The sequence below is a fragment of the Lepus europaeus genome, chromosome 4, assembly GCF_033115175.1.
Source record: "Lepus europaeus isolate LE1 chromosome 4, mLepTim1.pri, whole genome shotgun sequence".
NCBI classification, from domain to species: Eukaryota; Metazoa; Chordata; class Mammalia; order Lagomorpha; family Leporidae; genus Lepus; species Lepus europaeus.
In genome coordinates this window covers 20335779-20479957 of record NC_084830.1, presented here as the reverse complement: position 1 = coordinate 20479957, position 144179 = coordinate 20335779, and the positions used below count along the sequence as shown (strand labels likewise).

General features: G+C 38.6%; 2 protein-coding genes across 2 annotated transcripts; one reads left to right on the top strand and one right to left on the bottom strand.

Annotated features, from left to right (window-relative positions):
• The first annotated feature begins 34818 nt into the window (after positions 1 to 34818).
• Positions 34819 to 100117, top strand: LOC133758657 (serine/threonine-protein kinase DCLK3-like). The gene is made up of 2 exons (XM_062189855.1): positions 34819 to 34824; positions 98549 to 100117. Exons 1-2 carry the CDS (start codon positions 34819 to 34821, stop codon positions 100115 to 100117), a joined length of 1575 nt encoding a protein of 524 aa, XP_062045839.1.
• A 3878-nt stretch (positions 100118 to 103995) lies between these two features.
• Positions 103996 to 132244, bottom strand: LOC133758656 (solute carrier family 22 member 22-like). Its single transcript, XM_062189854.1, has 10 exons — positions 131843 to 132244; positions 128248 to 128351; positions 125553 to 125707; positions 125296 to 125464; positions 123760 to 123883; positions 121604 to 121725; positions 119587 to 119801; positions 114997 to 115105; positions 107045 to 107248; positions 103996 to 104143 (listed from the first exon to the last, which is right to left on the bottom strand). Exons 1-10 carry the CDS (start codon positions 132242 to 132244, stop codon positions 103996 to 103998), a joined length of 1752 nt encoding a protein of 583 aa, XP_062045838.1.
• Between the last annotated feature and the right edge of the window lie 11935 nt (positions 132245 to 144179).

Below are 144179 nucleotides of genomic sequence, written 5' to 3'. Positions count from 1 at the left end.
TGTATTGATTTCCTTTTAAGTCTTTAAAAAACTGCTTCTAAATTGGACAACATTTTATCATTTTAGGATTTTTGCAAAGTTTCACTGAATGAAACTTTTTTCCATATTTCCATACCTATGTATAAATTAAAACTTTATTTGAACCATTTGGATAATTTACCTTGATTGATAGTAACCTAGATGGCTTTAAATGCATTTGAAGACTTCTATACAGGGTAAGGAGGTCAGTTCTTTTGTCGTCATCACAGCAGCAGCTAATTAAGCAGCATTCAGTAGTCACTGTCCATCTCCCCATCTCTGGATCTTGAAACCATGCAGAGCGAGGGGCCCCTCTACTGGCAGAAAGACAGACCAGAGATTCAGTGCAAAACACAGTATCTGCCCTGACAATAACACAGAAGGTTTGGTGCAGCGTGGAGACAGAAGGAGGGGAGGCTTGCAACAAGGGACGGATTTGAAAACTCCAGTGTCCTCAGATCAAAGCCACACACTCTTGGTTTAGCCTTGTCAGTCTATCTCATCTGGATTTCTGTAGATTTTATAAGTAGGTGGTATAAACTTGGTGAATTCAGTAAATTAGTTGTTTGGCCTAATGTTTTTAGGAGCAATGAACTCTCAGCCAATCACTTATCAGCATGTTAATTTTATTCATAAAATAAAGGACTAATAGTTCTAAAATTATATGACTTGAATCAACATCCTTCTAAGAACATATTTCAAACTTGCTGAAATAGTAGTTTCATCACCTTTTTTGTGAACTTAGTTATGCATTCAGCAAACATCTCTTAAATATCTAGTAAGTGCCAGGCATTATTGTGGAGCATCAAGTGTATTTTGCTACTGAGTTATAAAAGCATCTTAATGTTGCAGGTAATATGGGAGAAATCTGTTAAAAGTACAGAAATAGGGAGGAAGCTGTATTAGTTGATTGCTCTGTGCCAGAATTAGTGGAATTTAAAGGAAATAGGAAAATGTTCAGAAAGTTTCACAGAGATGTTTCTTGAGCTGATTTTTGCCAGTTAAATTTGAAGTAGATTCAAGAGAAAAGAACACCAGGCAAAAGGAAATGTGAAATATGTTGTTGATGTGATTACAGGGTAGAGTGCAGAGGGTGATGTGGTGATGCAGTGACCTAGAAAGGGAGGAAGGGAGACACTGCCTGCAGGGCTGGCATCCCATATGGGCACCGGTTTAAGTCCCGGCTGCTCCATTTGCAATCCAGCTCTCTGCTGTGGGAAAGCAGTGGAAGATGGCCCAAGTCCTTGGGCCCCTGCACCTGTGTGCAAGACCCAGAAGAAGCTCCTGTCTCCTAGTTTTGGATCGGCACAGATCCAGTCATTGCAGGCATCTGGGGAATGAACCAGAAGAAGGAAGACCTCTCTCTCTCTCTCTCTCTCTCTCTCTCTCTCTCTCTCTCTCTCTCTCTCCTTCTCTCTCTCCCTTCTCCTCTCTCTCTCCCTCCCTCCCTTCCTCCCTCTCTCTTTCTGCCTCTGCCTCTCTGTAACTCTGCCTTTCAAATAAATATCTTAAAAAAAGGGAAGCAGTGACCCAGTCCCAGTTAGGAAGAACCATGGGCAGCTGTGTATTAGTTTAGGTGTTGGGAAACACTAACAAATAATTTTGATTATTGTGGCTAATAGGAATTAGGTAAGGTAAGATTTTAGGCAGAGAGACTAGCAACACACTAATGTATTAGGTCTCCAAGGATGAATTAGTGCAGTGGTCTCTATTGAATTGCCCCTGACTGTACAGTTTATACTTTTAAGGGAACAGTTTGAAAGTAGGGAAAGAGATAATATAATAGATGGGGAAAAGCATAACATTTAAAGAGAATTTTTTGTTGCTGATACTATTGCTTTAAAGTGAACATGTGCTTATTCCCTGAGGGGGGAAAAACATTCAAGGAGAGAAATAGGTAGGTAGGTAGGTAGATAGATAGATAGATAGATAGATAGAAACACAGTGGGAAAAACAGGGGGAAAGGAAAAAGGGTGAAGTGGAGAAGAAGAAAGAGAAAACGAAGGAAATCAAGGGGTACTTCTTTGGTAGAATGAGGATTTCCATGCAATGAAAGCCCACCATTTATTTCACCTGTTTCTGTCACAGGTCAGAATACTGATACCCAGTTAGGATCATAGGCTTTCACACAAAATTATATATCCAGCAGATATCTGACATACAACATTTTTCTCGAGGTTTTTCAAAGTTTTATATAATATTTATTATTTTTCTTTGAATCCTTTCCAAGTCCTCTATGCCCTACTTAAATTGCTGTGTTCTCAATCAATAATGAATTTCTAACATTAATTGTATGGAATGCTATGGAACTATGGAAATATATTCTTGTTAGCCTACCCCTGCCATTTTTTCTTTCTTTTGTAAATTACCTCCTCTGATAATATATTGCCTTTACAAGTCAGTTATTACCTATCTCTGAGCTTGCAAATCTCTCCCTGGTATTAGATAATATCTAGCAACACTCGGGCTACAATATTATATGACATCTGCTACTACAACCAAGCTAATCACATGAATATTAACACTCTAAGCAAAATACTGAGAGAAAAAAATGCTGTGTTCTTTGCACAGTTAAATAAATTACTTTTAAGCCCAATAAAAGATTCTTTCCTGCTTTTTCCAGAAAATGATGCTGGTTTTTTTTTTCTTTTGTATTGACTACCATCCCAGTGACTGAGTTTTTATAAGTTTGCTCATCAGTTTTCTGTTGTTTCCCACTCACCAACATCCCTCACACTCACCCATTACTCCACCCTGGGAGATTTCCGCAGAAATATCGGGCAGCAGCAGATGGCAGTTGCTGGGACACAACCCAGACTCTGTTCTTCTCTTGTGTCATGAAGAGAACAGAGCCCTGCCACACTTTTTCCTTAATGGACAAAGGTAAAGTAATCATGGAATGCACTTAACCACAGAATGCACTGTTCTAGCCAGGCTTGCCAACTGTCCAAAGCCACTGAAGTTTCACCCAGAGAAAATCTACAACTCCTTGCAGCATCTGGCAGTAGTACCGTGCCTGACTCTTGTCTCTGAGCCATGGGTGGGGTTGGTTGCAGCATGTGCAATCAGCTGGACTGTTATTCCTGGGGATTTCAAGTATTTCTTCTACATCACTCCGTTTTGAGCCAAAGGAGGCTCATAAGAGCTCCAACAAATGGCCTGCAGAAGTACACAATGTTTCCTGTGATTTTCACCACTCCTGAGGGCATGTCAGCCCAATGCCCTGTGCCATGACTGTGTGCCAGAGAAGGATGCCAGATAGAGGAGGCTCAACCACCTACTCCAAACTGTAGAATTTTATTGATTTAAATTGAAAATTTTAAAGGAAGTAAAAGATAAAAAAAGCTAATTATAACTATCCAAAATTCTATTACCCAGGAATAATTATTATAAACATTTCAGATAATTTTTCTTCTCTCCCTCTCACTTTTACTTGAAGTAATGGAATAAATGAGAGGATATGACTTATTCCATGGAGGTCCCACAATTCAGTGTGATCTGAGAGTAATTTGTGCATTTGACTAGGTATCATACACTGTAATGTCTTTTCTTTCCCCAAGTGTTTACAAAAATTTTACAAAAAGGATAACATCTTTACTTATTAATAAAGCTTACAACTCCAAATGAAAATTATACCAGTTTAAAGCTGTTAATCCATATTGGCAAAGTACTTAAACAAGATCAAGTGCATTTCTTTGGTTTTGTTTGTTTTATATCTGTAACGTCCTGGGTCAGCATTGTAGCATAACAGGTTGAGTTGCCTCCTATGATGCTGGCATTGCATATAGGTGCTGGTTCCTGTATCAGCTCCCTGTAATTGAGCCTGGGGAAGCAGCAGAAGATGTCCCAAGTACTTGGACTCTTGCACCCACAAAGGAGACCCAAATGAAATACCTGGCTCCTAGATTCATTCTGGCCATTGGGGATGAATTAGCAGAATGCAAGATCATTCTCTCTGTGTGTCTCTTTCTCTGTAACTCTGTTTTTAAAAATAAGTAAATAAATCTTTTAAAAAAATCTGTACCAGTGCAAGCACAAATTAAATTCACAAAAAAGAATATTATACAGCTGTCCACTCTTCCTCAGTCAACAAATGCAATTAGAACTCAATATGTAAGAATGCAACTTAAAAAGGGTACTTAAAATTTGTGAAAAAACTGAGTTAAAAGGTAATGATAATGCAGAGTTTCTATGAATTTTTGAAGTACTCTCATATATAATATGCACATGATATTATGTGTATTATAGATGTATGTATATATAGAAGCATGAGAATGCTTCAAAAAGTTTATGGAAATGGAATTAAAATATAAATTTAGCAGCAAAGGTTTGGCCTCATAGTTAATATACGTATGTCCCATATGTGAGTACCTAGGTTCAATTTCCAGCTCTGGCTCCGAATTCCAGCTTCCTGTCAATGGAGACCCTATGAGCAGCAGCGATGGCTCAAGTGATTGGGTTCCTGCCACCCACATAGGATACCTGGGTTGATTTCCTGGCTCCCAATTTTAGCCCAGCCTGTCCTGGCTGTTGCAGGTATTCAGGGAGTGAACCAGTGGAAGTGAGGTCTGTCTGTCTATCTGTCTGTCTTTCTATCTATCCATCCATCCATCCATCCATCCATCTATTTCTCTGTGTGTCTGCCTCTCAAATAAAAAAGAAAGATTAGTTTATTTGGGAATAAAATTAGAAATCCATATACAGCTTTCTTCATAATATGCATTTTCATGAAGTCTTCAAAGAGCGTTCATGTGTCATCAACTTACCTTCCTTATCAATTTCATTATGTTGGTGTTAAAATCTTATGATCTGATTGTTGTTTATAGTCCATTTCTATATTTCTGTGGAACAGTAGTCTTTCTACTGTTTTACTTGTTGAACATTATGGTTAGTGGTACATTAAGCCTTTGATTATAAATAAAACTGAAAGTATGCTATTGGAGGAATTAAGGGTAAAAAAAGAAAAAAGGAGGGGCGTTGAGAGAGAAGGGGGAGAGGGAGAGAACTATGATTATCTCCTTAGAACTGTCTCTCTGAAGTACATGAAATCTATTCTCTCTATATTAGTAAAAATTTAAAACATAAATAAAAGAAAAAAGTCCATAAACCTGTGTCCAGTAAAGACACACTTAGACATTTGTTCTGAGGGATTTCTTCAAGATGTGATCTTAGCGATAGGCATTGCAATGGAGAAAGCTGAGTCACTGCTTGCAACACCAGCATCCCATATGAGATTTACTTCTAGTCTCAACTGCTTCACTTCTGATCCAGCTCCCTGTTAATGTGCTAGGAAAGCAATGGAAGATAGCCCAAGTGCTTTGGCACCTGACACCTACATGGGAGACCCAGCTGGTGTTCCAGGCTCCTGGCTTCAGTTTGACCTAGTCCCAGTCATTGAGGCCATTTGGGGAGTAGACCAAAAGATAAAAGATCTCTTTCCCTCTATCTCTGTCATTCTTTCTTTTAAATACCATGGTCTGGGAAAGCAGTAGAAGATGGCCTAAGTGCTTGGGCTCCTGCACCCAAGTGTGAGACCCAGAAGAAGCTCCTGGCTCATGGCTTCAGATCGGCCCAACTCCTGCTGTTGTGAACCAATAGATAGAAGACACCTCTCTCTCTTTCACTCTCTCTCTCTCTCTCTCTCTCTCTCTCTGCCTCTCCTTCTCTCTCTATGTAGCTCTGACTTTCAAATAAATATTTTTTTAAAAAAGGGAGAAAATCCTCCTCCAAGCTTCAATCAGTGAGGATTGATGTAGCATCCTGCATGTTAACAAGAGGAAGAACTATTATCTTTACTTTGTCTTTGCAAAGCAGCAGTCAGACAAATAGAAGGAAAATGATTTTGTTCCCATAGTAGCAAAATAAGATTCAGTGGGAGCTAGAAAGAGGTGAAATGTTCTATCCATCTCTCCTATCCTTTTTTTTTATTTCCACCTTCTTTTTACACCCTTCTAAATCTACGTTCTCCAAACACTTTTACAGAAGAATTTACTGCTTGCAAAGAGACTAGTTAGTTTGACTGACAATGTTCCTTCTAAGCCAAATCATAAATCTGGCAACTTTTTCTAATTTGTGTCATATGCTATCTGCATCTGTGTTGGAATAATGCCAATACCTAGAAGGGAGAAAAGAAAGTTCACAATATGCTTTGCACTTCTGAATCCAACTACTGCTCAAAGTTCATATATGCCTCTATATCTATTCCAATATAAATGACTACTAGGTACTCTTTATGTTAGCTAGTAAATCTGTTGGTTTTAAATAGGAAAGAATTCAAATAAAGATACAGAAATTGAGAGCAGAATTGCAATATTGAATGTAACACAGTCCCAAACAATGAGTTTATTGACATGAAATGAATTGGAGATTATTTGGAATGATAAGTAATGGTGAACTCTACCCCGGCTAGAAACTTTACAGTACTGTTCAATACCAGAAAAAGAGATGGTTAAACTTTTATGTGAATTTCTTTTTTTAAAAGATTTAATTTTATTTATTTTAAAGACAGAGTTACAGAGAGAGGTAGAGACAGAGAGAGAGGTCTTCCATCTGCTGGTTCACTCCCCAGATGGCCACAATGGCCAGGGCTGCACCGATCCGAAGCCGGGAGCCAGGAGCTTTTTCCAGGTCTCTCACGCGGGTGCAGGGGCCCAAGGACTTGGGCCATCTTCTACTGCTTTCCCAGGCCATAGCAGAGAGCTGGACTGGAAGAGGAGCAGCCAGGACTAGAACCGGTGCCCATATGGGATGCTGACGCTTCAGGCCAGGGTGTTAATCCACTGCATCATAGCGCCGGGCCCTTATGTGAATTTCAGTCCATGTTCATGCCAAACCTAGGAGGGCAGAGAACTTGACAGAAAAATCACACAGTTTGACATACGTGTATTGTCTCATATTGAACTTGCACGAATCCCCTAGAAAAGACCCAACTTCGGCTTTAGGTATCACCTCTGATATTTAAAAGATTGTGACATGCCATTTTTTTCTTAAGAGAGATATTTATCAACCTGAGATCAATAATACTAGAGAATAGAGGATCATGTAAGACTTTGTTTTTCCAGAATTAGGCAGAACAAAATAAAATATCGCTTTCTCTTTTTTGAGATACAACTTCTTAAAGGGGAAGTGTTGTGATTTTTTTTTTTTACCTATAAACTGTGTATTTAAGGTATACAAACTTCATGCATTGCATATATATAAATTTAGGAATCTATTTTACATTGCCAACCATAGAAGGATCAGAAGACTACTTCATAGAAAAATAAACAAGAGCATGACCAAGATTCAATAATCACAGATTTATAACATTTCTATAATTAGTTTCTAATCCATGATATTTATTAAAATTAAAAATGACCAGCTGCTTCATAGGATGCTACATTTATACTTGAGAAATATCAAAAGACCTTTCTCTCTGTCTCCCTCTACTGTCCACTCTGCCTGTCAAAAAAAATAAATTAAAAAAATAAAAAATAAAAAAAAAAGAAATATCAAACACATTTTTATAGAAGTCTGTTAGTCTTTGAACCAAAAAGCATTTCCCAGTCCTCCATAATATAACTCATTGAAATAGATGACATTCTGTTCCCCATTATCTTTATCTACAGTAATATGAGTTATGTCATTGGAGGGTCAATGGTAAGTAAAATTATCTAAGAGAGTGTAATGTGTGATGTCACTTTACCCAACCAAGAAACTTATTTTATTATCAGAAGAAAATGTATTTCATACTCTAGTCAAGTAGTCCGTGGCATTTTTTAATGCATTGACATTTGCTGTATGTGCTTTGTCTCTAAATTCCAGTTATGATGGTTTTCTCTTGAACCTCTGGTTCAAGAGGTAACATGTTGCAGGATTATCAGGAGCCATTTTGACATTAGAGACATGGGAATCCCCTTGCAATGTTTACTTAGAGCTAGAGATGGATAGTAAATGTGATTTCAGATTATCTTTATGGAGGAGTTAATCGTAGTGTGTACACATGTTTGTGTTTGAATGATTCTGTTTTTAGAATGGTTAATTTTAATGTGTCAACTTGTCTAGGTTTAAGTCCAGTGATCTGGTCAAGTAGTCTAGATATTCATCGGTGACATTTTTAGATGTGGTTAACATTTAGAAGCAGTTGACTTTCTGCATTCACTGAATTAGGGGTTTTGGATTTGCTTGCTGCTGTAACAAAGTACCATGCACTGGGAACTTTTAAACATCAGCAATTTATTTCTCACAATTCTGGAAGGTGGGGAGTCTAACACCAAGTTTCTGAAATGGTCACTGTCTGGAAAAATCCCTTTCTGCTTCACAGATGATGCCTTACATGTCCTTACATGGTAGAAGAGATGTCCTTTCACTATTCCCATTCATAAGGCTCTAGCCTCATGATCTAATCACTTCCCAAAAGTCCCACCTCCTAACACTATCACCTCCAGAGTAAAGATTCTGTTGAATTTTAGGAAAACATAATATTCAAACCATTGCACCCTTCATAATATAAATTGGCCTAATATAATCATTGAACAGATTAAGAGCAAAAAATGAAATTTCCCAAAAAAGGAGCTTTGCCTCAAATCTTACCTGAGTTTCCAGCCTGCAGGTTTGCCATACATGATTTGGACTTTCTAATTCCCTAAATAGCATGAGCAGATTCCTTGAAAACTCTCTCCATATATATATATATATATATATATATATATATATATATATATATACATACATATATATGTGTGTGTGTGTGTGTCCCCATACATACATATACCTATATATGTTTCTATATATCATATAAAAACACACATTTCTGGCCGGCACCGCAGCTCACTAGGCTAATCCTCCGCCTTGCGGCGCCGGCACACCGGGTTCTAGTCCCGGTCGGGGCACCGATCCTGTCCCGGTTGCCCCTCTTCCAGGCCAGCTCTCTGCTGTGGCCAGAGAGTGCAGTGGAGGATGGCCCAAGTCCTTGGGCCCTGCACCCCATGGGAGACCAGGATAAGCACCTGGCTCCTGCCATCGGATCAGCACGGTGCGCCGGCCGCAGCGCGCTACCCCGGCGGCCATTGGAGGGTGAACCAACAGCAAAAGGAAGACCTTTCTCTCTGTCTCTCTCTCTCACTGTCGACTCTGCCTGTCAAAAATTAAAAAAAAAACACACACATTTCTGTTTCTCAAAAACCCTAATACAAATTAAATTAAAATTACTTTTTTAGAGATTTATTTGAGAAGCAGAGTCACAGACAGAAAGAGAGAGGGAGATCTTCCATCCACTGGTTCACTCCCCAAATGGCCGCAATGGCTAGAGCTGGGCCAATCTAAAGCCAGCTGCCAGGAGCCAGGACCTTCTTCCAGTTCCCTCACATGGGTGCAGAAACCCAAGTATTTGGTCCATCTTCCACTGTTTTTCCAGGTCACTAGCAGGAAGCAGGATCAGAAGTGGAGCAACTGGAACATGAACTGGTGCCCATAAGGGATTCTGGTGCTGCAAGGGAGAGGCTTAACATCTATACCACAGCACCATCCCCTAAGAATACTTTCAAAACATTTATTTATTAATTTTCACTTTTACTCATTTTTCTTTATTTATTTATTCACTGAAAGACAGAGTGACAAGCAGAAAGGGAAATACAGAGCGAGAAAGAGAGATCTTCTCTCCATTGGTTTAGTCACCAAATGGTTGCAACAGCCAAGACTGGGCCAAACTGAAGTCAGGAGCCAGAAACTCCATGTTGGTATCCCACATAGATAGCAATGACTCAACTACTTAAATCATTTTCTGCAGCCTTTCCAGGCATATTAGCAGGAAGATGGATCAGAAGTGGAGTAGGCAGGTCTCAAACCAGCACTCCTGATATAGGATGCCAGCACTTTTACAGAAAACTACAGCTGTTAGAATTATTTTTTTCTGTACTCAGTTCATGTCTCATGTCCATGAAGAATGAGGAGTACAATGAGGAGTGTGTAAACAGATGTAGTTTGTTTAAAGAAAGCAGAAAAAGAAATGGCTCCCAACAGCACTGAGAGTGATCTCTGAAGAAAGTAGCCATTGAGGGATGATGATCTAAGGATTTTTACAGGCTGTAAAGGGGGAAGTTCTTATGAATGGTCCGAGAGAAAGACATTTTCAGTGGGTTGAGTGGGTAAAAGTTTCACTCCAAAATCAATAAAAACAACAGAAAACATAACATTTTCCCCAGAGATGCATAGAACTCTGATGAACTAGATCAATTACAACAATACAAAAAAATCTTTATTACAATGACTCACACATGCCATCTTCATCCTTCATAGAAGCTGGTTGCTTGACTTTTCTCAGATTCTCAAGGACTCATCTACAGATGATGGGCTAGGGGCTCCCAGGCCCCTGCTTACCTAACCAGGAATCTATCTCTCTATCAATGTGCTCTCTGAAGGGGTAAGGCTATCATTAGGGAAAAGGGGTGACAACCACCCTGGATACTTCAAGCTGGAAACAGGCAACACTGGAAACAGCAGCTAGGGTCCTTTCTCTGGGGTTCTGTCCAGGGTGTCCCTGTAGAAGGCCTGAATCCATGGTTCAAGGAGTTTGATAATCTCTAGAGAAGAAAAGACAAGCATACAACAAGGCAAGAGAGAGTTGTTGCAGACATGTCCTCCAGATTAAAGGTGATGTTTATAAGCTCTCAATGTGTGTTAAATACTATCAACATGGTTGAAGCAAAGTAAAGTCTAACCATGGCACCATGCCAATAGTGTTGGTAAGCAATTGAATAATAAGAAGAAAAGAACCAGCACCCCAAGTAGCAAGGCTATTCCCAAAATAGCAGCTTGATTATGGAATTAGGGGATGATGGGATTAATGGCTGTGGAGGAATGTTCATAACAGATTTATTTATCTTTCCTAAAGAGGCGTTTGAATCATTCAATGGCTTACCAAGAGTATTTATCTTCCTTGGAAGTGGTAAAACTGTCCTCCTGGACTTAATCTGAAGTTGGTTTGGAAACTCAGGCCTTCACTTGGGAAAGGTGAACAGAAATCCAACCTGGACCATTTTATCACATTGCAAGTAAAAACAATCACAGTATAGGGTCTCTCCCGACTCTCGTCTATAGAGGGAGAGTGAGTTGGATGGGTCTTGACTTACTGGGCATACTTGGGGCTTCATGATCCCATGTTTGTGTTTCTCGGATATTTTGAATGGCCTGCTGGAATTTGGCAAGTGCTATGATGGAGCTGATCATTCATGAGATCTGATTTTTCCATTAAGAGATCACTAGAAAGGAAAGAATTGCCATACAGCATCTCAAAAGGGCTCAAATCTAAATTTTTTTTAACTTTTATTTAATGAATATAAATTTCCAGTGTACAGCTTATGGATTACAATGGCTTCCCCCTCCCATAACTTCCCTCCCACCCGCAACCCTCCCCTCTCCCGCTCCGTCTCCCCTTCCTTTCACATCAAGATTCATTTTCAATTCTCTTTATATACAGAAGATCAATTTAGTATAAAGATTGCAACAGTTTGCACCCACATAGAAACACAAAGTAAAACATACTGTTTGAGTACTAGTTATAGCATTAAATCACAATGTACAGCACATTAAGGACAGAGATCCCACATGAGGAGCAAGTGCACAGTGGCTCCTGTTGTTGACCCAACAAATTGACACTCTAGTTTATGGCGCCAGTAACCACCCTAGGCTGTCGTCATGAGTTGCCAAGGCTATGGAAGCCTTCCAAGTTGGCCGACTCTGATCATATTTAGACAAGGTCATAAAAGACAGAGTGAGGATAGTAACCAATGATCCTAAGAGTGTCATGAACCAGGTCTGAACAATTATACAGCATTAAGTGGGGAAGAGGACCATCAGTACACACAGGTTGGGAGTAGAGCCATTGGTGGTAGAGTAGAGGTTATGATTACAAAGGAATGAGGCCCAAGTGCGCTAGACAGGGTCTAGAACAAAGGACAGAGTCATTATTAGAGGAGCTAAGAAAGGTGCTGTCTAAGCTACAAGTAATTTTTCTGATTGAGAGGCAAATAGAACCTGATAGAAGGGGCTTGATAATAATCTGGTGGGCTTTAGGCCTTGTAAGTTAAGAGGCCCAGAACTATCTATCTCTTCACATGGGGTATATCCTAAGGGAGGTGTGAACCTCCTAGGGGAAGGCACTCTGTTGACTTTCATTACTTGGCTGGCCTGGGAGGAGAGCTGGCCAGGTAAAGGCAGGGGGCATCTCTAACAAGAAATTTATAGTTCTGCCTGCAATGTTGCTGACCCTACTTGGCCGTCCCCTCAGCTGCAGTGGTCACTTTGGAAGTTGGGCTGAGTGAAGGCCTTTTCAGCTTAGAGCCAATAAGATCTGTGGCTCTGACCTGGGCATCCTGCAACTCCAGGGCAGGTCCATTTCCAGTGATCCAACTCTTGGCAGAGCTGCCAGGGCTCTTCACAAGCTGACTTCTGCTGAAGCCCAGGCTTACCACATTGAAAGCCACTGCAGTGGACTGGCCTGTTGGGTCTCCTTGAGGGCAGATCACTATACAGATCAGCCATTAATAGGCCTGCCACCCATTGCTTCTAATGCCGAGCTTTCTTTTCCTCCTGGTTTGTGTTAAAGCAGACAGAGAATGCAAGTCAAGGGAGTGCCCGTGTCCCATCTCTAATCTTTGGTGGCCTGAACTACAAGTCTATAGTCACAGGCATGTTCTGTAGTAGTTTATCTAAGGTAGACAATGCCCATGAGGAAAATTATATTCTCACTTAAAAACTTTCTTTCCCTTTGGTCTGAAAGGGAGGTTTTTTTCTACTTACTGTATACTTCGCTGATGGCGAAGTGAATCTAGCTATGAGATTATAATTTAAGCTCTTATTTTGGCTATGCTATTACAGAAAAATGTTAGCCATCTCTTTTATAAGGTCTACAGATTAAATTGTGCGTCCTACAGATTCCTTCATGATAGAATTAGTTTCGTACCTTGAAGAGAATAGAGAAATGAAAGAACAAGTTGGGCTTAGAATAGAGAAATGAGGGAGCAAGTCCTAGATCGCTTGCTGACAATAGCAATATCACATGAATACTTAGCAAACAGTTTCAACCATTAGATAACAGCTTAAGAAAACATTTACCAGAAGGTCCAATGCCTTCTATAAATTTTAAGAATCATGTATTTGAAAACACCTCTTAAATATCTAACATGGTGTAGTTTGTTTAACCAGTAAACTTAAGCACAACCATCTAAAATGTGTTTAGTTTCTTTCTACCAACAAGTTTAAAACATATGATACACAGATTCAGGTCACACAAATTAAAATGTATCTTTGATTGATTTTAGCAGCTTAAATTTATGGACGATCTTATCTATAAGCCATTTAAAATAAAACTCTTAATAAAATTTCCCCATGTGGACATACAATATGTACACACATATAACATAGCATAATAGACCTATATAGCAATTTTAATAATAGCTTTTAAAATCTTTAACTCTTTTTGTAGATTGCCAATTGATTTGAATTGCTTTTTGTTTTTAGTAACCTCAGTTAACCATACTTTCTCTCAGTTGGTACTGCTAATACATTATTGGCTTCATCTGTTTACAGAGCCATCCCAAAGTACTGAATACAATAGAAGTGGCTGGATAAAGTCCATAGGAACCTATAGGAGGACAGCTAAACACAGAACCAACAACGCTTTAGTTTTATGAGCAGCACATCATATATAACTATGGATGACAAAAGACTTTAAGTCGCCATGTTTAAAATTATAAACTCATTAACCAACAAGAGGCACTTGCTTACTTCACAGTATTTTTGAAAGCACCTGTAGGATTTTACAAGTATTTAACCCTTTAGGCCTCTTAACTATCATGTCTAGTAACACAAGATCATTAGAATTTTAATTCTCAAACATTTGTATTAATAGCATTTTCCATTATAGAAACTTAAAGTCTGGTACCACATCACATCTTGACTGTCCTTCTAATATCATCCAAATAGACTGATTAGTTGGTGTCTCTATAAGATGAGAGATATAGGTCCTTCGATTTTTTCAGTTGGGCCCAAACTGGAAAAACCAAAGTCCAGGATTTACTGGAAATTTTAGAGACCAGATTGTTTGAAACTTTGATTTTTTGAATGCCTGTCAAGAATGCCAAGAAGCCTCAAAATCCAAAATATCTGGTTGAAATAAGATTCCTTAAAATCATGACATAACATAGACCCAATTTGATCATTGTTACAAGGTGATTATTCAAATCTTTGAAAATGAGCACATATTTAAATAACCCATAGCTCTTAATCAAAATTCAGCTGTTTTTGAACAATTAGAATTTAACAGACATCAAGAGAACATAATAGATTACTTTAACACATTGATTTAACAAAGCATCAGAGTTTAATTCTATGTCAAAGAGAAATTGAGCTTCCTGTGATCTTTTGCTGTGAGGTTTCCTTCCTTTACCTTCTTTCATATTGGTGACCATGTTTCTGTGTTTCTGTGTGTAACACATCTTTAAGCATCTTTTGCAGGGCAGGATGAGTGGCAACAAACCCAACCTCAATAGCCCGAGACACCAGCGGGCAAGCGGAAAGAGGAGGCTAGAGGGAACGAGGCTTGAAACTCCGTGGGGAAAATTCACCAGGCTAACTAGAAGAGAGAGAGGAAAAAAATTAAAAAAGTGACTGATACGGACCCAAGTTTCTCTCTCTCCGCTCACCTCTCAAAGGCGAGCAAGACAGAGCAGGCGCCATTTTCGACATACGTCATAAGCAGGGCGACCTCAGGTCTGCACCAGCCCTGAGCCTAGCAGAAACACCTGACTCTGGGGGGAGGGGTGAAATAACAGGAGATTAGGATCTAACTTGGCAACCCAGTGGGAGACTGCAGGAGAATTGGAGCCCACACTGAGGGCAGCACAGATTCCCTGTGTGGTCCTTGGGAAAGAGCTTCTGATCTCTGGCTCCTGTGGGTATATCATTTGCCTGCTAACTACCTCCAATTCTGTTTAGCTGTACGGAATTACTTCCCTTTTGAATCAAAAAAAGAAAGAGATTTACCACACCTAACCTGGGAGTGTCATTTTTGACACACCCTCAACCCTGAGGAACCAAACACAGCTCTCAGTCCACACTCATCTCAAGCCTCGAAGGCTCCATTGAAAGCAGACAGTCCACTTAATATAGAGCCATAGTGTAACAAGAAAAAACACCACAGTGAAGAAACCAAATATCTCCAACATGCCAAACAACAAACGCAAAAACCAAGCTAACAAGAACAAGGAAGACACTATGACGCCGCCAAATGAAAAAGACACCCCAATTCAAGATTATGAAGATGATGAGATAGAAGAAATGCAAGAAGCGGATCTCAAAAAATTGATAAGAACATTAAGAAGTTCGCAAAAACAAATTCTTGAACTACAGAAATCCTTAATGGACAAGATAGAAAATCTCTCTCTTGAAAATGAAATATTAAGGAGGAATCAAAATGAAATGAAATAACTAGTGGAACAAGAAACTCTGATAGTGACGAGAAATCATAATGAAATGAAGAATTCAATAGATCAAATGACAAACACATTAGAGAGCCTTAAAAACAGAATGGGCGAAGCAGAAGAGAGAATATCAGACTTAGAAGACAGAGAACAGGAAAGGAAACAGGCAAACCAAAGAAAAGAAGAAGAAATTAGAAATCTAAAAAATACTGTCAGGAATCTACAGGATACTATTAAAAAACCCAACATTCGGGTTCTAGGAGTTCCTGAAGGCATGGAGAGGGAGAAAGGATTAGAAGGCATTTTCAGTGAGATACTAGCAGAAAATTTCCCAGGTTTGGAGAAGGACAGAGGCATCTTAGTACAGGAAGCTTATAGAACCCCTAATAAACATGACCAAAAGAGATCCTCACCACGACATGTTGTAATCAAACTCACCACAGTGAAACATAAAGAAAAGATCCTAAAATGTGCAAGAGAGAAACGTCAGATTACTCTTAGAGGATCTCCAATTAGACTCACAGCAGACTTCTCATCAGAAACCCTACAAGCTAGAAGGGAATGGCGAGACATAGCCCAGGTACTAAGAGAGAACAACTGCCAGCCCAGAATACTATATCCTGCAAAGCTCTCATTTGTGAATGAAGGTGAAATTAAGACTTTTCATAGCAAACAGAAACTGAAAGAATTTGTTGCCACTGAAATCTAACTTTGATCGGACATTTCTAATACACATTAAGGCTATGAGCAGGAGAGAGCTCCAGAGAAGGAGAGTTTCCTGTGATAAGTTTTTGAGTTGTCTCTTAAGGAGGTCACAGGTCTTTTCTACCTTCTCTGATGACTGGGCCCACCATGCAGAATGAAGATGACACTGTATATTTAGTATCTTAGAAACTCCATGAATGGGCCGGCGCCGTGGCTCAACAGGCTAATCCTCCGCCTTGCGGCGCCGGCACACCGGGTTCTAGTCCCGGTCGGGGCACCGATCCTGTCCTGGTTGCCCCTCTTCCAGGCCAGCTCTCTGCTGTGGCCAGAGAGTGCAGTGGAGGATGGCCCAAGTGTTTGGGCTCTGCACCCCATGGGAGACCAGGAGAAGCACCTGGCTCCTGCCATCGGAACAGCGCAGTGCGCCGGCCGCAGCGCGCTACCGCGGCGGCCATTGGAGGGTGAACCAACGGCAAAAGGAAGACCTTTCTCTCTGTCTCTCTCTCACTGTCCACTCTGCCTGTCAAAAAAAAAAAAAAAAAAGAAACTCCATGAATGATAGTTGCCTTGAAGGAGGGGCTGTTGTCACTTTGTAGGTTCTTAGGAAGTCCAAACATAGAGACAACTTCAGTAGCCTTCTTTGGCCTACAGGAGAAGGTGTTCATCCAATTAGTGAAGATGTCTACCTTACAAAAAGATAGTGCATACTTCTTGATTTAGGCGTGGGAGTAAAATCTAGTTATCAGTCCTCCTCTGCTTAGCTTCTTTTTCTTTGTACTCCAAAGAGATGGAGACTTTGACTTAAGGGGATGCTCTTAAGACAAAGCTCATAAGTCCCCACAACTGTTTTATACTCCTGAGGGTGTCCTTTTATTATAAAAAAGCCTCTGGGCCAGCTGAAAATCTTCCCTACACATGTAGAAAGTCTGAAGGAGACTTTCAATTGCCTTCCACTGCCAGGAGGAAGAAAGATACTTCCTTCTCCAGACTGAAACGATCCTCTATATTGAAAACTATAAACTCTAGAAAGTGCTCACTGAGTCACTTCAGAGGAACAGTGTGACCTGATTTCTTGTACAGAGTTTTACAAAATCAAAGGGGCCTCTAAAATCTCAGGGGAGAGAATCTCCTTGGCTGCTGATCTGTCTGCCAAATTGGCCAGTTTACCTCAGTTGTTTCATTGCCCCTTTTTGGTGTCCTTTATAGCGTATAACTTCTACTTCTCAGGACAGAAACCTCAAAAATAACAATAAATCTATTTCCTGATGGCATTTGGTAAGGAAAACGTATGTCGTGAGGAAGTACCTTTTTTTCCAAATAGCTGTATGAGCACTGAGAACTAGGTAGTTTTACATAGAATCAATATAAATACTTATCCTTTTATCTTCATTCAACTAGAGGACTCTTGCCACAACTACCAGCTCTACCAATTTAGCACTCTTTACAGGAAGAATATGAGAACAAAAATATATGATTAGTTAAGGTAACTGCAGCAAGAATATGAGAACTCCTGATGGTCTAACTTAAGGTAGCCCCCGACATATTCAGCCTAGAAAGTTCCTTGTCCAACAAAGGAACTCTCGCCTGGAAGGAGAACCCAGTCAGGCTCATATAACTGAGTCTACTTAATGCCCTGTCTGGTTGCATAAGTTTGTAGAAGTACCTGCTCACAGTCATGTTCTGGGCTCTCCATTTCCTCTGAGAGACAAGTAATGGGATTAAGAGAGGAGCAAGCCTTGAGCTGGATTGGAGGGCCCTCCAGAGTAATGCCTGGTGTTTTAACAGGTTAGTGTTAACCAGAGACTTCCTTTTGAGGTTGTCACTTTATGGGGGCTATACACATTAGATTTTATTCCAGGATCAGTTTGGTGGTTTCAAGGACCAGGAGGGTGATAGTTTATACCACTCAAAGGCAAGCTGGTCACCCTTTGGCCACCCAATCAAGCTATTTGCTAAGATACCTTGTAGACTAACAATCTGGTCCTTAAGCTGAGCTGACATCCCTAAAGCCTCCCTTTTCTTTCTGTTATATATAGATTGAAGATTTGGGGCCAGCATTGCACTGTAGCAGGTAAAGCTGTCTTCTGTAGTGCTGGCATCCCACATGGGCACCAGTTCAAGTCCTGGCTACTCCACTTCCTATCCGGCTCTCTTCTATGGCCTGAGAAAGCAGTGGAAGATGGCCAAAGTCCTTGGACCCATGCATCCATATGGTAGACCAGGAAGCAGCTCCTGTCTTTGGATCAGCACAGCTCCAGCTGGTGTGGTCAATTGGGAAGTGAATCAGTTGGTAGAAGAACTCTATCTCTCTTTCTGCCTCTCCTCCTCTCTTTGTGTAACTTTGACTTTCAAATAAATAAATAAATCTTTAAAAAAAAAAAGATTTTGTTAGGAGGCTTAAAGTTGGGACCTAAAATAAAGTATGTTTAAGTTGGATAATGGCTTGTTAGGCCTCTGGACCCCATATCAAAATCAACGTTCCAGCTAACTGGTTATCTTTTATCAGTCAGTACAAACGATGGACTCTTCCCCCATATCCAGGAACCTGGAATTAAGAGAATCCTGTGATTCTCAGGAAACTTCTTATCTGTTTAAGAGTTTTAAGAAATAGAAATGTGGCTATGAGATTAATTCTATTGTCTTCCAGTTATCATGTTCCTTCAGATAAGGTTAAGCCTAGATACTTTATGGAAGCCTAGCAGAGTTGGGTTTCACATTTATAGCTTTATTTTATAGCACCTTTTTGTCAGAAAGTTGAGAAGGGCCTAATTGCCCCATTGGGAACACTGCTGTGTCTGAGCTCAGAGAATATCATCCAAATACTATATAACAGTGTCCTGTGAATGGGAAATCTTTGACAGGTCTTTGGACAAGATCTGTCCCAACAAATGGGGACTGCTTTGAAACCCACGTGGCAACACAGTTCAAGTTAATTGAATGGATTGACTTGAGGGGTCTTCAAAAAAACAAATATTAAGAGCCAGGTTGTAAGTATATATAAAAAGGCATCCCTTAAAAATAAAACTGTAAACAATTTAGTCCCTTCCAGAATTTGGGACAATAAAGTATAAGGGTTAGGGACTGCCAAGTGAATAGGGATCATAGCTTCATTGATGAGTCAGAGTTCCTGCAATAGCCTCACTTCTCCATTTGGTCTTTGCATTCCAAGAATTGAAGAAATATAAGGACTATTGTCTGGCTTTAAAAGCTCCTGAAAATTTAAGTTGTATATGATTGCTTTTATTCCTAGGATCTGATGAGCTGGGAGCAAGATTCTGTAATAGCACCCCTGATACTCTTAGTCCTGTTGGATCATCCTAGGAAGGCCTTTTAGCCTTGGGGGTGGTCAATCCTTCAATTATCCCCACTACAAATAGGGCAGGGCTGTGGAGGTTTTCTCTGGCAATGGGAATATGAGCATTCTTACCTGAAGTGCCGCAACTGAACACTTGAAAACCCTGGGGACCCTCAGTTTGGTATGGCCATAAAGGACATTACCAGAGCTGCAATTTTTTCCTTTTCTCTTTCATTATTGGGTCTCCTCATGGTTCTGGTTGTAAAAGACTGAAGTGTTAACCTTCAAGGAGTTTCCTAAGATTCTCATCATCATCTGAAAATCTTCCCAAGTCCCTCTTTTTCTAAGATACTGCAGGAAGCACCCTGGAGGAAGGAAAATAGAAGTAGGAGGTTGGGTGTCCTGTTTGTAAAAAAGTAGTACTTGATGGGGGAGTACTACATGAGGGGATATGAGTGGTAGATGAAAAGATATGTGTAGAGGTACAGCAGGACCCAAGTGGAGGGAAAAGGGCAACTAGGGTCTTAGAGGTAACTACTATTAAAAGCACCAGGTGTACCCTACATGTTTGACAAAGGTCAAGCTTATCTTTCAGGTAAAAATGCTTGGACATGGGATCTCTAGCCATTTCCCTGATCTGTGACAGAAAAGGTATAGTAAAGGTATAGCAAAAATATTCTTATCCATATGCATATTTTTAAAAGTTGAGAGAAAAATATAGTCTTTATCGTATTTTATGTAAGCATATAAGGAAAGTATGTCAGACAGTAATGCAGTAATAGAGACTTAAAGTAGGTTCTAATTTTCCTTCCAGTTGACACAGTTTTTCTGTTTTGTTTTGCTATAAATATAACAATTTCAGAGATTTTTTCTGGGAAGAATTAAATGCTTGGTTTTTTCCTCATAAAATATACAGGCCTGGATCTCAATACCTTCAGAATTGTAGTTCTCCTTTATAAATGTTTCCCTCCCAGTCTCTTCCTAATTTTGAGTTGCCTAATGGTCCTAAAAAGGAAATCATATTTCTTTTGTCTATATGTGTCACTTATGTTGAATGGTAGAATTTCTGAAAGATAATGCACTCCAAACTCATGTAGACATAAGATTTACTTAGGCTATTTGAAAGATTTTATTTTTTATTTATTTGAAAGGCAGAGTTATAGAAAGAGAGAGGGAGAGACAGAGAAGAGAGAGAGAGAGAGAATCTTTCATCCACTCGTTCACTACCAGGACTGTTTCATGCTGAAACCAAGATCTTGGAGCTTCTTCTAGGTCTCCTACATCGGTGCAGGGGCTCAAAAACTTGGAAAATCCTCCAATCGGTTCCCAGGCACATTATCAGGGAGCTGGATCAGAAGTAGAGCAGCCGGGACCCAAACTGGCTCCCATATGGGATGCTTGCATCACAGGCAGCGGCTTTACTCACTATGCCACAATGCCAGCCCCAACTTACTGCTTTTAAAAAAGGAATCCAAACTGTATTCTATTAAGGTTTTACTACTGTTCTAATTAAGGCTCAGATTCAAGAACATAATACAAATTCTGTTACAAGGAAATGAGAAGTTCTTATTGGCAAATTGGTGAAGGGGTTGGTCATTGTAACATTTTCTATTAATTCCTTATTTTATTCAAAAGTTCAATGCAAATCTTGTGGTTCTTCCCTCTCCTTCATAGGAACAACCAGATGAGAATGTTGGCTATCTTTCTTGGGTGCCCACAGAGATCCTCCAAGTTTCCTTTGTGATTTTTAATTTTGCAGGCTGCTGTTGCAAATATTAAGCATTGTTTGTGAGAAAGAAACAGGACTGTGGATGCTGCAGAACCATCTGTGGCTTTGGAAAGTCTGTTGTCTTAAGAAATGGTATTTTTTGTGAACTTCTTGCAATTTCAAAGAGATAGTATGTCTGTCACCGTCAAACAGATTTTGCATCAACATACATATGCAACAGCTGAGTCTGTGAGCGCATTTCTAAAAATGACAGATACCTGTGGAAAGTGTTCCCGTTTCTAGCAAAAGTGGATCCTTTAAATAAGACTGTGCAATTTACAAATATTTGCTGAAAATGTGCCCTTTGAATTTATTTTTTGATCTAAATTTTATTAATTGTTGAAAAGAGAATTTTAAATAACAATTATAGTGTTCAAAAGAATTTTCTTCTTCTAACTGTCTACATGTGAAATCTTAAATATCATCAAATTTACTCATCTCTAAAAATTCCTTGAAGTTTTCATTTCTAAATATTTTGATATGTTTTATTCTTTGGTGTTTGTGTTGGTCTTGGGACATCTTAAACTATTTTTAAATTGATAGATTTAATGGTAGCAAGATTGCATTGGCAGCAATACAAGCAATTTTATATTTCTATAGTGTCCTGTCTCTAAATAAACAAAAGCTTAAATACTGAATTCTTCATTAAAATTGAAGATGAACATAAGAAAGGAAAGAAGGAAGGAAAGAAGGAAGGAAGCAAGGAAGGAAAGGAAAGGAAAGGAAAGGAAAGGGAAGGGAAGGGAAGGAAAGGAAAGGGAAGGGAAGGGAAGAGAGGAAGAAAGGAAAGAAGGAAGGAAGGGAGGGAAGAAGGGAGGGAGGGAGGGAGGGAGAAAGTTATGTATGAAGCCATCATTCTGGAGAATATTCCAGCACTCACATTCAATTACTGACAATTTTAATCAGGCACTGGGGTTGAAATATATAATATAAGAAACTCTATCCCAGAAAAGAGAGATGGTTATATAAACACATACTTTCTATATAATGCTAATAGTATAGTTGTATAGAAATCTATATGCAGAGTTTCTCAATCATTCTCTGACCATAACATATTTACATTTGATGAGTTAATAAGAGTTGCTGCTATGGCCAAAGGTGAAGAGGATGGAAGGAGCATAGGAAGAGCACACAGAATGTTACAAGTAGCAACTGAGAACATACACAACTGAGGTTTGGGTTATGAATGAACTATAGTTTCAAAGCACAACACCAACCAATGCTGTCTTCACTTCCTGAAGGGAGCAGCTCTGAGACGAATCCTAACCATGCCCGTTGCTATAACCAAAGGCATCTTTAGAGCTAAGATAGGGAAATGTAAGGACTTATCTACTAGTCAGTTTTATATAAAAAGTTGTACAAATTTCTTTCTTGTATTTTGCAGACATCTAAATGTCTTATTGTGGGGATCTTGGTCCTCCAGATTTGGTAAGTGCAGAGATTTTAGCTATCATTTCTCTGAGAAATGAAGAGAATTAGGAAACACCATCATCCACTTCCAGGATATTCCAGAGAGGATATAATTGCCTCATAGAATTGATAGAATGTGAACTCTTCAAAAGGAATTCACAGTATGACTTTTCCTTATCTGAAAAATAGGATATTAATTTCTACATTGCAAGACTACTGTAAACAGATGCATGCAAATTGGACAGAGTAGGTCTTTTACAAATAATTATTTGTATAAATTATTCTTTAAATTATTCTTCTAAAATTAGGCCATGAACAACAATCCTGGAATAAGGATACATATAAATCTGAATAAAGGGACATGAACAATAAGGTTTCAATTATGTTATTCATATTTCATACAACTTGAATTTCCTGACACTCTCATGCATAGAATTTCTCATGATATTCAGTAGCAAAAGATTGAACAATGGGAGGAATTAGAGCAAATAAGATTACAGGGAGCTGTGGAATCTGTCATAATGGTAAAGATCAGAAAAGAGTAACAAGCATCTAAAGAAATCTAAGGAAAAATCTAGGAAAAATGTTTACAAGCATCCAAGCAGGGCTTGAAAGCACCAACAGAGGAAGATAGATGCCAAGAAATTTAGAAATAAAAGATAAAATGCAATGTGATGTTATCAATAGAGTTGCTGAAAGATAGCCATAATATGCCTGTAAAGAAACTTCCAGAACTGTAGTACTCAAGGTACTTGAGGAAGCCTGGAAAACTGGTGTACAACAGGAGTTGAAGCATCCCACATGAGGAATCCTCTGAGGAAGAAGAACTAAAGGGCAGTTTCTGCAAGGAGATTCTATGCTCGCAAGTTGTAGACAAACAAGTCATTCCTAAACCTCCAAATTCAGCATGAGAAGCTTATAAATGTTTGTATTCAGATTTTCTGGCTTTTCATACCTTTGATATTTTCTACACGAAGTCAATCTTCTCTACCTCGTTTGGATGAAAATATTTACACAACAAGTGTGGTAAAACAGAATTAAAAGATATTTATTTTGGTACCAAATATTTTGAAATCCATGCATAGTTTTTATATAGCATGCATTTTCCATGAACTTTTTGAAGACCTCCCCAAACATAGATTTTTTTTTTGGGGGGGGGTGGGGGACAGGCAGAGTTAGACAGTGAGAGAGACAGAGAGAAAGGTCTTCCTTCCATTGGTTCACCCCCTAAATGGCCGCTATGGCTGGCGCGCTGCGCTGATCCGAAGCCAGGAGCCAGGTGCTTCTCCTGGTCTCCCATGCAGGTGCAGGGCTCAAGCACTTGGGCCATCCTCCACTGCCTTCCCGGGCCACAGCAGAGAGCTGGACTGGAAGAGGAGCAACCGGGACAGAACCGGTGCCCCAACCTGGACTAGAACCCGGGGTGCCGGCGCCACAGGTTGAGGATTAGCGAAGTGAGCCACAGCACCGGCCAGATTTCAAAAAATTTTGTACCAAAATAAACACACTTTTAAACTCCATTTTCAAAAAATTTTTGAAATCACCCATACAGAGAATCTACTACTTCCCTAGAAATTGCCGATTCAAATTCAAAAAGGACATTTATTTATTTGCTCAGCCAATGAGCTATACAATGTGTTGGATTTTAGAAATACAATGTAAAAGGCATTCTGTTGAATGTGCAGTCTAGTAAAGAAAATTAATATTAAACTTGTCATATAATTACTTAATGATCACTGAGAAAAACTGTGAAAATATCATGTGTGTATACCATTGCAAATGTCATTGTCCTTTTATTTTATGAACTTGAGAACCATTGAATGATTAAAAACAGGACTTATCTTAATCAGATTTGCCTTTTGAAAGAGTTGCCTATATGACCTGTTCATAACTGTTTTCTATTAAAATATTTACCGCTTTTTTTGAAGAAAGATTTATTTATTTATTTATTTATTTATTTATTTATTTATTTAAAAGGTAAAGTTAGAGGGAAAGAGGCAGATATCTTCCATTGCTTATGCATTACCCAATGACCACAATAACCAGGGCTTGGCCAGGCTGGGGTCAGGAGCCCAGAACTCTATCTGGGTTTCCCATACAGGTGGCAGGAACTCAAGCAGTTGGGTCATCATTTATTGCTTTCCTGCTTGAATAAACAGGGAGCTGCATTGGAAGCAGAGCAGCCTATACTCAAACTGGTGCCCCATGGGATATTGGCATCACAGGCAGCAGTTTACCCACTGGGCCAGGTCTAATATTTACTGCTTAAAACTCAGTTTGACAGTATGTTATTGGCTTTTATTAGAACTCTGTTTATCTAGGAGCCCTCGATGTTCCTGAAGTTGCAGTGGAAGCAACAGTTCTGCTATTGCTGCTGTCTTTCCTGCCCCATTATCCGAAATGAAGAAAACCGTTGTCAACTCTGTGACTCACTTCTGCTTGTGCTTGTGAATCGCATAAGCCTTTCTTATCTTTATAAATACAAACCTTGCTCAGAAGACAAGGAAAGGATACATGGCACATCATCACCTCCATTTATTTGTCTCTCTAATCTATACACCACAGACCCTAGGAAAACACACACATCAAATTTTCCTGTTTTTCTTTAGACAATAAAGATATTTTTCATGTATATCATGATTAGATAGTGCATATTCGTTTTTACAATTCCTTGTAATGGAACCATTAAGAAATATTTATAAAAATATACTTAAATAGAGAAGAGATGGCTAACTATATGGAAATGCGGCAAGAGAAGTTTTGACAAGTCAATACTTTCAGATATAAAGATCTTTTGTTTATCCTGTTAGAAATATGTGACAAAATGCACGTAATAACTGTACATTCACTGATTCCATTCAATAGAGTGTATTGATTTTGTGTGTTCATTGATAATGAAGATAATATAACAATATAGAAGGCATGTCACAAAGAAGAACAAAACATCCTCCCCTACTTGCATCCTGCGTTACTTGCATTACATCCCCCAGTTAACAAAAACAGGCAAGTTTTCAGTAATCCCCAGGGGTGGTGTCACTGCAGTGCATGGAGCAAGGGCTGATCTTTCATCCTCCACCCAGCAGATGCAGGTAGAACTCCAATTCTCTTATTGGATGGTGTCTACTGAGTACACTGGTACCCAGCAACAAGGCTTAATGAAGCAGTATTGTATAAGTCGGTCAGAATTAGACTGTCTTCAGCAGGACATACTGAAGATCTTCCCCTCTATCCTCACCCAACATCAATGATGCGTAAAGAGTTAGTGAGACATGGGGTTAGTTGACTCTCCACATTTCTGCTCCCAGCCCTGATGTCTACAGTACCCAGTGGGGTAGCTGAGCTTATATTTACATAACTCAATGGAAAAAAGAACACAGAAATTGACTCATGTGTACTTAGGTCTAAGTGATTTTTGACGAAGATGCAATGCAAGTCAATAGAAGAAAGGTAGACTTTTCAAACAAGTAATGTAGAAGAAATTGGGCATCATAGGAAAAGAATAAATCTCACCTACATGTCTCACCTGACATATGAATTAACTTAAACAGATCATAGATTACGTATGAAATATAAAATGTTAAAACACACAGGGAAAAGAGTGGAGTATGTTCAGGATCTAATGCTAGGCAGAGCTTTTCTACGTATAACACAACATCATGATTCATAAAAGAAAAAAATGAATTAGATTTACACGAAATTTGAAAAACTGTTTTTAAAAGACATAGTTAAAAAAAACTCTAAACCTATCCATTAAAAAAATCAGAAATCCAGGGCTGACACTGTGACACAGAAAGTTAAGCCTCTATCTGCCATGAGGGCATCCCATATGGGCACCAGTTTGCATTCCAGCTTCTCTACTTCCAATCCAGCTCCCTGCTAATGCGCGTGGGAAAACAGCAGAAGATGGCCCAAGTACTTGGGCCACTGAATCCACATGGGAATACCAGAAGAAACTCCAGGCTTCCGCTTTGGCCTGGCCTAGCCCTAGCCACTGTGGCCATCTGGGGAGTGAATCAGCAGATGAAAGATCTCTCTCTCTCTCTCTCTCTGCCCTTCAAATAAATAAGTAAACTCTAAAAAAAATCAGAAATCTAACTGACAAAAGACAGACAAAAGATAAAACTGGGGAAAAGATAGGGGCAGACATTTCACTGAAAAAAATCAGTACAGATGAGTCAAACAAGCACATGTAAAGATATGCAACAAATATTAAAGAATTATAAATTTAAACATCAATGAAACATCATCACACACATAAAAGTACAAACAATACTAAATGCTGTTAACGACTTGGAGATTTTATGGCACTTGGTTTGTTCACTCTGTTCATTTACAATAGGGAGGTAGATATTAGGCTTATTTACCTAACAGATCACAGATGGCCACTCAGCTTCTCATTTGCAACCAAATTTCTCATCAAGTGAAGCAGTACTTCTCTCATGTCAGAGATGAGTAACTGAATGAGCAGTCCAGAGGAGAGTCAGTGTGAGATATCCTCTCTGGATATTAATGAGAAGGAAGTTTAAAAAGCATGGGCCTTCAAATAAGGTCCATACACTTTTTTTTTTTTTAGTTTGAATTTTTTTTCATTTATTAAACTTTTATTTAATGAATATAAATTTCCAAAGTACAGCTTATGGGTTACAATGGCTTCCCCCCTCCCATAACTTCCCTCCCACCCACAACCCTCCCCTTTCCCGCTCCCTCTCCCTTCCATTCACATCAAGATTCATTTTCAATTCTCTTTATATACAGAAGATCAGTTTAGAATATGTTAGGTAAAGATTTCAACAGTTTGCCCCCATATAGCAACACAAAGTGAAAAAAATAATGTTGGAGTACTAGTTATAGAATTAAATGACAGTGTACAGCACATTAAAGACAGATATCCTGCATAATATTTTTTTAAAATTAATTAATTTTCTATGCAATTTCCAATTTAACACCAGGTTTTTTTTCATTTCCAATTATCTTTATATACAGAAGATCAATTCAGTATATAATTAGTATAGACCTCATCAGTTTGTACCCACACAGAAACACAAAGTGTAAAAATATTGTTTTAGTTCTAGTTATAGCATCACTTCACATTAGACAACACATTAAGGACAGATCCCACATGGGATGTAAGTACACAGTGACTCCTGCTGCTGACTTAACAATTTGACACTCCTGTTCATGGCGTCAGTAATCTCCCTAGGCTCTAGTCATGAGTTGCCAGGGCTATGGAAGCCTTTAGAGTTCGCTGACTTTGATCTTATTCCGATAGGGTCATAGTCAAAGTGGAAGTTCTCTCCTCCCTTCAGAGAAAGGTACCTCCTTCTTTGATGGCCCCGTTCTTTCCACTGGGATCTCACTGCAGAGTTCTTTCATTTAGGTTTTTTTTTTTTTTTCTTTTCCATGGTATCTTGGCTTTTCATGCCTACAATACTCTCATGGGCTCTTCCGCCAGATCCAAATGCCTTAAGGGCTGATTCTGAGGCCAGAGTGTTGTTTAGGTCATCTGCCATTCTATGAGTCTGCTGTGTATCCCGCTTCCCATGATGGATCCTTCTCTCCCTTTTTGATTCTATCAGTTAGTATTAGCAGACACTTGTCTTGTTTGTGTGATCCCTTTGACTCTTAGACCTATCAGAGCCATCAATTGTGAACTGAAATTGATCACTTGGACTAGTGAGATGGCATTGGTACATGCCACCTTGTTGGGATTGTATTGGAATCCCTGGCACATTTCTAACTCCACCATTTGGGGCAAGTCAACTTGAGCATGTCCCAAATTGTACATCTCCTCCCTCTCTTTTTCCACTCTTAAATTTAACAGGGATCACTTTTCATACACTTTTCAATACATGAAACTTGTTGAAGACAACCCTGCAAAGCAGTAATCTGTAATAACCATTATAATTAATGTCATCAGCAAGACAGGGAAAATTCACAGAAGCTTAAAGATATAGTAATTCCTGGTTTTACACAGATGAAGTTTGGAGACCTAGGATACTTAATTATTGACAAACATAATTTTATGCTTCTGTAAGCATCTTTTAAATACTAGACAGCGAAAAAATGTTATAAATATTTGTTGAAAGAAAAAAAAATGTATTTACACATAGCTAAAGTCCTGCCAAGGGAATAGTCTTCATTTTGAAATGAAAGGATTAATTCTAGGCTCAATAAGTAAGAACCAAACAGACACAAAAATAAAATTGAACAGGCAGTACTCAATGAGACTGGGTTCAATTACATGGAATTTTTAAAGCTTCACAGAGGAGTAACATGGGTTGAGTGAATTAGATACTAAGAAACTGATCTCTCAAAAGCCTGTCCTTCAATTGATCTATGTGGTAAATGAGAAAAATCTTGCATTAAAAAATGAAATTTCAAAGACCTAGTGTGATTCTATGGCCCATTCAGAAAGGATGTAAGTCTTAGAAAACCAAAAATAATCTAGAATTTTATGTCTCTACATATTACTGTACAAATTACTGCCACTTTTTTTAAAGATTTATTTATTTACTTGAAAGAGTTACACAGAGAGTGGAGAGGCAGAGAGAGAGAGAGAGAGAGAGAGAGAGAGAGGTCTTCCATCCACTGGTTCAACTCCCCAGATGGCTGCATCGGCCAGAATTGTGCCAATCCAAAGCCAGGAGCCAGGAGCCTCCACTGGGTCTCCCACGAGAGTACAGGGGCCCAAGGGCTTGGGCCATCTTCTATTGCTTTCCCAGGCCACAGCAAAGAGCTGGATTGGAAGTGGAGCAGCCGGGTCTCAAACTGGCTCCCATAAGGGATGCCAGCACCTCAGGCAGTGGCTTCACCAGCTATGTCACAGCACTGGCCTCACTGCTATCTCTTAATTTCTAAATATTTCATCATGAAATAACCAAGGACATCATTTTCATTTTATGCAGGAGGATGGATGGTCTCATATTCAGTGTTGGGATTTCGTATCTGTGGAACCACTTATTAGTTTTTCTCCAAGAAACAACCAGTACTTGTATATGTTACAATTTGGCTGTGGTTTGAGTAGCCCCCAAGGTCTCAAGTGTTGAAATTTGATCTACATTTTAAAGATTATTATTTATTTATTTGACAGGTAAAGTTACAGACAATGAGAGGGAAATACAGAGAGAAAGGTGTTGCATCTGCTGGTCCACTCCCCAAATGGCCCCAACAGCCAGAGTTGGTCCTGTCGGAAGCCAGGATCCAGGAGCTTCTTCTGGGTCTCCCACATGGGTGCAGGGGCTAAATGCTCAGGGCATCTTCTACTGCTCTCCTAGGCCATTAGCAGAGAGCTGGATTGAAAGATTAGAAGAAGAACATCTGGGTCTCGAACCAGCTTCCCTATAGGATGCTGGCACTGCAGGCGGCAGCATTACCCACTGCACCACAGCACTGGCCTCAAAATTTAATCCACATTTTGAGGTAGTAAGAAAGTGGAAACTTAATACAAATATAATTTTTAGAGGTGGAACCTTTGGGAAGTGATTAAGATTAAATAAGATCATCAGGGCAGGACCCCCCAGCCTTGATTGAATCTTCATGATTTTATTATAAGAGAGAAAGGCCATATAGGTCCCCCTTCTTTCTGCCTGGTAATGGCTTGGCTGCCTTGGGTCTTTGACCTCAAGAAAGGTTATCACTAGATAACCTTCAGTTATCAACTGAAGTACCATGAGTGAAGACAAACCTTTTTATAAGGTTATAATATCTCAGATATTTCATTGTAGTAGTGAATGATAGACTAATACAGAAAGTTAGTACCAGGACTGGGGTTCATGACTCTCCCAAGTCTGTAAGACTGTGTTATTAGCAACAGAAAAGAGACAAATACAGTACCTATGAAAATTTCATTTTTAATGAATTAAATAGAATTATAAAACACAACTAGCTGGTCTAGATAAGTGAAATACTAACTTAGTAACCAAACTGTAAATCAGGTTAGGAAACATAACAAAAAAAATCAAAAAATAAAAATGGGGCCTGTGCTGTAGCACAGTGTGTTAAGAAGTCAGCTTTCAGAGCCAGCATCCTATATGGGGTCAGAGTTTCAGCTGCTCTCCTTCTGATCCAGCTCCATGTTAGTGCTCCTGGAAAAGCAGCAGAGAATAGCACAAGCACTCAGGCCCCTACATCCATCTGGGGGACCCGGTTGGTTGAAGCTCCTGGCTCCTGGCTTCAGCCTGGCCCAGCCCTGGCAGTTGTTGCCATTTGGGAAGTGAATCAGAGGATATAAGATTCTCCCCCTCCCCTCCCCTCCCCTCCCCTCCCCCCCCACCATGTTACTCTGCCTTTCAAATAAGTAAATAAATATTTTTACAAAGAAATGAAACTGAGGGCCAGTGCCATGGTTCACTTGGCTAATCCTCCACCTGCAGCGCCAGCACCCCGGGTTCTAGTCCCGGTTGGGGTGCCGGGTACTAGTCGCTCCTCTACCAGTGCAGCTCTCTGCTATGGCCTGGGAGGGGCAGCGGAAGATGGCCCAAGTGCTTGGGTCCCTGCACCCGCATGGGAGACCAGGAGGAAGCACCTGGCTCCTCGCTTCAGATCGGCGCATCACCGGCAGTAGCAGCCATTGGGGAGTGAACCAATGGAAGGAAGACCTTTCTCTCTGTCTCTCTCTCTCACTGTTTATAACTCTACCTGTCAAAATAAAAAAAAAATTTTAAAAAAAAGAAATGAAATTGAGTTCATCTTGGGAAAAAGATCAGGGAAAAAGTTTCAAAATAACTTATAAGTATAGAAGGAAATTTAGGTACCCTTACCTTCGAAGATTAAAAAAAAAAAAGTAAATACCTAAGCACTGTGGAAATCAGATGGAGACCTCACAAAGATTCTAAAGTAGCTAATGTTTATAACCTATCTTTCAGCTGCCAGCTTCAATGAGCCAGGAATAGTCCACCATCTATGTTGTATGTAACAAGAGAATTTCAATGGATCCAAATGCAAGCCTAGATAATTACCTCGTTGTTTCAGATTAGAAAAGGTTTTGTTTGTTCCTTTTTATTTTTCCTCACCAAATGCAAAACAATTGAAAAATTGAGTAAAAGTAAAAGAAGAAACTTGTATTACTTTCTGGAAATCACTGTAAGAATTAGCAGACCTTTCAAACAATACTCTTCTGACTTGTCTAAAATAAAGCCAGCACCTTAAACTGGAAAGTGTGATGCAGACTCACAATATCCCAAAAGCATTAGCCACATCCTTGATATCCTAAAGAGAAATTGGATGAAGTCTTATTTCACACAGGGCTTCCCAAGGGTAAAGTTCCTGCCAAACCCTTTACAGCTTGTCCCTTTTTCGCCTGTTTGTCTTATTAAATCTCTCTATAATTGCTGTCACTTTTGCACCACATTTGGTGCTGCTGTTCTTCATGTGGTCCAGGCAACAACATATCTCACTTGGATCGTGGTGGCCGTCTCAAGTGGTCTCGCCCCATCTACATTTTCACTACTTCATTCCACTTATAGTGAAGCCTTAATGCTTTCAAACTCTCCCCCCAAACAAAACTTGTCAAAGTGTTCTCATCACCCTTAGAATAAAGTCCAAACTCCAATATGAAACCTACAAGACCCAACATAATATGGTCTCAACTGATTTTTCTAATACTTAGGCCACTTCATTCTCCTCCCTAGTGCCATTTCCTTGAAACTGCACTGACCCTTTCCACTTGGGACCTATCTAGGTCCATTCTTTAGGGCCGTGATGCTCTCATTTCTCTTGTATTTTCCCTAGTTTTCTCCTCATCCATTCTCACTTCAGACTTCCTCAATGACCCATATTGTTTGAGTTATCTTGCTAGTGAAATTCCATGAAAATCTGTTTTTATTTCCAGTATTTGTCATGCTGGAATGCATTCCTCACCTTCTTTTTTCCCTACTTGCTAAGAAATCCTGTGACATAGGAACTCTGAAGGTCCTAGCACTATCATATCCACAGGGGTGAGTACACAGTTTGAAAAATGACCTACATGTATGAGCTTGAAAGTACATTATATGGCTGGCACCATGGCTCACTTGGCTAATCCTCCGCCTGTGGTGCCAGCACCCCGGTTTCTAGTCCCAGTCAGGGCACTGGAGTCTGTCCCGGTTACTCCTCTTCCAGTCCAGCTCTCTGCTGTGGCCCGGGAGTGCAGTGGAGGATGGCCCAAGTGCTTGGGCCCTGCACCCGCATGGGAGACCAGGAGGAAGTACCTGGCTCCTGGCTTCGGATCGGTGCAGCGTGCCGGCCGTAGCAGCCATTTGGGGGGTGAACCAACGGAAAAAGAAAGACCTTTCTCTCTGTCTCTCTCTCTCTCTCTCTCACTGTCTAACTCAAAAAAAAAAAAAAAAAAAAAGAAAAAAAAGAAAGAACATTATATCAGAAACTCTGATACGCCAAACCTACAATAGACTTACTATTGATGGAATTCACAATTTTTCCAGTTTTCTGTGATTTTGTAATGCTTTCCATTTTCTGTTAATTTGACGGAAGTTTCTGTCTGTGATTCACAGCCGCTGAAGTCATTCTCTCAGTTCATATTGAAGGCTGATCTATTTTTGGAAACCCTATAAATAGCTATTTGAAGTCAAGTGAGGAGGGCTATCCTAAAGCACATGTGGAGGCATTACATAACAGCTCTTTCTAAGGTTGTATTAATCAGAAAGTTGCATTGCTGAAGGGCCAAACATTTGTGAGTAAGTAGAAAGTGAGCAAGGTATAACTACCGTATGCGAAGTAGATACAATAGAGAATAACACGCATCACAGAAAGAAACAATAGTGGGCCATATCTAGAAGAGGGTCTCAAGGCATATGAGATGTAAGTTTTGATTTTTTTTATTTTAAAAACTTATTTATTTGAAGAGAGAGAGAGAGAGAACAAAGAGAGAAAGAGAGAGACCATGCAATGGTTCACTGCCCAAATGTTTGCAATGGCCACGGTTGGTTTCACCAAAAGTTGGAAGGATAGAATTCAATGTGGTTCTCCCATATGGGTTAAACACTTTATAGAAATTAGAAAAGTGAGCTTCCACATTGATCTTTGTAAGTTTTGTTAGCAAGATGAGTACCTGTAAAAGTGTAGAGCCAGGGTTACTCAGGAAAGAAGAGTTTTTAAGCCTAAGTTTCATTTAAAAAGTATGAGAGATAAATAATTTAAAAATCCAAATTTTAAAAATTTCTGATGCTGTGGAAAAATAATTTTAAATTTTTACCATTGAAAAACCAAAAACTTAATGGTTAAATTACTGCAGGACAGGGATATGGGAATGGTAGTGTAGGTGAATACTCTGGAAGTTACTAGAAAATATGACTGAATGAGGGTAAAATGAACACTTTTTGATTTATTCCAGGAGAAAAATGTCAATGCAAACAATGTCAGCTGCCTTAATGACATTGTAAACAGAGAATAATCTAAACCATTATGAAAGTCATCATTTGTGGGAAAATGAAGAGCGACTTGGTTTTGAAAGCCAGGGAAGATTTGACTACTACAACATCACCAAGAGAAATACAAAGCAGATGATCAGACTTTCAAAACTCTCAGAGTATATTACCTGAAAAATCAGTACAATCCCACCAATGTATATTAAGTGTCCATCATGGACTGTGTACTAAATTAAATACCTAGAATTCAAAATATAAGAAACTACTATAATCAAAGTCAGTTCATATTCTTGTTTGGAAAACAGATATTTTAGAAACAGTTTTACTCCCATTTAAATCACATACTCCATATTGTAAGAAACTGCAGGGTGTTGTAGAAGCCCTAGGGGACAGCCCCTTCCTAGCATGCCTTCTTAGGAATGATCTCTAGAGTCCACTAATATAGGACTCCCAATTTTCAAAGTGTGAACTGATGCAACTGATGAGTCCCGGGTTTGGCTGCAAGACATTTTCTGTGCTGTGTCCTGGTCCTTGTAGAAAGGGGCACGTGTTCAATCTTTGTCCCAACATCTTCAATTTACTGCATTTCATAATGGATTGTGTTAATATCTCCAAGAACAACTTACAACAGTAACCTTATATCTGTATTGATGCTGTACCTCTGTACAGCATCACCTGCCAGTTTTAGTCAATGTTTCTAGTGTTCGGCCTTTGTGGTTAGCTGCTAAAATTCTCCATGTTGCTTTGCTCTAGGGAATTGAGTCAAGCCCAACACTGGCTGGTAATCACCATGACTGTGTCACCATGACGGTAACCAGGTGTTACTGGCAGAACTTTTGTCCTGCTTGACCAGCAAACACTATAGCTGTCCATATTTTTTGTCATATTTTGGATATTTTTTTATTTTTATGGTTACTGAAAAATCATTATTTTAAATTGTATTTATCTCATGAGACTTCAGCATTAATAGTTTAAAGACCATTCTTTTGAATTTTTGGTTTTTGTTAGATAACTAACTAGGTAAATAAATACACAAATAAATCAATGATAGGAAGAAAAAAAAAACTCAAAGAAAGACTGCTTCAAAATTCAGTGAATCCACTACATCAAATACTGAAGTTTATAAAATTAATGTAAATAATGTTAAGCTTGCACTATGAGAAGAAAACATGGAAAAACCAAAACTGAAATGAAACTACTAACCTCCCTCTGAAATACAAGAATATTTTTGATTAAAAGGGATAAAATGTTTTCTATTAGTTATGTAGATTGGAAAAACACAGCACATTTATGTTCATATCAATGCAGTAATGCACATAAACTACACAAAAAAGTATTGGTTTTAGAAGAAAATTATGTTTGTCTAGAAAATAAAGAGAAATCATTGGGCACAGATCTGTAGAAATTTGGAAAAACCAAAATTCTCCAAAGCACGATTATTCATAGGGGAAAAGATCACAAGATACACAAAGATATATCAACACTTCTTGAAATATAAAATAACTGACCAAACATAATTTTTGTTTAATCACAATATCCTATTTCTAGGTCATAAAGGGGAAAAAACACCCCAAATGTCTAATGAAAATGAACAAAAACAGGAAAGAAAAGGCCTGACTTTTCAAAAAAAAAAGGTTTATATTGGGTTTTTTTTTAAATGTTAGAATAAGTTGTTTCAACAATTGTAATTATGACACATTACAATGTAGGGATTGCAAGGGAAAACATGAGTAAGCTCAATATATATTACTGACTTTTCTAAGAGGATTTTCTAATTTTGATGAAGAAAACTATAAACACAAGACACAGACTTGGGTTTGTGCTTCTAAATCAGTTTGAATTTGGAAAGGGAAAGCAGAAGGAGGAGGAGAAGGCAGAGAGGAAGATGACTAAAGAGAAGATCATCAATTTCCTCTCGATTTCTAGGCCAATTGGTATGTTTTATGGGGTAAACCCAAGGAGTACTATCAAAAATCAATGCCTGGACAGCTGAGTTTTGAACTGAGATTTCGGAGATATCACAGTGCTAGGACAAAGGAAATGCTAAGCTGGCTACTGTAGAAAAATTCAACCCAATCATCTTCCCAGGCATCTACATAGTTGCAATCACAGAAGACCACGCTCTAGGACAAAGGAATATAGTATAAGGATAAGATTTCGGTCATAGGACAAAGGACTAAACTAAAAATAAATAAATAATCAAGCCAAGTCTGAAAGTCAAGCTCTATCTAGCACATGAGGAACCAATGGCCTGCAGGCTATATAAAGCCTGCAAGATCTTTTATTCTGGCACTGCCAAGGCAACTGCAGGTGGAATCAAAATTCAATAAATCTACAGCAGACTAAGTTTAAAGTTGATAATTTTGTATGGCCTGCCATATGGCCCTTGGAAGAAAAAAGTTTCCCCACCCCTGTTACATACAATATTACAATGTGAGAAAGAATAGGAATCTGACCAATAATCTAGAGAGTTTAGTCCAGAGAATCAGTTACAGATGTGTTTCAGATATCTAATTGAGCATAAAAAGACTTTTAAAATTAATATGCTAAATAAAATAAAAAAACACACAATTATTTTAGCAGAATATTCAATCCATAAAAATCATAATTATTTAATAGGATATTCCAAAATTGCAAAATAAGAATAGAAAATTAAAACTTATTTCATGTGTTTAGAGCTAATAAAAACTATTTAAGAACTGAAAACTATGCCAGTCAAAAGCACCCAGTCTGAGAGAAAGAGGAAAAAAATGAATGAAATAAAAAAAGAGTTAGAGTTATGTGGGATAGCGTCTTGTCAAAGGGACATTACTCAACACTTGTTAAAATGGTAGCAAAGGCTGCCCAAGAGTGCTGCAATAGGGCAGAGAGACTGAGCTCAGCCCTCATTACAACAGGAGATTGATACCCGTGGAGATTTGTACCCAACAGGAGGAGGCGGGAGATAGAAAAGGTGAAGAGTTCATCCTAAACTCTAAACAAGATATTGTGAAGTTAGTGCAAAGACTTAGGTGACAGGGGTGGGGGCCTTTCCCTAAACTGACCAAGCAGGATTTTTGCAAAAGGCAGGCCAAGATTGGGGCTTGTTTGAGATGAGGGCTCGAGGGAACCTAACTAGGTTTGATCAAAGAAGGGTCTGTGTCAGACATAGCTCCGTCATAGTTGTACTTATAATCCCAGGAGGATAATCTATACATCATGAGGTAGAGGAAATTTTTGAATAAATTATTACCAACCATTTTCCAAATATTATGAAATACATCAGATAATACATTTGAACCTAGAAATACTCTAAGCAGGAGGGATTCACAAAAAGGCACATTGTAAACTGCTCTCATTAACCATTAGGAAGAAATCTTTAGAGAATTCAGGGACTCAAACGGCTAATTAAAGAAAAATTAGAACAAACATATGTTACGCAATTAAGAAGCTAGCATGTTTGCCATGTTAAACAGAGAAACAGACAAATCCAAATTAGAGTTGAAGATTTTAACATAAATATCACAGAAAATAGTAGCACACATTCCAGTAGTTCCAATTTATAAAATTAAACAACACAATTAATCAACTGGACTTCATTGATATACCAAGAAGGATAAACCCAACACGAGAACATAGGCTCTCATTAAAGCACACATGAGTTTTAGAGATAAACTAAACCTGCACTAGGCCATGAATCTAGTCTCAACGAAATTTTTCAAGATACGATAATTATATAGAAAAATCACGTGGAAGTCATTTTCTTCAGTCTTAAGTAGTCATTCTTTATTGGCTAATCTTTTCCTTTGTAGGTGTTCTTTAGTGTGTTTAATTTTCTAACATTTTGTTTTATTTATGGGTTTTACTGTTCTACCTTCCTGCTTTCCTGTTAAATCCCTTGAGTTTTTATTCCCACGATTATTTTACCATTAGTAGTAACTTCCAAAATCCCCGTTTCAAATTATTATTCTCTCATAAAACATCCTGCCCCCTACTGCAGGGTAAGTTTCTCCTGTGAAGATATGCGTGTGGTTTCATGATTTTTCTGCTGCATTGAATTCTTGCTTGTTTTGATCATTGGGTTTAGTATCTGGAGACCCTGGAATTTCCATTAATATTCAGGAAAAAAAAGCACACATGTACACACTCACTGTAATCTATACCTTAGGAGAACATTTAAATTTTTGACTATTGATCTGGTCATTTAAATGAAAAATCACATAATGTCAGGGTCTGTGTGTTCCCTGAGACCATCCGATTTCTACAGAACAGCATCCGCTTTCCTGGAGATTCCCAGTCACCTTATTCTCCAGGGAAGCAAAGGATGTGAATGCTAATCTCATTACAGATTTAATTGTTGAAGACATTATTCTTAGCAGCAAACCAAGAGTGGATTAGCAGGGCCTCCCTCACACTTTTTTGATTCACCCTCTCCTTTCCAGAGAAGCTACTTTCCAGCATTGTCTCCCGTGCTTGATGCCACCAAGACCAGAGACTCTGGATATCCGGTTTAAACTCTAGAAAAACAAAACAAAAATAAAAAAAAAAAAATCAACCTTTTCCCCTTTTTCTCTTCCAGGACTGGAAAAGAGTATCTCCATGTAGATGGGAAATGGGTTTTGGGGTGAGCCTCTCAACTTTTCTTTTGTGGGTGTTCAGTCAATATTAAGTGTTCAAACTTAACCAATAGCAAAGCTTGGACATAATAAGGGAACTGAGTTCTACTGTATGACTAGGCTTCATTTTGGCATCTAACTCTAACTAAGCTGGTAACACCAATCATTCTGTTAAGACAGTTACCATTCATCAATGTACCTTCAAAATTCCCAAATTCATTGTTATCTGTTATCCAATATGTATTCTGTATAAATTGAAAGAGGGATTGTTAGCTAAACTTAGGTTTTCTACAACATAAAACATAAATATTCTTTCCATTTATATTTCCATTTTATTCCTCTTTTATGTAAACAGAAGGTGGCATAGAAATGGTAAAAATGAATCAAAATTCCGAATAAATCTTTAATCCATCTTATTACTGACTGCTCTCTGAAACTGTGTGACCCGTGGCAAGTTATTTGTGTGATATGAGATTTACCTCCCCTAAAACATAGACAAGCGGCCAACCACCTCCCAGGTCTCTGAGTTGGTTTTTTTTTTTTTTTAAATGTATGCATGTACTTATTTATAAGGCAAAGTGACAGAGAGAGAGAGGGAGGGAGAGAGAGAGAGAGAGGGTTTTCCATCCACGGGTTTAGTCACCAAAGCCCTACATCAGCCAGGGCTGGGCCAGACTGAAGCCAGGACCCTGGAAATCTACACGAGTTTCCCACAGGAAGGGCAGAGACCCTTGAACCGTCTTCTACAGCTTTCCCAGGTGTATTTGTTGGAAGTTGGATCAGAAGTTGAGTACCTGGGACTTGCACAAGCATTCTGATATGGGCTGCATGTATCTTGAGCAACCATTTAACCTACTAAGTCACAGTAACAGCCATCCCCAATTTGTTTTGAGAAGACAATTTCATTGGTAAATTCTTTTATGAAGTATAAGTAAATGCATTGTGCTGAAAATGCCTTCATACCCACTGTAGACATTCACCTCAGCACTTCATTTTCTTTATTCGCATATATGTGTGTTTGTGTATGTGGTATGTGTATGTGGGGTGTGTGTGTGTGTGTGTGTATGTTGGGATTCTTGGTATCAGAAATATCAAAAGGATATTTTCCTAAAAACCAATTTACTAAGACAATCATTGAAAAATTTCTCTGGAGACTTGAAATAATATTTCATTTTTAAAGATTTATTTGTTTATTTGAAAGTCAGCATTACACAAAGCAGAGGCAGAGAGAGAGAGAGAGAGAGAGAAAGAGAGAGAGAGAGAGAGGTCTTCCATCCACTGGTTGATTCCTGGAGCTGCACCAATCCAAAGCCAGGAGCCACGAGTTTCTTCCAGGTCTCCCAGGTGGGTACCGGGACCCAAGGACTTGGGCCATCTTCTACTGCTTTCCCAGGGCAAAGCAGATAGCTGGATTGGAATTGGAGCAGCCGGATCTCAAACCGGCACCCATATGGAATGCCAGCACCGCAGGCGGTGGCTTTACCCGTTACACCACAGTGCCGGCCCCCACCTGAAATAATATTTCTGCACTGCATCTTAAAAGTAAGCCTTGAGCATGCTTTGTATCTTTACCTTAATAAAATTCTTAGAGGAATATTTGGCATCTCATCGTCCACATCACCAGGGAACTAATTCAGGAAAGCCAAAGTCTGAAGGACAGCATGTTTGCTCCTGTGTTGTGTGTCTGCCCCCTCAAAGGCTTTTGAGTTTTTGTCTCAGAGACAAAAGAGAGGCACCTGCCTCACTCACCTCATAGGGATTTCACAGGGATCATATGGGATAATGTGAGTGAAATTGCCTTCTTTAGAAAAATGTGCATGTAATTGTCTTTCGATATATTCCATAACTGCATGCTTCCTGTTTTTCTATCATGAATGACTTGATTTTAATCACTCTGGGCTAGCTCTTATCTGAAATAACAATAATAGAAACTCATCTGTCTTCTATCATTTAATGCCTAACAAAAGTCACATTTAATTGTAACTAACTGCAGCACTATTAGATATACTCAATATATTTAGGTAAGATACAAGAAGGTGGATCAGATTGTTTGCTAATTCCCATAGAGCTATGATGTCTAATATGGTGTGACTAGCCATGTGTGGCCATTGAGCACTTGAAACATGTCTAGTCTGATCTGAGATGTAATGGAAATGTAAAATACACAATGAAGACATAGTAAAAAACAAAAGTGTATGTATTGAAAAAAAATATGTCAAATAAAGCTTACCTTTTACTTTCATTATCCACAACACTTTCAATTAATCTCATTTATGTTACATGAGTATATATGCTATATAAAATCCACACTGTATAAATTAATGTGAAATATCACAATAATTTTATTTATTAAAATGATAATATTTTAGATATATTGGTTAAATAAAATGCATTATTAAAGGATATTGCTCCTATTTCTTTTTTTAAAATGCAGACACTAGAAAAATTTTAATTAGGACCACAGTGCACATTATATTTCTATTAGATTGACAGATATGGGTGATACATATTTTAGGTGGTAATTTATAAGTAAGCCTGCCCACATGGCTGCATTAATCATGTTTTTGTGGCCATTACTTATCTTACTCCCCATGGAGACTAGTGGAAGCCAAGTTAAAGCAAAATCAGGGTTCCAGTTTACCAGAATGTGAAATTATGAACTGCTTTGTGCCGTATGTGGTGGGGAATAACTATATATAATGAATTGATGGGAAGTATCCAAGGTGAGAGTGAGCTATCTCATCACTCAATACTGTAGTAAAAGTTCTACTGTTAACATTAGTGTACAAATACCTGACTGAGTCCCTGGTGTCAAAACATTTTCACAACTTCTTGAATTAAAATCTTATGGTCCCAAGGTTGACCGTGAGAAAGGTTATTATGAACAAGCATTAGTCAGAGCATTTCTAGTTGTCCAGCCTTGTACTTACAAACAAAAATATAATACACAAAACCAATATCACTCAGGTTAGAAACAAGTTTGAAATAATTCATCTTGACTACAGGTAACCTACAAAACAAATGGAGAATGAGGAGACCGATCAAACTAATATGCATCTCGGACTCAAGTTCATTCTACCATAAATCAGACTAACACAAGAAAAAAGGCAAGGACAGACTCCTAAAATGGCCAAGTGAGGAACTCACAAATACTTTTCCCTGAGGAACACATCTGTTAAGTAGGTCCACATTAACACAGACAATTGTTAAAATCATCTGGAGATTAATTAAGGCCTTGCAACCACTCCAGAGGAAATAAGCAAAGGAACCTATGGCAACAGGATAAGAACAAGTGCAGCCATGGCATTCAGTCCACGACTGCACCACCACCTCTACCCCTGGCACTAGGTTGTGGGATAACTGTCTTACCAGACTCAGTGATGAAGGTGGTCCCCTCTCCCAGAGGCAACACTCCTATTCTAGAGCTGTATTTCAGCCTGGCCCATACCCAGCTGTTGGCGGGCATTTGGAAGGCACCAGTGGGTGGGAAATCTCTCTCTGTCTCTGTTCCTCGATCCTTATCTCTCTGCCTCTCAAGCAAATTGATTTTTTTAATTCATTAATTAAAATAAAGATGAAACCCTCACAGGGAGCTTGGCCACAATTATCCAGTCAATGACTTCACATTAAATAAAAGGAGTTCAAAGAAAAAGGTACAAAGCCTTTTGTAAACAAAAAGCAAACAAACAAAGAACAAATTAATCAGGAACGTCAGAGGCTGCATGACACAGGAGACACAAACTCCAGTGAACTGAATCAGCAAAATCAATAACCAAAAAGTTAAGCACACAAGCAAAATTTTAAGGCAGCTCTCATGGAAGGATGTTTAGTATCTGATATTCCTTCAACATATTGTCTAAAATATCCAGTGTTCAAAAACAATTACAAGATTTGCAAAGAAACAGGGAGCAGTCAAACATGCAGGAGTTGGCAGAATGAGGCAAGACAAGGGGCTTTGATGTGTTTGGATACCGGGGGTAGCAGATAAAAAACTGAAAGTGATTGTTATGAAAAGTTAAAAGACCTAAAGGAAACTATGTTTGAAGAATTAAAATAAGGCAGCTGTCAATATCTTACCAGACATGTGAATCAATAAAGAGATAAACATTATAAAAATTGAAACAAATGCTTCCACAAGCAAAAAAAAAAAAATTACATTGGACCTTATATAACTTCCAAAATTTAAATATATCAAACATTCAAATGTAAGATTTCAAACTACGAAAGTCTTAGAAGAAAATGTCAGGAAAAACTTCATAATTCTGGATTTAGCAATCATTTATTGGATATGACAGCAAAATCATAGGTATCAAAAGATAATGTAATTCATCAAAATTTAACACTTTTGTACATCAAAGGATGCTATTCACAGAGTGTTAAAGCGATCAATAGAATGGGAGGGAATATTTGCAAATCATATACCTAATGAGGGATTAATATCCAGTTTAATGCTATTTCTCAGTGAGAAGGAACAAACAAACCGATATTTCTACAAATATATACAAAGGCCATAAGCACAGAAAAAGTTCCTCAACATCAGTTATTCTTGGGTAAATGCAAATCAAAACCCAATGAGATATCATGTCACAGCAGGATTTCTACCGAGGAAACAACAAGTGTTGATGAAAACACGAAAAGATTGGAATACTTGTTCATTGTTGGTGCACTGTGGGAAACATTAAATAGAATTATCATAGGAACCTCTGGTTACCTGCGCGGAATTCGGCACCAAGGACTCAATGAGGTATTTGTACACCAATGTTAACAGTGGTATTTTTCACAATAACCAAAAGATGAAAGCGATTCAAGTTTAATCAACAGAGGAATAAATAAACACAGTGGGCACATACACATAAAATGGAATATTATTCAGCTTTTAAATGAGTGAAACTATGATACATGCTACAAAAGATGACTTGTGGCACCATACTAACAGTGACTTAACAAATGAACTAAGGCTGACTCAACACTCAAAAATCATTAGTGTGATTCACTTTATTAATAAAATAGTGCAACATTCCTCTCAATAGGAATAGAAAACTACTTGACAAAACTCCTACTGCCTCTCATGATAAAAAGTCAACAGGCTAGAAATAAGTAGCAAGGAACTCCCTAATGTAATAAGAGGAAGCTACAAAAATCCCATAGCTAATCGCATACTACATAAAGCTGAATACTTTCACTGTAAAATCAGAAAAAGGAGAATGATGTATGCTCTTGTCATTTCTACCTAAAGTTATACTGAATTTGATAGCCATGACAACTGGGCAAGAAAAAGTGAGGAGCAAAGGAAACCAAATTCAAATAAATAACGAAAGTTGTCTCTGCAAGTATTTATGGAAGACACAATTGTGTATATAGAAAATCCCAAGAAGCCGCATGCTCTGTTAAAACAAATAAAGGAGATCAGCAAGGTTTCAGTTTACAAGACAAATATTTTGAAAATCAAGTGTATTTATAAACATTAGAAAATGAAAAGTCCACCTAAATAGTGTCAGAGAATGAATGGATATAAATTTAGTACAACATATATAAAAGATTTATGCACTGAAAACTGCAGAACATAGTTGAAAGAAATTAAAGCAAATCTAAATACATGAGAAGACATCCTAGGTTTGTGCTCTACAAGGTTAATATTGTCTTTGAGAGAATTTTTCCTCATAACTTGAGTTATCAACTTTATAAATATCATTTTTTATTTTTTATTTTTACATTTGATTTTTGGTTTTATAAATTAATACCCATGATTGTATGTATCAGTTTTCCTATAAATAAAGTGTTTTGTCACCTTTTGTTTTAAATCTTTGTCAAACAACTTGTTAAGAATGATCTACTACTGTAGTTTTAATGAGCTATGACTTTTAAAATTTACAGTATATGAGTTAAATAGACATCTTTTCATTTGATTATTGTTTATAGCCCTTGCCTGTATCCCTACTGCTCTACAGTGATTTTACTGTTTTTATTGTTGAAGTCTTGATTTGGTGGAACATTAAATCTTTGAATGTAATATAAATTTAAAGTGTTATCTCAAAAATTATAAAGAAAAACTTTATGAACACAATCTCTCATAATTTTTATGTCTGTATGGTCTACATGTCACCTCCTTCATTATTGACATTTATAATTTGTTTACTTGCTCTTTTTTTCTAGCTCAGTATGGCTTGATAATTGTCCATTTCACTTTTCAGATCAACACAGCTCCAGCCATTGCGTACAATTGGGAGTAAACCATCAGATGGAAGACTCTCCCCCCCCCCCCCCCCCCCTCTGCCTCTCTTCTCTCTGTATAACTCTGACTTTCAAGTAAAAGAAATGAATCTTTAAAAAAAGAATGCCCTTGAGTTTTCCGATTTTATTCTCTCATTTATCCTATTTTATTTTATTGATTGCTATTCAATTCCATTTCCTTCTTTCTTTAAGATATGTTTTAGATACATTTTTTTGGACTTTTCTTTTTTCTTAAGACAAAGTTATCAAGCAAATCTGATAACTTCAAACCTATGAACTTTCATGCCATAGATATTTTTTTCAGACCACACAGTCTGTCACAACTTATGAATTCTGTCAATGTAGCATCAACCATAATCCATTTCAAACATCACAGGATTTGGCTCTTGGTTTACTGAATCCTAATTTAGATCAATAGTGTTTAATCTTATTATTGATATGATTGAACTAAAATCTTTCTATTTATTTTCTACACATTTTATTTGATCTTTGTCTATTTTACACTTTTCTGTTATTTTTGGATGGAGTGTTTTTGTATTGTCCCGTTTTATCTTTCTATTTAGATCATTAGAACTCTTTTATAATTAATGTGCTTCCCTCCTCTCTCTGTGGAATATATAATATATATTTGGCTATGTAATATTACATGGATCTATATTATATGCATTTGGTTAATTGTAGTCTACATTTAAATATTAGGTCAGTTTAGTTGTGGTATAGACTTCCAACATTATACTCCCAATGCATTCCTCTCATATATTTCACTAATTGTGTATAACATTTCACTTCTAAAAATAGCAAGTATATTTTGTATAATACTTTTAAAATATAAATTCGGTGGCACATTATAAATAAATATGTATTATAATAATACTTTGAACCAAGAAACCAATAGGGCAGGATCTGGACAAATGTCTCATTCCCCCAAAAACAAAATTTTACAGAAAACTATTCACGAATATATGGGCCTGCTTTCTTGTTTCCTGCTCTGTGGACCCTCATCAACATATCTTGGTGTCCACGAATGCCCATATTTTGATGTTCAAGAGTGGCTTGTCAATCTGCAATTCCATAACCAGTTTTCCTACAATGGAAAAATCCCATTGAATGCTTCTTTGCTACTTGTCTTTTCAGTTGTTTTCCTTCTCTTTTCCTGTCTTTTTTTTTTAAACCAAACTTCAATTTCTTCCTTTACTTCCTGTCTTTGCTGTAATCTGATCACTGGAAACATCTGTGACTTCTGTCTTCGGTATTTTCTTTGTATTTGCTTACTGTAGCCAAGCTTGGAATCAAAATAAGTGTTAATAGAAAAATGTTATTAGATATTTAAATTTAACTAAAAAGTGATCCCTGTTAAATATAAGAGTGGGAATAAGAGCGGGAGGAGATGTTCTGCTTGGCACATGCTCAATCAGACTTGCCCCAAATGGTAGAGTTAGAAATGTGCCAGGGGATTCCAATTCAATTCCATGAAGGTAGCATGTACCAACGCCATCTCACTAGTCCAAGTGATCAGTTTCAGTTCATAATTGATCATAATGCTAGGATTAAGAGTCAAAGAGATCACACAAACAAAACTGGTGTCTGCTAATTCTAACTGATAGAATTAAAAAGGATCCAACATGGGAAGCAGGATACACAGTAGACTCATAGAATGGTAGATGTCCTAAACAGCACTCTGGCCTCAGAATCAGCCCTTAAGGCATTCGGATCTGGCTTAAAAGCCCATGAGAGTTTCTCAGGCATGGAAAGCCAAGACACTCTGGAAAAAAAAAAAAAAAAAAAAAAAAAAAAGCACCTAAATGAAAGATCTCTGCGAGTGAGATCCCAGTGGAAAGAATGGGGCCATCAAAGAAGGAGGTACCTTTCTCTGAAGGAAGGAGAGAGCTTCCACTTTGACTATGACCTTGTCTAAATAAGATCAGAGTTGGCGAACTCAAAAGGCTTCCATAGCCTTGGCAACTCATGACTAGAGCCTAGGGAGATTACTGACGCCATAAACAAGAGTGTCAAATTGTTAAATCAACAACAGGAGTCACTGTGCACTTATTCCTCATGTAGGATCTCTGTCCTTAATGTGTTGTTCAATGTGAATTAATGCTATAACTAGTACTCAAACAGCACTTTACACTTTGTGTTTCTGTGTGGGTACAAACTGTTGAAATCTTTACTTAGTATATACTAAATTGATCTTATGTATATAAAGAGAATTGAAAATGAATCTTGATTGTGAATGGAATGGGAGATGGGAGGATTGCAGGTGGGAGGTAGGTTAATGGGGGGGGAGGGGCACTGTAATCCAAAAGCAGTACTTTGGAATTTTATATTTATTAAATAAATTTTAAAAAAAGAAAAATGTATAAAGAACAAAGAGGGCATGGCACCGTTCACTTGGTTATTCCTCTGCCTGTGGCGCCAGCATCCCATATGAGCACCGGGTTCTAGTCCCAGTTGCTCTTCTTCCAGTCCAGCTATCTGCTGTGGCCCAGGAAGGCAGTGGAGGATGGCCCAAGTGCGTGGGCCCCAGCACCGACATGGGAGATCAGGAACAAGCACCTAGCTCCTGGCTTCGGATCGCTGCAGCGCCAGCTGTAGCAGCCATCTGAGGAGGTGAACCAATGGAAGGAAGACCTTTCTCTCTCCTTTCTCTCTCTCTCTCTCTCTCTCTCTCTCACTGTCTAACACCGCCTGTCAAAATAAATAAAAATAAAAATTAAAAAAAGAACAAAGGATATTTACAATGCAATACAATTTAGTTTTTCAAAAAAAAAAAAAAGGAATCCTGTGTGTTATGACAGCATGGTTGAACTTGAAAGACAGTATTTGAAATGAAATAAGTCAAGCATGGAACGACAAATACTATGTTATCTCATTGTATGTGAAATCTAAAAAAAGTGAACTCAGAAGCAGAGTAGAATGTTTATTACTAGGAATTGGGTGATAAGGGTACTGGCCAAAATACAAAATTGCACTTGGATAGGAAGGATCATTTCAGGATGTATATTTTACAACATGACGAGTATAGCTAATAACAATCACTGTACATCTGAACAATTCAAAAAGGATAGATGTTAATTAATTTTTTCTAAAAAATGTAACGATATTTATCTTTATCTAAATTACCAAATACAAATGTGTATCAAGACATCATGGTGTATAGCAAAATATAAATAATGTTATCAATTACAAAGAAAGAAAAAGAAGGGAGGGAATGAAAAAGAGAGGAAGGCAGAAAATTCCAATTCAACATGTGTTTTTATCCTCATAATTTTATAAATTCAATCCTACCCTTCTGATTTACTACCCACTCATGAAAATCTAATTCTTATCTTAGTTCATAACTCTGTGAAATGTCTACTTTTCTTTTAGCTGTACTCTAGATTTTTCTCTTTATATTTTGCTTTTAAGCTGTTAAAATATAATGTATTCAGGGTTTTTTTTATTACATTTTGCAGGTTAATTTGAATTTTTATTTATTTTTTCTCTTAGTTTTTTGAATCTGTGTTAGTGCTCTCATGAATTTTGGAAAATTCATTGCAGTTATATTTTGAAATATATCTTTTGATCACCTTTTCTCTCTGTTCTGCTTCTAGGGGACAGTTATGAGTGTGTCAAGCAGTTTGATATTCTCAACACTCAAATTGAGTGCTCCATTTTTCGTATTTTCCCTTTATATTTCAATTTGGACATTTCTATTGGCCAACCTTTAAATTCCCTATTCCTCCTTCAGAAGTGTTGAGTCCACTGATGCCTCTTTATAAAGACTGACTAAAAACTTTGGTCCTGAATGCACCTCATCTGTTGTTCAAACTGCAGCACAGAGTGTGAATCAGTCAAGACAGCAAATGTTCTTTGCACAAGTTTTATTGTTGCTTTGGTTATCTCAGCTCTCGAGCACATCAAAGATTTCAGACTCCTCTAACTTCCCTTTGTGTTTACCATGAGATGTGATTGTTCCTCAATATTAGCTTTAACTGTATTGCTGGTTCTTTGCTTTTGGATTGTGCCTTATACATGTCTCTATCCATGCTTTCCATGTTCCCCCATCCATAATGTAGTATTTGTTATTGGTAAATTCTTCAAGTAGTGGGACAGAATAGGTACTCTATGTTTCTCTGAGTCAACATTTGCTCCTCCCTTACAAAGTCTAGATCCAACCTGTATTCATAGGTAATACAACAGGAAATGTTTAATGTCAGGAATGATTAACTATGTACAGGTAATTAAATATTACCAGATGATAAGTGAAATCTAAAAAGTTATCCTTGGGTTGCAAAAGTATATTCATGACTGAAACAAACAATGAAGTTTGGGTCATCACAAGGCTAGGATCCAGCCATCTTTGGAGGCAGTGTGATGGCAGCCCACTGGATAAAGGAGAAGCCTCCTGAGTTACTCCAAGGCCAAGGATTATCTTGGCTGACACTGTGGTACTTATGAGATGAGGTTTGTGGTCAAGAAAATATGAGCTAGGGATGGCTTACAGGAAAGTCCTCCAGTTGAGCTCCAGAGGACCACATATGGTTGGAAGGAAACTACTTTTTAGGGTGCTAAACAAAACTTGTTATGGATCTGCCTTTGGTTGCTCAGTTTGAACTTGCTGGGAAGTTAAACAGGTACAAACTGGACTAACCTAAAATCACTGGAGAACAATGAACTAAGGAGGCAAGGGATGTATTACACTTCCTAGCAAGCTGGCTACCAAGCATGGAGTACCAGGAAACTGATGGTGTAGACTCTACCAAACCTGGGGAAACTAGCTGGACTGCCCATGGGATACAGTAAGAGCCCAGGAGCTGTGGCTAAACTTCCAGGATCCTCAATGGGGAAGCCCATAGCACTCACCCAGATGCTACATTAGGGAAAACAATTGGACTTGCCTCAGAGAAATTAGATGGAGCATTGTGTGGAGAGGACCTGCTAACCTACCACAACGGAGCCAGCTGGGGCCGCAGAGCTTGCCGGGAAGATGACTGTGAGTGGTGCTGAAATTCACCTAATATTTGCTTTTCTCAGTTTCCGGGAGCGGAAGAAATAAAGCATTTTAGAACAGTGCTAAAGCCCCATCCCTCGCAGTATCCCTCCAGTGCCCTCTACTGTCAAAACTTAAGAATGGAGAAAAATGCAGTGCTACAGTAAAGGTGATTTTATGAATTTGCAGATAAGAGGTAAAAAACTAATAAATGACCCTGTGCATCCTTTGAGATAAGTCCAAAGTACAGGATCAAATCAATCCCAGAAATCATTTTCAAAATGCATCTTTTGGAATAACTATCAATATCAATTCTGTATCTATTAAGTTCTAGTCACAAGGCAGGTGTTTGGGGGAGTAGACCAGCTCATGAAAGGTCTCTCTGTCTCAGTCTCTGCCCCTCTTCAAATAAAATTGAAATAAATAATTTTTTTTAAAAAAGGACGCTGATTTGGACACCTGCACCTCAAGCCAGAATGCCTGGGTTTAAGTCTCAGCTTCATTTCCAATTCCAGCTTCATGTTGATGCACACTAGTGCAGGGAGCAATGATGCCTCTGTACTTGGGTCCCTGTCATCCAAATGGGAGACCAGACTGAGTTCCTGGCCTGGATGAGCCCTGACTCTTGTGGGTATTTGGAGAATGAAACAGTGGATCGTTCTTTCTGTCTCTTTGTATCTGTAACTCTGCCTTTCAAATAAAAGTGAATACATAAATACAATTATTAAAAAATGAAAGAAAATCAGGTCACAATGATAGGAAATTATTCTAAACTATTTATAAGGCATTGACTACTATGTGGGAATAAAAGAAAACAATAAAGATAGCTGGGGCCGGCGCTGTGGCATAGCAGGTAAAGCCACCTCCTGTAGTGCTGGCATCCCATATAGGTGCCAGTTGGAGTCCTGGCTGCTCCACTTCCGATCCAGCTCTCTACTGTGGCCTGGGAAAGCAGTAGAAGATGGCCTAAGTCCTTGGGCCCCTGCATCCGCATAGGATACCCAGAAGAAACTCCTGGCTCCTGGTTTCGGATAGGTGCAGCTCTAGCTGTTGTGGCCAATTTGGGAGTGAACCAGCGGATGGAAGACCCCTCACTCTCTCTGCCTCTTCTTCTCTCTCTGTGCAACTTCACCTTTCAAATAAATAAATAAATCTTGAAAAAAAAAATAAAAGATAGCCTACTGCTAAGAGGAAGACTCAAACTTTGGAGAGCAGAATCTTGCCCAAGGCTGAGACTGAGACTGCTTGGAGTGTTCAGGGTTCCAGCATGTGCTTGTGGGATTGCCCTTGGTCAAAGCTGATCCACAGCTGGTGCACTAATGCATCTGGGTTAAATATTACAGTTGGGGTTGGCAAGCTGAAAACCCCTCCTCAGAGAACTGGTGATATGAGGGTGATGGCAGTGAACCAGGGGTCACGCTAACATGCAGGGATTATTTTTTTGAAGACTGAAGTGGGTGGGCGGGCTAGAAATTCAACAGGAAGGTGTCAAGCTGTCAGCCAGAGGGGTGTGTGGTTGAACTTACAGGGAACCGGACAGAGTCTGCGCTCATCAAAAAGTTCCTGGGAAGACACTGGCAGAAGGGAGGGTGCTGTGCAAAACCTTGGGAAGCTGGCTGGGGCTTACCTAGGGGTGGCAGAAAGGCTGTCTGTGGAGGTGATGTTGAAGTACCCATCCCAGAAAGAAGCCAGCATGGTTACACCGTGGGCACTCAGTGAAGACTCTGTGAGGTGCCCTTGGAACTCCCTGGGTGAACTCCACCATGAGTCTCTGCAGCCGCCCTTCACAGCCAAAAGAATCAAAGCACACTGAACCAAGGAGAGAGGACCCTTCCTCCTACTGTGTTCCCTTGGAGAAAGAAACAAAGCAAAATTTTATCCCTCAAGACAAAGAAGGGTGGATTTGGAGCTGAGAAGCAAGGATCTGATGACTGGGGAGCTGGATCTCAGAGGTCTTCCCAGTGATCCTTTCCATTCATGGTCTGGGCCCTAGCCTGACTCCTCTCCCAATTTTAGGTCTTCTGTCCCCTTTCCTCAGCTGCCCTGGGTCTTCACCCCTGTGCTTGCCAGTGAGAGCTGCTTGCTTGTCTCCCTTGCACCCGCATTGAGGCTGGGTGCTTCAAGGTAGGTAGCAGCTTTGGGCCTTCATGCAGCATCTGTTTGCTTCTCTACTAAGCCTGCTTCAAAGGGAACATTTGCTGTGGGTTCTCTGGCTTTTTCCCCAGTTTTTCATGTGCACACTCATTGCAATTTGAGAAAAATTGGTTTGAGTGAGTGGGAATCCCCCTCCACAATGCAATTCTCAGATTTTCCATATTCTCACACTAGTACACAATCATTTGTAAGCATTCTACTTCTAAAAATTAGCTTAATTCTTCCTTCTGTCTGAAATGTGGCCCACTATCCATCAGCTTGAGCAAGGGCCCTTGTCCATTGCTCCTTAGCAAGGCCTGACTTGTTCTCCCTCCTCCGTTTGGACTAGTTGATTTCCTGATGAACTCAGCTGTTCAGTTCCTTATGAACTGAACTGTGCAGTACAGGAAGTTAAATTCTGAGCAGTGCTTCTCATTTTACATTTTAAATCAGAGCAGAAAAATCATCCAATAAACATGGATTTGAACACAAGCGAAAGAATGAATCTAAGTAATGCCGAAGGAAGAGAGGGAAAGGGTAGGGGAGAGAGCATGAGAGAGAGAGAGAACAAGGAAGAAAGAAAGGCAGAAGAGAATGAAGGAGTTTCTTATTCCTCCAAATGTGAAAGTGCCTGTTTCACTATGACTCCTCTAACCTGAGAATAGCCTAGCTATTAATACTCTGGTTCAGATATGCTCTTTTAAATCTAATGCAATAGATTAGTTTTAATATGAGTATTTCTCTAGTTATCTTCTAATTATCCTCTTTTCAATCTGAACAGCATACTCTAGAAAAACGAACAAAATCCCATCCTGTTTGTTTTCCCTGGCATTGTGTGATCACACCTGGCACCTGTGTGAATGTGTGTGCATCACAGAAGTCGCTACCAGAGTCGAAGGAGACAGGGCGCAGAGGCACTTTCTGTCTCTAATACCATCGAATCTCAAGTGCCTAACAGAGATTCTGGCAACTAAAGGACAACTAAAATTTGAAAATTTAATATTTTCAGTTTAATTTTGTATGTCACTACATACATTAAAGCAAACTGTTTTCCAAATGCATGTTTATATTTCTTACCATGATGGGTTGAGTTTTAAATCATATTTTACAATGTTTTAGATGTTTTATAACCCTTTATATTTCCAATTATCTCCTCTTTTAAATTTTTATTTCTTTTAGAGGGAGAAATAGGGAGAGACTGACAGAGAAACAGAGAACTCTCCACCACTGTTTCTATCCTCAGAGCCCACAGTGGTCAGGGTTGAGCAGCTGCTGAAGCTTGGAGCCAGGAACTGAATTGAGGCCTCCCACATGAGTAGGAACCCAATCACAAGAGCGATCCCTGCTTCCTCACTCCGAGAGTCCACATGGGCAGGTGTTGGAGTCAAGAGCAGAGCCAGATATGAACACTAAGTGGGCATTCCGATGTGGTTGGCATGAGAGTGCCTTAACTTGCACCTTAACTGCTAAGCCATATGCCCACCCTTCATTATTTCCTTACAGTATAACTTTTGTGCAATTGTCAGTTGCTCATGTCATTGTCTCAGTACATTTTCATGTCAATAATTTTATTTGGATAACCCCTAAGGCACTCCTTTTGTAACAGATGAGTCATACTTCAGGATTTTTTTTAATTTGCTAACTTCTTTTTTATTTCTCTCAATTTTTAAAAATTTTATTTAACGTATACAGATTTCATATATTTCCTGTAACAGATTCAGGTCTTCCAGCATCCTGAGATGCCTTCTTGGAGACTTCCTGAAGCCGGGTGGTGATGCAAAATGCTATTGCTGTTATGTCTGTTTTGAATATAATTTATTATCATAACTGCTCTCCCCTAGAGCTAGCAGGAAGACTCAGATGTTGTGCTTTGCTCTCTGGAACACTGAGCACCTATGACACCCAGCCTTGTTAAGAATTCTTCTACCAATATCTCTAGAAGGCCAACTACAATCAATAATTTTGTATGATTTATAAGCATCATATTCCCGCAACTGGATGTGTTTATGTCCCCGTTCTTCTGATTGGTTGTTCAAATTCTATTTTAGTTGAAGTTTTTGAATGGGTTTCATATGAACCCTGTCCAAGCTCAGACAACAGTGCCATTAACATTCTATGACATAGTTTTCTTTTTTTTAACTTTTATTTAATAAATATAAATTTCCAAAGTACAGTTTATGGATTACAACGGCTTTTTCCCCCCTATAACTCCCTCCCACCCACAACCCTCCCATTTTCTGCTCCCTCTCCCATTCCATTCACATCAAGATTCATTTTCAATTTTCTTTATATACAGAAGATCAGTTTAGTATACATTAAGTAAAGATTTCATCAGTTTGCACCAACACAGAAACACAAAGTGTGAAATACTGTTTGAGTACTAATTATAGCATTAATTCACATTGAACAACACATTAAGGACAGAGATCCTACATGAGGAATAAGTGCACAGTGACTCCTGTTGTTGACTTAACAAATTGACACTCTTGTTTATGGCGTCAGTAATCTCCCTAGGCTCTAGTCATGAGTTGCCAAGGCTATGGAAGCCTTTTGAGTTCGCCAACTCTGATCTTATTTAGACAAGGTCATAGTCAAAATGGAAGTTCTCTCCTCCCTTCAGAGAAAGGTACCTCCTTCTTTGATGGCCCTGTTCTTTCCACTGGGATCTCACTCGCAGAGATCTTTCATTTAGGTCTTCTTTTTTTTTTCCAGAGTGTCTTGGCTTTCCATGCCTAAAATACTCTCATGGCTCTTCAGCCATATCCGAATGCCTTAAGGGCTGATTCTGAGGCCAGAGTGCTATTGAGGACATCTGCCATTCTATGAGTCTGCTGTGTATCCCGCTTCCCATGATGGATCATTCTCTCCCTTTTTTATTCTATCAATTAGTATTAGCAGACACTAGTCTTGCTTGTGTGATCCCTTTGACTCTTAGACCTATCATTATTATCAATTGTGAACTGAAATTGATCACTTGGACTATTGAGATGGCATTGGTACATGCCACCTTGTTGGGATTGTATTGGAATCCCCTGGCACATTTATAACTCCACCATTTGGGGCAAGTCAACTTGAGCATGTTCCAAATTGTACATCTCCTCCCACTCTTATTCCCACTCTTAAATTTAACAGGCATCACTTTTCAGTTAAATTTAAACACCTAAGAATAATTGTGTGTTAATTAAAGAGTTCAACCAATAGTATTAAGTAGAACAAAAAAATACTAAGAGTATTTTTACTTTTACATAATACTAAAGTATTATGTTGTTCATCGACGGGATACACAGCAGACTCATAGAATGGCAGATGTCCTCAATAGCACTCTGGCCTCAGAATCAGCCCTTAAGGCACTTGGATCTGGCTGAAGAGCCCATGAGAGTGTTTTAGACATGGAAAGCCAAGACACTCTGGTGAAAAAAAAAAAAAACACCTAAATGAAAGATCTCTGTGAGTGTGATCCCAGTGGAAAGAATGAGCCATCAAAAAGGAGGCACTTTTCTCTGAAGGGAGGACAGGACTTCCACTTTGACTATGACCTTGTCTAAATAAGATCGGAGTTGGCTTCCATTCAAAAGGCTTCCATTGCCTTGGCAACCCATGACAAGAGCCTAAGGTGATTAGTGATGCCATAAATAAGAGTGTCAATTTGTTAAGTTAACAACAGGAGTCACTATGCACTTACTCCTCATGTAGGACCTCTGTCCTTAATGTGTTGTACAAGGTAAATTAATGCTATAGTTAGTACTCAAACAGTACTTTACACTTTGTGTTTCTGTGTGGTTGCAAACTGATGAAATCTTTACTTAGTATATACTAAATTGATCTTCTGTATATAAAGATAATTGAAAATGAATCTTGATTGTGAATGGAATGGGAGAGGGAGTGGGAGATGGGAGGGTTGTGGGCAGGAGGGAAGTTATGAGGGGGAAAAAGCCACTGTAATCCAAAAGCAGTACTTTGGAAATTTATATTTATTAAATAAAAGTTAAAAAAATAAAATTTAAAAAAAATGTTTGTTTCTGTGAAGGTGTTGCAATAATACTAATCATATAAAACTGTCCCATAAAATTCATTCAGTGCTCACAATAATGTACACAATTACTTAGATACTGTTCTAGGTATTGTGGATACCGCCGAGTACAAAATAATTGAGGTCGTATCTTCCTGTGGCTCAAATTCTAGTAGGGGAGGATAAGGCAAATACGTAAACAAAGTGTCATAGGTAGAAATACAATTTATGATTAAAAAGAAAGAAATAAGAATATAAAGTGCATTAGGGTAAAAGGAAACTAGGGTTTAAAATGCCTTTGACAAAGTAACATTTGAGCAAAGACTTGAATAACTGAGGGGAATAGAAATATCTATAACCAGTTTGGTATTTTTCTCTGGAGTCGAAATACCTGCTTTGGAATTCTGCTTCTGCTACTTGTTGATGACTTTTGAAAAATTTTTCTCCAGTGCTTATTTATTTGTTTTCATTTTCTTGAAATTCACACACACACACACACACACACACATGACAGAAAGATAAATCGGAGAGGAGAAAGTACCTTTCTGGTTCACTCCCCAAATGCCCACAACAGTCAGAGCTAGGCCAAGCCAAATCCAAGACCCCAGAACTCCACTGGAGTCTCCTATGCATGTCAGCAAGAAAATATATCATAGGTGGAGTAGCCAGGACTCAAACCGGAATCAGATACAGGATACAAACATTCCAACTGGTGGCTTAACCTGATGCACCATAACTTCTTTCTTGACCTTGCTAAGTTTAATACTTCATCTCAAAACCTTAATGTCTGCTAAAGGTATTATAATAGCACACACCTTCTCAATCATGAAACATGTAGCAGTTACACATATATCGACCATTATTTTTATTAACTGTAATTTTATCGGCATGGGAAAGAAACATTCCAGATAGAAAGAGGATTAAATGAAACAAAACTATGGTTTGGGAGGGATTTATTTTTTATTTTTATTTTTTGGCATATTGAAAGAACTGGAAGACAGGCAACTATGATGGGAGTAAACTGTGCAATTTTCCAATAGGGAGAGTGGTATGATATGAGAAAAAAGAGCAAGTTTGGATTGGATGGGGTTATGTCTTGGAAATAATACAATAGCATTTTGCAATAAGAATGGTGGAAAATTATTCTGTCATTTAACAGAGATGTTTGTTTTGTCATGTATTTAACTGAGATGAAATTGCACGTATCAAAATGCACAGATCCTAAATATACACCTGGTTAAGTTTTGTGAATATTATTCAACATATAAATAGCACAATGATCAATATATGGAACACATTTACAATCTCAAAGAATAACCTCATTCCCCTTGTCAGTCCAACATCATTTCCAACTCCCAATCATCCTGAAGTTTTTCTTTTTGCATAGATTAAGAAATAACCTAATAGAACATTCTTTTATTTCATGCTTTGGGACATGGTGTTCAAATCAACACTACCAAAATTTGACATGAGCCAAGATAACCTCGTTGTCAGTGTGTCTGTGCTTCACTATAGAGTATATTTGCCAAGCCAATCTTTAGTGGATCAGTGCTTCCACTTAGATTCTGCTTTCCTGGGATATCATCACCCTGTTGAAAGCAGAGATTTCAACTTAAAGTGTATATCCTCTACAGTCATAGCTGCTCTGCATAGAGCATCCAGAGACTTTTAAGAACTTATCTTGTCCCATCACAAATGTATTTTGCTAATGCCTTAGGGAAGGTAATATCTTCCAGACCATCTTGTGAAATATAATTGTGGTAGGCGAGAGGGCAGCTCAGAGATGACAAACCCAGTCATGCATTCTTACTCCCTAACACCCTAGATTCTCTGCTTTATAACATGCCGGGGAAACTCTGGCATCTCGGCCCCAATAAATTCAATTATATCTAAGATTCAGTGAATCGAGTGCTCTTTTAGTGTCACCTCCAGCTGAAGAACTAACTTATTAAACCTACAATCCATTGTGAATGCATCCATCTCGTTAAGTTTGTCAAATTCTGTTACTTTGCATCCTCGTTGGCCCTTACATCGTAGGACCCTCCTTGCCCACATACTATCACCATATCACTACCATATTATCATTCATCTGGTTGCTGTGGATATGTACAAGTAAAGTTTTGCAAATCTTTCATTAGGTTATTTTATCCTGGGTTGTAAGGTATCTCTGCACTCAAAAATCAGGCTGAGATTTAATCCTAGTTACGGGTCTAGGGGGAAAATATGAGCTATGCTCAGTGTCAAGGAGAATGTGCTTTTCTATTTCATGTTATGTACTCTAGTTTCTGTGCTAACAGAACTCTTAAATGACTAAAGGCTGGTCTCCTCAAATGCCAAGGGCAGGCTTCCATTGGCCATGCAGGCAAGGAGTGACTGAAAGTTCAAAATTATGAGTTTCACATGGTATTAGATGTCCCCATTCCAAGTTTCAGGATTGTATTATTTCCCAATAAGTGTCCTTATTTTGAATAAGAACTTTGATAAAACTATAAATTCAACTTTGACATAATTCATCAGCTCACATAGTAAAAACTGTGTTTGTTTTGTCACATTATCAATCTGTGGCTTAAGAGAGTCTCTGAAGTTTATCATAAAGGATTTCTTGTTCTCAGACCATGACTTGACTGAAGTGTTCATTGTCTGTAAGTACCACAATGAACTTGCCAAAATTCATCTACCTTGGAATTCTTATAGTCATAACTGCCACACTGTCATATTGATAAAGATGGGCAGCCATTTAGACTCCCAGGTACCTGATTTCGCTTGGCACTTGATCATAATCAACAATAGGCAAAACCTTGATTAATTGTGATACCACTACATGCCATGAATTACAAGCAACCCATTTCCCATTGGCAATGAGCTCAGCACTGCAGTCAGGTCAAAGAGCAAGATCAAGCCATCTGCAAACTCCAACTTTGCTGGAATTCCTACAGGGACCTTTCATCACACCAATTCTCTGTTAATCAGAACCCAGTCAGAATACACAAACCACACTGCCATTTGAAGAGGGACTCTAATATATATGACAATATTTCAAAACTTTTATGAAAATACAACTAAGTGGTAAGTTTATTTTGTTCTAAAGTTTTTGAAATTTATGCTTGAGAAAGGTACTTCAAAATATTCTTCAAAAATTTCATGAGAAATACTATTATGAAAAGACCATGTATGGATTTTAAAAACTTTTTGCAACAAAATAAACATAACATTTTCATCATTTTCTAGAATTTTTGGAAATCTCTTAGTGCGTGTGTAACTACTATGTACATGGAATTAACTAAGGACGAATACAATGAAACTCTCAAGCATACCACAGAGCTCAGGAAAACTTTAAAGGAGGAACATGATTGAAGTAGAGACAAGTCTCAAACGTAAGATTTAAATCTGATTAGAGTTGTTATTAGCTCACTGTGGATGTCAGATAAATTCACTGGAATTTGTCCAGTCTACATTTGGTCCACCTGGTAGACTCAAGCTAGTAGGCAGGGAATCTTGAAAAAGGATGGGCAGCAGAAAGTATTCTCACTCAGGTGAAACCTGACTTCAGCCACCTGACAGAAGATCTTTTGCTAGCATACTACAAAATTTGACAGCCACCAGGGGCTTCAGCAGCTACACTCCTTAGGAAACCAATGGGTAAATCCTAGGGTCAAGAAATTCCAGAATGGCTGGCGCCGTGGCTCAACAGGCTAATCCTCCGCCTTGCGGCGCCGGCACACCGGGTTCTAGTCCCGGTCGGGGCACCGATCCTGTCCCGGTTGCCCCTCTTCCAGGCCAGCTCTCTGCTGTGGCCAGGGAGTGCAGTGGAGGATGGCCCAAGTGCTTGGGCCCTGCACCCCATGGGAGACCAGGATAAGCACCTGGCTCCTGCCATCGGACCAGCGCGGTGCGCCGGCCGCAGCGCGCTACCGCGGCGGCCATTAGAGGGTGAACCAACGGCAAAGGAAGACCTTTCTCTCTGTCTCTCTCTCTCTTTCACTGTCCACTCTGCCTGTCAAAAATTTAAAAAAAAAAAAAAAAAGAAATTCCAGAATAACCTAGCTTATCCTCATCTGTAGACTATAATTTAGCCTGGGGTCAGAAGTCTACAGAATAGATTTTATAAAAATGGAGATCATGGCCGGTGCCGCAGCTCACTAGGCTAATCCTCTGCCTGTGGAGCCGGCACTCTGGGTTCTAGTCCCTGTTGGGGCACTGGTTCTGTCCTGGTTGCTCCTCTTCCAGTCCAGCTCTCTACTGTGGCCTGGAAGGCAGTGGAGGATGGGCCCTGCACCTGCATGGGAGACCAGGAGGAAGCAACTGGCTCCTGGCTTCAGATCGGCACAGCGCGCTGGCCATAGCGGCCATTTGAGGGGTGAACCAACAGAAGGAAGACCTTTCTCTCTGTCTGTCTCTCTCTCTGTGTCTAAACTCTGCCTGTGGAAAGGAAAGGACAGGAAAGGACAGGAAAGGGAAGGAAAGGAAACTTTTTCTGCATGTTGATATCCTCTTATTGACCCAGTCCACAATACTGAAGATATCCATCCCTAATACAATAGGATGAAAAAATTAGATACATCCACATATATATGTGTGTCTGTGTGTTTATAAATTTGAAATAATATTAAATATGAAAATACATGGTAATTGTAAAATATCTCCTCTCTTAAACCTCAAACTGACCTATAGTGTGCCATTGTATGGCTACTTTATTAACTGTGTGATATCAACTTCTTCTCAAATAGTACCGCCACAATTCAAGAAGCTCTCTATATGTTTTGCTTATGTTTTTAGCTCTCTTCTTCTTCATCATTTTCACATACTGTTACCAAGTTACAGGTTGTAGCACTTCAACACTGTGCCTTTCCATAATTTAATTACCTCTCTTTCCTTGATTCTAATTGCTTTACTTGTCTTTTACCATATAAAACACAATTAGAGCAACTAAGATGGTGAAGTAGGGAGAGGGCAGCCTGCTCTGAGCTAGGGGAAAATAGTTAAAAAAAGGAAAAATAAAGTAGAGAAAATGCATTCTCAGAGGAGAGTTGGAGGGAAAACTGCAGTGGAGATGGATATCCCATGGAAAGAGAGGAGATGCCATGGAGCTGTGTGGAGGGTGCAGACATGCAGCAATGCACACAGACATAACACATGACCCCAGCAGCCCAGAGCCACAGAAAGCACTAGCGTGGAGAGCAAAGTGAGATCAGACTGAAGTAGCCTATGCTGCTGGTGAGTTAGCTGGACAGAGACCCTAGTGGACTATATTGTCTTTGAGTCAGGACAAGAGCCCTGAGGGAAACAGTGCCTACTCGCTCAGACAAAGAAGAGGGGACACATTTCTCTCTCCTCACTCCCCTCACAAAGGCACTCGACAACCGGCTGGGAGAGGGAAGGCACCATTTTGGAAATAAGTAGATAGCAGCTGTGGGAGCTCTTGTGCTCACACACAGCGAATGGTGGAAACAATGCCATATTGTCAGCAGAGGCACCAACAGCGGCTCAGGTGCACACATCCAGCAACAGATGGGGAGAACAAGCCATTCTGACATTAGTACTGGTTGCAGAGAAACTTAAATGCACCCAGGAAATGGTGGGGAGAAGGTGTGATTGTGAAATGAGCAGTACTATGGTGAGCAGCTGTTGTGCACACATGTTTGATCCAAGGGTTTTAACAGAGGGAAAAACCCATGTTCCCCACTGACTTTGAGTCTGGCTGGGAGTATGGATGGGGGCTGGGCACGCATATATGACCATGAGATGCCCCAAGTCTCTCAACATATCACAGGCTCTGGGGCTCAAGCCACCTAGTTGGGATACTCACAAACAGCTGGCTCTGGGAACGTCTCAGCTTCACCACGGATTGGAAAGACTAGCATGGTGGAGTGGATGCTCTACCCCAGGACGGTGTGAGTCCTGTGTGCTGACCCTGTGGACACTCGGTGACTGCATGAGAGGCTGCACAGTATAGCTAGGTCTCTGGGCAAATAGTAGTGTGGTTCCACACACTCAGGTCTCCCTGATTGCCTGGAGTAGGTCATTATAGCGGAACCTGTGCTCACATTGAGAATGCACAGCTCATTTGAGAATTCATGTGGAAGCAAGGATGAGTATTGCACCCACTGAGGGTGAACATGCAGGCATTGATCACCATGGAAGAGCAGAGAGTATGATTACATCAACAGAGGTAATCATACCACTCATTCTGTTAAGAAGAGATCTACCACTCCCAACTTGGGAGTCTCCCTGGATACTGACCTCAACCTTGAGCACTGACCGGAGCACCCTGGCCACACCCTGCATACACCTCTGTGTATAACCTGAAAGAGCAGACATTTCACTAAAGGAAGATGCATAATTCAAAGACAAAAGCCATCAGAGAAAAATAGCAACGAGTATCTCCTCAAATACCTAAAATAAACAAACAAATTCAAGAAACACGAATAAGGAAGACAATAGGATCACCCAATGGAACACAACAACACTCCAATATCAGAAGGTCCTTGAGGCATTTGGATATGGCTAAAGAGCCCATGAGAGTATTTTAGGCATGGAAAGCCAAGACACCATGGAAAAAAAATAAAAAGACCTAAATGAAAGATCTCTACGAGTGAGATCCCAGTGGAAAGAACAGGGCCATCAAAGAAGGAGGTACCTTTCTCTGAAGAGAGGACAGAGCTTCCACTTTGACTATGACCCTGTCGGAATAAGATCAAAGTCGGCGAACTCAAAAGGCTTCCATAGCCTTGGCAGCTCATGGCTAGAGCCTAGGGAGATTGCTGACGCCATGAACAAGAGTGTCAAATTGTTAAGTCAACAACAAGAGTCACTGAGTACTTGCTTCTCATGTGGGATCTCTGTCCTTAATGTGTTGTACAATGTGAAGTAATGCTATAGCTAGTACTCAAACAGTACTTTACACTTTGTGTTTCTGTGTGCGTGCAAACTGATGAAATCTTTACATAATATATACTAAATTGATCTTCTGTATATAAAGATAATTGAAAATGAATCTTGATGTGAATGGAATGGGAGAGGGAGCAGAAAATGGGAGGGTTGTGAGTGGGAGGGAAATTATGGGGGGGGGGAGCCATAAACTGTACTTTGGAAATTTATATTTACTAAATAAAAAAAAAGAAGGTAATGGTGAAGATTGATGAAATGCCTGATATGGAATTCAAAAGATTAATCATGGGATTACTCGGAAGCAATGAGAAGCAAGTTCACGGATTATACAAATCCATAAATGACATGAAAGAAAAGTTTTTCCATGAAATTGAGATTCTAAAGAGAAATCAAAATGAATTACTAGAAATGAAGAATTCAATAAGTCAAATAAAAAATGCTTTGGAAAACCTTAACAATAGACTTGGTGAGGCAGAAAAAGAAATCTGAACTAGAAGACAAATTTTTGGAAATATTTCAGGCAGATTAAAAGAAGAGGAAGAAGAAGAAATTTAAAAATTAAAAAAACCGTGTTGGAGAATTATGGGGTACTATCAAATGACCCAACATACAGGGCTAAGTAGTTCCTCAAGGTACAGAACAAAAGAATGGATTAGAAGGCCTATTTAGTGTAGTAATTACAGAAAACTTCCTTAATTTAGAAGAAAAGGGATTCCCGACTACAAGAAGCACATAGAACTCCTAATAGACGTGATCAGAAAAGACCTTCACCACAACACATTGCAGTCAACCTTTCAAGAGCAAAACATAAAGAACAGTTTCTAAAAGGTGCATGAGAAAAGGCAGGTTACTTTGCAAGGATCTCTAATTAGATTCCCAGCTTACTTCTCATTAGAAACTCTAAATCAGGCTGGCGCTGCGGCTCAATAGGCTAATCCTCCGCCTTGCGGCGCCGGCACACCGGGTTCTAGTCCCGGTCGGGGCACCGATCCTGTCCCGGTTGCCCCTCTTCCAGGCCAGCTCTCTGCTGTGGCCAGGGAGTGCAGTGGAGGATTCCTGCACCCCATGGGAGACCAGGAGAAGCACCTGGCTCCTGCCATTGGATCAGCGTGGTGCACCGGCCACAGCGCGCCAGCCGCGGAGGCCTTTGGAGGGTGAGCCAACGGCAAAAGGAAGACCTTTCTCTCTGTCTCTCTCTCTCACTGTCCACTCCGCCTGTCAAAATAAATAAATAAATAAAAGAAACTCTAAATCTAGGAGATAATTAAGGGACATAGTCCAATTCTTAAAAGAAGAAACTGTCAACTCGAATACTACACCTGGCCAAGCTCTCATTTATGAACTAAGGTAAAATAAACACCTTCCATAAAAAACAGAAATTGAAATAATTTGTCACCACTCATCCAGCCTTATAAAAGATGCTTAAGGATGTGCAACTCACAGAGATATAGAAAGATAGTCATCATTATGAAAGAAGGTGAAGGCAGAAAATCTCCCAGTAGAAGTACAAAGGAAATCAAAAGTAAACAATAGGGACATTTATGGGAAAATTACAGGGCCAAGTCTTTACTTATTGAAGTTACTTATCAAAGGTAAATGTCCTAAATTCTCTCATCTATTTGCTGCCTACAAGAAACAAGAAACATACCTCACCAGCAAAGATACACACAGACTGTCTCTCCCTGTATCTCTGCTTTCTGAATAAATTTTCAAAGCTTTAAAAAATACCCATAAAGAAAAAGAGCTCAAGAAGATAAGCCAACAAATTTGTTGGATTCTACTATTTCATCAACTATTGTCATCAATTTAAAGGACAAAAATAGTTGTTTTGTTTTCCTTATTTGTTGACACAAATTAACTTTTAGAGTCAAAGGAAATGCAATTTCCTTTTTCTAATATTTTGATTATTTCTTTAAATTTATTCTTTCAGGAACCAGCATTGAGGGGCAAGGGGTTAGGCCACCACCTGTGACACCAGCATCCCTTATGGGTATTTGTTCATGTCCCAGCTACTCCACTTCCAATCCAGCTCCACACTAATAGCCTGTGAAAAGCAGTGAGAGATTGCCCAAGTGTTTGGGACCCTGTCATCCATGTGGGAGACCTGGATGAAGCTCCTGGCTCCTCACTTTGGCCTGGCCCAGCCCAGGCCCTTGTAGCCATCTGAGAATGAACCTGCAGGTGGAATCTCTCTCTCTCTTTCTCTCTGATTGATAGATAGATAGATAGATAGATAGATCTATCTTTTTTTTTTTCCTGTAGCCATCCTTCCTTCTCTGGGTGTACACAAGGAGAAAAGAAACAGTGAAATACCACATCATGGTGGGGAGGGGAGGGCATGAGAAGGACTCTTGAGGTTAGACCAAGAGGCCAGATTCCAGCTCCTTCTCCTGACCACCCTACCCTTGTGCAGTGCTGCCCTTCCATGTCCCTGTGTGTGAAACAGCAGTTAGAGGCTGTACAGCCCCTGCCCACTGGGCTGTCCTCCTAGCTTTGGCAGTGATAGGTGCTAGCAGGGTCTGATGCTCTGCAGAAGGCTGAAAGAAAACTGTGGTGGAATGAGAAGGCCATGCCAGGATGGCCGCTGGCAAGCAAGCATCAGTTACTTAGGAATGTCTTCGGAAACCACCTGGGAAACCATGTAGCAACGGAGCCTGCCTGGCAACATGCTGTGATTGGTTAGGGCATAAACCGCCCCTACCAGATTGGCTGCCTCGGCTATTATAAGCTGCTATAGCAACTGAAATAAATTAGTCTGCAGGCTGCTTGCCTCTGGCCTGCTTTCACCCGACTCCTGGTGTCTGTGTGTTGACTCCATGCCTCTTGCCCTTCCCACTCTCCTCCTCTCAGAGCGAATCCACAGCAACAGAAAACAACAGGGAGGGCCTGGTCCCAGGGAGGGAAGAACAGGCACCAACAAGGGGTATGAGAAAAAGCAACTCATCAAGTCTAGAGACTGAACAGGAGCCTATTCAGCCTCTAGCTGGCTTCTCTGCCTGGGATCAGATTGCCCTGAGGGAGCCGGTGCCATGGCTCACTTGGTTAATCCTCCGCCTGCGGCACTGGCATCCCATATGGGCACCATATTTTAGTCCTGGTTGCCCCTCTTCCAGTCCAGCTCTCTGCTGTGGCCCAGGAGGGCAGTGGAGGATGGCCCAAGTGCTTGGGCCCCTTCACCTGTATGGGAGACCGGGAGGGGGCACCTGGCTCCTGGCTTCGGATTGGTGCAGCGCTGGCCGTAGCAGCCATTTGAGGAGTGAACCAACAGAAGGAAGACCTTTCTCTCTCCTTTCTCTCTGTCTCTCTCTCTCACTGTCTATAACTCTACCTGTCAGATAAATATATGTAAAAAAAAAAAAAAAAAAAAAAAAAGATTGCCCTGAGCAGGAGGGGTGGGGACTGTGGGCCAGGGGTCCCTCCTACTCCCAATCTAGAGGTTTGTGGCTGGAATTCCAGGAGAGGGAAGCTTGAGCGAGGACCTGGGATTGGCCAGTGAGTGGTGACAGGTGAGGAAGGGAACAAGATGGCTCTCGCAGGAGGATGGAGTGTGGGAAAGGGTGTCCCTGCTCACCCTGGCTGGGACAACAATCCAGGTGTGACTCAACATGATTGACAGGTTGCTGAGGCCAGGCCTGGTGGACACGAGGAGCTGATGAAACTGATGGGAGGGTCTGCCATCTCCTCCCCTACCGAAAACCCTTAGGTGAGAGAGAGGCCCTCACACAGAGAATGTGGCAAGAGGTAAAGCAGTGATGCGGTGGGGTACGGGGACAAGTCAGCAGGATCCAGACTGGGAGAGACCTCCCAGTGTGGAAGAATGGGCTCCAGTCTCATCCCATTAGTGCCAACCCAGCTGTTTTATGCTTTTAGTATCTAAATATTTTCAGATATTCAATTTCTTGCTTATTATTCTAATACATATGTATGACTAGTTAACAGAATTATAAAAAATTTAAAAAGTATTTTTTCATAGATTAAAATAGTAGATGTTCTGAGAATCAAATACAGACAAATTTATACAAGTTAAGTAATTCCATTAACATGGTTATTTTTCAAACTTCAAGATGTGAGACAGATGAATATTTCACATATTCATAAAGGTAGTTTTTAGACTCTACATCTGGGGTAATTATACCTGGAAAATGAGAGAAGACAATAAAACAACTGAAGAAATTTATCAAATCTAATGGTAAAAATAATCCAGCAGAGATCCTAAATATTAAAATAAGAGGAAAAAATCATCATTGCATCATGAAGCTTGTTTTCTATCCGTTGAAAGCTATCACAAGATCAAAAGTAATGATGGTGATCCACCATCACTGAATGGCATGAAAGCCAATATCATCAATGAAAATGTCCATTCCTAGTAATTAACTTATATTTTAGAAAATAACAAAGCACTCTACTTTGTACATACTGATAATTGATAAAAACAGTACATATGACCAAAATACATACATCATTTTTACATACATGCACACACATGAAGACATACACACTTATATATGAATTTGGAGAAATCTCTTTGGAATAACCCCGGCTCCTGAGAATAAACATAGTATTCCTTGCTACATTTCTCTGAAAAAATTTAGTTAGGGTTTTCCCTCACATCATTCCACATTTTTCCTTCTTTTCTCATATTGAAACAGAATGAAAAATTTTGCCACAACTTAAATATGCCTCAACACTAGCTGAGAAATGCCTACAACTGAAACTGATATGAGAGTAGTTATAAACCATGGATTTATGACAGGTATCTAAAAGTGTGCATTTCAATACAATTCAAACACTCAAAAGTAAGCAGTTCACAGTGTTCAGTTTCATATCAAAAATTAGTGTATTCAAGTAAGAAATAGAAAAGTATGATTTGTGGCCGGCGCCGCGGCTCACTAGGCTAATCCTCCGCCTTGTGGTGCCGGCACACGGGGTTCTAGTCCCGGTCGGGGCACCGATCCTGTCCCGGTTGCCCCTCTTCCAGGCCAGCTTTCTGCTGTGGCCAGGGAGTGCAGTGGAGGATGGCCCAAGTCCTTGGGCCCTGCACCCCATGGGAGACCAGGAGAAGCACCTGGCTCCTGCCATCGGATCAGCGTGGTGCGCCGGCCGCAGCGCGCCTACCGCAGTGGCCATTGGAGGGTGAACCAACGGCAAAAGGAAGACCTTTCTCTCTGTCTCTCTCTCACTGTCCACTCTGCCTGTCAAAAGGAAAAAAAGAAAAGAAAAGTATGATTTGTATTCAGAAGAAAAATAAAAATAATTCCATAGAAATTAAATGGCAGTGTTGGTAGCATTAGCCAAAAAAAAAAAAAAAAAAAAAAAAAAAAAACCTGAAATTAATTAATTATTTTTTTAAAAAACTGGATGCCAAGAGATCCAAGATTTTTGGATAGTGGGAAGCCACACTGACCTCAGCCATGGAAAGACACCTAGAAAACAAAGAACGGAGCAGAAAGAACTGATTGAGAGAAATTTTCAGTGGAGAATGCATAAAACAGGACAGAGACTCCATGGAACAGTGTGAGGAGCAGACAATTCCAGCCACCAGCTGTGGGAAACCCCCAGCTCCTGCATAGAGTCAGCTGGTGCCCAGTATGTCCATTACCCCTGGAAGCTGAGTGATAATTCCACAGTCCTTGCTGGCTTTGATTCCAGCCTGGGGACCAAGTCAGGGGCTGAGCAATTACCATGGCTGTGAAGGGAGGCCATGTTGCTTCCCCCCACCAAAGTGCCAGATTTGATTGGTTGAGACAGAGCTGCAACCTCTCTCTGTTTTGACTTAGGGGATGTCGGACAGCTTACACTGAGGATTGGGCATGTCACAGTGTGGAAATTTGACCCTCTGTGCCCTGCGACTATGAGAGTTCTGGGTCCAGGTCTAAGCTGAGAAGGACAATGATTAGAAGCATTCCTACACACCCATGTGGTCTGAATGCAGAAACTCAGAGCTCCCTGAATGCTGGGAAAAGGCCTGCAGCAGGCCTGGGGAAACCCTAGAAGTGGGTGAGTGTGATGTGCTTGCCTGAGTGGGTAGAGTGTGTGGGCACCGTCAGTTCACTCTAGGCCATGAAACAGCAGATTTTCCTTGGCATGGAGAAGATCTGGGACTGAAATCACACTAGCCATCTCCAAAATCCTCTTCCCCGGCTTACTGTAGCCAGAGGTGCTCCTCTATGACCAACTTAGGTGTCACTCTGGGATCTTGCCCCACCCACAAATGGTGGCCCTAGCTCCCTGGCCCTGCTCAGCACAGACCCCCAGAACACCAGCATAAGCCTCAGTCACTTAACTGGGGCACAAAGGCACATTTTCCAGAATAAAACTTTTAATTAAAAAAAAAAAAACTATCCCCAAAGGAGATAACAAGTGATCTCACAGTTGCATAAACATAAAAGTAGAAACACAATAAACATGTACAGGAAGGCAATATGACTTCTCTTCTCAAAAGGAACACAATAATATATTAATATGGACTGTGTAGAGGGGAGACTGATGAAATGCCTGAAAAGGATTTTTAAATGATCAAAAGATTACTCAAGAACCTAGAGAAACAGTTAAATGAAATGAGGAAATCTATACATGACACAAGTGAGAAATTCTGCAAAGAAATAGAGATACTGAAGAAAAATCTAGCAGAAATATTAGAAACAATGTATTCAATAGTCATAAAAATACAGTAGAAAGCCTTAACAGTAGAAATGTGAGTCAGAAGGAGTGTCTGATCTAGAAGACGAGTCTTTTGAAATATGTCAATCATACCAAAAAAAAAAAAGAAAAAAAAAGGAAAGAAAAATTCAAAAGATCAAAAACTGTGTTTCGGATTTAAGGGATAACATCAAACAACCAAATACATGAGTGAAGAATTTCTGAAGTATAGAAAAAAAGAATGTCCTAGAAAACTTATCCACTGAAATAACAGGAAAAAAATCCCCAATTTTTGGGAAAATGTAGATATGCAAATGCGAGGATCACATAGAGCAGCACATAGGTATAATCATAAAGGATCCTCATCATGACACATTATGGTCAAACTTTCAAAAGTAAAATATTAAAAGAATATCCAAAAATATGCAAGAGAGAAATGCCAGGAACATTTTTAAAGGAACTCCCAGCAGTCGAATAGCAGAAACCCTACAAGCCAAGACAAAATGGAGAGATATAGTCCTAGTCCTAAAAGAAAAACAGTCTGCCAACTCAGGATACATTCCCCAGCAAGGCTGTCATTACCAAATGAGGTCAAAATGAAAATCCTGCAAGACAAGCAGAAATTGGAGTTTGGCCTAATACTAGAGTCTATATGGGTGAAACTGACCCTGGATCCCCTGAGTCTCCTACTGGCCTTGTACTTGGGCCAGAGGTTTAAGGTACAGATACTGGTCTCTAGGCTAAGTCTACAAGGCCTGGTCTGGGTTTTTAGTTGTCAAGAGTCAGACTATGATCTGCCACAAAGGGGTGACCAAAAAGCCTGCAACCCTAGGTGTCTATCCTGCATCAATGTCTACTAGGACATCTCTGCACCCTGGAATTGATGAGGCATGAAGCCACAGGGGCCAGCCTGGAGGCATGGGACTGTGGCAACCAACTTGGAATTAGGCATTCCTGGAACATGTGTCTGTGGGTGTGTATCTGATGTGTGAGGCCAGGGTTACCAACAGGCAGGCCTGAAACTTGGGGTCACAGATGCTGACCTGGCACTTGGGTCACGGAAGTTGGTCTAATTATGAGGACTACTAGAATTGGAGTTGTGTGTGTGTGTCTGTGTGTGTGTGTGTGTGTGAGTCTATGTGTGGTGGGTGGGATTCATAAAGCCTTGGGCCATGCTGGTCAGGCTATTGCTAGAAGAAGTCCAGGACCTGGGACTACTTAGGTTGCCCTCTGGTTAAGCAACATCAAGACTGCTCTGTAGGTATAGAGCCTGGAGCTATTAGAACTGACTTGGCACTAGATCCATTCCAGAGCTGTCAGTGGCTACCAGTCTGAGTCTAAGGCCAGGGGCCTCCTTAGTGCCATGTTTTACTAGTGGGGCTGGTTTGGGTACCTAAATCAAATTCTGGTGCTCACTTCTGTCTCCTCCCCACAAGAGTGGGGTATTTCCCTCCATTCTGCCATCTTGCCAATGTCCATTTTTAGTTTTGAACTTAATTTTCAATACAAATGTTATCTTACACAAATAATATGATAGGAAATGGAATTATGAATTCCCATACTTAAATGTCTGTCGTGCAGATGAAATATCTACAACATTTGGGAAGAGAATGGAGGGAAAAGGTCAATGGAGCAACTCTTGTTGGCTTTGTGAGCCATATGGTCTCTGTTGCAAGTTTCCATGTGGCAAGAAAGCAGTACAGGTGATAAATACATGAACAGACATGGTCACATTTGGCTCTTAGCCTCAATTCAATTGTTAAAAGTTTGTCCCATTTGCTTCATTTAATTATTTTCATTTGTTAAAATATATAAATTAAATGAATAACATTAGAATATTACATTTCAAAAGTCTTCAGTAAAAGTTTATAAATTATAGTTTTAAAATGTTCTTGTATGACAATCATAATGAAATTATCATAATATAATGTCATTTAAATTTCTCCTTATATTGAAAATTCTCTTTATGGCTGGTTTGTACAAAGAAAGACTTTTAAAAAGGCACATGCTTCATTTGGTACTTTATCTTTTTTGGCTTTAAATTCTTAATGTGTTATTAAACACATGCTGTGAAAAGTACTCCTCTTAAAGATACAGTTCAATGAGATTTGACAAATATGCCTATCAGTGTAAACCACAACCCAAACAAAAAATAGAACATCTCATTTATCCTCAATTCTCCCTCATTTGTCTTTCCAGACAATTACCTCTCCTCCCTGATTTCTATCATCATAAATGAGTTATGTCTGTTCTAGAGCTTCATACAAATGGGATTTTACTTTTATACAAGAATTCTTCAATGCAACATTATGTTTTGCAATTCATCAATGCTGTTTATTGTATAAATATTTCTTTTTTTAGTGAATAGCATTGTATTACATGAATCTACCAAAGTTTGCTGACAAATTCACCTGTTATTGGACATTGGCATTATTTCCTATCTGACCACTGTGAATATATTTATACAAGTCTTTTTGTATACATATTTTTTCAGTTATCTTAGGTAAGGGGTAAAATTGTGGATAGACATATGTTTAACTTTAGTAGAAACTGCCAAATATTTAACAAAGCAGTTATATTATTTTACATAAACCTCACTAATATATGGAAGCTATAGCTGCTTTATTTCCAGCTTACATTTTGTGTGGTCAGTCTTCTTGATTTTAGCTTTTCTAATGATATCTCATATTGATTTAATTTTCAATTCCCTGATGCATAATGATGCCAGGCTCCTTTTCATGCACTTAAGGGACATCTCGGTGCCTTCTTCAACAAAGAATCTATTCAAAACTTTCCCTTGCTCTATAATTGAAATCTTTGTTTATTCTTTTTGTTATAATTCTTACTTATTTGAAAGGCAAGAAATAGGGAGGAGTCAGTCATAACCAGAGATACACATCCACTGGTTCACTTCCCAAACACACATAGCAGCCAGGGCTAAGCTGTGCCGAAGTCAGGAGCCCAGAACTCAATCTAGGTCTCCCACACGGGTGGGAGGGGCCTAGTCCTTGAGTCATCACTATTGCTTCTCAGAGTGGCATTAGCAAGAAGCTGGAATTGAAAGGAAGAAGAGCCAAGACTTGAACCCTGGCACTTCAATATGGGATGTGGGCATTCCAAATAGCATGCTAAATACTGTGCCACACATCTACCCTCGTTTTCTTATTACTGATTTAAAGGAGAAATTAACAAAACATGATTGCAATTATTGTTAGAGATATGATTTGAAAATATATTTTCTCTATGGTTTATTCATTTCACAGTTGCTTTCTTAGGAAGACATTCGAATAAATCATTTTTTAACTTTTATTTAATGAATATAAATTTCCAATGTACAGCTTATGGATAACAATGGCTTGCCCCTCCCATAACTTCCCTCCCACATGCAACCCTCCCCTCTCCCGCTCCCTCTCCCCTTCCATTTGCATCAAGATTCATTTTAAATTCTCTTTATATAAAGAAGATCAATTTAGTATATATTAAGTAAAGATTTCAACAGTTTGCAACCACATAGAAACATAAAGTGAAACATACTGTTTGAGTACTAGTTATAGCATTAAATCAAAATATACAGCACATTAAGGACAGAGATCCCACATGAGTAGCAAGTGCACAGTGACTCCTGTTGTTGACCCAACAAATTGACACTCTAGTTTATGGCGCCAGTCACCACCCTAGGCTCTCGTCATGAGTTGCCAAGGCTATGGAAGCCTTCCAAGTTGGCTGACTCTGATCATATTTAGACAGGGTCATAAAACACAGGGTGAGGATAGTAACCAATGACCTAAGAGTGGCATGAACCAGGTCTGAACAATTATACAGCATTAAGTGGGGAAGAGGACCATCAGTACACACAGGTTGAGAGTAGAGCCATTGGAGGTAGAGTAGAGGTTATGATTACAAAGGAATGAGGCCCAAGTGCGCTAGACAGGGTCTAGAACAAAGGACAGAGTCATTATTAGAGGAGCTAAGAAAGGTGCTGTCAAAGCTACAAGTAATTTTTCTGATTTAGAGGCAAATAGAACCTGATAGAAGGGGCTTGATAATAACCTGGTGGGCTTTAGGCCTTGTAAGTTAAGAGGCCCAGACCTATCTATCTCTTCACATGGGGTACATCCTAAGGGAGGTGTGAACCTCCTAGGGGAAGGCACTCTGTTGACTTTCATTACTTAGCTGGCCTGGGAGGAGAGCTGGCCAGGTAAAGGCAGGTGGCATCTCTAACAAGAAATTTATAGTTCTGCCTGCAATGTTGCTGACCCTACTTGACCATCCCCTCAGCTGCAGTGGTCACTTTGGAAGCTGGGCTGAGTGAAGGGCTTTTCAGCTTAGAGCCAGTAAGATCTGTGGCTCTGACCTGGGCATCCTTCGACTCCAGGGCAGGTCCATTTCCAGTGATCCAACTCTTGGCAGAGCTGCCACGGCTCTTCACAAGCTGACTTCTGCGGAAGCCCAGGCTTACCACATTGAAAGCCACTGCAGTGGACTGGCCTGTTGGGTCTCCTTGAGGGCAGATCACTGTACAGATCAGCCATTAATAGGCCTGCCACCCACTGCTTCTGATGCCTAGCTTTCTTTTCCTCCTGGTTTGTGTTAAAGCAGACCAGAGGATGCAAGTCAAGGGAGTGCCCGTGTCCCATCTCTAATCTTCGGTGGCCTGAACTACAAGTCTATAGTCACAGGCATGTTCTGTAGTAGTTTGTCTAATGTAGACAATGCCCATGAGGAAAATTATATTCTCACTTTAAAACTTTCTTTCCCTTTGGTCTGAAAGGGAGGTTATTTCTACTTACTGTCTACTTCACTGATGGCGAAGTAAATCTAGCTATGAGATTATAATTTAAGCTCTTATTTTGGCTATGCTATTACAGAAAAATGTTAGCCATCTCTTTTATAAGGTCTAAAGATTAAATTGTGCGTCCTACAGATTCCTTTATAATAGAATTAGTTTCCTACCTTGAATAGAATAGAGAAATGAAAGAACAAGTTGGGCTTAGAATAGAGAAATGAGGGAGCAAGTCCTAGATCGCTTGCTGACAATAGCAATATTAGATGAATACTTAGCAAATAGTTTCAACCATTAGATAACAACTTAAGAAAACATTTACCAGAAGGTCCAATGCCTTCTATAAATTTTAAGAATCATATATTTGGAAACACCGCTTAAATATCTAACATGGTATAGTTTGTTTAACCAGTAAACTTAAGCACAACCATCTAAAATGTTTTTAGTTTCTTTCTACCAACAAGTATAAAACATATGATGCAGAGATTCAGGTCACACGAATTAAAATTTGTATCTTTGATTAATTTTAGCAGCTTAAATTTATGGACAATCTTATCTAAAAGCCATTTAAAATAAAACTCTTAATAAAATTTCCCCATGTGGACATACAATATGTACACACATATAACATAGCATAATAGACCTATATAGCAATTTTAATAATAGCTTTTAAAATCTTTAACTCTTTTTGTAGATTGCCAATTGATTTGAATTGCTTTTTGTTTTTAGTAACCTCAGTTAACCATACTTTCTCTCAGTTGATACTGTTAAAACATTATTGGCTTCATCTGTTTACAGAGCCATCCCAAAGTACTGAATACAATAGAAGTGGCTGGAAAAAGTCCATAGGAACCTATAGGAGGACAGCTGAACCCAGAACCAACAACACTTTAGTTTTATGAGCAGCAAATCATATATAAATCTGGATGACAAAAGACTTTAAGTAGCCATGTTTAAAATTATAAACTCATCAACCAACAAGAGGATATTGCTTACTTCACAGTATTTTTGAAAGCACCTGTAGGATTTTACAAGTATTTAACCCTTTAGGCCTCTGGGGCTTTCTCATTAAGATAACTATCATGTCTAGTAACACAAGATCAATAGACTTTTTAATTCTCAAACATTTGTATTAATAGCATTTTCCATTATAGAAACTTAAAGTTTGGTACCACATCACATCTTGACAGTACTTCTAATATAATCCAAATAGCCTGATTAGTTGCTGTCTCTATAAGATGAGAGACATAGGTCCTTCGATTTTTTCAGTTGGGCCCGAACTGGAAAAACCAAAGTCCAAAATTTACTGGAAATTTTAGAGTCCAGATTATTTGAAACTTTGATTTTTTGAATGCCTGTCAAGAACACCAAGAAGGCTCAAAATCCAAAATATCTGGTTGAAATAAGATTCCTTAAAATCATGACATAATATAGACCAAATTTGATCATTGTTACAAGGTGATTATTCAAATCTTTGAAAATAAGCACATATTTCAATAACCCATAGCTCTTAATAAAAATTCAGCTGTTTTTGAACAATTAGAATTTAACAGACATCAAGAGAACATAATAGATTACTTCAACACATTGCTTTAACAGAGCATCAGAATTTAATTCTATGTCAAAGAGAAATTGAGCTTCCTGTGATCTTTTGCTGTGAGGTTTCCTTCCTTTACCTTCTTTCATATTGATGACCATGTTTCTGTGTTTCTGTGTGTAACTCATCTTTAAGCATCTTTTGCAGGGCAGGACAAGTGGCAAAAAATTCTTTCAATTTCTGTTTGCTATGAAAAGTCTTTATTTCACCTTCATTCACAAATGAGAGCTTTGCAGGATATAGTATTCTGGGCTGGCAGTTTTTCTCTCTTAGTACCTGGGCTATGTCTCGCCATTCCCTTCTAGCTTGTAGGGTTTCTGATGAGAAGTCTGCTGTGAGTCTAATTGGAGATCCTCTGAGAGTAATCTGACGTTTCTCTCTTGCACATTTTAGAATCTTTTCTTTATGTTTCACTGTGGTGAGATTGATTACAACATGTCGTGGTGAGGATCTCTTTTGGTCATGTTTATTAAGAGTTCTATAAGCTTCCTGTACTAAGATGCATCTGTCCTTCTCCAAACCTGGGAAATTTTCTGCTAGTATCTCACTAAAAATGCCTTCTAATCCTTTCTCCCTCTCCATGCCTTCAGGAACTCCTAGAGCCTGAATATTAGGTTTTTTAATAGTATCCTGTAGATTCCCGACAATATTTTTTAGATTTCTAATTTCTTCTTCTTTTCTTTGGTTTGACTATATACTTTCCTGTGCTCTGCCTTCTAAGTCCGATATTCTCTCTTCTGCTTCGCCCATTCTTTTTTTTAGGCTCTCTAATGTGTTTGTAATTTGATCTATTGAATTCTTCATTTCATTATGGTTTCTCATCACTATCACAGTTTCTTGTTCTACTAGTTGTTTCATTTCATTTTGATTCCTCCTTAATATTTCATTTTTGCAAGAGGGATTTTCTATCCTGCCCAGTAAGGATTTCTGTAGTTCAAGAATTTGTTTCTGAGAACTTCTTAATGTTCTTATCAATTTTTTGAGATCTGCTTCTTGCATTTCTTCATCTCATCATCTTCATAATCTTGAATTGGGGTGTCTTTTTCATTTGGGTGTGTCATAGTGTCCCCTTGTTCTTGTTACCTTGGTTTTTGCGTTTGTTTTTTGGCATGTTGGAGATATTTGGTTTCTTCACTGTGGTCTTTTTTCTTGCTATGCTATGGCTCTAGATTAAGTGGATGTCTGCTTTCGATGGAGCCTTAGAGGCTTGAGATGAGTGTGGCCTGAGAGCTGTGTTTGGTTCCTCAGGGTTGAGGGTGTGCCAAAGTTACACTCCTAGGTTAGGTGTGGTAAATCTCTCTTTCATTCTTTTTTTATTATTATTATTCAAAAGGGAAGTAATTCCGTACAGCTAAACAGAATTGGAGGTAGTTAGCAGGCAAGTGATATACCCACAGGAGCCAGAGATTGGAAGCTCTTTCCCAAGGACCACACAGGGAATCTCTGCTGCCCTCAGTGTGGGCTCCAATTCTCCTGCAGTCTCCCACTGGGTTGCCAAGTTAGATCCTAATCTCCTGTTATTTCACCCCTCCCCCCAGAGTCAGTTTTTTCTGCTAGGCTCAGGGCAGGTGCAGACCTGAGGTCACCCTGCTTATGACGTATGTCCAAAATGGCGCCTGCTCTTTGTCTTGCTCACCTTTGACATGTGAGCGGAGAGAGAGAAACTTGTGTCCGTATTGGTCACTTTTTTTCTCTCTCTCTTCTAGTTATCCTGGTGAACTTTTCCCCATGGAGTTTCAAGCCTCGTTCCCTCTAGCCTCCTCTTTCCGCTTGCCCACCGGTGTCTCGGGCTATTGAGGTTTGGCTCACCTCACGTTCCGGCGCTGGTGTGTTGAATCTGCTGCTGGTGTCCCAAATTTGGGCTCCCACGCGCTCCACGCAGGTCCACTGTGAATCACTAGTTCTGGAAGAGTTTCCTCTGCTATTTCTTCCCCTACCCTTCCTTGAACCTGCAGGATCTCCACTTTTATTGAATTGTCTCTTCCCAGGCTATCAGTGTGCTCCCTTCCTATTCCGCCATCTTGCTACTCTCCGAGTAGCAAACTGATAGTATATTTTATGTACTCTCAGAAACAAATATTTAACAAATTAAATTCATTTGGTCAGCTGGCGCCGTGGCTTAACAGGCTAATCCTCCACCTTGCTGCGCCGGCACACCGGGTTCTAGTCCCAGTTGGGGCGCCGGATTCTATCCCGGTTGCCCCTATTCCAGGCCAGCTCTCTGCTATGTCCCGGGAAGGCAGTGGAGGATGGCCCAAGTCCTTGGGCCCTGCACCCGCATGGGAGACCTGGAGAAGCACCTGCCTCCTGGCTTCAGATCAGCTCAATGCGCCAGCCGTGGTGGCCATTGGAGGGTGAACCAACGGCAAAAAGGAAGACCTTTCTCTCTGTCTCTCTCTCTCACTATCCACTCTGCCTGTCCAAAAAAAAAAAATTCATTTGGTCATATCTATTAACTTTGGAAAAATTCAATTTGCTTGCTAATGGAATGGCTAGTAATTGATGGCATGGAATGTCAGCATAATTGAGCAAACAACAGATAATCGAATATTTGTGAGAGCTTGATAGACATGGAGACACTTCTAAGTTGTAACTAACTGTGGGTCTCCAGTGAAATTCTTAGTAATCCTTACCTAGTTGTGAGCTAAACTCCCACTTTAATTCCTCCAGCCCCATTTGACTCTCAGAACTCTCTAGAATCCTTGATTTCTTATATTCTACTTCTACTCAATTGATGCACTTCTACTTTAGAATCTGCAACTGCACTGGAGGGAAAAGCAGCACTTAGTTCAAAGTTCTTCTTTCCATGCTATACTTTTCGCAAGATCACAAACTCTGGATTCCTCAATGCCTTCGTGTCTTCTAGTTTTTCCAAATTAATGCTTTTATTACTTTAATCCAAATTTTCTTATTTTTCAAAGCAAGATTCTTGCTCTGTGACAAGCCAGTCTTTCAATGCTATAATCCACAAATTCAGTAGCAATTTTCATTATTTTTAAAATAAAACTTTTCAGCCAGCGCCATGGCTCACTTGGCTAATCCTCCACCTGCACTGCCGGAACTCCAGGTTCTAGTTCCGGTTGGGGAGCCAGATTCTATCCTGGTTGCTCCTCTTCCACTCCAGCTGTCTGCTGTGGCCCTACAGGGTGGTGGAGGATGGCCCAAGTGCTTGGGCCCTGCACCCGCATGGGACACCCGGAGGGGGCGTCTGGCTCCTTGCTTTGGAATGGCAGCACGCCGACTGTAGCAGCCATTTGGGGGATGAACCAACGGAAAGGAAGACCTTTCTCTCTGTTTCTCTCTCTGTCTAAACTCTGCCTGTCAAAAGAAGAGAAGAAGAGAAGAGAAGAGAAGGGAAGGGAAGGGAAGGGAAGGGAAGGGAAGGGAAGGGAAGGGAAGGGAAGGGAGGGGAGGGGAGGGGAGGGGAGGGGAGGGGAGGGGAGAGGAGAGGAGAGGAGAGGAGAGGAGAGGAGAGAAGAGAAGAGAAGAGAAGAGAAGAGAAGAGAAGAGAAGAGAAGAGAAGAGAAGAGAAGAGAAGAGAAGAGAAGAGGAACTTTTGCATGCTCAAAAGTAACAGGGATGTTAGAAAGGATCTGAACAGTTTTGAGAAAAAATTATTATTACCTCCTTGCTACAAAATGAATTTGACCTGATAAAAATTTATAAACTAGCTATGTGAGCAGTGTTAGTCATGGGTTAACTCAGAATATTGATTGAGTTTTGAAAGAGTGTTACATTTTAGTAGAAAGACTGGAAATACTAATTTTCTTTTTTTCTCTCCCATTTTCTTGTTATTTTATATTTATTGCTCGACCCAGAAAGCATCAGCCCTAGGATTAAATACTTGTCTTGTGATCAGAACAGGATATAGTTTCAAACAGCTCACATATTAGCACCATTACATGGACCATATTCTAAAAGTAATAGCACTACATTTTTTACATTGCCACAGGTAGATAATTTATCTTTACTGAGTGTTCTGCGCTATTTGGGAAGAAACCTGCTACAATAATATATCAATTTATTACTTTGTGCTCTAGTTTGAACGTACCCTCCAAACCTCATGTTAAAATTTAATCGCCATTGTAATAGAATTAAGAGATGTACTCCTTAAGAGGAATTAGACCATAAGGGCTATTCCATTAAAAGAAAAGTAGGTTCATTTTTAAATAACAAATTCAAGTCCCCTCTGGCTTCTCCCAGGCCCATCCCTCCTCTGCTTGAACTCCAGCTCCCACTCTGGGATGATGCAGCAAAAAGATCTTCACCAGGTGTCAGCCCCTTGATCTCAGAATTCCCAGCTCCTGACAATGAGAAATGAATTTCTGTTATTTATAATAAAATTATGCAATCTCAGTCACTATGACTACCAAAAGTGTACTAAGACAGCTTATATTTTTATCATAAATATTTAAACTTTTTACATGACCAGTCATGTAATCATATAATACTTAGTGCATATATACACAGATTTTAGTAACATTATGAACAATATTAATTGATTAAATATTTTAAGATGATTAATTATTTTTGACTATTATCTTTTTTACGTATTTTATTTTTTGTTCAAATTATATATTATTGTGTGTTAGTTTGCAAGGGTTCCCATACAAAATGCCACACATGGTTTGTATTAGAAAACAGAAATTTATTTTCTCTCACTTCTCAAAGCATACTCTAACTCCTATACCTGTCAATTGCTTCAAATTTTCCTTGTTCATTATCCATATGCCTGTTCTGCACTAATGATCCAAAAGCTAACAATCTCTCATTGTACATTTCCTTTCATTGTTTTTATTGTCAACTTATCCTTTTTTCATTTATTAAACTTTTATTTAATGAATATAAATTTCCAAAGTACAGCTTATGGGTTACAATGGCTTCCCCCCTCCCATAACTTCCCTCCCACCCGCAACCCTCCCCTTTCCCGCTCCCTCTCCCCTTCCATTCACTTCAAGATTCATTTTCAATTCTCTTTATATACAGAAGATCAGTTTAGTATATATTAGGTAAAGATTTCAACAGGTCAACTTATCTTTAAAAGTGTTTTATTTGTTCTCCTTGAAACTGATGTACATGGAATAGAATAAAGTGATGTTTAGTAGAATCCAAGCTTTCCTCTCTAGGAGACTCCACACAATGTGTTCACTCTTTCCTCACAATGTTTCTTTGGATTAAATACTGATGGATTCAGATTAACTACATGCTTGATAGCAAACATAGTGCTTCAACCTTCAGAATAGTTCACTTACCCCATTCATATATTGACTTTGGTCGCCTTACATATTCCTAGCTACTATCACCCCAGAATTATTCATTTCATATCTGTGTTTCTCAGCTACCTAACAGTATATTGCCACAGCGCTGTCAAAAATACCTGGCACAATTCTTAAGAAAACTTGAACTCACTAACTTAAGCATATCTGAAATTTTTAAATATTTTTAAACATGAAATTTCCTTTTTGACCACATATTAACTAATTTTACAACTTAAATCTCCTATTTTACTTTACAAAATCATTGATTTATATTTATACTTGTACATTTTTATGGGGTATATTTGTTGCAAGATCTCATCACTTATTTATGTGTTTATCATTTCGATTTCCTTAAAATTTCTCTATTTGATGCCTACCAGATCCTCTCTTCCAGTTCATTATACAGTATTTTATACATTATTGTGAGTATAATGCCACTGTGCTGTGTAACACTAGAATTTGATATTTTTTTCTGTGTTTTGGTAGTCATTAAATAATCTGCCTCTACCCAATAAATCATATACAAAAAAAAATTTGTTGAGCCCAATTTATGTGGAAAGCACAGTGTCTGACATCAAGAAAAATCCCAAGTGCCATAACCCTACTATGATTTTTTTCAAAAAATTCATTTATTTGAAAGTCAGAGAGAAAGAGATCTTCCATCACTGGTTCACCTCCCAGATGGCCACAATCTTGAGGGCAAGGCCAGGCCAAAACCAGAGCCCAGGAGTTCCATTCAGGTCTCCCATGTGAGTGGCAGGGGCCCAAATACTTGGGCCATCTTCCATTGCTCTTCTCAGGCCATTAGCAAGGAACTGGATTGGAAATGGAACAGCTGGGATACAAACTGGTATCCATACAGGTGGTGGCTTTGTCCAAAACACCAAAATGCCTGCCCGCTTACCATGATTTTTAAACTTTATTTTTGACATAATTTTAGGATTTATTAGGGAGTTGCAGAATCAATTCAGGGAATGCTTGTATCATTTGCACAGCCTCCCCCAACGCTATTGTTAAAAAACATGATTTATTATAAAAATGAAGAGATTACCTTGTCACAATTCTGTTACCCAACTTGTGAAACTTATTTATGTTTTGAAAAAGACATCATACAGATTTCAATAAGGCAGAATATGGAAAGGCAGACTGCTCTAGGCTATGGAAAAATGATTTTTTTTTTGCTATTTTTTTTCATTTATTAAACTTTTATTTAATGAATATAAATTTCCAAAGTACAGCTTATGGGTTACAATGGCTTCCCCCCTCCCATAACTTCCCTCCCGCCCGCAACCCTCCCCTTTCCCGCTCCCTCTCCCCTTCCATTCACATCAAGATTCAGGAAAAATGATTTTTTAAAAACTGGAGAAAGTGCATTCTAAGGGAGAGTTTGAGAGAAAACTGCAGTGGAGATGCTGTGGATCTATATGGAAAACACAAATGCACAGCAACGAACACAGACACAACACATGACCCCAGCAGCCCTGAGCTGGAGAAACCACCAACTTTGGAGAGCAAGGTAAGATCAGACTGCAGCAGCCCGTGCCATTGACGATATAGCCAGAGGGAGAGCACAGGGGACTACGCAGTCTTTGAGTCTGGCCCAGAACACTGAGGACAACAGTGTGCTTGCTCACCCAGAGGAAAAAAAAGAGCACATTTCTCTCTCCTCATCCCCTGCACAACAGTGCCTGGCAAACAGAATGGAGAGGGCCATTCTGGACATAAGTAGGTAGTAGCTGTGGGAGCTATTGTGCCCACACCCGGCAACTGGCAGGGACAATGGCAACTTGTCAGAAGAGGCAACCAGAGCAGCTCAGGTGCACAGAGCGGGCAACAGGCAAGGAGAAGGAGCCATTCTGACATCAGTACCCGCTGCAGAGGCTTTTATATGTTGTTGTGAAACAAGTTAGGCTGTGGCCGGTCACTGGCTAGGTGGATTGATGGGGGCTGGGAACTTACATATGACTGTGAGGTGCCCCCAGCCTCTCAATATTTCACAGACCCCAGGGCTCAAACTGCCTATGCAGAGACCCACGGGCATAGGTTCTGGGAAGGTCTCGGCCTCTCTGTGGATGGGAGAGCATAGCAGGGCAGAGTGGATCCTCTGCACCCCATGAATGTGGGATCCTGTGTGCTGAGACTGTGGAAACTCTGACTGCATGAGAGGATGCAGGGTGTACCTGGGCTCTGGGCAATCACTGTGTGTGGCTCCACACACTTAGAGCGTCCTGATTGCTTGGGGTGGGTCATTGCTGCTGGACTTTTCCTCACACTGAGACTACACAGATATTTTGTGGCATTCATGCAGAAACACAGATGAGTGTTGCAACCACTGAGGATTAACACCCAGGCATTGATCACTTTGGAAGAGGCAAGGGTGTAATTATGTAAACAGAGGTGATCAGACCACCCTCTATATGTTAACAAGAGTTCTATCATACACAATGTGGGGTGTCACCCTGGATACTCACACCATCCTGGATCATTTACCAGAACTTCCTGGTCATACCCAGGGCACATACCTGGGTATTCACTCAAAGAGCAGACATTCCACTAAGCCACAGAGGCATAGTTCAAACATAAAAGCCATCAGAAAGAGAGAAAACAAAGAAACCCAACAAGTATCAGCACAAATGCCTAAAAATAAACCCAGAATTCGAGAAACAAGAATAAGGAAGACAACATGATCACCACTACCACCCCCTCTGCCAAAAGAACACAACAATACTTGAATATTAGAATACTTGAATATTAGAATGTGAAGTTGAGGAGATTGATGAAATGCCAGAAATAAAATTCAAAGGATTAATCAAAAGATTACTCAGAAGCAAAGAAAAGCAAATCCACAAATTAGAAACCCATACATGACACGAACAAAAAATTTTCCCATGAATTAGAGATTTTAAAGAATATCAAAATGAAATATTATAAATGAAGAATTCAATAGGTCAATTAAAAATACAGTGGAAAGCCTTAACAACAGTGAGGCAGAGGAAAGAATATCTAAAAAATAAGACAAATAATTGGAAATTTTTCAGTCAGACCAAAAGAGGAATAATAAGAATAAGAAGAAAGTGAAGAAAAAGGAGGAGGCATAGAAGGAGGGGGAGGGGGATGAAGAAGAGAGGGATGGGGATGGGGATGGGGAGAGGGAGGAGGAGAAAGAGAAGGAGAAAGAGGAGAAGAAGATTAAGAAAGAGAAGAAAAAAGAAGAAGTTTAAAAAGCTTAAAAACAGTGTAGGAGATTTATGGGATAGTTTCAAACAACCCAACATATGGGTCATAGGAGTTTCTGAAAATATGGAAAGAGAGAATGGATTAGAAGACCAACTAGTGAAATAATTACAGAAAATTTCCCTAATTTTGGAGAAATGGATATCCAAGTCCAGGAAGCACACAGTACTTCTTACAGACATGATCAGAAAAGATCACCATGACACAGTGTAGTTAGGTTTTCAAAAGTAAAACATAAAGAAAATAGTCTAAATTGTGCACAAGAGAAATTCCATATTACTTTCAGGGGATCTCCAAATGAACTCATAGCTGACTTCACATCAAAAACTCTACAGGATAGGAGAGAATGAGATATAGTCCAGGTTTAAAGAGAAAAAAACTGTGAACCCAGAACACTCTACCTGCAAAGCTGTCATTTATAAATAAAGATAAAATAAAGACCTTCCTAACAAGAAATTTACAGTTCTGCCTGCAATGTTGCTGACCCTACTTGACCATAACCTCAGCTGCAGTGGTCACTTTGGAAGCTGGGCTGAGTGAAGGGCTTTTCAGCTTAGAGCCAGTAAGATCTGTGGCTCTGACCTGGGCATCCTTCGACTCCAGGGCAGGTCCATTTCCAGTGATCCAACTCTTGGCAGAGCTGCCACGGCTCTTCACAAGTTGACTTCTGCGGAAGCCCATGCTTACCACATTGAAAGCCACTGCAGTGGACTGGCCTGTTGGGTCTCCTTGAGGGCAGATCACTGTACAGATCAGCCATTAATAGGCCTGCCACCCATTGCTTCTGATGCCTAGCTTTCTTTCCCTCCTGGTTTGTGTTAAAGCAGACCAGAGGATGCAAGTCAAGGGAGTGCCCGTTTCCCATCTCTAATCTTCGGTGGCCTGAACTACAAGTCTATAGTCACAGGCATGTTCTGTAGTAGTTTTTCTAAGGTAGACAATGCCCATGAGGAAAATTATATTCTCACTTTAAAACTGTCTTTCCCTTTGGTCTGAAAGGGAGGTTTTTTCTACTTACTGTTTACTTCGCTGATGGCGAAGTAAATCTAGCTATGAGATTATAATTTAAGCTCTTATTTTGGCTATGCTATTACAGAAAAATGTTAGTCATCTCTTTTATAAGGTCTTCCATAACAATCAGAATTTGAAAGAATTTGTCACCACTCAACCAGCCTTAAAAAAAGATGCTTAAGGATATACTACACATAGAAACACAGAAAGATAGTCATCATTATGAAATAATGTACAGACAGAAAATCTCCCAGTAAAAGTACAAAGAATCCATAATAAACAAGAGGAATATTTATGGAAAAATGGCAGGGCCCAATTGTTACTTACCAATAGTAATCTTGAATGTAAATGGCTCAAATTTTCCAATAAAAAGAAACAGACTGGCTGAATGGATTAAATAACAAGACCCAACTATTTGCTGCCTATAAGAAACACAGCTCACCAACAAAGATACACACAGACTGAAAGTGAAAGAATAGAAAAAGATATTTCATGCTTATGGAAAGCAGAAACAAGAAGGTGTAACCATCATAATATCAGACAAAATAGAGTTTACCACAAAAACTGTTATAGGACACACAGAGTGATACTATATAATGATTAAGGATCAATTCTACAGGAATATATGGCTATAATAAGTGAATATGTGCAAAATGCCAGGACACATGGCTATTTAAAAGAAATGTTAACGGATCTAAAGGAAGACATGGACAAAATACAATAGTAATGGGGGATTTCAACTCCCCATTTTCAGCAATGGACAGATCAACTAGACAGAAAATCAACAAGAAGCAACAGCACTAAAAAAAATCAACACTATGGACCATATGGACCTGATATTTACAGAACTTTTCATCCTACAGTTTCAGAATATACATTCTTCTTATCAGTGCATGGAACTTTCTCTAGGCTAGATCATATGCTAGGCCATAAAAACAAGTCTCAGCAAATTCAAAAAAAATCAAAATCCTCCCATGCGTCTTCTCTGACCACAATGGAACAAAGCTGGAATTGATAACTCAAGAATCTCTTAAACATATATAAGCACATGGAGACTGAACAACAAGCTCCTGAATGAACAGTGGGCCTTAGAAGAAATCAAAAAGCAAATAAAAAAATTTCTGAAAATGAGTAAAGATGACAATGAAAACTATCAAAAGATATGGGATCTAGCAAAAGTAATATTAAGAGGGAATTTCATTGAAATTGGTGTCTCCACCAAAAATTGGAAGGTACCAAATAAATGAGCTATCAATGCATCTCAAAGACCTAGAAAAAAGTCTGAAATTAATAGGAGGAAAGAAATAATTAAAATTACAGAAGAAATAAAGAAAATTGAAACAAAAAATGCAAAATCAGTGACATGAAGAGCTGGCTTTTTGAAAAAATAAACAAAATTGATATCCCATTGTCTCAACCAAGCAAAAAAAGAGGGAGAAGACACAAATAGATAAAATCAAAGATGAAAAAGGAGATGTAACAACAGATACCACAAAAATATAAGGGCCATCAGGAATTACTACAAACAGCCCTATGCCAACAAATTAGAAAATTTAGAAAAACATGGGTAGACTGCTAAACACATATAATTGACCAAAACTGAGTCATGAAGACAGAGAAAAACTAAATATACCAATAACCATGACAGAGATTGATCAATATAAAGACCCTTCCAACAAGTAAAAGCCCAGGACTGGATGGCTTCCCTACTGCATTCTACAACACATTTAAAGAAGAACTAATTCCAATTCTTCTTAAGCTATTCAAAACCTTTGAAGTGTAGAATCCTCCAAAACTCCTTTTATGAGGCCAGCATTACCTTAATTCCAAAACCAGAAAAAGATACAACAGAGAAAAAGAGAGCTATAGACTAATATCCCTGTTGAACATAGGTGCAAAAATCCTCAACAAAATATTAGCTAATCAAATCCAACAACACATCAGAAAGATCATTCATCCAGACCAAATAGGAATTAATCCTGGTATGTAGGGATACTTTGACATTCACAAATCAATAAATGTGTTACATCACATTAACAAACTGAAGAACAAAAACCATATGATTATCTCAATAGATGCAAAGAAAGCATTTGATAAAATATAACATCCTTTCATGATGAAAACCTTAAGCAAATTGGGTATAGAAGGAATACTCCCCAAGTCAATCAAGGCAATGCATGACAAACCCAGAGTCAGCATCTTACTGAATGAGGAAAAGTTGGAAGAATTCCAAATAGCTTCTGTAACCAGACAAGGATGCCCACTCTCACCACTGCTATTAAATATATTCCTGGAAGTTTTAGTCAGAGCCATTAGTCAAGGAAAAGAAATCAAAAGGGTACAAATTGGAAAGGAGGAAGTCAAACTATCCCTATTTGCAGATGACATGATTCCACATAATGGGAACCAAAAGACTCCACTAAGAGACTTTCAGAACTCAAAAAAGAGTTTGGTAAAATGGCAGGATATAAAATTAACACACAAAAATCAATAACCTTTGTATACATAGACAATGCCATTGCTGAGAAAGAACTTCTAACAGTGTGTTTTTCTTCATACTATTTGATGAACTCTTTACTTAGTATAGGGTTAATCTTATGAATACAAATCTGAGACTAGATCTTTGTAAATATTACAAGTGACAATAGTAGAGGAAGGAGGAAGAATGGTGGGAAGTAGGGTGGGGTGGAAAGTTTCACTATGTTCCCGAATCTGTACATAGGAAATACATGAAATTTGTATATCTTAAATAAAATTTAAATAGACAAATTATTTGATTTTCAAAAGCTTTTCACATGAATTTATCTTGCTCTTTTATCTATAACTCTATAAAATACCATCTCTTCTATGTGTTTTTGCAATTACCAATACAATCAGAATACAGAATTGTCCTTTCACCCCAAGTAACTCCCTTTGGCCACTCCTTTAGTGTCATACTCCTCCATTCCAATTGAAAGTGCTAGCAGCCATTGACCTGCTCTCCCTCATTTTTTCAAATGATCTCAGTATACTGAGATTGTTATATGAATGAAATCATTCCACTTTTAATCTTTTGAGCTTGGCTTGTTTTTCTACTCAACATATTTCTCAAATTATTACTTATATAAATGGTTTGCTCTTTCTAAGGCAGGATAGTATTCCCTTGCATGTGTGTACACAGTTTATATCATCCACACTTTGAAGGACATTCAGATTGATTCCATGTTTTGGATTTTTCAAATTAATATGATATGGACATCCATGCACAGATTATTTTATAAGCTTATATTTTTATTTCTGCAGAATAAATATCCAGGGAATGTCTATGCTGTGTGTTGAGTATATGAGAATACTTCAAAAAACTTTTTGGAAAACAGAATTAAAAGATAAGTTTATTCTGGTGCCAAACATGGAAATCCATGCATACAAGGAGTATTCAAAAAGTTCGTGGAAAAGCACACAAAAATGCATGGGTCTCAAACATTGTTTGATATAGTCAATATAAACTTATTTTTTTAACATTTTTTATTTGAGAGGCAGAGAGAATGACAAACACGTAGAGTTCCTATCTTTTGGTTTACTCCCCAAATGCCTGCAATAGATGAGGTTGTGCCACTGTCAGATTAGGACCCAGGAACTCAATTCAGGCTCTCAAACAAGTGATAGAATTCATTATTGACCTCTCACCACAGTCTCCTGTGGTCTGCATTTGTGAGAAGCTATATTCAGGAGCCAGAGCATTTCAATGGAGGACTGAGGCATCTTGACCTCAAGACAAAACACCTTCTCTCCAAACCTATCTTTTAATTCAGTTTGTTCATATATATTTTGAAATACTATCATGTGGTTAACTTGATAAGAAAATGCCAAACTGTTTCCAACTTGATTTTTAACATTCCCACCAGTAATAGATAAGACAGCCAGTTGCCCTCTGTCCTTGACAGTATTGCTTTTATTTTTTTTAAGTTTTCTATTAGGTTTGGAAAAATAGCTCATGATGTATTTATTGGCATTTCCATGCTAGTTAATGACGTTAAACATCTCTGTATGTTATTTATCTATGTCCTGGAGTGAAATGACACAGTAGCATCCTCATTTTATAATTGTGTTGTTAGCTCTTTTTTTCTTCCATTAGAGCTCTGATCATATTCTCTGTATTGTGTAATGTATTCTGCATATAATACATTTAGTGACAAATATATAACATCATAGATTCTAGATATAAATCTTGTGAGATACCTGAAACTTGAAAATATTTTTCTCAGTCTATAGCTTTTAATTTTAATATATCATGTCCCATATTCTTATTCATAGGACATATATTAAGACTTAAATTGAGCTACAATATACTATGTATGATAATACTGGAAAAATATTATGTAATTGAAATGTTTGCAGAATTCAAAACTTGGGATGTAGTGAGTTAACAGGGATATTTTCAAGGCAAAATTTTTAATTTTGATAAAGTTCAGTTTAGCATACTTTCCTTTCTTTTTGGTCATGCTGTGCTTTCATATTTAAAAATTCAGCCTAACCATCAATCAATTCTCTTCTATGTTTTATTCTAAAAGCATTGATAGTTTCAAATTTTGTATTTGGATCTGTAAACTGTTTAAAGGTTATTTTGCATGAGTGTGAAATTAAATAATGTAGACTCTTTTGCTGCCTAGTCAAATAGCTTGGAGAAATTGGAGAAAAGTTTTGGAAATGGAAAAGAAACCTGCCAGAAACCATTCTGTGAAGTCCAGAACTAGGCTCCGGGCAGTGTGTAATATGAGAAATATCAATTTACCAGCCTGGCAAAACTATAGTTGCACACACAGCATTTTGTCACATTTTGAAAGGAATTAATTATATGAAATAATTAAAAACTTCGAAACCAAATCATCAACAAAAGTCTTATTAATAAGAGAATACTTGTATGAATAATATAAAACGCAGAGGCAAGAGAAATTCAACTCTGAATCTCTGAAGAGATTATAATTCAAATTCAGGTTCAGTTGTACTCAGCACCTGCTGGAGTGGCACAGTGATGAGACTTCAAACAATGCATCAGGTCAATGGGAACTTCAGAGGTGATTTATCATGAAGGTTGAGGCTCATGAATGGATTACTGCTCATATCAAAGAGAACCCAGAGAGTTCCCTTGTACCTTCCACCAGGTGAAGACACAAAAGACAGATGTAGATGAACCAATAAGTCGCACCTCACCAGGTAACTAATCTGCCATAACCTTGATCTAGGATTCTGCAGCCTTCAAAACTGTGTGAAGAAAACAGTTTAGATTTAAACAATCTAGTTATTATGTTTTGTAACAGTATGCCAAATAAACTAACAAAATGAACATTGGAATTTAGAAATTACTGCATTTTTAATGAAAATATTATAGTAACTGCAATAGAATCTCCTAATGAATAACAGAAAAATCACTCACATGTGTTATGCTCTTTTTTTTTTATAAATGTATTGGCATAAATACATTAATTTTAAGTCTCTTTTGATAACTTTTCCCCAATCTGTTGATATTGTCACTAACCTTTTGTCATCTTCTCTCTTTTTCTTGATATATTCAATGACAGCATCTTTTGCACAACTCAGACTCGAAAATTAGGCCACATAAAGGTATATTTAAGGTAAAAATGGTGTCTGTTCTGGTCATATGCTCACTTTCTACATTTATATTTTCCAACAAAATTGGCACCACTTCACCATCAAAAATACATGAACTTGGAAGCTTGTCAAAAATGAAATGCCACTGTATTTATTTGGCATTGCATGTAATGCTGTGTGTATTACAAAGTTCATCTGTTTTCAGTGTTTCAGATGGTACAGACACTTCAGGTTGCTATATCTTGGATATTAGTGTGGGTGTTAAATGGCATAGGTCCGTGTGTTAAAGGCTTTGAACCCAAAATCTTACACTATGTGTTCGAAGAGGATGAAAACTTAATCCAATTACAGTGTCAGAGATCTGGACTTTGGACAGTGATTTGTTAGAGTGGAGCCCCCATGATAGAATAGTGTTGCCTTATGAAGATACCCCATTGATCCCTCTTGCCGTAGGATATTCTGTGCAGCCTTGGAACTCTGCCAGCAAAAATTTCCTTACCCCATGCCTGATCAATGAGGCCAACTGATATTAGACTGTGAACTTCAAGAAGCATGAATCAAAATAAACCTTTTCTTTTTTTCCTAGTGTTTCATTGTGGAAGTAACAAACTGGCTAACAAGGATACACAAATTATCCAAAGCTCAAAACAGGAATGAAAGCTCAAGAGAATGACACCACACATTGGAATGTGAGGAAGTTGCTTCTCAGCTGCACTGAGCTGTTTGAGCCACAGCCTCCTGCAGGTGAGCTGTCCAGACAGCCTAGGGAAGCAGGAAAAGACGGGGCCTGAATTTCACTCATCTTTATGATAGGTGGGTTCTTCTGAGCTAACCACACTAAGTATACTGAGTTAGAATTCATTCATATTTATAATATATGTGGGTTATTCTGATTCATCTCTCACAGCTGAAGTGTTTGTGAGCTATAACAGGGAAACAAGATTTCCTGTGAGCACATGTCATTAGTAGCTTACTACTTGTGTGGCTGTATGATTTTTCACTTTGTTGGCTACATTTTATAATATTTGAAGAACGGGAGGATAATAATTAAAATAATTATGTTGCTATAAGGACCAGATAACATTATTATTAACATTCTTAGCATATTAAATCATTCTTCTAATTCTCCATCAATGTTAAGAATTTCAGTTCCATGTCTTAGGGAAATACTATATTGTAATTGCACACCGTAAGTGTTGCAGTAAAATAGACAAGAATTGCATTATTATACTGCTGCTTAAATAGTCAAGGAAATCGGTCTATTTTTAAGCAACCAAAATTGAAAAAAAGGAGGACTTATGAAGAACTCTGAAGAGTTTGAGATTTTTTTTAAGAATTATTTATTTATTTGAAAGGTAGAGTAACAAAGGCAGAGTGAAAGTGAGAGCGAGAGCGAGAGAGATCTTCCATCTGCTGGTTCACTCCCCAAATGGATGCAACAGCCAAAGCTGGGCTGATCTGAAGCCAGGAGCCAGGAGTTTCTTCCAGCTATCCCATGTGGGTGCAGGGGCCCAAGGACTTGGATCATTCTCTACTGCTTTCCCAGGCCATAGTAGAGAGCTGGATCGGAAGTGGAGCAGCCGAGACTCAAACCAGCTCTGTTATGGGATGCCGGCACAGCAGGCGGTGGCTATACCCGCTATGCCATAGCACCAGCCCAAGAGTTTGAGATTTTACTACACTTGTATGCTAGTAAAGTAGACCAACACTATTTTACAGTCATTTACAGAAAACAAGAGTCTCCTAAATCAGAAGCAAAGAATAGTAACCTTCACATTACAGCAAGCAGCATGAGCTTCATATCCACACACAGCACTTACAGCAGGGCAAGCAGGTCTACACAAATAATGAAATTCAGCTGCCAGCAATGTAGCTATCCTACAGGAGAACAGATTCTGTATACGACAATGATGTAGGTGACTATGGATCACAAACAGAATTCCATTAAAAGGAGATAATAGGATATATGAAAGGTACAAGGCAGTATAAAATTAGATGTACACATTGTGAAATTATCCAGCAGGAGTTCAAACAGTTCATTTTACAAGTTGCATGTTTTCAAATGTTCAAAACTTGAAAATTGCTCTGTTTTCTGAATGATTGTTATGCCATAAGTCTGCACTAGGTTCTTGCAATACGTTAATGCTCAAAGACCCAGTGTATTCTCCATTAGGGAGCTGAGAAACTGTGGAAGGAAAAGAAATACAAAACTAATTTTCTTGGGTTTAGAGGCGATATAGATATAATAACAGGGCTGGCACCGCGGCTCAACAGGCTAATCCTCCGCCTTGCGACGCTGGCACACCAGGTTCTAGTCCCTGTCGGGGCACCGATCCTGTCCCGGTTGCCCCTCTTCCAGGCCAGCTCTCTGCTGTGGCCAGGGAGTGCAGTGGAGGATGGCCCAAGTGGGTGGGCCCTGCACCCCATGGGAGACCAGGAGAAGCACCTGGCTCCTGGCTTTGGATCAGCGAGATGTGCCGGCCACAGCAGCCATTGGAGGGTGAACCAACGGCAAAAAGGAAGACCTTTCTCTCTCTCACTATCCACTCTGCCTGTCCAAAAAAAAAAAAAAAAAAGATATAATAACAGATCTAAAATAATTCAAATAGTACTACAATCAAACATTGACTAAGAAATGGAAGATCTAGGAGTAGGCTTATCAAATAAATACATAAGTAAAATTTTTAAAAGCAAAAAATTGAATAATAATGTGTACACTAACACATAACATACACAAACACACAGACAAATAGAGGTAATTAAAAGATAAGATTGAGTTAATTTTAAAAATGAGAGAAAGCAGAGTAGAGAAAGACTCACATATCACTTCCAAACTGAATATTTAAATTACTGTAGGTACAAATGTGATGGAACAATACAAGAACAGATCAGGCAGTTAAATAAAGAAAAAAATCCAGGATTCAGTGAAGAGAGAAAAGATGGAAAGAAAATTATATAAGACAATGTGAGAGACATACAGGACAAAAGAGTAAGGCCTAACATCTATTTAGTTAGAGCCTTGGAAAGATAAAAGATTAAAATAGATAGTGGCTAATTTCCTTTTGCAGACAGATTAAGAATAACCATACACAGATTAGGAAACAATATCATGTGAAATAAACTGAATTACTCCTCAGCTAGAAATTTTACAGGCTATTGGAGAAAAGCAAGTAGAACATTCTAAAAATATAGCCAGAGAATATCACTCATGGCTCTGATAACTTAGACCCCGAGTCCCCTCCCATTGTAAACAACTAGAAGACTAGACAAAACAAGTGAAAACCCTCCCACTATTTTTAGTCATTGAAAAACAAGCAATGTAGGACCGTAAGCCCTAACAACCTGATCAAAGGAGGTGAGCCCCACAATCCACCAGGCATTAGAAAGAGGCCCTCACCAGACTGCAGTGGAGGAGGGCCGAGGGCACCAAATAGCAATCAGCTGTGCACCAGAGAGAAGGCGGTCTCAGTTCTGAGAAGGTAAAGTAGGTAGAAACTGTGGCATGGAGTCCAGGAGGGACAGGAAGTTACTAAGGACCTTGAAGCAGAAAAGAATGCCCACAGTTTGTAAGAGCAAGAGGAGGCTCCAGTTCCAAAGGGTTTCAGATATGAATATGAAGGAGCAAGGCCTTCAGCATAGCAGTTAAAACAGAACTTAGGATGCCTGCATCCCATGCTGGAGTGCCTGGGTTTGAGTCCCAGTTTTCCTTCTGATTCCAGCTTCCTGCTAATGCACATCCTTGGAGGAAGGAAGTTATGGGTCAAGTACTTGAGTCCCTGTCACCCATGAGAGAGACCCAGATGGAGCTCCTGGTTTCTGGCTTCAGCCTGGCCCAGCCTGGTTGTTTCGGACATTTATGGGTAGGGGTGATGATCCAGCAGATGGAAAATTCTCTCTCTCTCTCTCTCTCTCTCTCTCTGCCTTTCAAAATTAAATAAATAAGTAAATGCAGTATTTAAAAATAATTCAGGGACAAAACACATTCTGGAATGACAGGCAAATCATACATGCTTAGGTACAATATTTCTGTCGTTTCCATCTTAAGACTGATGTGTAAAGCTGCACTGAAATAAATATATTACATCTCATTTTGTCAAAGATTCCAGCACACTCTTTCTCTGATTGGCTACTGATAATTTTACGTCATAGAATGGATATCAACCAATGCCAATGATGTCTATGCTTATGAGCACTGTCTAGGTGTTACTGGCTGGATTGAATGATGTCTGCCAAGACTGATACATGCTATAGTTTACATTTCTGTGCCCCAATTTGCCTTATTTCCACTTCTCATGTGAAGAATTATTTGTTTTCCTTTGTAAAGACTGAGCGCTAAATTGAGTAAACATGAAGTATAAGTCATTCTTCATTTCCTAATTGGAATTTTCAAGAAGTTCAGAAAATGACTCCATGGATAAATCTCAAAACTTTAAAGAATGCCCTAAATTAATATTAAATCAACTTAATCAATTTAAAAGAATTTAGTTTGGGTTATTAAAATGACATAAGTACACACAGACATACACATGCATACAAACACACACTGTCAAAGGAATAATTAATAAGGAACATGTTTGTTAGAGAATAAAGAAGAGTAGAGAAATTAAGTAATAACCATAATTTGAAGAAACTCAAGCTTGCAAGAGACATGATAGAACTTAATTAAGGCACGATAGGGGGATCTTTACTGTTTGAAGGTGATAGTTGTTTCAGAAATGTGATAAAGGGACCAGCGCTGTGGTGTAGTGGGTAAAGCCTCCACCTGCACTGTCAATATCCCATATGGGCATTAGTTCGAGTCCCGGCTGCTTAACTTCTGATTCTGCTCTCTGCTATGGCCTGGGAAAGCAGTAGAAGATGGCCCAAGTCCTTGGGCCCCTACACCCACATGGGAGACCAGGAAGAAGCTCCTAGCTCTTGGCTTCATATTGGTGTAGTTCTAGCTGTTACAGCCATCTGGGGAGTGAACCAGCGGATGGATGACTTTTCTCTCTCTCTCTTTCTCTCTCTCTCTCTCCCCCCTTCTCCCTCTCCTTCTCTTTCTGTGTAACTCTTTCAAGTAAATAAATAAATCTTAAAAAAAAAAGAAATGTGGTAGAAAAAATGGGATAAAACTATAAATTTTTTACATTAAAACAAAATCAATATCCATAAGTTAACTGTTGAAGGAGAAAAATGAGTCAGCTCCTTCAAGAATCATACCTTTTAAATAGGAAAACCACAGTGTCATGGAGATCCCCTTCCACCAAAGGAACTAGGGTCTCTCTTACATGGTTAGGGTTGGCCTCCTGTTTCATTTTAATGTTTTTGCCTCAGAGGCCTCCCATGCTTGGTTATATCTGGAAAGTTGGATAAAGCATTAAAGGGAATGAGGAAAGCAGCCATTTAAATGGTTAGAACAGATGTTGGAGAATATCCTCACAATGAAGTTTGGAAAAATGGTGACATCTTAGGTTTCCTTCCTTACCAAGGAAAAATCAATAAAAATCAAACTGTACTGCCATATGCAAAGCATAAACACACAATAACCAAGAACCACTAACCAAAACATGGACAATAATATTGAGCTTTGAAATATGCAGTTAATCAAGAATGAAAGAAAAATGTCATATTATTAACATACTGCTGGAGAAGGCCTGGATGGTGGAATATTGTATGTGACAGATGACCACACTGTGAAGATTGAGGAAGCTATCAGATCAAGAAAGCTACTTCAGAATTTACATGATGGCACTGATATTCTTCACCCCAATGTCTTTCATAGTGCTTTTGTATATTTCACAGGTATTTTCCATTGCAATGTCTTTATTCAGTCATTTGGATTTAAGGAGATTATCAGGAAAACCCTGCCTGTGGTGCTGAATGGTAAAGATGCCAAATGACAGGTTGCTACTGAAGGGATGGCATATAGTAATCATTTGGATTTTACCATGGATTGATGATAGAACAATAGTAATTATAAGAGCTAACAGTCTATGATGATTGAAAAACATAATGCTAACAAATAACAGGCTGCAGTTTAATCTCATCTGTGGCATATAATTGCATGTATAGTGGAACTCAAATGTGTAAGCTACAGACACTCTCCATAAAGTTTCTGCTGGTGCTTTCACTTCATACTTGGTGGACATTTGGAGGTAAATGACCATTTTAAATGGTAAGACCTGAAAGTACTTATAAATCACAAATAGCCCCTATATAAACAGTGTGCTGGATACCAAGTGTACAGCTACGACTATTCTACTCAGAAATTCACTTAAATGAAGCAATCTAATGGTGATAGAATGGAGGTGTAAACAAGGAGCCACATGAACACACAAAAAGTTACTCCTTTCGAGAAGTTAGTTGATAGAAGCAGTATTATATTGCATAAAATTTAATGTTTTACTCGTTATTTAACCTCGTATAATTAAGCCTCCTCCACAGCTTTAAGGCAGCAGTAATATCAACAATTGCAGGTCGGGGTGCCGGATTCTGTCCTGGTTGCTCCTCTTCCTGTCTAGGTCTCTGCTGTGGCCCAGGAGTGCAGTGGAGGATGGCCCAAGTCCTTGGGCCCTGCACCCGCATGGGAGACCAGGAGAAGCACCTGGCTCCTGGCTTCAGATCAGTGCAGTGCGCCGGCCGCAACGCACCGACCACAGCAGCCATTGCACGGTAAGACAACAGAAAAAGGAATACCTTTCTCTCTGTCTCTCTCTCACTATCCACTCTGCCTGTTAAAAAAAAAAAAAATACAATTGCTTAGCTTTCATACAGGACTTGCAAGTAACTCAAGTAAGAAGTAAAGTTGAAAATATAATGTATAAAGAATCATAAATTGTATCTATCTTGTTCCTAAGTAGGATTATGATATTATGTCAAGGAGGATATGAAATAACTCTGGGGAAATGTAGGTCAGTGAGCATGTGTTACAGTTTTTGTTTTTTTCTTTTTCCACTAGTGCTTTTCAGTGTGTTTTAAATTATTTTCATTTTGAAAGTTTTGCAATCTAAATGGAAGAACTTAATTCTCTCAAACATGGTTCCAAGAAAATCAAGATCACTGCCAATCCTATCATGTGTAGATAATGTCTTTCCTACAGTTCCTGGGAGCTGCCATCTCTCTGTTCTGTAACTTGTAAAGATCTTCAGAACCATACCAGCCACCCAAGACAAGCCAGTGCAATAAACTTCATGTTTTGCTCAGGAGGCAAAGCAGGAATGTGGAATATAGACGTCTTAACTGTCATGCTAAGCACACACTCCCAACATCATCTTTATTCTGAGTAGTAAAAGTGTACATGGACAAGAAAAGGGATAAATAGATTGTGGCACAATCACACAATGAATTATGCAGTCTATTGTTTGAAATTATGCGAAAGTTTATCTAGCTCTTCCGCTCTACAGATGTACTTGATCTTCTTAGCACTCAGAGGTTTCCAAGAGAACTTTTTTCTGTTTTTTTCTTGTGCCCTTGTTCCTAAACCTGTCCCTGAAATAAAAGAAACAAAAGATAAACAAGTGAGCAGCCATAATGGATCTGGAGATACATGAGAACATTAAGATTGATTTGACTATGGTTCATACCTCTCTTATACATGCATTAATACTTTTAAGCATCTTCAAGTGGAGAGGCGCGCGAGCACAGAGAAGCCTCCAGGGCCCGAGGGCGAGAAGACCCCCGGTGAAATGATCAGGTGCGAGAAGTGCAAGAGAGAGAGGGAGCTGCAGCAGAGCCTGCACAGGGAGCGGCTGTCGGTGAGCACCAGCGAGCTGGACCTGGGGCAGTGCCACAGGTATGGCACGGAGAAGCTGGTGAGGACACGCAGCTGCAGGCGCTCACCTGAGGCCATCCCCGCCTGTGGGGAGGGCGCGCGCAAGGGCAACAGCCATGGGAGCAGCCCCAAGGACGGCCCTCAGGAGCCAAGGAGACCGGGCAAGAGCCCAGACCAGAAGGAGGACAGGGACGCAGGGGGCCAGGACAGCCATGCTCCCACAGCAGCCAAGGCACAGAAGGACACCGTGGAAGTTCCAGTGGCCACAGAGGAGGGGCTGCGACAGGTGAAGAGGGAATCCAGGCTCCTTTGCAGCGCCAAGCCTGGCGGCTGGCCCCGGGCAGAGCACCAGGCCGGCTCCGAGCAGGAGAAAAAGGCAGGTGTGTCGGCTGGGAGGAAGACGGTGCTCAGAGATGAGCTGCCCGCCCGGGCGGAGAAGGAGCCCAGGACGAGGCCGGAGGAGAAGCCGGAGCGGCCCGGCGGCCGGAAGCCACGGCCTGCGGGCATCGTCATGGCCAGCGTGGAGAAGCACTATGAGGCCGGCCGCGTGGTTGGGGACGGCAATTTTGCCGTGGTGAAGGAGTGCAGGCACCGCGAGAGCAGGCTGGCCTATGCCATGAAGATCATCGACAAGTCCCGACTGCAGGGTAAGGAGGACATGGTGGACAGTGAGATCGCCATCATGCAGAGCCTGTGTCACCCCAACATAGTGAAGCTGCACGAGGTGTACGAGACTGAGACGGAGATGTTCCTGATCATGGAGTACGTGCGCGGAGGGGACCTCTTCGACGCCATCGTGGAGAGCGTGAAGTTCCCGGAGCCCGACGCTGCCCTCCTGATCCTGGACCTGTGCAAGGCTCTCGTCCACATGCATGACAAGAATGTCGTCCACCGGGACCTGAAGCCAGGGAACCTTCTGGTCCAGCGAAACGAGGACAAATCCACCACCTTGAAACTGGCTGATTTTGGCCTCGCAAAGCACGTGGTGAGACCGCTGTTTACCGTGTGTGGGACTCCGACTTACGTGGCTCCTGAGATTCTTTCTGAGAAGGGTTATGGCCTGGAGGTGGACATGTGGGCCGCCGGCGTGATCCTGTACATTCTGCTGTGTGGCTTCCCCCCGTTCCGCAGCCCGGAGAGGGACCAGGACGAGCTCTTTAACATCATCCAGCTGGGCCACTTCGAGTTCCTCGCCCCTTACTGGGACAGCATCTCTGATGCTGCCAAAGATCTGGTGAGCCGGTTGCTGGTGGTAGACCCCAGAAAGCGCTACACGGCCCACCAGGTTCTTCAGCACCCCTGGATTGAAACAGCTGGGAAGGCCACGGCAAACCTACAGAAGGAGGCATCCCCCAGCGGTGAGGGTCACTTCCGGAGCCAGCACAAGAGGACTGCAGAGCAGGCATCGTAGCCCTGAGCACCTGTGCGGCGTTCTGTTCTGCTCGAGGACAGAGTGAAGGACAGCACCAGAGTGAAGCAGAGAAAAGCGGCCTCTCGATCGCGCAGTTAGGAGAGACACTCAGTATATTTTAGAAACAAGTCAACTGAGTCTGAATGGTAAATGTAACATATTTTCAGATTTGTACATTTGAAGCCTTTAATACTTGCTCTTTTTTGGTAAGACGTGTCATCAGTGAGGAGTTTTGTTAATAACCACGTGTCATGCTTCCTCCTTATAGTTTATTTTAAGGTGTACTACTCCAGTGGTGCTCACTAGGGACTACACTCCCCCATGAAATGAACAAGGTGTATCCTTGCCTTTCTGTGCTAATAAAACATACTCTGGATAACAAAAAAAAAAAAAAAAAAAAAAAAAAAAAAAAGATGACCTATACAGAGACTTTGAAATCCCAAATGTGCCCAATTGGCACACTGATTTAAAAGCAGGTATGGATTTTTTACATTGAATTATGTGCTAACGTTCTTCCTTTCTGCATACCTAAAAAAGTATTATTTTGACTCTATGTGGATATCTATTACATAACAGAAAATATTGTGGTAAAGGAAGCATTGATTTCATCTTGAGGTGAAAACTGACTGAAAGTTAAAACTATTGCAGTGGTCAGTTAGCACACTACCTGTTCTCCCTTTATTAAGCTTCAGTCATTAACTAAGCATTTTCTAAAGTGTCATTTTGGACACTTCTTTAAAGCATACTGATGAAGCGGTTCTCTTTATACTTTTCATTAGATAAAACTAAACTACTTGCCTATGCTGAAGTTACATCAGTCTTCAAAGGTCAGCCACAAGAATTATAAAGTGAGAACACAGCTGCCAAAGAAATTTATTCATCTTGTGTCAATGTTCTAAACAAGCTAAGGATAAAGTAAAAATTTCTGGAAAGAGATTGAGCATTTGGAGATAGCAATAATACATTTGTCACCCATACCTGCATATATGTTTTATCACAGGGAAAGATGTGAGATATTTGTATTGGCATTGATTGATTGAATAAGAAGTTTTGCAATGTTTGTAGCTTAATTAGTTTCTTTACATCTTTTATAGATGCAATTTTCTTTCACTATATTTGGAATATCAATTTTTTAAAGATTTTTTATTTATTTGACAGGCAGAGTTACAGACAGTGAGAGAGAGAGAGAGAGAGAGAGAGAGAGAGACAGAGAGAAGCGTCTTCCTTCCGTTGGCCCACTCCCCAAATGGCCACAATGGCCAGCACTATGCCGATCCAAAGCCAGGAGCCAGGCGCCTCTTCCTGGTCTCCCATGTGGGTTCAGGGGCCCAAGCACCTGGGCCATCCTCCAATGCCCTCCCAGGCCACAGCAGAGAGCTCAACTGGAAGAGGAGCAACTGGGACCAGAACCCGGTGCCCAAATAGGATGCCGGCATCACAGGCAGAGGATTAGCCAAGTGAGCCAAGGCGACAGTCCCTGGAATATCAGTTTTTTAGAATGAACACTTGGAAGTTTATATGAGAAAGGTGAGATAGCATACAAAATATGCAATTTTGTAAATTATATATTTTTAAGCGGTGCTGGAATATTTCTTTGGGGTAATGCCAGAATTAGCCTCTACTATCAGAATATTCTTTAAGCTCAAATGGAGTTACTTACGTGGATTTAGTCAAGTATCCACACTGACCCAAATACAGGCTTTGCCAACAGTGTTTTACAATATTGTCCCAAAGCTCATTCATTCTTTTTTAAAAAAATATTACATATATAATGTGAAAATTTTGATATATTTCATGTATACAGATTTAAGAGAATAACGATACACTCACCCTACCTTCCATCCTTATTTTTTCTTTTAATTTTTACAATGACATACTTTCTTTTTTTTATTTTTTTTAACTTTTATTTAATGAATATAAATTTCCAGTGTACAGCTTATGGATTACAATGGCTTCCCCCCCATAACTTCCCTCCCACCCGCAACCCTCCCCTCTCCCGCTCCCTGTCCCCTTCCATTTGCATCAAGATTCATTTTCTATTCTCTTTATATACAGAAGATCAATTTAGCATAAAGATTTCAACAGTTTGTACCCACATAGAAACACAAAGTGAAACATACTGTTTGAGTACTAGTTATAGCATTAAATCAAAATATACAGCACATTAAGGACAGAGATCCCACATGAGGAGCAAGTGCACAGTGGCTCCTGTTGTTGACCCAATAAATTGACACTCTAGTTTATGGTGCCAGTAACCACCCTAGGCTGTCGTCATGAGTTGCCAAGGCTATGGAAGCCTTCCAAGTTTGCCGACTCCGATCATATTTAGACAATGTCATAAAAGACAGAGTGAGGATAGTAACCAATGATCCTAAGAGTGGCATTTACCAGGCTTGAACAATTATACAGCATTAAGTGGGGAAGAGGACCATCAGTACACACAGTTTGGGAGTAGAGCCATTGGTGGTAGAGTAGAGGTTATGATTACAAAGGAATGAGGCCCAAGTGCACTAGACAGGGCCTAGAACAAAGGACAGAGTCTTTATTAGAGGAGCTAAGAAAGGTGCTGTCTAAGCTACAATTAAGTTTTCTGATTTAGAGGCAAATAGAACCTGATAGAAGGGGCTTGATAATAATCTGTTGGGCTTTAGGCCTTGTAAGTTAAGAGGCCCAGACCTATCTATCTCTTCACATGGGGTATATCCTAAGGGAGGTGTGAACCTCCTAGGGGAAGGCACTCTGTTGACTTTCATTACTTGGCTGGCCTGGGAGGAGAGCTGGCCAGGTAAAGGCAGGTGGCATCTCTAACAAGAAACAATGACATACTTTCAATTTATTTTATAATCATAAGCTTAATTCTACACTAAATAAAGAATTCAATGATTAGCAAGTAGCAAAGGTGTTATTCCTCAAGAATATAGACAAGTGCTGAATACAATGATCAAATCTCAAAATGCAATTTTTTTGCTCATATACATGACTTTTTTTGTTCTCTGTATATTAGTTACCACAAATCATAGAAAACATGTGATATTTTGGGGAGCCTGCCATATATCACTAGGCAGAGTGGCTTCCTGTTGTATCAATTTTGTTGCAAAAGATAGGATTTCATTTTTTTAATTGCTGAGTAGTATCCCATAGTGTATATACATGATACTTTCTTTATTAAGTCATCAGTTGATGGATGTTTGAGTTGACTACATATCTTAGCTATTGTGAATTGAGTTGCAATAAACATGGGTGGTACAGATAACACTTTTGTAACAGAGCTTCATTTCCTTTGGGTAAATTCCCAAGAGTGAGATGACTGGGTCATATGCTAAATCGTTTTCAGACTTCTGAGGAATCTTTATCCTGTATTCTATAACAGATATATTACTTTACATTCCTACCAAAAGTGTTTTAGGGTAGCTTTTACCCAATATCTTTGTCAGAATGTATTGCTTTTGATTTTTTTTATTATATCAATTCAAACTGGGGTGGGGTGAACCACATTATTATTTTGATTTGCACTTTCTGGTGGGTCATGATCCTTTCCATTTTTTCTTGTGTCTTTTGGCCATTTGAATTTCATCCTTTGAAAAATGCCTGTTCATGTTCTTTGCCCATTTCTTAATGGGATCGTTTTTTTGATTCTTGTTGAGTTTCTTGAGCTTCTTATAGATCCTGGATATTAATCCTTTATCAAATGCATAAATTGCAAATATTTTCTACAATTCTGTCAGTTGCCACTTCACTGTGTTGAGTGTTTCTTCTGCAGTGCAGAAACTTCTTAATCTGATGTGATCCTATTTGTCTATTTTTGCTTTGTTTTGCCTGTTCTTCCGGGATCTTTTCCAAGAATTCTTAGCCTATTCCAATGTCTTGCAGAGTTTCATCTAGTAATTGTTGTCATCTAGTAATTTCATGGATTCAGGTCGTAGATGTGTATGCTTGAACCACTTAGAGTTGATTTTTGTACAAGTTATAAGGTAAGAGTCTTCCTTCATACTGCTGTATGCATAGATCCAATTTTCCAAGCACCAACTGTTGCAGATTGCCAATTCTCCAGGGATTGTTATAGTTCCTTTGTCAAAGATTAGTTAATTGTAGCTATGTGGATTAATTTCTGGGCTTTCTACTCTGTTCCATTGGTCTATATGTCTATTTTTGTGCCAGTATCAGACTGTCTTAATTATAACTTCCCTGTAATATGTCTTCAAATATGATACTGTGGTGCCTCTAGCTTTGTTTTCATGGTTTAAAATGGCTTTATCTATTCAGAGTCTCCTGTGTTTCCATACGAATTTTTTTTCTAGGTCTGAGAAGAAAGCTGTTGGTATTTTCATTGTGATTAAAATGACTCTGTAAACTGCTTCGTGTGTTATTGACATTTTGGTGATATTAATTCTTCCAATCCATGAACATGGAAGATTTTCCCATTTCTTTCTATCATCTTCAATTTCTTCCTTTAATGTTTTGTAATTTTCATTGTAGAGAACTTTGACATCTTTGGTTAAATTTATTCCAAGGTATTTAATCTTTTTGTAGCTACTTTGAATGGGGTTAGTCTTAGAAGTTCTTTCTCAGCCATGGTATTGTCTGTCTATACAAAGGCTATTGATTTTTGTGTGTTAATTTTATATCCTGCCACTTTACCAAATCTTTTATGAGTTCCAAAAATCTCTTAGTGGAGTCTTTTGGATCCCATACATTTGGAATCATATTTTTGCAAATAGGAGTACTTTGACTTCCTCCTTTCCAATTTGTATCCCTTTGATTTCTTTTTCTTGCCTAGTGGTTCTGGCTAAAACTTCCAGAATTATACTGAATAGCAACGGTGAGAATGGGCATCCTTATAAGGGTTCCAGATCTTAGTGGGGATTCTTCCAACCTTTCCACATTCAATAAAATACTGATGTGATTGTCATACATTGCCTTGATTGACTTTGGGAGTGTTTCTTCTATATCCAATTTGCTTAAAGTTTTCATCATGAAAGGATGTTATATTTTACCAAATGCTTTCACTGCATCTTTTGAGATGACCATATGGGTTTTGTTCTTTAGTATATTAATGTGATGTAACACAGCAAACCATGAATTCTTTCTGACCCAGAAAGAAATATTTATTAGCTTTTCCTCAGAGTTCTCAGTTCAATAATTCCATTTGATGATTCAGAAAGCAGATCGCTTGTTCATAAACCTATAAAAATTTCCTGCATATAGGGCCTGCATTGTGGCATAGCAGTTAAAGCAGCTGCCTGTGATGCCAGCATCCCATGTGGGTGCTGGTTCATGTCCTGGCTGCTCCATTTCCTATCCAGCTCCCTGTAAATGACCCAGGAAAATCAGCAGAAGATGGCCCAATCACTTGCACCCTTGCACCCGTGTGGGAGACCTGGATGAAGATCCTGCCTCCTGGTTTCATCCAGGCTTAGCATTGGCCATTACAGCCATTTGAGGACTGAACAAGTAGATGGAAGACCTCTCTCCCTATCTCTCCCTCTCTCTCTGTAACTCTGACTTTCAAATAAATAAATAAGGCATATTTTTCCTATAGAATTTATTGGCTTTTAGAACATCCATGATTAAAACACCATATCAAAACTTCAATGGTTCAGATATTTTCACAGAGCTAATCATCTAAATTTAGTTAGATACAGACATTTATTCACATTTGTAAATAACTAGGATATTCCTTTTACAATTATTGTCCTGTGCAAATCTATGTAGCAATCCAAATCAGTTCAACCACCATGAATAACAGTAAAGAAATTTCTCAAAAACTAAACATAGATCTATCATATGAGTAATCTGTCCCACCACAGGATAGACATCCAAAGGAAATGAAATCAGTGTATGAAGGAGACATCTGCACTATTTATAATAGCCAATCTATTGATGGAAGAACTGATAAGGAAAATGTGATATACATACACACCATGGGATAGTATTCAATCATTAAAAATGAAATCCTGATATTTTCAGCAAAATAAATGGAACTGGACTTCATTATGTGAAATAAGCTAGACATTAAGTGAAATAAGCTAGACAAAAAAAGACAAATATCTTATGTTCTGTCTCATATATGGAAGTTAACATTTCACAAGGTCAAGGTGAATTTAGAATAGTGATTACCATCATCAAGAAAGAGTGGGAAGGAGGACAAAAGGAGGTTAGATGACAAGTACCCAAACACAGACAGATTGAAATTACAAGTTCTGGAGTTCCATAGAACAATGGGGTGACTATAGTTTACAATATTAGTGGAGGAACGAAGTTGGGATATTCTAAACACAAAAAAAGATAAGCGAGTAGAAAGGCTAGTTGCCAGGTAGACAGGTTTATGAGATGTATAGGTGTCCTTTAAAAATTTGCAAGGTATTACACATTAATCAAAGTTTTCTTTCAAATAATTTTTTTAAAAATCTATATAATAAATATTTAGCAAAGATTAAAATTGAGTAATCAATTGCAATGGCAATAATTAATACATGGTGTTTAAATTCATTATTAAATGGGGAAACATAAAAGATTTGGTTTCAAATATTTTGTACTCCAAATACATATCCTAATTTCATTGGCTAGCTCTCACAAAAAAAATCCTTATCCTCACTAATCATAATTCAAATAGTTTATGAAATGATTATGTATAATCATTTTATAAATTATAAAATGGTATATATAATAGGAATAGTTTATATGTATATTTATTTATTATATATGTATTTCATGCAATAAATATAAAATTGTAAACAAAGTGATTTCATAGATATATATCCTATATATATCTTCATGTATTACTACATAAGAGACAAGCAAAATTAACCAGGATATTCTATTATTCAGTTTCATGAAGTTAGAGTTTGTAGCAGTCTTCATATTCTGCTAAATAATGTCATAATTCCACAGCCTTGTTTCATGGAAAAGGGTTACAAGGGATCTTACCTTTTCTCCATGTCTTCAATAGTGTCAGGAAGTGGAAGATTGAAGGTCTCTGGAAGAAAGTAGACACATATGGAGGCTGCTATAGGGAAGATCCCAAAGAGAATCATAGGAAGGTGCACAAAGTAACTTCTTGTTGCAAGTACTAAAGCAGAAAATATTGCGGCTGATCTGATAGCAAGATTAAAAATGCTCTGTAGAGTTAACCTTCAAAGAGAAAAAACATTTCTTTAAATATTGGAGCTTATGAGTTCAAGTCTTTCAAGTTTTAATTCATGTACATTACATATACAACATACTTGCTAACAAATCCCATATCATGCAGTCTTCATGTTATACGTAATTTTGCTATTTCCTTAGCAACTCTATAAGGAGTTCAAAGTGGTGTCCTTTATTTTACACAGGATATCAGCCCACATGTCATGTTCAATTTTCTCATTTGTAAAATGGAGAAGACACAAATCAACTCAAAGATAACATAGCACATTGTTGGAGTTACTTGATAAAATACAAGATAAAAAATTAAATTTGAATTTCAGATAAGCAATGAATAACAGTTAATATGAGTAAGCAGCTTGAAATATTTATATATTTATTCATTTATGATAAAGAAGTTATCTATGTGAAGTTTAAAATTAAAAAATTGCTCCTTCCTTCTGCCTACCCTCTCTTCCTTCCTGCTTTCCTCCTTCCTTCCTTCTTTTAGCAACCCTAAACATATATAAATGCTCATTGTTTACTCTAATATCAATATTAACTATTACAATATATTACAATATATTAACTATTATTAACTATATATATTATATATAATATATATAATATATAAACAATATATTAACTATTACAATACGATTAATAGTTAAACTGTCACTTGAGAACTGGCATCCCATATCAGAGTCCTGGGTTAAGTCCCCGATGCTCTCATTCCTATCCAATGCCCTGCTTATGCGCCTAAGGAGGCAGTGGAAGATGGCCCAGAAAATTCAGACCCCTGCCACCCATGTGGGAGACCCAGATGGCTCTTGAATAGTTTGGCCTGACCCAGCCCTGTCTGTTGCGTCCATTTTGGGAGTGAACCAGCAAATGAAAGATCTCTCTCTCTCTCTCCCCCACCCCAGTGCTTCCTTCCAAATAAGATCTTTAAGAAAGAAACTTTAAATGATTTTTCTCATATAACTTTTAAAGAAAATCCGTAAAATATGCCAACATATATTATGGTCTTTATTTTGTAAAAGAGAAAATAGAACCTCAAAGACTGACCAAAAACCGTAAATTCACTCAGAATTATACACAGGATGATCTAGGGCTTCAGTTCAGGGGGGGAATTGGAGATGATTATGAAAAGGTACAAAATTTCAGTTACATAACAGAAACAAGTTCTGGTGTCTACTAAACAGAACAATGTCTTTAGTTAACTTCTGTATAGTTAAAGTTTACTCAGAGGGTTGATTTTATATTGAGTGTTCCTACCACAGACAATAATAATAAACAGTAATAACAATGGGGCAAAAGGAAATTTTGGGAGATGATGGATATTTGTGGCCTAGTGGTGGTGATGTTTCTACTGGTGTATCATTAACCCAAAACTCATATGGTTATAGACATTAAACCTACATGGCTGTTTGTATTTCAATCATATTTAAATAAAGTAGCATTTAAAGCTAATTTTTTTCATGCAAATCCAATTCTTTATGTATGTCACCATATTTTGTCCACTGATTGTTAACATACAACATGGTAGATATTTCAGAAATCCTCTATAAAGAAATGAGGCTATTGTGTTTTTTTTTTAATTTTTATTTAGTAAATATAATTTTCCAAAGTACAGTTTATGGATTACATTGGCTTCCCCCCCCCAACTTCCCTCTCACCCGCACCCCTCCCATCTCCCGCTCCCTCTCCCATTCCATTCACATCAAAATTCATTTTCAATTATCTTTATATACAGAAAATCAATATAGTATACATTAAGCAGAGATTTCATCAGTTTGCACTCACACAGACACACAAAGTGTAAAATACTGCTTGAGTACTAGTTATAGCATTAATTCACATTGAACAACACATTAAGGACAGAGATCCCACAGAAGTAAGTACACAGTGACTCCTGTTGTTGACTTTTAAAAAATTGACACTATTGTTTATGGCATCAGTAATCACCCTAGGCTCTTGTCATGAGTTGCCAAGGCTATGGAAGCCTTTTGAGTTCGTTGCCTTCGATCTTATTTAGAAAAGGTCATAGTCAAAGTGGAAGATCTCTCCTCCCTTCAGAGAAAGGTACCTCCTTCTTTGATGGCCTGTTCTTTCTCTGGGATCTCACTCGCAGAGATCTTTCCTTTAGTTGTTTTTTTTGTTTGTTTGTTTTTTGTTTTTGTTTTTGTTTTTGTTTTTTTCCCCAGAGTGTTTGACTTTCCACGCCTAAAATACTCTCATGGGTTCCTCAGCCAGATTTGAATGCTTTAAGGGCTGATTCTGAGGCCAGAGTGCTGTTTAGGACATCTGCCATTCTATGAATCAGCTGTGTATCCCACTTCCCATGTTGGATTGTTCTCTCAATTTTTTATTCTATCAGTTAGTATCAGCAGACACTAGCCTTGTTTGTGTGATGCCTTTGACTCTTAGTCCTATCATTATGATCAATTGTGAACTGAAATTGATCACTTGGACTAGTGAGATGGCATTGGTACATGCCATCTTGATGGGATTGTGTTGGAATCCCCTATGTCCACCATTTGGGGCAAGTCCGATTGAGTATGTCCCAAACTGTACACTCCTCCCTCTCTTATTCCCATTCTCATATTTAACAGGGATCACTTTTCAGTTAAACTTAAACACATAAGAATAAATGTGTGTTAATTACAGAGTTCAACCAATAGTATTAACTAGAACAAAAAAAAATACTGAAAGGGATAAAGTATTAAATTGTACATCAACAGTCAGAACAAGAACTGATCAAGTCACTGTTTCTCATAGTGTCCATTTCACTTCAACAGGTTTCCTTTTTTTGTCCTTGGTTAGTTATCACCAATCAGGGAGAACATATGATATTTGTCCCTTTGGGACTGGCTTAATTCACTCAGCATAATGTTTTTCAGATTCCTCCATTTTGTTGCAAATGACCGGGTTTCATTGTTTTTGACTGCTGTATAGTATTCTATAGAGTACATGTCCCATAATTTCTTTATCCAGTCTACTGCTGATGGGCATTTGGGTTGATTCCAGGTCTTAGCTATTGTGAATTGAGCTGCAATAAACATTAAGGTGCAGACCGCTTTTTTGTTTGCCAAGGAGTGGTATGAGTGGGTTGTATGATAGGGTTATATTCAGGTTACTGAGGAATCTCCAGACTGACTTCTATAGAGGCTTAACCAGTTTGCATTCCCACCAACAGTGGGTTAGTGTCCCTTTTTCCCCACATCCTCTCCAGCATCTGTTGTTGGTAGATTTCTGTATGTGAGCCATTCTCACCGGGGTGAGATGGAACCTCATTGTGGTTTTGATTTGCATTTCCCTGATTGCTTGTGATCTTGAACATTTTTTCATGTGTCTGTTGGCCATTTGGATTCCCTCTTTCGAAAAATGTCTATTGAGGTCCTTGGCCCATCTCTTAAGTGGGTTGTTTGTTTTGTTGTTGTGGATTTTCTTGATTTCTTTGTAGATTCTGGTTATCAACCCTTTATCTGTAGTATAGTTTGCAAATATTTTTTCCCATTCTGTCGGTTGCCTCTTCACTTTCCTGTTTCTTTTGAAGTACAGAAACTTCTCAATTTGATGCAATCCCAAATGTTAATTTTGGTTTTGACTGCCTGTGCTGCTGGAGTATTTTCCAAGAAGTCTTTGCCTGTATCTATATCTTGCAGGGTTTCTCCAATGTTCTCCAATAATTTGCTGGTGTCGAGTCATAGATTTAGGTCTTTAATCCATGTTGAGTGGATTTTTGTGTAAGGTGTAAGGTAGGGGTCTTGTTTCATGCTTCTGCACATGGAAATCCAGTTTTCCCAGCACCATTTATTGAATAGACTGTCCTTGCTCCAGGAATTGGTTTTAGATCCTTGATCAAATATAAGTTGGCTGTAGATGATTGAGTTGATTTCTGGTGTTTCTATTCTGTTCCATTGGTCTATCCATCTGTTTCTGTACCAGTACATGCTGTTTTGATTACAACTGCCCTGTAGTGTGTCCTGAAATCTGGTATTGTGATGCCTCGGGCTTTGTTTTTGTTGTACAAAATTGCTTCAGCTATTTGAGGTCTCCTGCATCTCCATATGAATTTCAGCATCATTTTTTCTAGATCTGAGAAGAATGTCTTTGCTATCTTGATTGGTATTGTTTTGAATCTATAAATTGCTTTTGGGAGAATGGACATTTTGATGATGTTGATTCTTCCAATCCATGAGCATGGAAGATTTTTCCATTTTTTGGTATCCTCTTCTATTTCTTTCTTTAAGATTTTGTAATTCTCATCGTAGAGGTCTTTAACATGCTTAGTTAAGTTTATTTTAAGATATTTGGTTGTTTTGTAGCTATTGTGAATGGGATTGATCTTAGCAGTTCTTTCTCAGCCGTGGCATTGCCTGTGTATACAAAGGCTGTTGATTTTTGTGCATTGATTTTATATCCTGCTACTTTGCCAAACTCTTCTATGAGTTCCAATAGTCTCTTAGTAGAGTTCTTTGGGTCCCCTAAATAAAGAATCATATCATCTGCAAAGAGGGATAGTTTGACTTCTTCCTTCCCAATTTGTATCCCTTTAATTTCTTTTTCTTGCCTTATGGCTCTGGCTAAGTCTTCCAAAACTATATTTAATAGCAGTGGTGAGAGTGGGCATCCCTGTCTGGTACCAGATCTCAGTGGAAATGCTTCCAACTTTTCCCCATTCAATAGGATGTTGGCCGTGGGTTTTTCATATATTGCTTTGATTGTATTGAGGAATGTTCCTTCCATACCCAGTTTGCTTAGGGTTTTCATCATGAAAGGGTGTTGAATTTTATTGAATGCTTTCTCTGCATCTATTGAGATAATCATATGTTTTTTCTTCTGCAGTCTGTTAATGTGGTGCATCACATTGATCGATTTGCGAACATTGAACCATCCCTGCAAACCAGGGATAAATCCCATCTTGTCTGGGTGGATGAATTTTCTGATGTGTTGTATTCTATTGGCGAGAATTTTATTGAGGATTTTTGCATCTATGTTCATCAGGGATATTGGTCTGTAATTTTCTTTCAATGCTGCATCTTTCTGTGGCTTAGGAATTAAGGTGATGCTGGCTTCATTGAAAGAATTTGGGAGGATTCCCTCTTTTTTGATTGTTCTGAATATTTTGAGAAGAATTGAAGTTAGTTCTTCAAATGTCTGGTAGAATTCAGCAGTGAATCCATCTGGCCCTTGGCTTTGCTTTGTTGGGAGAGCCTATATTACTGTTTCAATTTCTGTGTCAGTTATGGGTCTGTTTAGGTTTTCTATGTCTTCCTGGTTCAATTTAGGTAGGTTGCATGTGTCCAGGAATCTATCCATTTCTGATAGATTTCCCTGTTTGCTGGCATACAAGTCCTTGTAGTAATTTCTGATGATTCTTTTTATTTCTATGGTATCTGTTGTTACGTTTCCTTTTTCATCTCTGATTTTATTGATTTGGGTCTTTTCTTTTTTTAGTTAGTTGAGCCAATGGTGTGTCAATTTTGTTTATTTTTTCAATACACCAGCTCCTCATTTAGCTGATTTTTTGTAATTTTTTTTGGATTCAATCCTGTTGATTTCTTCTCTGATTTTAATTATTTCTCTTCTCCTACTAGATTTGGGTCTGGTTTGCTGCAGTTTTTCTAGATCCTTGAGATGAATTGAAAGCTCATTTATTTGGTGCCTTTCCAATTTCTTGATGTAGGCACCTATTGCTATAAACTTTCCTCTTAACACTGCTTTTGCTGTATCCCATAAGTTTTGGTATGTTGTGCTGTTATCCTCATTTACTTCCAGAAAGCTTTTGATTTCTTCTATGACCCAGTGTTCATTCAGGAGCATGTTGTTCAATCTCCTTGTGTTTGCATATGCTCTAGGGATTCCTGAATTGCTAATTTCCACCTTCATTTTGCTGTGGTCTGAGAAGCTGCATCATATGATTCTAATTCTTTTAAATTTGCTGAGTCTTGCTTTATGGCCTAGTATGTGGTCAATCCTAGAGTAGGTTCCATGTACTGCTGAGAAGAATGTAAATTCCTTATGTTTAGGATATCTGTTAGATCCATTTGGGCTATGGTGTCATTTAAATCTACTGTATCCTTGTTGAACTTCTTTCCGGTTGATCTGTCTATTTCTAAGAGTGGAGTATTGAAGTCCCCAAGTACTATTGTATTGGAGTCTAAGTCTCCCTTTAAGTCCCTTAACAAATCTTTTAAATAAACCAGTGCCCTGTAATTAGGTGCATACATATTGATAATCGTTATATCTCCCTGTTGAATTGATCCCTTAATCATTATATAGTGACCCTCTTTGTCTCTCTTAACAGTTCTTGTGTTAAAGTTTATTTTGTCTGATATTAAGATGGCTATGCCTGCTCTTTTTTAATTTCTGTCAGCATGGTATATCTTTTGCCAGCCTTTTACTTTCAGTCTGTATGCATCTTTGTTGGGAAGATGTGTTTCTTGTAAGCAGAAAATAGATGGGTTTTGTTCCTTAACCCAATCAGCCAATCTGTGTCTTTTAACTGGACAGTTGAGGCCATTAACGTTCAATGTGACTATTGATAAGTAGTAACTTTGTCCTGCCATTTGCCAAAGATATTTTCTAATATATGCTTTGAACTTCCTGTGAACTTTTGCTGTGAGGTTTCCTTCCTTTACCTTCTTTCATATTGATGACCGTGTTTCTGTGTGTTCTTTAAGGGAATAGAATCTCCCAATACATATAAAAGGCTATTCTATAGGAGATTTCTTTCCCTCACATGAATGGAGAAGCAAGAAGTCACAACCGATAACAAAACTTTTGTCTTCCAAGAGCATGGATATTTGGTAAGAGTGACAGATGGATTTTGTCATGGTTAGCTTAAATCGTGCAGTGTTAATAGGAAAATTTAATTAAATATCTACAGCAAAATAATATTCAATTATTCAAATAATATTCAAAAATATCCACACCCAAAGCAAAAAGTAAAATAAGTATTTTCCATATTTATTTTGCCATGTTGTCTATAAATTCTGCCAAATATCTCAAACTTTCATTGGCAAAAAAAACATGTTACACACTAATAAAGACAAAGACATGATGACATTATGACTAGTATTGCATACAACTCTACCCTGAAATCTCTGTGTGACTAACAATTTTAAAACTACCATAACATAGACAGAGTTGGGAAAATATTGCAGAAAAATTTGATCCACTAAAAAATGCTGCCTATATAATGAAGGGTCAGGCATTGTGGTGCAGAGGGGTAAGCTACCACTTCATATGCCAATATCCTAAATAGGTGCAAATTTGATTCCTGGATGCTCCATTTTTGACTCACTTCCCTGCTACTGTGCCTTGGAAAGCACCAGAAGATGGTCCAAGGGATTGAGCCCCTGCAACTAGGTGGGAGACCAAGATTAATCTCATTCCTGACTTCAGCCTGGCCCAGCCAGACCATTGGGATCATTTGCAGAGTGAACCAGTAGGTAAAAATCTCTTTCTCTCCCTCTTCTTTTCCCTCTCTCTCTTTTTCTCTCCCTCTCTCTCTCTCTCTCTCTCATTCTGTCTTTCAAATGAATAAATAAATCTTCAATTTTTTTTTTACTTTTATACATATATTTTATATATGGAATTCTGCCAAGGACAGCTCAAATGCCAATCATTTATTTGTAAACATTTTTTGAAATACAACTTAAAGTGAATTTTATTTTACTCATTTAAGTTCTTGGAAACTTCCAGCATCATTCAGTATATCAACTTGGACCATTTTCCATTTCTTTCATTACCTGAGTGTTGTTGGCACAAGTTCATTTGAGAAAGCTATATATATCATTACAAAGGATGAAAGGGATGTCTTCACCAAGAGAAAGATAACAAGACGCAAAGTGGCCATATCTATAAACAAAAATCGTGGAATAAAAATAGAGATTATGTCAACACTAATTATCCATTGTATTTTCAAATATTTTCTAACTACTACTAGGCAATTATCCAGAATCAAGCTTTCACAAGCAGTTTCTAACTAAGCAAATGCGAAACAATTAGGTATTCACAATAAACAGAAAATAATTCAGAACATGATTAAAACTAGAATGAAGATGCTAAAATGGATTGCTGGTAAAAAACAGAAAGCAAATAAGCAAGAATAATCATGAGTTTACAAACACTACAACCCTTAATCTGAAGAGACAACAGAAAAGTAGAAAGACCAGGAATAAAAGCACCCCCAGAGAGGCTGGAAACGTGAAGCCCAAGTCCCAGAATAGCCTTTGCTGCTGCCAGAAACTCAGCTGTCCCCATAGACACACTCAAATCCGAGGGCTAGAGAGAAATACATTGGCCTTCATATACTCCCTGATATTGAAATTTTCATTGATCAAATAATCTGATAGACAGTAAAAAAAAAAAGAAAAAAGAAAGGAAAAGATTGAGAACAAGGAATTGCAGAGCTGAGACTCCCTACTGCAAAAAAAAAAAAAAAAAAAAAAAAAAAAAAAAAAAAAAAAAAAAAAAAAAAAAAAAACAAAAAAAACAAAAAAACAAAACCAAGGCAGAACATAAAAAGTATATGAAGGGAAAAAGTGGCCACAACCTAGTTTTAAGGAAAGTGGCTATTTAGTTGACCAGAGAAGCCTAGCAAATGTCACTAAGGGCTCACTTACTGTTAGATTCATAAGTTAACAGCAGTGATTTAAGTAAAGCTCAAATGATGAAAGCATTCATAGTGCTCAGGGTCAAAACTTACAACACACTTAAACACCAGTTTTGTTCCAAGTAAACTAGTCAAAGTATACCTTTCATTTACTAATTATCTAATAAGCACATCCTATTTCTCCATTACTACATCTGAAGATCTATGTCTTCTGTTTCATGAATTTAACATACTTGAAATTATAATGATTACTGAGAAAAAGTATTATTATTAAATATTATTAAATATTAAATAATCAAATATTAGAAACTTGTCAATGGATACACAATGTAAAATGAAATAAACTCTGACATAAATAATAGGAAGTACGTAGAGAGTAAAAGGTTAGAGCTTTCACATTCAGTTGAAGTTTTTATCAACTTAAATAGACTATGATAGCTGTAAGAATTCTAATGCCAGCTTTATGTAAGATGAAGTATATTGCTTAAAAATCATCAAACCAGAAAATAAATATAGCAAGTGAGACACAAGAATGGACCAATAACAAATAAGGAGATTGACTTAGTATTCAAAAGTCAACCAATAAAGAAAAGCCCAGAACCATGCTTTTCAGGTGAATTTTATCAAGCATTTTTAAAAGAGCATCAACTCTTCTTTAATTTTTCTATAAAATTCAAAAAGAGGAAATATCTCTGGACTAAGTCAATGAAACCAATATGAACCATAAGAAAACAAAATTATAGGTTTTTATTCCAGATGAACATATATTCAGAAATCTTCAATAAGGTGGACATTCTGCACAGAAGTTAAGATGTCACTTTGGGATGCTCTTGCCCTATATCAGAGTATTTTTGTTCAAGTCCTGGCTATGCTTCCAATTCCAGCTTCATGTCTTTGTGAACACTGGGAGATAGCAGGTGATGGCCTAAGAATTTTGGTCTCTGTCTTCCAGGTGGGAGACCCTGACTGAGTTCTGGGCTCCAACCTTTGGCTTTGACCAACCTTGGTTGTTGAGGGAATTTGGGGGAAATAACCAGCCATGAAAGATTCTCCCTCTATCTTTAAAAATATTTTTTTTTCTTTTTTAAAATTTAATTTTTTTAAAAAGTTTTATTTATTTATTTGAAAGTATACAGAGAGAGAAGGAGAGGTAGAGACAGAGATAGAGGTCTTCCATCTGCTGGTTCACTCCCCAATTGGCCACAACAACCAGAGATTCACTAATCCGAAACAAGGAGTCAGAAGCTTCTTCTGGGTCTCCCACATGGATGCAGGGGCCCAAGGACTTGGGCCATCTTCTACTACTTTCCTAGGCCATAGCAGAGAGCTGGATTGGAAGTGAAGCAGCCAGGACTCGAACCAGCGTCCATATGGGATCCCAGCACTACAGGAAGCAGCTTTACCCACTACAACACAACGCCAGCTCCTCTTTTTAATTTTAAAAGACAGTTTAATGGCCAGTGCTGTGGCACAGTAGCAGGTTAAGAAGCCACCTGCGACCCAGGATGCCCTATCAGAGGTCCAGTGGTTCTGATCCTGGTTGTTCAGCTTCTGATCCAGTTCCCAAATACTGCATCTGGGAAAGCACAGAGAATGGCACTGGTGTCTGGAACCTTGCCACCGATGTGGGAGATCCAGATGGAGTTCCTGTCTCCTGCCTTCAGCCTGGGCTAGCCCTGACCATTGCAGCCTTTTGGGAAGTGGACCAACGGATAGAAGATAGATTCTCTCTCTCTCTCTCTCTCTCTCTCTCTCTCTGTCTCTCTCTCTCTCTTTCCCTCTCTCAATCTCCCCACCTCCATCTCTGTAACTCTGCCTTTCAAATAAATCCTTAAAAAAGAACTTTATTGGAATACTATTAGCTGAAAAGTGAAATATTCTGTAATCAAGTGCTCATCTATCTCTTACCACCTCAAAAATCATTTTTCAAAGATTTATTTATTTATTTGAAAGTCTGAATTACACAGAGAGAAGGAGAGGCAGAGAGAGAGAGGTCTTGCATCCCCTGGGTCACTCCCCAGTTGACAACAGCCAGAGCTGTGCTGATCGGAAGCCAAAAGCCAGGAGCCAGGAGCTTCTTCCAGGTCTCCCACATGGGGGCAGGGACCCAAGGACTTTGGCCATCTTCCAGTGCTTTCCCAGGCCATAGCAGAGAGCTGGACCAGAAGTGGAGCAGCCAGGACTTGAACCAGTGCCCATATGTGATGCCAGCACTGCAGACGGTGGCCTTACCCACTACACCACAACGCTGGCCCCATCATACCACCTCAAAAATCAGATTCCAATTATGCATTGATCTCCTTTTCAAAATATCTTTCAATCATATTTTCTGTTCTCATTATCTTGTACAACTTCTTTCCCTTTCTTTGTCAAGCAAACCCCCATTTATCTGTAATGACTACACTCAAATGCCATATGGAGAGACTCCTCAAAAGTAAGTTTGTAATTAACACCTTTCTCCATGATGCATTGGTACCAAACACACGGTGCTACTACAGCGTTCACAGGCATTTTTTTTTTAAACCAGTGATTTGTACTGCTTGATAAATGATAGTTCAAACATTTATCTTTCTTTTTTTAACTTTTATTTAATAAATATAAATTTCCAAAGTACAGCTTTTGGATTACAGTGGCTTCCCCCACCTCCAATAACTTCCCTCCTACACACAACTCTCCCATCTCCTGCTCCTTCTCCCATTCCATTCACATCAAAATTCATTTTCAATTATCTTTATATACAGAAGATCAATTTAGTATATATTAAGTACAGATTTCAACAGTTTGCACCCACACAGAAAGACAAAGTCTAAAATACTGTTTCAGTACTAGTTATAGCATTAATTCACATTGGACAACACATTAAGGACAGAGATCCTACATGGGGAGTAAGTGCACAGTGACTCCTGTTGTTGACTTTTAAACAATTGACACTATTGTTTATGGCATCAGTAATCACCCTAGGCTCTTGTCATGAGTTACCAAGGCTATAGAAGCCTTTTGAGTTTGCTACCACTGATATTATTTAGACAAGGTCATAGTCAAAGTGGAAGATCTCTCCTCCCTTCAGAGAAAGGTACCTCCTTCTTTGATGACCCGTTCTTTCTGCTGGGATCTCACTCACAGAGATCTTTCATTTAGGGTTTTTGGTGTTTGGTTTTTTTTGTTTGGTTGTTTTTTTTTTTTTTTTTTTTTTTTTTTTTTGCCAGAGTGTCTTGGCTTTCAACGCCTAAAATACTCTCATGGGTTCCTCAGCCAGATCCAAATGCCTTAAGGGCTGATTCTGAGGCCAGAGTGCTGTTTAGGACATCTGCCATTCTATGAGTCAGCTGTGTATCCCACTTCCCATGTTGGATCGTTCTCTCCTTTTTTTTATTCTATCAGTTAGTATTAGCAGACACTTGTCTCGTTTGTGTGATGCCTTTGACTCTTAGACCTATCATTATGATCAATTGTGAACTGAAATTGATCACTTGGACTAGTGAGATGGCATTGGTACATGCTACCTTAATGTACATCTATCTTTCTAATGACTGCTTCAAGAAAATAATAAATGTGAAGTGTTACTGATTAAGCAGTGCATGACCCTCAAAGCAGCTAAATGTTAAATTCCAGTGTTATTGGCATTAATAGTAAATGTGAATTATATTCAGAAAATTTAGAGAATCCATGATTATTGCAAAGATACACATTTTTTATGAGAATTTCAAGCAATAAAAAATCTCACCTTTGGACACAAATATATTGACCACAATACAGCTTCCAGCCACAAGAAATGAAACAGTTGTTGAAGGGCGACGTCCAATATGTCTTACTACAAAAAATGTAAGCAATCTGGAGGGAAATTCTACCACTCCTAGTAGAAACTGGGACAGGAAGATATCATCTCCCAAACTCTGAACATCCAGCATGAGGCCATGAGAACTGAAAAATCCCGAAAACCTGGGAAGGAAAGTACAGAGGCATTCCATTAACTTGGTAATACAGTGTTTCATTATAGTGTGTATATCTGTAACCTTTGTAAGTATTTCCCTTAAACACATTATTCAGACCAAAATATTCTGGGGCCGGCGCCGTGGCTCACTTGGTTAATCTTCCGCCTACAGCACCAGCATCCCATATGGATGCCGGGTTCTAGTCCCCGTTGCTCTTCTTCCTGTCCAACTCTTTGCTGTGGCCCTGGAAGGCAGTGGAGGATGGCCTAAGTGCTTGGGTGCCTACACCCACATGGGAGACCAGGAAGAAGCACCTGGCTCCTGGCTTCAGATTGAGGCAGCGCCGGCCATAGCAGCCATTTTGGGGGGCGAACCAATGGAAGGAAGACCTTTCTCTCTGTCTCTCTTCCTCACTGTGTAACTCTGTCAAATAAATAAAAATAAATAAATAAATAAATAAAAAGAGAGATAGTCTCAAGTTCATCCTTTAAAAAAAAAAAAAGACCAAAACATTCTGAGATGAAATAGAAGAATTCAAGGTACAATGGAAAGTTGTTTAAAAAAAATTGAAAACATGAATAATGAGGAAAGCCTCAATAATGAATTCAGTGAGGAGCTAAAGAAATAAATTTACCAAAAGTGATATACATTTGATCTAATGCTACAAATCAGTCTGAGTTCTGATTATGAATGTTTCAGGAGCCATAGTGAAAACTGAGACCATTTTATTCCAAAGAAGGAAAAGATAACAAATGTTCTTTTCCATAAATTTAGAGAGGACAATCATACTTGTCTAGATTTACACGTTTTGAAAACATTAATTAGGCTTATCATATTGTTGGAATTTTTAAAAATGACATCACATAAAATGTGGCTTCTATAATTTGGAACAAGATGTTTTTGAAAATAGCAAAGTTCATTAAAATCAGTAGAACAAAGTAATAGACTCATACATGAGTATTGTATATTAATATGTACAAATGTAACTTAACATTTCCTATTAAAGTTACATTCTGAAAATGGGCATTGGCCTAGTGGTGGAGAGGCCTGCATCCCATATTGGAGTCCCTGGGTTTGACACCCTTCTTCAATTCCTGACTCCAGCATCTTGCCAAAACAGCCCCTGGGAGGCAGCAGTAAAAACTCAAGGAATTTGAGTTGGAAACTGGAATTGAATTCCTAACTCCTGGCTTCACCCTCAACTTAGCCTTGCTGTCTCAGGTACCGAAGGTGAAATAACAGATGGGGGTTTTCTATCTGCTGTCAAATAAATAAAGAAAAATACTTAAAAATAAATTCACTATCAATGTATATGGCACGGTATTCAGGGTTTCTCATGTAACTGAACAATATTGTGGAGAACTGTATTTTGAAAACTGGAGATCAAAGAGGGATAGTGTCCAATATTTCATAGTCAAACTTTGGTAGAAGTTGAATATGTGTCTAGAGGATTCAAATATTATACTCCACATCTTTATATGATATTATACAATATTGATCAATTTGTCAGAAAATCAGTTTTCTCTTCCCCATTTAGTGGAATCTTGTTAAGATCCAATTTATCTTTTAATTTTGATTTTTCCTTTCCTCCAATTCCTATAAATCATAACCACCTTCTGAAAACCCATTCTCAAACACTTGATTCCCTTTGGATTGCTTTTATTCTTTCCTACTTCCTTTTGGACTTTTGTTTCTGATATCAAACAAAAGAGGGGGGAGTATCCCCTTAAACCAAAACTCCTCAAGTTGCTTCACATGACACTGGCTCTATTGAATACGTGTTAGATGAGGAAAAGTGAAACTACTTACCCTAAAAAGGATCCACACAGCACAATCCTGCGCACTATAGGATTAACAATGACCTCTTTTATTTTGAATTGTTTTTCGCTCTCGCTCCTGTTCAGTTCTTCCTTCATTTTGTATGTTAAAATCTTCAACAACAAAAATGAATCAAAAACTATTTAGATTAAGTAAAAGGGTCCTAATTTCCAAAAAATATTCCTTTTATTCCCACATGCATTGCTAATCTCCATTGGAACCAAACAAAAAAGGATAACCTCCTATAACCACATTGGCATGGGTCATATTTACAATATCTCACAACTAATAATTTAAATCATTTAACAAAATCAGTGTATTAACAGGTTAAAATATACTATACAAACATTGTAAAACTGACTTCTAAATGACATAAAATGCTGCAGAAATCCTTTTCCATAATTATAAAATTATTTGTTGGTGGTTAGAAATCTCTGATGTACTCTTTTGTTTAACACATACCTGACTAGCTACTGATGCATGACTTGTTATGAAAACAGCAACAAATCTTCCCCAAGAATGTCCCATTACATTGATTACATAAAGTGGTTAATCTTCTCCCTGCTCTTAGTTATCTAGTAAAAGTATTCCCATTAACTTTTTCTACTGTACTGTTTCAAATGTTTTGTATATTCTTTATCTGATGGAACAAGGACATAAGCCTCAACCATCTTGGGTTCTTGTTACCCTACCTTCTTTCAAGAGATCAATTCAGCCTCACACCCCATTCTTTCCATCCCATCCCCTGCATTCCAACCCCAGGTTTGGAAGCCATCAGGCCAAACTTGAAAAACCTGTATAGAGAAGCTCACCTCTGCCTACTGCCCTCTATTGCCACCCCTAGCCCACCTAAGATATAAAAAGGTACAGCCTTCTGAAGTCTGGGCCCTCTTTCATATGTCTGGTCTGTGTGCACGATGGTAGATGGTCAACCTTTGCAAGTTTATTTTCTTTGAATAAATTTGATCTGGCTGTGAGTTTGTATTCTGTCTCCTCTCTGTTCTGCACCCTTTTTCTTACACTTAGTGTTCTGTGTGAGGAGGCATCAATCTGCACCCCTTTTTGTTACATTATCTCTGTTACTTTTTTAAGGCATTTATATAATGCATTAGATTCTCAAGGTCACAGCAAATACATGATAATTACTATGACTCAATTCTCAGCAATGTTTATGTTATTGTGCTATTAAAACAAACAGAAAAAATTCAATGTAGTTCAGAGACACATTCTAAAAATATAATACTTATCTTTTTCTCTCTCTTCCTCTCCCCCACCTTTCTTTCTTCTTGTCTTTCTTTCTTAATTATTGAGATAATGTACTTTTAATTTACATTATAGTCAAAGGCTTAGTGTTCTACTAAATATAGTTCAACAAGTAAAAAGACTAGTTCAGTTGTATCAAATTGATTTATGTAATCAACTTTTATAAGTGTTATATTTTATATTATCTAAAATGAGTATAAAGTTTGAAATTGGCCTATGTAAATCTATGAAGACAACCAAAACTCATGAATCATGTGACAAAGCTTAGTTTATTACAGATATGAAAATATAGAACACCTAAGAAGAAAATTCCATGATTTTCTTTGTTTGATCATACTTTCCAATTTAGGAAATGTTGATTAGGCATATAGACGGCAAGTTAGGACTCTATTTTTGGAGTCAGTTTGTTGAGACAACAGCCCATGTCCTTCAAAGGGACCCGGATCACTTGAGAGGCATGGGATACTTGTCTATTTCTGCCATGATATGGTGGCAAAGACAATTATTTTAATATCTTTTAGAGAAACCCATCATCAGGAGTGTCATATTAGAATTATGACAATGATAGGTCCTGACTTCGGAAAATAAGAAATAAAGGGTGACTAAACATCTGTGACTCCTCATTGCCCTCAATACCCAGTGGAATTTGAAATGAACTTACAAAATCCTTACACCTCTGCCCTAATTAATTTTTTTAATTCCAAAAATCATCTTAAAATACATTTTTTCTAATCTTCAAATACCAGCTATACACAAAAGGGAATAATAATAATATAATTTGAATTCTTATATTTCTTAGCTATGTACATCAATAATTTTACTCATTTTCATTTATTGTTGGCATAAGGAATTTGATTAAAGAAATAGTAATTATCTTTTCTTACCTCAGTAGTCAAACTTTGTGCAACATCTTTATTTCCATTAATATAGGCAATTCTCTTAAGTTCTTTTAATGCCCGTTCTGTTTGTCCAGTTGCAATGAGCCAGCGCACTGACTCTGATACCACACTGTTTGAAAGGCAACACATACAGTTTTTGGAGGAATCTGTAACATTCTAGTCCAGACCGATTCCTGTCCTCTGACAGAAGGGAACAATCTTTCCAGAATACATCATCCCTTCTATTTAGAGAGATCTAATCCCCGTTTTGTAACCAGCCCTCTACCTACTCAACATTTTCACAGCCATAACCTGTTCCCAGCCCTTCTATACCTCGGAAACCTTATTTTGATTCCCAAGAAACTAATAGAAATTCCTTGATTCAAAAGTTGGATATAATACTCTTTTACTTCTCTTTTTACTTACTTCAGAAGTCACTGCCATCTCCATATGTGACAACTATGGGGATTTACAATTTTTAAAGACACACCTTTGTTCTCAGAACTTTCAAATATAATTAAAGTTTCATATTGTTGATTTTAAGTAATATCCAACATTTTACCCCTGAAAAGACTAAATACAGTTTATGACACTACAATAAGTACTTTGGGAATGAAAGACTATTTTATCACTCCCTAAATCGAAATCAGAAAAGAAACCATGTAACTCAGGGATATTTTTCTGGGGTTTATCTGAGGATAAAATCAGCAATCAAATAAAAAAAAAAGTAGGTAAAGTGAAAACTTTAATAGAAATTTTAAATTTTTATTAATTTATTTTTATTTAATTATTTGAAATTCAGAGACAGAGAGAGACAGAATGAGAGAGCTCTTCCATATGCTGGTTTAATTCCCAAATGCCCATGACAACCAGGACCAGATCAGGATAAAGCTAGAGCCAAGAGTGCAGTCTGGATCCTCCAAGTAGGTGACAGGTACACAACTACTTGACCCATCACCTGCTGCCTCCAAGTATATGTAAGCAAAAATTATAAGCCACCAATTGTCCTAATTTTATAAACTTACCAATGACCTCCTTTTCTTAAAATTGAGTTTTCAGATTTCAAACCTAGTTTTCTTTTTCTCAGAATTACACTTACAAATAGCTCTGAGGGCACGAATAAGTTGCAAAATATTTTTAGAGGAGCCAGCACTGTGGAGTAGCAGGTAAAGCCACCCCTTTAGTGCTGGCATCCCTTATGGGCACTATTTTGAGTCCCAGCTGCTCCACTTCCGATCCAGCTCTCTGCTCTGGCCTAGAAAAGCAGTAGAAGATGACCCAAGTGCTTGGGCCCCTGAGCCCACACGGGACACCTGGAGGAAGCTCCTGGCTCCTGGCTTCAGATTGTTGCAGCTCCAGCCATTGTGACTATGTGGGGAGATCTCTCTCTCTCTCTCTCTCTCTCTCTCTCTCTCTGCCTTTGCCTCTCTGTAACTCTGCCTTTTCAATAAATAAATCTTTAAAGAATAATTTTAGAGATAAGCCTTTATGTATCACAAATATTTAAGCAAAATGGCTTAGTATATAGCGAAATTCACATACCAGACAAAAAGGGAAAAAATGAAGTAGGGCAGAGAAACCACCAACTGGAGGACATGCCAGTCACGGAACATATAAGCTAGTCCTCCAAGCAACACCTGGCCCATGCTCATAGAGAGTCCAAAAACTGTGATAATCGTGGGATGCCATTTCGGTAAAGTCCCTTCTAAAACTGAGGAGAATCAAGGATATTCAATATCATTTAAGAAAACGACTGCAAAAATCTAATAACATTTGTATAGAAATCAAAGCAAACTTACGAAGTATAAGGCTATTGAATTGAACCGTACCCATGCAGGCAGAAAACAGGAATCTCAAAGCACAGTAAATGGAGAACATGGGGGCAAACGCGCAGCAGGTACCTAGGATTCCACAGGCCAAGCAACTAAACAGCAGCAAAGGCTTCCGTCCAACTCTGTGGTCATAACAGTTAACTTAGTGAAAATTACAACGAAGTTTTGTGACTCATTACATCATCTCAGAACTCAGAATTTCGAGCTCCTTGTTCTCCACATGCCACTCACACAATGGTCACACCCCAAGTGATCATGAAGTTGAGATATGTTTAAGATAACTATTATAATCACTATTCACATGAGTTTTAGTAAAGCAGAAATCACACGATATGTTTGCAAAATCATTATAATGATAATTTCATAAAGATAGAAGAAATGAACCTCATGGGCGGCGCCACGGCTCAATAGGCTAATCCTCCACCTGCGGCGCCGGCACACTGGGTTCTAGTCCCGGTTGGGGCGCCAGATTCTGTGCCTGTCGCCCCTCTTCCAGGCCATCTCTCTGCTGTGGCCCGGGAGTGCAGTGGAGGATGGCCCAAGTCCTTGGGCCCTGCACCCGCATGGGAGACCAGGAGAAGCACCTGGCTCCTGGCTTTGGATCAGCGCGGTGCAGCGGCCAAAGCACGCCGGCCACAGCGGCCACTAAGGGGTGAACCAACGGCAAAGGAAGACCTTTCTCTCTGTGTCTGTCTCTCTCTCACTGTCCACTCTGCCTGTCCAAAAAAAAAAAAAAAAACGAAGAAGAAATGAACCCCACTCCCTGCTGTAAAATGAGTATTTGAGATTAATCCATGATGACCTATGAGACAAAGATTTTGTTATATAAGCATCTCCTAAAGCTGTGTGTATTCTATTTGTCAGATATTCTTTGTATAATTTTTTAATGAGGCACAAAATTTCAAGTTACTAGTTTATCTGATTCTCAACTCAAGCATCAATATACTGATGTTGAGGTGGAAGGGGAGACTGTTTAGTACTTTTTGACAAACAATGTCAGTTTCCAAAATATAACTCACAGAGTAATTTTAATAGAAAATTCACAATGTAAAATTATAGATGTATGAGCTTATATTGTAATTTTTATCCTTGAGTGAGCTCTCACATCACCAAAGCAGACAAGAGAACAACAGAATGCATGTCTGAATATATAAGCAAATCTTTTCACTACCTGTGATCTCTTCTCAAATCCCCCAATATGTTCATCATATTCATCTCATCATTGCTAAAAAACAATAGAAATATAACATATTTATTAACTCTAATTGTGATCTTTTCTAAATTCTGTATAAGTATCATCACATGTAATTCATAGAGCTGAAAAAGAAGTTACAAATATTTAAAATTGATTATCTGCATTTTTTTGACAGGCAGAGTGGACAGTGAGAGGGAGAGAGAGAGAGACAGAGAGAAAGGTCTTCCTTTACCGTTGGTTCACCCCCCAATGGCCACTGTGGCAGGCACACTGCGCTGATCCGAAGCCAGGAGCCAGGTGCTTCCCCTGGTCTCCCACGTGGGTGCAGGGCCCAAGGACCTGGGCCATCCTCCACTGCCTTCCCGGGCCACAGCAGAGAGCTGGACTGGAAGAAGAGCAACCGGGACAGAATCTGGCGCCCCAACCGAGACTAGAATCCAGGGTGCCAGCGCCGCAAGGTGGAGGATTAGCCTATTGAGCCGTGGCGCTGGCTGATTATCTCCATCTTAAAGATAAGAGTGATAATATGAGTAGTGTATGAAAACAGAGCACAGGCTGCTCAGCATTGCCTCATAGCAAATCCTAGTCCTTTTGCATAGAAGTCACATCACTCATCACAATTTATAATTGATCAGCTTAAGGATTTGATAGTCTGCCCATCTTCTTAATTGCAATGTTAAGATCCATCAAAGTTATTACTGATGTGCATATCTGTGTGTTTTTGACATGTTTCAACTCAGTTTAGAGAATTTCTGCATTTCTGGTTCCACTGAAGTCAAAATAAATGCCACCTTAGTGTTATCTTCCTACTTCAATGAATATACAATCTACTAACTGGATCACTTTCTTCCTTATTAATATCAGTAATATTAATTCCAGTCTGCTAATTTTCAATCTCTTATGTCTCCACTTTTTTCAAGAAACTGTCTCAATAGTCTCCTGCTGAGTCATCGTGTTTCTATAATTATTTCTTAAAATCTATCAAGAAAACTATTTGAAGCACACCATGTACATTTATAAAGACACACACACACACACACATACAGTTTTTCATGTGACTATGTCATTTTTTTGGTTATCAAAATTAAGGAGAAAATGAGGATTCAGTTCTCACAAAAATCTTAGCTTAACTTTATTTTATATTTACCTTTTGTGAAACTTTTCCATGAAATGTATTTGTTATTTTTCATTTCTTAAACATTTTTACCTACCCACTTCCTTTACACCTGCTTTCCTGTCTGGAACTTTTCCATTTTTTTTATGGATCAGCTCAAACTTCACTCCTATTGGAAGTCCAGGCTGTGGAATTCAACATTCTGAAGTTCTGTATTTCCTCAATTTCCACCCATGATTTGGCTCCCATCCTCTTTCCACTTACATCCCTTAATGTGTATAATTCTCAGCATAAATGTGCACAAACATATACGGAGATTTAGAGACCATTCTTGTTCATAAGATGAAGCTTACCTGTCAGAAAGGAAGCCACATAGAGGAGAACCCACCAAAAACCCTGCCATGTAGATGGCCTGGGCAAAGGATTTGAAAGACTGATATTCACACACTAAATTCCACTGCAAAAGATTGGGTAGAAAATGGCACAGCTTAAATAACTGAACACATCACCATAAATATAATTAATGAGTAGACCAAATTCTGTAACTAGTTGGTATAATGAGAAAAGATTATAAAATTACTTTTTAACATTTACAAGGGCTATATTCTAAGCACCAGACCAGAATGTGGAAAGACATAGCCAACATTATAGATAATAAAAATTAAGATCAATAGGAAAAACAAATGCAATAAGAACATACTAATGAAAAAATTTGCAATAAAAATGAGTTTCACCATCCTTTATTTCATTGTACAAATTACTCTTTCATCATCCAGAGAAGTTTCCTCCCTATGAATTCATAGCTATTTTATTTTAAATTAGCACTTTGAACACAAGGCAAAACTTTGATATAATATCACTTCAGATTTGTACAACCAGGGGAAAAATGGACTTTTTTTGTAAGTCCAAAGGATCAAAAAGGTTCAAAAACAGATTTTATAGCATAATGCATAGGCTTATAGGAAGAAAAGCTCTTTAAACTGAGACAGGAATTAGGAATGGTATGGATCTAGATTAAGAGGACTTCTTTTTTCCTAAGGAGAGCACTTACCAGGTAAATATAAATATAAAAAGAAAAAGCTTAACTTTAGTAGGTGAAGTGGTGTTGTAGATGGTGAATGAAGTCCCCTGAACTCAAAAGGCAATAGAGAGTGTGAACTATAGGAGATTAGAATTCAGAATGGGACCTTTGATAGGGTATCTTATAAAAAACATTTTTAAAAGATTTATTTATTTATTTGATAGGCAGAGTTACAGAAAAGTAGACACAGAAGCAGAGAGAGAGAAGGAATGAGAGAGAGAGAGAGAGAGAGAGATCTTCCATTAGTTGGTTTACTCCCCAAATGGCCTCAAGGATTGGAGCTAGGCCAATCCAAAACCAGGAGCCAGGAGCTTCCCCAGATCTTCAACATGAGTACAGGGATGACCTGGGCCATCCTCCACTGCTTTCCCAGGCACATTAGCAGGAAGCTGAATCAGAAGTGGAGCAGCTGGGACTTGAACTGGTGTCCATATGGGATGTGGGCACTGTAGGCAGCGGCTCTACCTGCTGCACTACATTGTCAGCCCTCTGTAAGCAATATTAATGACATTTTAAATTTTTCCAAAGGCTATACAAGTCCATTGAAGAGTTTCAAGCAGAAACACAATATACTCATGTTTCTAAAGGGTCACTTTAGCAAGACTGAGGAAACAAGGACTCCGCCAGAGAAGTTCAGAGGAGAGATGATGACTGGACATCTGGGGGCAGAGGTGGCGACAGAGAAATGAAACTTAGTCATGAAACATTGAAGCTGAAAAGTGAGCAGAACCCTGTGACTAAGGGACCATGGTAAATGAGAACGGTTTTAAGATACCAGGCAAGTTTTTAAGTAACTGATTTGCACTGATGGAGCAGAGTTTGTGACATAGGAGGCTGCAAGAAGTTTATACTGAGAAATTTCATTAAAATTGTTCACCTGCAGAAAGTGCTATGAAATTTCTCCTTCTGATGAAAGGGGCTATCAATCCAGTGCCTGTATCTCAGCACAAAGAATAAGAAAGGAAGGAGAAGGGAGGGTGGAGTGTCGGCAGTAGGGAGGGTATGATAGGAAGTATCACTATGCACCTAAAATCATATATATGATATTTGTTCAACTTATGTAAATAAGAAATTATTTTAAAAAACTACAAATGAATTTCAAAAATGTTTGACTCACCCAAAAAAGAAAAATACAAATGCTCTGAAATCATAGATGTTACCTGAATTACTGATCAGCAAATTCTGACCTGACTTTAATTCATTTGAGGTAAACGTGACCCAAACTACTGGCCTCATTTGAATGTTAATCCCTCACAATGTGAAAGTACACATTTTCTGGTTAAATATTAAAATAAAAATATAATGGTTTTCCAAACCATTATATGTCATAAACATTATATTACCTTTTAAAATATGAAATGACATCTTTTCATTAGATTATTATTTATATTCATTGCCTATATTCCTGCTGAACTATGGTCTTTTTACTTTTTATTCATTTTTTTTTTTGACAGGCAGAGTGGACAGTGAGAGAGAGACAGAGAGAAAGGTCTTCCTTTGCCGTTGGTTCACCCTCCAATGGCCGCCGCAGTAGCGCGCTGCGGCCGGTGCACCGCGCTGATCCGATGGCAGGAGCCAGGTGCTTATCCTGGTCTCCCATGGGGTGCAGAGCCCAAGGACTTGGGCCACCCTCCACTGCACTCCCTGGCCACAGCAGAGAGCTGGCCTGGAAGAGGAGCAACCGGGACAGGATCGGTGCCCCGACCGGGACTAGAACCTGGTGTGCCGGCGCCGCAAGGCGGAGGATTAGCCTAGTGAGCCGCGGCACCGGCCCCTACTTTTTATTCATTAAACTCTTCTCAGTGGAACATTAAGCCATTGGTTATACTGTAAATTAAAAATTTGTTATCTCAAAAATTAAAAACAATTTAAATTTTGAAATCCTATGTGGCCTTGAGAATTGTAGCTGTGGAATTACGGATCTCTCAGGGTCACACTGGGATTCAGTAAGATCAGTGCTTTGAGTAGGTCTGTCCTTGCTGTCTACTCTCTTCTTTCTCCTCTGTACAAATGGTTCTGTCCAACTTATCAGAAACGCCTCACATTCTCTGAATTAACATTTTGTATAATTAACTTGCACACTGGAAGGACTTGACATATTTCTTAATTAACTCAAGGCTTGACATGATACATGGATGTAGTCCTCCTGTAATATTGATTAGACATGGGAATAAAGGAGGAGAATTTAACCTTTCCTAAACTCAGTTTTCTACATTTCTACCCTTGTTGAAGCTAGACTTGATATTTTTTTTTCATGTCCCAGACACAGAACCCAAACCAGAACACAAATAGATAAACTTGCATTGAGCACTACCAAGTGCCAATTTTCCAATTTTTATTCATACTGTTAATTTAATCCTTATAAAATCTCTGAAATAGTTATTATCATATAATGTGTAAAATTTGCATTTTTAATAATTATGTTAGAATAACAATAAAAACTGAGATTGCCTTGGAAACCAAGAAAGAAAGTCATCCTGTCTTAAACGTTGGTAAACTAAGGCAGAGAGCTGCTAATTGTGAGTGACTGACCTAAGATTTTAACACAGATCGTCTGACTTGAGACTTCCAGCTAAATCATAACACTTGAATATTTCTAACACATTCAATTAAATGTCTTGAAAAAAGTGTTTTTATTCTCATTTTAAATATAAGAAAATGATGATATTTTAAAATATGTACAGGGATATCTGTAAAGGATGGCAGCGACCTAAGGCTATAATTATATACATTAATGCAAGCTAAAGCACTTAGCATGCGACCTTAATCTGAGGTATTTTGTGCAGACTAGAAATGTGTCTTATCCCTCATGAACTCATGACATCCACTCTTAATTCACTCCTTGTCACCAACTATTAATCTATTACCTCAGTCCTGATGGTAGAAGTGAAAACACTTTGATCGTATATCCACCCATCCAGACATGGCTCTGTTTCCAACTCAGTGTTATTGGTGGCTGATGCATTGGAATTTAAGAGTTGCCACTGTGTCTGGCGGAATCGACGACATTGCTCTGGTTTCTGGTTTGGGTCCATTGGGATAGATACCCTCAGTAGGGCCTCAGCTGTAAGGTTTACGGTGATGTTGGCTTCAGATGTAAGGTTGTCAAGGAGTTGTACATAGCAACGGTGAGCTGGAGTCGCTGATGAAAAATTCTCCATAAAATCATGAGGGGATGACAGCATATTTAAAAGCATGCAAAGGATTGCATTCAAAATCTGAAATCTCCCACCTTTGCCTACATACTCTAGAAGCTCATCAAAGGCCATGGTTTAGGACTGGACGTGTCAGCTGTGGAATAACAAATTTTTCAAGACAGAAATTAATTTTTTTAAAAATCTTTAATGAAGTATATAAGAAAATGTCTTTCTAAATTAGGAAGTTAGAGAATTGAAGCACTCAGGCACTATTTTTAGACAGCAAATTTTAGTTTCTCTGTCTTCTTATGAAGTGGTATAAGCACTATACTAATTTCATTTCACCAAGAGCAACATGTTCTATTTCATGACAGAAATTGCAAAGAAGACATATCCTTGAGGAAGTAATTGAATCAAAACTACACCATTGCTAGTGATTATAGTTCATGTGCAAAGTAATAAATTATGCTCAGCTCTCAGGAAATAGTCTTTTGCTTAATATTAATAGATAAAGATTGTATAATTTCAAGAAACACAACATGCTATAACTTACATACCTAGAGCTCATCCATCTTAAAACACCAAGTTTGTATCCTTTGATCAATAGCTCCTCACTTTGCTACCTTGAACCTCTTTAAATTGTTCTACTCTTTGCTCCCATGAGTTCAACATTTTTAGTTTCCACATGAGTGTGAGATTGTATAGTATTTGTCTAAGTGTTTGGTTTACTTCACTTAGCATAATGTTCTTTTTGTTCATTCATGTTGTTGCAAGTTATCAAATATTTTATAAATATGTATCCCATCTTATTTACCCATTTGGTCAGGTATATAAAAAAGTGCTCAACATCCTTAATCACCAGAGAAATGCAACACAAAGTAACAGTCAGATATCACCTCATACTTGTTAAAAATAAAAAAAAAAACCACAAAAGATAACAAGTATTGGTGAGAGTATGAAGAAAAGGAAAATCTTGTTCACTGTTGGTGGGAACATAATATAGTGCAGCCAGACATTTTTTAAAAATTGGAGATTCTCTCTGAAAATTAAAAACAAAAACTACTACTATGTGATCCAATTATCCTGCCCCTGGGAATATGTCCAAAGGTAATGAAATAGCTGCATATACATATATATATTTGTGTGTACATATATATACATGTAATATACACATACATATATACATATACATACACACATGTATCTGTACACACAAATATGTATATAGTATATTTTACATGTATAATATATGTAGCATACTTGTAAAATATATATTTATATATAATGTAAATAATATAAAGCATTCAAAAAAGTTACCTAATATGATTAAATATTTCAAAAAAATTCATCAAATTGTGACAACATTCAACTTCTTTATTTTTTTCTATAAATTGAGCTCTCTCTGATTTGAATGTTCAGTGAATATTCTTATCACATCTGTCAATTCCATGGACTGGTAAAAAAAAATGAGATAGGAACTCACCTCTGTATGACTTCTGTTCACCACATTCAGAAAAACAAATCAACACCCAGGATTTAAATCTTGAGCATCTGGGCTGAAGACAGAAAACCCTGAGCAAATATGATGAAGTTAATACTTTACTTTTGGAACTCATGTTCAGAAACTAGGCATTCAAATGACTGAACTGCAGTTTCACCAAACTGGGTTATGTATATTCATCTTTTTTTTTATTAAACTTTTATTTAATGAATATAAATTTCCAAAGTATAGCTTATGGGTTACAATGGCTTCCCCCCTCCCATAACTTCCCTCCCACCCGCAACCCTCCCCCCTCCCGCTCCCTTTCCCCTTCCATTCATGTAAAGATTCATTTTCAATTCTCTTTGTATACAGAAGATCAGTTTAGTATATATTAGGTAAATATTTCAACATTTTGCCCATATAGCAACATCAAGTGAAAAAACTACCATTGGATTACTAATTATAGCATTAAATAGCAATGTACAGCACATTAAAGACAGAGATCCTACATAATTTTTTTTTTCAAAATAATTAATTTTCTATGCCATTTCCATTTTAACACCAGGTTGTATTTTTTTTTTTCATTTCCAATTCTCTTTATATACAGAAGATCACTTCAGTATATAATTAGCAAAGACCTCATCAGTCTGCACCCACACAGAAACGCAAAGTATAAAAATACTGTTTCAGTTCCACTTTGACTATGACCCTGTCGGAATAAGATCAAAGTCAGCGAACTCTAAAGGCTTCCATAGCCCTGGCAACTCATGACTAGAGCCCAGGGAGATTACTGACGCCATGAACAGGAGTGTCAAATTGTTAAGTCAGCAACAGGAGTCACTGTGTACTTACACCCCATGCGGGATCTGTCCCTAATGTGTCGTCTAAAGCCAAGTGATGCTATGACTGGTACTGTATATTCATCTTTTTGAAGCTAATTTATATCATAAAAGATAATTTTTTTTAATTTATTTGACAGGTAGAGTTATAGACAGTGAGAGAGAGAGAGAGACAGAGACAGAGAGAAAGGTCTTCCTTCCGTTGGTTCACTCCCCAAATGGCTGCTATGGTCGGTGCTGCACCAATCAGAAGCAAGGAGCCAGGAGCTTCTTTCTGGTCTCCCATGCGGGTGCAGGGCCCAAGGACTTGGGCAATTCTTCACTACCCTCCCAGGCCACAGCAGAGAGCTGGACTGGAAGAGGAGCAAGCAGGACTAGAACCCAGTGCCCATATGGGATGCTGGTGCTACAGGCAGAGGATTAACCAAATAAGCCACAGCACCAACTCCCATAAAAGAGAATATTAAAACATATAGCCTTTCTTGTGGAAATTAAATAAAACAGAATCCCAGTTTGATCTCAGGAAGAGACCAGAGCTGGAAATATAACAATGTCAAGTTTTCCTTTCCCTATTTACCTGCTTTTGTAAGCATAATGCATACTATAAATTTTATATATATATATATGTTATATGTGTATATATATATATATAAAACATAGACAATGAATTTCTTTCTTATCACCACTGATTTATTCCAGATTCCATCATCTCTACCTGGCAAAGCTAATATTTTCAAAGAATAATTGTCCAAGATAATGAAGCATCAGTGATGTATTCTAATCTTTAACTTAAGCAGAAAATAATTATCTAACTGGGTTAATAATCTTTCTAATTCAATTTGGCAGAAAGCAAACATTAATTAAGTGGACTTTGGAAGTAACTGCAGCATCACACTACAGTTAGTTAGTTCAGACTTCACCTCATGTCCACGGTGATGAGTAGTAGGAGCAGCTGCAGCAGTGAGTAAGAAACATCCCTGCCTCTTCATATATCACATCTGCTAATGTTCTGTTGGCCAGAGCAAGGAACATGGTAAAACTCCATAACAAAACGCAAAAAAAAAAAAAAAAATCTCTGCCTCCTCAGTAAAAGAAATTGCACGCATAGGGAAAAAGTTATAGATACAGAAATGATTGATGAATTTAATCCACTGCAAAACCAATTTATCACAATGATTTTATTAAATAAAACATAAACCTAAATTATCTAATCTTCTATTATTTTGAGCTCACAATTCTTCACTTCCCTATAATTGAATTCATCCTACAATTTTAATCATTCACAATGAAATATTGTAAGATGTGTAACTTTCCCCAAGAAAGTGTTAATGGAGTCCAAAGCTGTGGAATAAATGGTTTTATCCAAACCACTGTGTAAAAAACCCCAAGCAATAGAGAAACCATTCATGTTGTCCAGTGTCCTTTTATCAGTCTAATGTTGTCCCCAACAGCAAACAAACAAAAATGTTCAGAGAACATCAAAGTTTGAAACCATTGGAATAAGCAAGTATAGCTTTGTGGATGGGCTATTCTTGCTGAGAGATGATTCTTTCCTCACCCCCAGTGCAAGTGACAAACAAAATTAATTTGCCTGTAACCAAAGGCAAAAAACAGCCTGGAAAATCATTCCTAAAGATTTTGAGTATGGGGGAGATTCCAAGATGACTCATTAGGGAAAGACATACTGCACTAGACTAGGGATGAACAATGAAAAAATGTATAGGAAGTGCTCTTTCAGGGGAGAATTGAAGAGAAAAGTGCACTAAAAAGCCTACAAGAGAAAGAGGAACACCATGCACCTGTGTGGAGGGTGCAGGCATGCAGCACAAACACAGACATAACAAACAACTGCAGTAGCTGAAAGCCACAGCAGGTCAGCTTGTAGACAGAGGAGAAACTGTAGCAACCCATGGTGATATAAATGGAGGGAGAGTGTGGCGTTAGTCTGGACTGGAGCCCTGGGGGCTAGCAAGTGCTAGCTGTTGCCCTTGAACCCAGTGGAAGTAGACAGTGTACAGTTGTCTTGCCCCAACTTCCCCACAACAGCACACACTGCCCAGCTGAGAAAGGGTAGGCACAATTTTGGGTTTGGGCAGGAGCTGCAGAAGACTTTGTGTGCATGCACAGTGACTGTCTGAGACAGGAAAGGATGCCATCGACTCAGCAGTACTGGTGGCAGTGGTGAGGAGATAGCAACATTCAGCCAGTGGCTCTGCGTACATGCATGATCCAGATTCGAGTGGAGAGAACAATCTGAAGTCACACCAACTTAGAGCCTGGCTGGGAAGTGGCTGGGCAACCAAGTAGGATGGTGAGGTGCCCAGAGCCTCCCAGGATAAAGATGCTTAGAGATACCTCTCCTGGGGAACATCTGCCTCTCTGTGGACTGCACAGGCTGGCAAGGAAGAGAGAAACCTCTACACCCAGCGACTGTGGGGGCCTTGTATGCTAAGACTGTGGAGTATCAATGGTTACATGAGAAGGTGCAGAGTGTTGTTGGGTCTCTGGGCAAACACTGGGTGCAGCTCCACAAGCTCTGAGCTCCTTGGTTGCCTAGAGCAGGTCACTGCAGCAGGAATTGTGCTCACAGTGAGGACTGCACAGATCATTTGTGAGGTTCATACAGTTGTGTGGAACACACTGGGAGCTAACACATGGGCACTGAGATCTACCACACCCAAACTGAGTGTTATCTTGAATACTCACCCCACCCTGGAGCACTAACCAGAACTCCCTGACCACACTCACCACACACCTGTTGGTATTTACTGAAAGTGCGGACATTCAACTAAGCCACAGAGTAATAGCTCAAAGACAAAAGTCATCAGAGGAAAAAGAAAATCAGTACCACAAACACCTAAAAACAAATGTAGAAATTCAAGAAAAAAGAATAAGGAAGACACCATGACCTCACACCAAAGGAATACAACATTTCAATGTAAATATGAAGATTAAGAGACGGAGAATATGCCAGAAATGGAATTTTTTTTAAAGATTTATTTTATTTATTTGAAAGAGTTACAAAGAGGCAGAGAGAGAGAGAGAGAGAGAGAGAGAGAGAGAGAGAGAGGTCTTCCACCAGCTGGTTCACTCCCCAGATGGCTACAATGGCTGGAGCTGTGCCAATCTGAAGGCAGGAGCCAGGAGCTTCCTCCATGTCTCCCACATGGGTGCAGGGGCCCAAGGACTTGGGCCATCTTCTACTGCTTTCCTAGACCACTTAAGAGAGCTGGATCAGAAGAGGAGCAGTCAGGACTAGAACTGGCACCCATATGGAATGCCAGCACTTCAGGCCAGGGATTTAACCCACTGCACCAGAATGCAGACCCTTAGAGGTGGAATTTTAAAAATTACTTATAGGATTACTTGAAAGTATCAGAAGGAAATCCATGAATTAAGAAAACCATACATGGCATGAATGGAAAATTTTCCCATGAAATTGAGATTCTGAACAGAAATCAAAATAAAATATTAGAATGAAGAATTCAATAGATAAAATTTTAAAAATGTAGTAGAAAACCTTCATATTAGAATTTACAAGGCAGAAAAAGGAATATTCAAACTAGAAGACAAATCTTTGGAAGTATTACAGTCAGATTATAAAAAAATAGAGAACTTAAAAACAGTGTTGGAGATTTTTAAAACACTATCAAACACCCCAACATACAGGTCTTAGGAGATCTGAAGTTATGGAAAGAGAGAATAGACTAGAAGTCCTATTTAGTAAAATAATTACAGAAAACTTCCCCAATTTGGAGAAAGAAAGGAACATCCTAGTACATGATGCACATAGAAGTCTTAATAGACATTACTAGAAAAGATCTTCACCACCACACCTTGTAGTCAAACTTCCTACTGCAAAACATAAAGAAAAGATTCTAAAATTTGCACAACAGAAATGCCAGATTACTTTCAGAGGATCTCCATTAGACTCAGAGCTTACTTCTCATCAGAAACCCTACAGGTTAGAAGTAAATGGTGAGCTATTGTCCATGTCTTAAAAGAAAAAATCTGTCAACCCAGAATACAGTACCCTTCAAAGCTCTCATTTATGAATGCAGATAAACTGACATAACAAATAGAAATTGAAAAAGATTGCTGCCACTCATCTAGCCTTACAAAAGATGTTTAAGGATATGCTACACACACAAACATGGAAAAATAGTCATCATTATGAAAGAATATGAAAGCAGAAAATTGCCCAGTAGAAGTACAAAAGAAATCCAAAGTGAACAATGGGTGTATTTATGGAAAAATGGCATGGCCAAGTCATTACTTATAGTCACAATAAATATAAATGGCCTCAACTCTCTAGTTAAAAGATACAGACTGACTGAATGGATTAAAAAAAAAACTCATCTATTTGCTGCCTTTAAAAAACATATCTCACCTACAAAGATACACTCAGACTGAAAATGAAAGGATGTAAAAAGATATTCCATGCTAACAGAAAGCAAAAAAAACAACAGATAATGTCATCCTAATATCAGACAAAATAGACTTTAATACAAAAACTATTAAAAGAGACAGGGCCAGTGCCTGTTAATCCTCCACCTGTGGTGCCGGCATCCCATGTGGGTGGCGGTTCTGGTCCAGGTTGCTCCTCTTCCAGTCTAACTCTCTGCTGTGGCCCAGGAGTGCAGTGGAGGATGGCCCGGGTACTTGGGCCCCTTCACTCGCATGGGAGACCAGGGAGGGACACCTGGTTCCTGGCTTAAAATCAGCACAGTGCCAGCCATGGCCACCATTTGGGGAGTGAACCAAGGAGGGAAGACCTTTCTCTCTGACTCTCTCTCTCTCTCACTGTCTATAACTCTGTCAAATAAATTAAAAAGAGAGAGAGAGACAGAGAAGGAAACTATGTATGATTTAGGGATCAATTCAACAAAAAGATGTGACTATTATAAACATATATGCACCTAATTACAGGGCACCTGGCTACTTAAAAGAAATGTTAATCTATTTAAAGGGAGACATAGACTCCTACACAATAGGACTTGTGGACATCACCCCATTTTCATCAATGCACAGAACTAGACAGAATATAAACAAATAAAAATTGCTAATTGACACTATGGACCAAATGGACCTAACTGATATCTACAGAACTTTTCATCCCATAGTTGCAAAATGCACATTTCAACAGGATAGGCCTTATATTATGCCATAAAGCAAGTCTCAGCAAATTCAGGAAAATCAAAATCATACCATGCATCTTCTCTGACCAAAATGGAGTGAAGCTGAAATCAACAACTTAAGAATCTCTAGATCACATGCAAACAAAAGAACTGAACTACATGTTCCTGAATGAACATTGGGTCATAGAAGAAATCAAAAACTTTCTGGAAACAAACGAAGATGATAATATATCATATCAAAACTTATGTGATACAGAAAAAGCAGTGTGAACAGGGAAGTTTATAACAATCAGTGCCTGGATGAAGAAATTGGAAAGATACCAAAACAAATGAGCTATCAGTGAATCTCAGTAACCTAGAAAAATAACAGCAAACCAAACCCCAAATTAGTAAGAGGAAAGTAATAATGAAAATTAGAGAAGAAGTAAACAAAATTGAAACCCCCCCCAAAAAAAAAAAAACACAAAAGATCGGTGGAATAAGAGCTGTTTTTTTTTTGAAAAAAATAAACAAAATTGATATATCACTGGCCCAACTAAACCAAAAAAAAAGAGGGAAAGGACCCAAATCAATAAAATCAGAGATGAAAAAGGAAATGTAAAAACAGAACAGAAATAAAAAAGAATTCTCAGGAATTATTACAAAGAGCTGTATGCCAACAAATTGGGAAAGTAGAACAAATGGATAGATTCCTAGACACACACAATTGAACAAAATTGAGTCATGAAGATATAGAAAACCAAGATGAAAAATAATCAATAATAAAGACCCTCCCAAAAAAGAAAAGCCCAGGACCAGTTGGATTCACTGCTGAATTCTACCAGACATTTAAAGAAGAACCAATTTCAATTCTTATCAAGCTATTCAAAACAATTTAAGGAAGGGAAACTCAATCTATGAAACCTTCATCACCTTAATTCCTAAGGCAAAAAATGATACAATAGACAGAGAGAACAATAGACCAACATCTCAGATGAACATGGATGTAAAAATCCTTAACCAAATATTAGTTAATCAAATCCAACATCAGAAAGATCATTCACTTACACCAAGTGGGATTTATCCTTGGCATTCAGGGATGCTTCAACATTCGCAAATCAGTAACTGTGATACATCACATTAACAAACTGCAGAATAAAAACAATATAGTTATCTCAATAAATGCAAAGAATGCATTTGATAAAGTACAACCCTTTTGTGATGAAAGCTTTAAACAAATTGGGTACAGAAAGAACATTCCTCAAAACAAACAAAGCAATTTATGACAAACTCACACCCGGAATCCTATTGAATGGGAAAAAGCTGGAAGCATTCCCCCTAAATCTGGAATCAGACAAGGATTCCCTCTCTCACCATGGCTATTTAACACAGTCCTCGACGTTTTAGCCAATGTCATTAGACAAAAAAAGAAATCAAAGGGATACAAACTGGAATGTAGGAAAACAAACTATCCCTGTTTGCAGATGACATAATTCTATATATAGAGAACCCAAAAAACTCCATGGAAAGACTATTAGAACTCATAAAAGAGTTTGGTAAAATGGCAGGATATAATATCAACACAGAAAAATCAATAGCCTTAGCATAAGGAGGCAATGCCACAGCAGAGAGAACTGCCATGGAGATCCAGGTGCATTCACAATACCTGCAAAACGAATTAAATACCTTGGAATAAATTTAACCAAGAATGTCAAAGATCTCTATGAAGAAAATTACAAAACACTAAAGAAAGTAATAGAAGAAGACATTAAAAATGGAAAAAATTTTCCATGTTCATAGACTGGAAGAATCAATATCATAAAAATTTCCATACTACCAAAAGCAATTTACAGGTTCAGTGTGATCCCAATCAAAATACCAACAACATTCTTCATAGATCTAGAAAAAAATGATGCTAAACTTCATATGGAAATGCAAGAAACCCCAAATAGCTAGAGCAACGTTACATAATAAAAACAACACTGGGGGCATCACAATACTAGACTTTAAGGTACACTAGAGGGCAAAGATGTGTAAGGACTTCAGTGAAATACATTGGGAACTACGCAGTTAGAGAAGGGACAATGTTGTATCACTAGAGAGACCATTGTGAAATTACAACTTTAAGGCACAAATCCACTGAAAGAATGAGATCAAATAAGAATATTGTAGAAATGACCTCTGCTAACATTTTGTCCCTGGGCTGGCAGGGTTCCAGTACAATCATGGTGAATTGGAACCAAAAGAACTATAAGACAAAGACACTCTGAAAATAACTATTGAAGGAATCTTAATGTCAAGAGTGAATGCAGGGGCCAGCACTGTGCTGCAGTGGGCTAAACCATGACCTGTAGTGCAGCGTTCCATATGGGTTCCAGTTCCACTCCCAGCTGCTCTGCTCCCAGTTCAGCTCCCTGCTAGTGTTCCTGAGAATGCAGCAGAGGGTGCTGCACATCCATGGGGACACAGAGGAAGCTCCTGGCTTTTGGGTTTGTCCTGGTGTAGACCAGATGTTGTGGATGGAAGATCCCTTTATCTCTCTCTCTCTCCCTCCCTCTCTCTCTCTCTCATTTTCTCTGTAATTCTTGATTTTTTGTACAAAGAAATTCTACAAAAGAACAGAGGGAATTCATTGCCACTATAATTAACCCACAAAATATACTCACAGAAGCCTTTCAGTCAGAAGAAAAATAAAATAGGTTGGAAATTTGGCTCTACAAAAAGACAGGAAAAGCAAAAGAAAACTTAAAAAAAAACTTTCATTTTTCTTATTCTTCATTAATCTACAAGTAATGGTGGACAATATTAATAGTGAGCTACACTTTCAGCATGGTAGTGTACAAGGCTCTGTGGATTAGCTCTCCAGTGAAACAAAGACAACTAGCAAAATGCTGCAAGACAATGGCCTCGGCAAAGACTCCTTGGATAAGACCCTGAAAGCAAAGGTAATAAGGCAAAAATAGGCAAATGGGATTGCATCAAACTAAGAAGCTTCTGCACCACAAAGGAAACAATAAGATGAAGAGACAGCTGACAAAATGGGAGAAAATAAATGCAAACTATTCATCTAATTAAAAAAATTAATATCCAGAATATATAAGTATACTCCACTTTCAGGAATGGACAGATCAACCAGACAGAAAATAAACAAGAAAACAGCAGATTTAATCGACACTATAGACCAAATGGACCTAACAGATATCTACAGAACTTTTCATCCTACAGTTGAAGAACACACATTCTTCTCAGCAGTGCATGAAACATTCTCTAGGATTGACCACATACAAGGCCATAAAGCAAGTCCCATCAAATTCAAAAGAAAATCTAATCTTAATTAGAGGGCTTAGACAAGTTCCAATAGGAAAAAATAAATTATTGTGAATTCTTGAACATAAACAAGTGTTGGAAAATTAGGCTAGAAAACAAACAAAATACTGAATTTCTACTGGCAGAATTGCTGTAGAAACAAAAGCATAGTCCAAATGCAAGACTCTAATACAGAGAAGGAATATTGTGGAGATGTTTTAAATAAAAAAGAGCAAATCCTAGGGACATTTCTCATAAAGAAATGACATGAATTTTTTCAAGGCAAGAAGAGGAAGAAAGTGACACCAGTGTTTTTGACCTGTAAGAGTAGAAGAAAAATATTATCAGTGCCCAAAATGTAGGTTGAAAAAAGAAACTTGTTTTGGATGGAAAGAGTGAGAAAGGTAAAGAAGAGAAATATGGAGTTCAGTTTTTGATCTGTTTCACTCAATCTGATATGTGTAGTCAGGGAGAGCTGATATGTTTCATAGGCAGCTGAAATACTGGATTGAAGAGATGAACCATGAAAGCAAAGAACCAGGTATTCAGGAGTTTTATGAGTACTGTTTAATAATCAGATATTTTTCATGAATAAAATAATTCTAATTTTAGGATTAAAACTAGCAGGAAAAACAAGATGTAGTACACATAATATTTTATTATTACAACAGTTTTGCTGACTTCCATTAGATATCCTAATACTTATGGGGATTTGGTACCAACAGTAGATTAATTCACTAACAGAATGATTGCACAGAAGAAATGGGTTATTAAGTCTTTGAGGAACAGAAAATGCTAACAAATAACAAGAACAGAAAATAGCATGTAACAATGAGATTTACAAAATTTTTTCATTCAAATTAGAATATTAAAGTGAAAGTAGGAGCATTGTACAAAAAAATTCCAAGGATATCATCAGCTACTTTTAAACCAGAACTTTAGAGTTTCATCCTGAAGCTTCAATGTTGGATAGGTTTTATTTTGTTTTATGCTTCACCATCCCTTACACTCTAGTATCAATCTCTTTAGAATATTATTATTTTTCAAGATATTCTCTCAGATTTTTACTTTGTATTCAATTGCATTGACTCTGTAATCAGTCAGTGGTTGAACCTCTATTTGAGTCAATAAATATGTGATCCTTTGGGTGAAGGGGCTGGACAGAAGCGCCAGTGGATTTGTTCTAATAAACGCTCATTTTTATCTGTTCCATTGGTTTGCCAAAATATTTCAAATAACAAACAAGAGTAAATAATATAAAAGTACCTTCCCAGACAATACCAGCCCAATGGCAAATAACAGACTGAAAAAGTAACAGTTTT

Excerpts from the sequence above, each read along its gene's own strand:
- LOC133758656 (XM_062189854.1), bottom strand. The coding sequence starts at position 132,244 with ATGGCCTTTGATGAGCTTCTAGAGTATGTAGGCAAAGGTGGGAGATTT. Across the intron at positions 125,708-128,247 it reads TGTGGCTTCCTTTCTGACAG|AGTTGGACGGAAGCCTTTGC; the intron begins GTAAGCTTCATC and ends TTATGACCACAG. Across the intron at positions 119,802-121,603 it reads CTGTGTGGATCCTTTTTAGG|GTTTTCGGGATTTTTCAGTT; the intron begins GTAAGTAGTTTC and ends TTTCCTTCCCAG.